Genomic DNA, 144,179 nt, shown 5'->3' with positions numbered 1-144,179 from the left:
GTGGCAAGGTCCAGATGGATCCCGGCAAGATCCAGGCAGTTCTTAATTGGCCCCAACCATGCTCCGCCAAGGAGGTCCCACGCTTTTTGAGATTTGCCAATTTTTACCGGAGATTTATTAGGAACTTTAGTGCTATTGCCGAACCCCTGACCGCTCTTACCAAGAAGACATCAAGCCCTTTTAAGTGGGCAGATCAGGCATTCAACCGACTCAAGCAGCTCTTCACGTCTGCACCCATTCTGACTCTCCCAGATCCTGAGTTGCCATTTGTTGTCGAGGTGGATGCTTCAGACGTTGGGGTAGGAGCTGTTCTGTCACAGAGGGCTAGAAATGACCACAAACTTCACCCTCGTGCTTACTTCTCACGACGACTCTCCCCAGCCGAGAAGAATTATGACATTGGTAACCGGGAACTGTTGGCAGTAAAGCTGGCACTTGAGGAGTGGAAACAGTGGCTGGAGGGGGCCAAGCACCCATTCCTTATCTGGACAGACCACAGAAACCTCACCTACATCCGTGAGGCCAAGAGGTTAACTTCACGTCAGGCTTGTTGGGCCCTCTTCTTTAATCGTTTTGATTTTACCCTCTTATATCGCCCAGGTTCTAAGAACTCAAAGCCTGATGCCGTCTCAAGACAATTCGATCCACCAGAAGTGGAGGGCGAACCCGAGCCTATCCTACCCAGCTCCAGAGTGGTTGCATCTATTCAGTGGGGAGTTGAGACCGCAATTAAGAGGGCCCAACAGCAACATCCTGACCCGCCTTTTTGTACCTGATACTGTGCATTCTGATGTGTTACAGTGGGGCCATGCTTCTCTTTCTTCGGGCCATCCTGGGAGCACAAGGACATTGAAACTCATCCAGAGAAGGTTTTGGTGGCCCAACATGCAACGAGACGTTCGGGCTTTTGTTGCTGCATGTGCTGTGTGTGCCCAGAACAAGGAACCCAGAAGCCACCCTCATGGCCTGTTGCACCCACTACCCATCCCTAGACACCCCTGGTCCCACATATCTTTGGACTTTGTAACTGGTCTACCCAAGTCTCAAAGTAACTCTGTAATTCTGGTGGTGGTAGACCGATTTTCTAAAGCCTGTCACCTAATACCATTACCCAAGATTCCCACAGCAGGCCAGACTGCGGAATTGTTGATGCAACATGTTTTCAGAATCCATGGCTTTCCCCAAGATATGGTGTCTGACCGGGATCACAATTCACCTCCCGATTCTGGAGGTGTCTTTCCGTAACCTCATTTGTTTGCACACAACACTTTACACCACTCTTCCTTAGGCATGTCCCCTTTTGAATGTCAGTTTGGTTTCACCCCCCTCTGTTCCCTGAACCAGATCCCGAGGTCCGTGTACCAGCTGCGGCTCAACTCGTCCAGAGGTGTCGAAGGGCGTGGAGGAGAGCACGAGCAGCCCTATTAAGAGACACTCGACAACAGCAGAGGCATGCTAACCAGCACCGTAGAATTGGACCATCCTTCAGGCCAGGACAGAGAGTGTGGCTATCCACTAGGGATTTACCTCTGCATGGTGAGTCTCGGAAATTAGCGCCTCGCTTTATTGGGCCCTTCAAGATCCTCAAGAGGATCAACCCACTTGCCTACCGACTCCTCCTACCCAAGTCCATGCGCATTCACCCTACCTTTCACATCTCCCGTTTAAAACCTGTAATCTATTCTCCTTTGTCCCCATCTAGGAAACCCCCTCCACTTCCTCGCATCATTGGGGGTCAGCCGGCCTATACCGTGAGTCGACTGTTGGACTCTCGCCAGGTCCGTGGGAAGAACCAGTATCTTGTGGACTGGGAGGGTTATGGCCCAGAGGAGCGGTCCTGGGTGCCAGCCCGAGATATCCTCGATCCAGATCTCATCAGGGAGTTCCGCCGTCATAGTCAACACCGCTAAGGGAACGTCAGGAGCCGTTCGTGGAGGAGGGGCTCCTGTAAGGCTCCAGCCTCTAGTTGCTGCCCATGTAATGACTCTCCCAACCATTAGTTGGCGCTGTCACTCATGAGGTGTAATGACTCTCCCATCCACTAGGTGGCCCAGCCATTGTAGAACTCTCTGGGTCATCACTAATTAGGAATTGATTTCTACCACTTGCTGGTCATTATCTTGTTGGTGTTTTGCCTATTTAAGTGTTCCTCTTCCTTAGACTTGTGTTCAATCTTGAGCTAACCTATCGTGTGTAATCCTTGCCCAAAAAAGTCAAGTTTGTTAAACTTCTGGTTTTGTTACTGTTCTTCTTTTGTTTTGTATTTTCACTGAGGAAGCACGGCTTCTCTTATGTTGTTCTTTGGGAACTTGGAGCCTACAGTAAAACCCTTTTGTTTGATTGACAAAGCCTGCTTGTTATCCTTCTGCTCTTGGGTCCAACGGATATCTATCACTCACCATTGCCCAGTGGTAAACAGGGAGCTCAGTTGACTAGAAGACCTGAGTTCGATTCCAGCTTCAGACACCCATTACAAAGGGCTGTACAGCTGTTATGTTGGTCATTGAATTTAATTGAGTGGGCGTGGCATGTTTGGTGATCGCGAGAGAGCGGATCAGGTTTCAAAGCGCGAATAGCAGAGTGAAAGCATAGATCCTGCAGTCTTCCCTGTAAGCGGCAAATAATGCAAATTAAGGTCTCTTTCTGTAGCGATTTCACTTTGTAAACTGCAAGGAGAATATTTATGATCTCGATTAGCATTGGATGATGCTTAATCAGGGTTCGACTTGGGACTCTTGGGGGGTCCCCAAAAATTTAATTAATTAGCAAACAAATGTATGATCAAAAAAGAGAGAGGTAATTGAAGCCCTCGCCCTGCTGCAAATATCTACTTACATCCCCAACCCACCCATATAGACACAGAGTAAAATGAAATTCTAAAAAACTATCTAATCACTTCTTATTGCTTTACTCCTTCCAATACTTCCCGAAAACAATATCACCTGATGATTTGAGTAGCTCTTTTTATAAAGTTCTATAGGATGATTGGAGTAATTTTGTAGGGCAGGCCTAGTGCCGCTGCATAGAAAATAATAAACAAAATACAAGCATATATAAATGCAATAGAACAAAAATACATGTGAAATAAAGCAGTGCTTTTGTTTTTTCAGGTAAATTAACTGTATTAAGTTACAGAAATTGAATAATCAAATGTAAAATAACACTTCATTCAATGTATACATTAAATAAGATTCATATAATTAATACAGTTCATCTTAAGCTACAAAAGTGTATTTTCTCTTTCTCTTTTTTCGTTTGATTAACTTTGGTGACACAAACAGCAGCAGGTATATTGGGTTGCTGTCCCTTTAAGACGAATGCATGTATCTAATACAATGATGACATGCATCCGTTTTCTTTCTCTGGCTGAGTTTACGGGGAAACTCGTTTAGACGGGCACTTTGACTTATTTTTTCGAACACATGTTTATTTTTTGTTTGTTTTTTTAACCCATAAGAAAGACAAGGGAATTCGGTGTTCGTTCACAAACTTCTGTCTGCGACTGCGTGGCTCTGTGCGCCGACAGACCAGTCTACACTTGGATGTTTAACATAAATATATAGCCTACAGATACAGCAAAGACAACGTCGGCAGTATTGATGGCAAAATAGGCTACAGCATATTTCGTTCTGTATTGACAGGAAGTTTTTTAAAGCAGAATTTGATGAGTATTTGATGCAGTTGCAGATAAGGGATGGGCGATACCACATTTTTTCCATACGATACCGATACTTTTTGTTACAATTTTAACTATACCGATACCGATACTGCTTATATATATATATATATATATATATATATATATATATATATATATATATATATATATATATATAAATTTGCAGTTACCATGGCTACAAGAACAATGATTTGTGGTGTTATTGTTAAAACCATGTGTAATTTTCGTAAGGGAACCTGAAAAAAATAAAAATAAATTGTGTTTGAGCCCATATGAAAAAGTAGCACAAATTACATATGATTTACAGTTTATTTTAATAAATATCAAACATTCAATTCAATTGTGCATTATAGCTGACACCTACATGAACAATTACAGTTATTTTTATTCAATTCAATTCAATTCAAGTTTATTTGTATAGCGCTTTTTACAAAACAAATCGTTACAAAGCAACTTTACAGAAAATTATGTTTCTACAATATTTAGTAGTAGCTAGTAGTTTGTGCACATTTGACAGGATTTTAGAAAAACTAAAAAATAATAATAATACAAGACGTAGTCAGCTAGACGATGAACTATCAATATTATTAATTAAGTTATTATATGATTAAGTCACACATTTAGGAATAATTGTTAGTTCTGTTTGTTGATTCAGGGTCAGCATCATCTGAGGTCCTCTGAGGGTCAGCATCATCTCTTCTCAGGTGTTCTGGATCCAGACTGGAGCTTGTGTAAATCCTAGTTACCACGGGATGTGAATCCCGTGGCAAAACATAGAAACAAAATACAGACATCATTAGCATAGCTGCTGATCCAACAAAGTAAAATTAGTTTAACCCAAGCTAATGAATAAAAATGCACCTTTGATCAGATGCAACTACACTCACAATTAAAAAGATACATTATTCGAATGCTTGGCGAAAGAGATGTGTTTTTAATCTAGATTTAAACAAAGAGAGTGTGTCTGAACCCCGAACATTATCAGGAAGGCTATTCCAGAGTTTGGGAGCCAAATGTGAGAAGGCTCTACCTCCTTTAGTGGACTTTGCTATCCTAGGAACTACCAAAAGTCCAGCGTTTTGTGACCTTAGGGTGCGTGATGGGTTGTAACGTGGTAGAAGGCTAGTTAGGTACGCTGGAGCTAAACCATTTAGGGCCTTATAGGTAAGTAATGATAATTTGTAACTGATGCGGAACTTAATAGGTAGCCAGTGCAGAGACTGTAAAATTGGGGTAATATGATCATATTTTCTTGACCTCGTAAGGACTCTCGCTGCTGCATTTTGGACGACCTGTAGCTTGTTTATTGACGAAGCAGGACAACCACCTAGAAGTGCATTACAATAGTCCAGTCTAGAGGTCATGAATGCATGAACTAGCTTTTCTGCATCAGAAACAGATAACATGTTTCGTAGCTTGGCAATGTTTCTAAGATGGAAGAATGCAATTTTTGTAACATTGGAAATATGATTTTCAAAAGACAAATTGCTGTCTAATATAACACCCAGATTTCTGACTGTAGAGGAAGTAACAGTACATCCGTCTAGTTGCAGATTGTAATCTACAAGATTCTGTGTAGTGTTTTTTGGTCCAATAATTAATATCTCCGTCTTATCCGAATTTAATTGGAGAAAATTCTTTGTCATCCAATCTTTTACATTTTTAACACACTCTGTTAGCTTAGATAATTGGGAAGTTTCATCTGGTCTCGTTGATATATATAGCTGAGTATCATCAGCATAACAGTGGAAGCTAATTCCGTATTTTCTAATAATATTACCAAGGGGCAACATGTATATTGAAAATAGAAGGGGACCTAGGACGGATCCTTGTGGCACTCCATATTTTACTGATGATAAATGAGATGACTCCCCATTTAAGTAAACAAAATGGTAGCGATCGGACAGGTAGGATCTAAACCATCTTAGAGCCTGCCCTTGAATACCTGTATAGTTTTGTAATCTATCTATGAGTATGTCATGATCTATGGTGTCGAACGCAGCACTAAGATCAAGTAAGACTAGAAATGAGATGCAGCCTTGGTCTGACGCAAGGAGCAGGTCATTTGTAATTTTAACAAGTGCAGTTTCTGTGCTATGGTGGGGCCTAAAACCTGACTGAAATTCTTCATACAGATCATTTTTATGCAGGAAGGTGCTCAATTGAGCAGACACAACTTTTTCTAAAATTTTAGACATAAATGGAAGATTTGAAATAGGCCTATAATTTGCCAGTACACTAGGATCTAGTTTTGGTTTCTTAATAAGAGGCTTGATAACCGCCAGCTTGAATGGTTTTGGGACGTGTCCTAAAGATAACGACGAGTTTATGATATTGAGAAGCGGTTCTTCGGCTACAGGTAACAGCTCTTTCAGTAATTTAGTGGGTACAGGATCTAATAAACATGTTGTTGGTTTAGATACAGTGATAAGTTTATTTAGCTCCTCCTGTCCTATGGTTGTAAAGCACTGCAGTTTATGTTTGGGTGCGATGGATGAAACTGAAGTGTTAGATGCTGTAGAATCTACATTCGCTATTGTATTTCTAATGTTATCTATTTTATCAGTGAAGAAATTCATAAAGTCATTACTATTTAACGTTGGTGGAATATTTGAATCAGGTGGCGTCTGGTAATTTGTTAACTTAGCCACTGTGCTAAATAAAAACCTTGGATTGTTTTGGTTATTTTCAATGAGTTTGTGTATATGCTCTGCCCTAGCAGTTTTTAGAGCCTGTCTATAGCTGGACATACTGTTTTTCCATGCAATTCTAAAAACTTCTAAGTTAGTTTTTCTCCATTTGCGTTCAAGACTACGAGTTACTTTCTTGAGAGAGTGAGTATTACTGTTAAACCATGGTACAGTACGTTTTTCTCTAACTTTTTTCAATTTGATTGGGGCAACAGCTTCTAATGTATTAGAGAAAATAGTGCCCATGTTGTCAGTAATTTTGTCTAATTCATGTGTATTTTTGGGTACAAATAGCAGTTGAGATAGATCAGGCAGGTTATTTGCGAATCTGTCTTTGGTGGCTGGAACAATAGTTCTGCCCAGACGGTATCGCTGCGACATATAGTTAATATCAGTTATACGCAGCATGCACGATACAAGGAAATGGTCTGTAATATCATCACTTTGAGGTACAATATCTATAGCAGTAAGATCGATGCCATGCGATATAATTAAATCTAGTGTATGATTAAAACGATGAGTGGGCCCGGTGACATTTTGCTTGACTCCAAAGGAGTTTATTAGGTCAGTAAACACAAGTCCTAATGTATCATTTGTATTATCAACGTGAATATTAAAATCTCCCATGATTAGCGCCTTATCAACTGTAACTAGAAGGTCTGAGAGGAAATCTGCAAATTCTTTTAGGAATTCTGTATACGGCCCTGGTGGTCTATACACAGTAGCCAGAGCAAGAGATACATTAGATTTCTTTTGCATGTCTGACAGAGTAACATTTAGCATTAGTATTTCAAAAGAGTTAAACCTGTATCCTGTTTTCTGGGTAACATTGAGAATATCACTATATATTGTTGCAACACCTCCGCCACGACCAGTCTGACGGGGCTCATGCTTATAACAGTAGTTTGGTGGAGTAGACTCATTTAGACCAAAATAATCATTTGGTTTTAGCCAGGTTTCAGTCAAGCAGAGTAAATCAAAACTATTATCTGTGATCATTTCATTTACAATAACTGCTTTTGGTGTGAGTGATCTAATATTTATGAGCCCAAACTTTAAAAATTGTTTTTGTTCATTTACTTTACATTTTTCTGGTTTAATTACGATAAGATTTTTTCTAGATCCTACATTATATTTATATTTATATTTTGACCTCACTATTCTGGGAACAGACACAGTCTTAATAGGTTTTACAGCACAAGTACTTTTATCATTTAAGCGGGTGGAACAAAACTCATCATAATGGTTATTTGAGAATTGACTTACTAGTCACATGGAGCGAAGTGTCCTGGAGATGTTGTCAGAGAGAAGCTCCGCTCCGACTCGACTGGGGTGTAATCCATCAGCGCGAAACAGCCTAGGACGCTCCCAGAAAAGATTCCAGTTATTAACAAATAGCAGTTTCTGTTCTTTACACCATGACAACAACCATTCATTTAAAGCAAAAAGTCTACTGAACCTTTCGTGTCCTCGTCGATACGTGGGCAGTGGTCCTGACACGACGATCGTCGCCGCGGGCGTCGTGCTGCGAACCGTCTCGATCAGGCTCCTGAAGTCCCTCTTCAGCGTCTCCGTCTGCCGCAGCGTGGTGTCGTTAACCCCGGCGTGAAGCACGACCGCTCTCGGGCTCTCGTCGTCCTTCAGGATCGCGGGTATCTGCGCAGAAACATCGAGAACACGAGCACCAGGCAAACAATGAGTGTGCACTTTACCTTCGGCTAACGTAGCACTTACGTGTCGGACGATGGAGTCTCCGATGATCACAGCGTCGCGTCCTGTCTCGCGGAGGGGAGCGAAGCGGTTCTGGATGGAGATCTCGAAGGCAGGAGGGGGAGATGTCGTCGCCCGGGACCCGGCTCGCATCCTCCGCTGTGGATGCACCCAGGGTCCGTGGTGTCCCGGCGTCGCAGTGAAGGACATCTGGGAAGATCGCGTCCTGGGTGCACCGGGCCTGCGCAGAGAAACACACGGAGTAGACGTGGTGGGACTGTTAACAGCACGCTGTATACTTACCCCGGACTTGTGAGCGTCAGCCCGGGATGATTCCAGCGCGGCTCTCCGCTCTCTCAGCTCGGCCTGCCTCCGTTCCAGGTCGCGAATCTGCTTCCCCACGGCCTCGAGCTCGAGCTGCACAGAGTGGAGACATTCATCCGCCATTAAAGCAAGTAACAGTGAGTACAGCAGTGGTAATGTGTGTGAATAGAGTATTAGCAATGTAAGCTCAGTTAGCAGCAACCACGCTTGCTGATGCTAACTGGCTAAAAGCTAATAGCGGACCCGGGAGATCAAAATAAATCTAGTGATAGCGAGTCGCTCTAATTGTTTTTGTTGTAGAATACAATAGAGGATATATTCACGCGTTATATAAACGGAAACGATGGTGTATAAAATAGATTTTTAAGTTAAAAATAGTCAATGAAAAGAATATAGTGACGGAGCTCAAACGCAGTTCAGCCGTCAACAACAAACAGGAAGTGACGTATGTGCGCTTCCTCTGGGGAGCAAGACCGGGTGACTGCGTACTGGGATCCAGCGTTTTGTGACCTTAGCGTGCAATGACTGTAAGTCATTCTCCTCAAATGCTACTGACGTTAGAAAAGTGTATACCAATATCGCATGTAACTTAAGAGATGGTCCCTAAATTTGAGACTCTCGAACATCCAACGTCAAGCCAACTTCATTTTTTCATAGTTTTCTTTTCTCTGCGCCGGATTGGTGATGTCCTTTACCCAGGCATAGATGTCCATCCATCAATTATGAAAACTCGAGCGCGGATGGGAGAATGGAGGATTTGGAGCCCTATGCAGACTGCGTATTCTGCGTATAGGGAGTGGCGGTACTGCTGTCATCTTTCGTGCAAGTCCTGACCGTGCATTTCGTGTTGTGATGGTGAATGGCTTATTGCACTGCGTGCAGCCGCATATCAATCGGTGTTAACGTCATACCACCGCGACCGCGAGACCATTTCTTTTTAGATCATACACACACCGTCCCGATTAGCCTGCACATACTGCTTAAAACATTTAGTTATAAAGAAATGATAAATATAATTAAGCATCGATACTTTGCAGAAAATATCGATACCACAATAGAAGCTTCTGAGTATCGATATATCGATACTGCAGCATCGATGTGCACATCCCTATTGCAGATACCATAGAGAGTGAAAGAAACACTAGGCGGGAGGCGCCAAAAAGCACGCTGTATTTGCATCCCTGATATTTGCAATTTCCCCCAACAGCCATGTCATCACATAAGCATAATTTACTTTTGAAAAAAGTCGGTGATCTTTCCTTTTCCTATTTTCCTCTCCATGTGCAGGATTCCAAATTAAGAAAAATAATATTAGCTTCCTAGATTGCTTACCAAGCTCTCATGTGCATTCACGCTCAAATCACATTCACTTTAATCAACTCACAGACTTTAATTAATTCCTGGTAATCTTTCGTAATCACTCACTGGACGAGTAACGTTAAGTTGTTAAGATAGCTTTGAATAACTAGTCTAGCTTCTCGTTCTGCTGTTAGCTGGCAGATCATTTGGCTTCATACACATAAGTTACAGCTAGCAAGAAACATTGACAAACGTACTCTTCTACATTACACTGGGTATCTCTAGTTAATGCAACTTTTGATATGGATACTTGAACTCCTAATATTTTACTATAAGCAATTATGGAGATATAAACACAATCGAAGCACTTACAGGATTTTCATTCAGGATTTCACTCTTTTTGATGTCTCTTTTTGCCGCGTTCGGCTAATAGCTGCACCGATTGCTGCCTCGCGCTAAGAAATCAATTAATTATCTTTATAAATACAAAACGTCACGAAAACCTATAATTTTCACAATCATTTTTAATGTTAAAATATATTTGTCGGGGACCCCCCAAAATAACGTAGTCATCTTAAAAAGCATATATCAACCTCTAGAACATCATTTTAAACGTCAATTCTTTTCAAACTTCTCACATTTAATGACTTTCCCCTCTACCTACACAAAACACTACCTCAATCCTAAGCTTCATGCTTCCACCAAGAGCTAAGTGATTTTAAGCACTCCAATACCGTCAGTACAGACTACTCTCGGATAAACCAGAGAGAGACTGGTACAGCGGCAGTGCCCTCAGCCCAGCGTCAGCACATTAAACAACAAACTAAAATAATAAAGGGTCAGCGCAAGCGTTGCTTCAGCCTAACAAGGGAAAAGCCACCAATATGAAAAGACAAATTTGATCCTCGCTATAATCACAAGCAACTTTAACAGAGATTACCAAACAACGTACATATACCACCCAAAAAGTTATCATAAACAACCTTCATACATGTACGTCGACAACCGGTCTCAACTGCCTTGATCAGTCAAACAAACAAATGCCAAACGGGAGTAAAACATACATCTACCTCTGCAGCATTTCAATATTGCATTACAAATGTAGGTTAGGTGAAAATCAAACTCACCTACCTCAGTTTCCTCTCATGTAAATGAGTGGCAAACAATTGCGATGAACAATCGACAAAGAGCAGTGACTAACCAACTTACACATTGATCTGTCCGCACACTCTCCTGCAAACAACTGAACTACTGAACATACCAACAATTATTGTTTCTAATTACCAAACGCATATCTCGGACGAGCACCAAATTTTTTATGGCCAACTCGTAACCGCAACAAAGATGGGACAGCCACACTTCTGAATTAATATAATTAATATTTATTACAAAATCTAGGGGTTTACACAATAAAAAATGCAGTCAACGATCAATCCCAAAGCGAGGCAACCCGAGGCCAGCCGGAGATGATGAAATCATCTCCGTGCCTCCCTCATTGCATGAAACCACGATATTTATCTCCACCTCCTAATGGGAGTCAGATGTCCTGTATCTCTGCAGCTGCCTACAACACAAGGAAAAACAAAACCAACAAATACCAAGAAAGCAACACACCCATACCCATAACACAGCTCAGACTTAGATTATAGTCTGGCAGTAGGCTAAAGCCTCGTCTGTGAAACCTAGGGATAATATAGCAGTCATGAATAGTTTAATTATATTTATTACCAATGTTCCCTTTAAGCTGAGCGCATGCATAGCCACGCACCTCCTATGTCACGAATGCGCAGAATAAATAATATGCCGTGCAAAGGACAGACGCAAAGATTAGTTGGGGAAAGGTTGAATTGTAGTAAATATAAAATACATGTTTGGTGCAAACCGCTACAGAGTTGGTATTGCTATAGAGTGAGAAGCAGTGAATGCAGTTTACAGGTTTCATTAAGAGAATGATGTGTGAATGAGTCACTGTAGAAATCGGATAATGGTTGCAGACGAAATAGCTCAACACAAGATCCAATGCAAACACAAAGAATTGTGAATTAAAACGTCATCATGGTTTAAAGAAGAGTGGCTTGATTAATTGGTAGATAGCGGATTATGAGCACAAAACGGTATCAAAACTCCGGGACATTTACAGTCGCACACAGGTGTAGTGTGCAAATCTACTGCATGGGGATTCACATTCAAGTTTTATTTTCAATATTTATTGAAAATATTTGGGGTTTTTTTACATTATATTATATAATTGACCTAAAAAAGGGGATTTATGAGGAATAACTGATTTTTTGTTTTTCATATTAGCTATATTATATTATTATAATGAATTAAACTATTATGTGTGAGGGAATTTTTCAAAGAGTTTTTTTAAATAACATTTCTTGTAAGTAACAGCACTGTAAAAACTGTATGCATCATTCAGTTACATCAAGGGTCAAATCAAATATAACAGCACATTAAAGTTAAAAGTTACACACATTTTTGTGTGTGTGCTGTACAGGTCAGGTATTCCTTGGTATTCTTTATATATGAAGATATTCTTTTGCTCAGGTGAGCGAAATGTCTGCCCAACAGAGAAAAAAAACATCAGAGGGAACATGGTTTGTTACTAGTAAGATTTTAAAAAAAAGATGCTATAGTGTCAAATAAATAAGTATTAGTAAATGGCATGGCAATGAACAGTTCGGAGGAACAAATAGTTGCTGGATTTACCAGTTTGTGAGATTTTGAGCATTATATATTTGAAAGATTTCCAGTAGTTGAGTTTTGAAACACATTGTTGCAACAACAGGATATGAAGATATCCTGGAGTAGCTACAGCAGTAATCCACAAGGCTTCTAGGGTTATATCCCATTATCTCATAAGCCAGACACTTAACCATTTGCATAAAGTCTGGCACATATTGTGCAAACTTTGTTCCCTTGCATCTAGAAGTAATAACCACTGAAATATTTCAGTGACTCACTCAATTATGCAGATGCACTCAAAGGATTTGCTGGTAAACATATTTCAAAAAATAAGAGAGATCATATTAAATGCATGTTATTTTTTATTTAGTACTGTCCTGAGTAGGATATTATACATAAAAGATATTAACATTTAGTCCATAAGACAAAAAAATTGCTGAAATTATTAAAATAACCCCACTCAAAAGTTTGGGAACCCTTGGTTCTTAATACTGTGTTCTGTTACCTGATGATCCTCGACTGTCTTTCTGTTTTGTGATGGTTGTGCATGAGTCCCTTGTTTGTTCTGAACAGTTAAACTGAGCAGCGTTCTTCAGAAAAATCTTTAAAGTCCTGCAGATTCTTCAGTTTTCCAGCATCTTTGCATATTTGAACCCTTTCCAGCAGTGACTGTATGATTTTGAGATACATCTTTTCACACTAAGGACAATTGAGGGATTAAACACAACTATTTAAAAAGATTCAAACATTCACTGATGCTCCAGAAGGAAACAAGATGCATTAAGAGCTGGGGGGTGAAAACTTTTGGAATTAAAAAAAGGTAAATTGTACTTAATTTGTGTACCGGGAAACATACAAGTATCTTCTGTTGCTTACGAAGGGCAGAACTAAATGGAAAAATATATATATTTCAACAAAATAAGAAAAATGTGGCCATCTTCATCGTGTTCAAAAGTTTTCACCCCCCAGTTCTTAACATGCATGTGTAAATAAGGTGCAGGTGTGGCAAGGTGATAGTGATGCAGAGGCTCATGGGAGATGTAGTTTGGGTGTGGTGAAACAGATGAGATGTGCTAGTGTCCAAGTGATATGGTGACCTCTTGTGGTTGATAGGTGGAATGGTCCTAAGTGGAGTGCCCTCTACTGAAGTTCGTGGACACTCTAGCTAAAGATCATGACAAATGGTGCGATACGGCCGGCTCCGTCTCGATATGGTGCTGAATCAGGTTTGTACAGCCTGGTAGGGGCGAGAAGACTTCAGCAAATTCTGCCTGTAATTTTGTTAGATCAGTGAGTTGGGATGGCGAGAGGTGATCTCCCCCTGAGCAGAGCCATATAGAGAGAGAGTTGCGACAACGGAAGTTCGAAATGTTTGGATGTCACGTGATTCGTGTAGACTTCAAATAGTTCCAGGAAGTGCGTTGGCGGCCATTCAAACTGATAGAGTAGAGTGACAGAACTGCGATTTCTGGTAATAAGGAGTCAATAAATGCATTTATTTTATATATTTATACAACACACTGACATATGTATGTAGCATGAGTATGTAGTTACAGCGATGTTGTTTTTAAAATATCAAATCGGGTAATATTTGAGGATTAGTGTTCAATTACCGTTATTTTAAAAACGTATTTCAGGCTAACATTAAGTTTTATAAACACGGGTTCTTGTTGCCTTTTTACGTTACATATTGTCAATTTTTTCACTGATCTAATGTTAACTCATGTCATATTGATGACTTTCAGGTAGTACAGAGACAGGCTGGTGACAGGTGATTTTCAGCTCGCACCGCACTATGGGTCAATTAACTGTTAACAGCAGTAATTAGCATGTTAAATAAATGTAAAATGAAGCTTACTGTTTATAATCCTTACAATTACATATAGTAATATAATTATGTATTATAAATAATATACCTTTTATATCTAGTATAATTCTTACAATACTTATTCATGTACACAATATATTCAGGTTTAAAACAACTTAAGCATACTCGTATATAAACATGTACACTGCCATTCAAAATTCAGGTTGGCATCACAGGAGTATATTACATTTTAAAATAGAAAACAGTTATTTTAAATTGTAATTATACAATTAACTATTTACAGCAATTCATGAATACATTTCTAATAAATTTAATAGCATGACAAGCATTTTGTATGTGTCCTTTCTTTACTGTGGTGCATGGGGATGCTCCACTCAGTCAGAGAAAGGTGTGCGAATGTATGGCTTCCCCGCTGACATAGAGAGGAGAAAATAATGGTTGGCTCAAGTCAGCAGGAGCAATCTAAATACAAATAAAAATTACAACAACAAAAAATTGTTAGATAATTATACTTAAATTTATTAGCACTTTTTTTTACATTGACAATGTTTTACTAGAAATAAGGAACAAGCAAAGCCTTGCAAAACCCAGGGAGCTGAGACTCATGGTGAGACATTGCAGGGAGTCATCAGTGTTACCTATAACTGTGCATTTAACCACCATGTGATATGTACTGTATGTGGGTAGACAAAAAAAAAGGTGTGTGTGGAAACTAAACTGAAGTCAGTATGCAGACAAATTGCGGCAAAGCAATTTGTCATGACCAAAAAATTCAAGAGTACGCTGAGGTCAGATGCTATTCCCACAATCTTTGTACATCGTCCTGTGGTCAAAAAGAGGAGGGCCCTGCTCTACGATGCACCCCTAGACCTGTGAACATACAAGAAATGGCTGCTGATTACAGCTATGTAATTTCAGGTGATTCATATATAATAAGTACAAACTCGTACTAGTTGAAGTAAAGTTATGTGATATTTTCAATATTTAAAATTAGCAAAACCATGTATTCTACCTCTATCAGTTTCAAAGGTTGAGGAACAAAGAACGAGGACACTCAGAGAAGGGAAAGTGAGAGTGAAGAAAAAGGACATGGCTAGAGAGGAGAGACAGGGACAGGTGACACTGTCCAGTCAGCCAGCAGCAGTCAGCATTCCAGTGAACCATCAGCCAGTTACCTGGGTCTATTAAAAAAATTTAAGAGACAAGAAAAAAAAAAAAAAAAAAAAAAAAAAAAAAAAAAAAAACAATGCAAAGGCAGCACTAAGAAAAATAATGAAAATTCAGCTATAAAAAAAAAAAGGTCCCCTCAGCTCTCCTGACCTGCATCCTCACTGATGATCCATCCCAGAACAGTTCAGTGGCACCACTAATCCTCCACCCACCAGCACCCACAGAATATTACAGTATGTTACTTTTATACACTAACAAGTTTAAGTATATAATACAGTATTATTATATAATATAGACATGTAATAGTAAATGAATCACAATGACTAAAAACACTCCACCCATGTTTTTGCAAACTCAATTCACTCTAAATGTATATCAATAGGGTGCATTTTATTATTAAGTAATTTAATACGTGTAATAAGGAACAAACTTTATAACCTCATTTTTACCACTTCCACTCACCGCTGTCACACGTTATATTGAACTAACGTAATAGGCTATGTTACCTTAGCTAACTTTCCCCACCCTGCAAAAAAACATGTTTATACTCCTTTTTTTCTAATTGCAAACACGATGGATGAAACTGAATTATGAGAACAGATTTTACAATTATTAGGGTGTTCGTTACTAACTTTATTCAGCTCCAATCCTAGTCTAATCTGTTAGTTATCTGATAACAAACCTTAAATCTACTCATTTAATGAGTGATAATCTACTAGAAGGTTTTAATTTGCAATTTATTGTTATTAAGATGTACTGATAATATTCAATCTTATTATTTAAACGTCTTACCTTTTAAAAGTGCGTCGCGAACGGTTTGTTCTGCTGCATCTCTACGGCGCGGCATCGGTTTGCTGCTACTTCCGGGAACTATTTAGAGGCTCCACGAGCCACCATTGCTGTAAAAAAAGCGTTCCATTGGAGTCAATGGAGTTGTCGCAACTCTCACTCTATATGGCTCTGCCCCTGAGGCCAGGGCGAGGGATTGTGGTTTGACATTCGCCTCTGGTCCGAGATCATCCTCCCCGCCAATCACAGATTCCAACATCACTGATTCCGCCTCATTCCATTTTTTTAAGAGGTTTAGGTGATAGATCTGACACGTCCCGTTCCTATTGGACCGTATTACTTCATAACCGAGATCTCCGACTTGTTGTGCGACCTCAAACGGTCCCTGCCACTTAGCCATTAACTTAGAGCTCGACGTTGGGAGTAATACAAGTACTTTCTCTCCCGGTGCAAATTTGCATAATCTAGTTCACCTGTTATAACTGGCTCTGGTGGTCCTGAGTTTGTAACAAATTCTCCATTGATAGCCACCCCAAAGTGTGGAGTTTTGTTTTGTTTTTTGCTCTGAGAGGGCCCCTCCTCCCAAGTTTCTCTCAGTACATCCTGTCTAATGGTCTTTTTGGGAAGGCCAGTGAGGATCCCATTACAATAGTCCACCCTGCTGGTGATAAAGGCATGAACTAGTTTCCATGTCTTGACTGGAAACAAAACATCTAATTCTTGCAATGTTTTTTTAAATGATAGTATGCTGATTTAGTTACTGCTTTGACATGACTACTGAAACTAAGGTCTGTCTCCAGAATCACACCAAGATTCCTGACTTGATTTTTAGTTGTTTGGCCCCTGGAGTCAAGGTATGCATTCACCTTTAGAACTTCATCTTTGTTTCCAAATGCAATGACTTCAGTTTTTTTCTCTTGTTTAACTGAAGAAAGTTCTGGCACATTCAACTATTAATTTCATCAATGCATTGGCAGAGGGAGTCAATGGGGCTGTAGACATTTGGTGATAAGGCTAGGTAAATCTGGGTATCATCAGCATAGTTGTGATAGGTAATTTGGTTCTTTCTCATTATTTGACTTAGTGGAATCATATGCAGACTAAACAAGAGCGGTGCAAGAATTGAGCCTTGTGGGACTCCACATGTCATGGACGTCCATTTAGATTTATGCTCTCCTAGACTCACATAATAGCCTCTCCCTTCTAAGTATGACCTGAACCATTTGAGTACCATCCCAGAAAGCCCAACCCAGTTTTCCAGTCTCTGTAGAAGTATTTTATGATTGACAGTGTCAAACGCAGCACTGAGATCTAGCAATACCAGCACCGATATTTTGCCAGAGTCACAATTTAATCAAATATAATTTAATATCTTAATGAGTGCTGTCTCTGTGCTGTGATGCGGTCGAGAAAGTCCCAGAAAGAAGTGAGGCATTCACCACTTCTAAAAGATCTGTTTCTAAGCAGTTAAGCACACTTTTGAGAAAAGATGTGGGAAGTGTGTCAAGACAGCAGATTGATGATTTTAGGTGCTGCACTATGTCTTTCAGAATTTTGCTATCAATTGTTTCAAAAATAGACATAGTATCTTTTTGATACTGTGGCCGAATCTGTCTGACCTCTGCATTACTTGAGGATGTGCTAATCGCCTTCCTGATATTGATGATCTTCTCAGAAAAGAAGGAAGCAAACACATTGCATTTGCTGTCTGATAGCATTTCACTGGGAATCTGACTTGGGGGTTTGTCAGTCTCTCAACAGTGGCAAAAAGAGTACAAGTTTTGTTTAAGTTACTGTTTATAAGGTTTGAGAAGAAATTCTGTCTAGCTGTGGCTAGTTTCACATTAAAAGCATGAAGGCTGTCTTTATAGATGCTATGTGAATTTCAAGTTTCGTCTTCCACCACATCCGCTCAGCTTTTCTGCATTGTCTTTTCATAGTCTGAACTGCTGTTGATCTTCTCCAAACTGATTTCTCTCTGTTTGTTTTTTTACTGACTATTATTGGAGCAATATCATCAATAACATTCTCAACTTCTGAGTTGAAGGAATCAAGGAGAACATCAACAGAGTCTGCAGAAGTGCTTGGTGTTAAAGATATAGCCTCAATAAATAGTACACTTGTGTTCTCGTTAATGCATCTTGACAGAGACAGATCTAGATTCAGTAGTAGAAGAGATCAATATATCAAAGAAAATACAGAAGTGATCAGATACTGTGCTACGTCCTTAGTAACAATGATGAAATGAAATGTTTGATGAAATGTTTAGACCCCTACTGGATTAGAGTGTGTCCACCTTTTGTATGTGGGTCCATGCACATGCTGAATCAGGTCAAAAGTGTTTAAAAACGTTATCGTTTCTTTTGTAGTTTTGTTTTCTGCATTGTCTATGTGAATATTACAACCCCCTGCAATTTCAAAAAAGTCAAACTCTGAGGAAATCATTGATAACATTTCTGTGACCTCTTCAACAAATGCTGGAGAGTGTTTTGGAGACCTGTAAATAATAATAAAAAAAATGCGTGGAGCACCTTTCAGCACAATCCCTAAATATTCCAAAGACAAGTACTGGCCAAATGACACTTGCTTGTATTGATAGACATCTTTAAATAGAGCAGCTACACCTCCACCTCTCTTAACAGTCCTGCAGACACTCATGTAAGTGAAGTTAGGAGGGGCTGCTTCATTTAATACTGTTGCACTGCAGCTGTCTTCTAGCCATGTTTCATTTAGAAACTTATCCAGATTGTTTGTGGTTATAAAGTCATTGATTAGAAATGATTTATTTTTTAGTGAACAACTGTTTAAAAGTGCTAACTTGATGGCAGTGCTGTGTGTCTTTACATCAATCTTAGTTTGATGCATAATAGGCTGCAGATTAGATGAGTTTGCCCTTCGGCTTGGGAAGTGATAAAACTGAAATAGAAAAAGCTGCAGGCACACTGGGTTCCTGCTTGTTCTGTAAACATTTGTGAATGTTGGTGCTATTATAGCGGAGACACGACACATATCACTGAGTGCTGCTATCAGCTGTTTTTGGATCACCTTTAGCAGAAAGAGGGTTTGGGCCCTGGTGTTGTGGCAGTGGTCGGAGAGCTCTCATAGGAACAGGGCCCACAGGCTTTGGTGGTTGGGGGCCCGCCATTTTTTTGTTGATATCTGAGGGCTAGCAGCGAATAAGTGAGAGAGTTTAGTCCCAGCATACACCAATTCCTCCATTTTTTGAGAGAAGCACAGAATTGGAGATGCTGGAGAGAGGGGTAATGTGTCTGGTGAGATGGGCTGTGTCTCTGGGGTTTCCGGTGGCTGTGATATGTTGTCCTGGCTTCCCTGGCTGTTTTCCAGAAAGTCGTCCTTGGGTGGTGAATCTTGTAGCTGTTTTGATATATCATAGTCTGTCTGTGAGGAGCTCTGTGGGCACGGCTCAGCCGGGATAGTGTCCATCAGCAGTGCTTGTTTTGGCTGTATGGTGTTATCAGTGTACTTGTGGTATATGTCAACCACATGATGACTCAGACCCGGTGTGTGTGTGCTGAATGTATTGACACACTCCTTAAGCACTCTAGCACCAAGTTTGTTTGGGTGGAGGCCATCCAGTTTAAACAGCTATCTAAGGCCCCAGAAAAAGATTTAAGTTGTCGATGAAATTCACTCCTTTTATACTGCAAGATCTTTGTAGCCATGTGTTCAGTCCAAGCATCCATGTAAACATATTTGTTACCCTTGCTGGGAGTGGTCCACTGATGAACGACTGAACTTTGAGTCTTGAAAGTGTTTCAAAGAGTTCACTGAAGTCCTTCTTAAGGAGTTCTGACTGCTCTTTCCGAATATCATTCTTTCCCACATGGATGATGATTCGATTTTGCAGTCTTGTGCTTCATCAGAATGTTCTTAAGTTCCTTGTTCACATCAGAGACTGTTGTTTGAGGAAGGCAGCATGTTGTTGTAGTCCTGGTGAGGAACTACAACAACATGCTACTAATGTTTCTGATAACAGAGTCACCTACTATCAGAGTCCTGGGCTCAGCTGCGCTCTGAGCTGAATGCGGCTGTCTGCTCATCCTTGAGCGCCAGTAAGTAGTGGTGTTAGCTGCTGGCTGATCCGATCCATGTTTAATCACATTTGGGGGTTCCTCACCCGCATTCATAAATGCTTGAAATCGGTTCTCAAGATCTACAGGGGGAGTTAGAATACCGGTATTTGCAAGCCTTGTCATAGTTGAATCTGGGGTAGAGGGAGCTATAGCAGCAATACATAAAACTCGTGACAATCTGATATCTTGTGTTCCTTTGGGTTTCGCTCCCTGTTTGTGCCATCGATTAGTGTGGCGATCAGTTTCGGCTTGTTCCTCTACACTTGGTATAAACTGTTGAGATTCAGAAGATTCATGGGACTCACTGGCTGTATGCTGAGGGGGTCCATGAGGACGGTCTGTGGAGTGTTCCGTCTGTTTTGGAAGTCCAGAAAGTAACTTTGTTTCAAGAATCACAATCCTTTGTAGAAGTTTGCAGCAGTTTATGCAACAAGTAGATCAAACAGGAGGCATTTTCTCTCTTCTGTTGGAATGTAGGCAGTTGTTATCCCGTCTCAGGAATGTAAGCTGTTAACAGTGGCAAAGTCTTCTTTTTGTAGTATTATTCCTGTCCCAATGTTTTAAGTTTTAGCGTTTGTGCCAAAAATCTGTTGTTTGAGCACTGTGCTGATCTGCTGAAGTAAAAATCTAAGAAAAATTTGAGAAAAGTACAGAAATAAGAAGCAAAGCGCAGAGCAGTCACGAACGTAGCAACGCAGAATGTCCGAACAGTAGCAAAGCCGGAAACTAGCTTTTCTGCATCAGAAACAGTTGACGTTTTTGTAACATGGGATATATGGTTTTCAAAAGACAAGTTGCTTTCTAATATAACTCCCAGATTTTTGATTGTAGAGGAAGAAACAGTACATCCGTCTAGTTGCAAACTGTAGTCTACTAAATTCTGTGTACTGTTTTTGGTCCAATAAGTAATATCTTTGTCTTATCCAAATTTAATAGGAGAAAATTATTGGTCATCCAATCTTTTAAATTTTTAATACACTCTGTTAGACAATCTGGTCTCGTTGAGATATATAATTGAGTATCATCAGCATAACAGTGGAAACTAATCCCGTATTTTCTAATAATATTACCAAGGGGCAACATGTATATTGGAAATAGCATAGGACCTAGGACAGATCCTTGTGCCACTCCATATTTTACTGGTGATAAATGAGATGACTCCCCATTTAAATAAACAAAATGGTAGCGATCGGATAGGTGGGATCTAAACCATCTTAGAGCCTGCCCTTGAATACCTGTATAGTTTTGTAATCGATCTATGAGTATGTCATGATCTGTGGTGTTATACACAGCACTAAATCAAGTAAAACAAGCAATGAGATGCAACCTTGATTTGATGCAAGAAGAAAGTCATTTGTAATTTTGACAAGTGCCTGAAACCTGAGTGAAATTTTTCATACAGATTATTCTTTTGCAGAAAGGAGCTCAACTGAGCAGACACAACATTTTCAAAAATTTTAGACATAAATGGAAGATTTGAAATGGGCCTATAAGTTGCCAATAAGAGTCTTAATAACCGCCAGCAATGGTTTTGGGACGTGACCTAAAGATAACGACAAGTTAATAATGTTGAGCAGCGTTTTTTCTGCTACAGGTAACAACTCTTTCAGTAATTTGGTGGGTACAGGATCTAATAAACATGTTGTTGGTTTAGATACAGTGATAAGTTTATTTAGCTCTTCCTGTCCTATAGTTGTAAAGCGCTGCAGTTTATCTTTGGGTGTGATGGATGAAACTGAAGTATTAAACGCTGTAGAATCTACATTTATTATTGTATTTGTGATTTTATCTGTTTTATCAGTGAAGAAATTAATGAATCATTACTATTAAACGTTGATGGAATATTAGAATCAGCTGGCGTCTGGTTACTCGTTAATCTAGCTACTGTGCTAAATAAAAACCTTGGATTGTTTTGATTACTTTCAATGAGTTTGTGGATATGCTTGGCTCAACTCAAGAACAACAAACTGCTATTGGAGTACTGCTGAAAATATACAAGAATATATTATGCAGATCACAGCTATTAAATGGACAGTTCACCCAAAAAAATAAATAAAAATAAATAAAAAAATAACATTCTACCATTATTTACTCCGAAATTTACACTGCAAAAAGAGGGGTTCATTCCTAAATCTGTAAGATATCCGACAGAAGACAACTAGTTCAATTGTCTAAGGTCTATAAAGTTGTGGATGAAAATTTATGTTTTTTTTAAATAAATAAATATAAATAAACTATAACACACGTATAACTCCACTACTTAAGAAACCCAACCTCAACCCATTTCTTTTAGAGAACTACAGACCAGTTTCCCTACTTCCTTTTATTGCAAAAACACTTGAACGAGCTGTGTTCAAACAAGTCTCTACATTTCTCACACACAACAATCTCCTTGACAGCAACCAATCTGGCTTCAGAAGTGGACATTTAACTGAGACGGCCTTGCTCTCAGTTGTTGAAGCTCTAAGACTGGCAAGAGCAGAATCCAAATCTTCAGTACTTCTTACTTGATCTGTCCGCTGCTTTTGACACGGTTAACCACCAGATCCTCCTATCAACGCTACTGGCGAAAGGCATCTCAGGAACAACACTTCAAGGTTTGAGTCTTACCTATCAGATAGGTCCTTCAAAGTATCTTGGAGTGGTGAGGTGTCCAAGTCTCAACATCTAACTACTGGGGTGCCTCAGGGCTCAGTTCTTGGACCACTTCTCTTCTCTGTCTACATGGCATCATTAGGTTCTGTCATTCAAAAACATGGCTTTTCATGTTTTTTTTTCAGACCACATTGCTAAAACTGTCCGATCTTGCAGATTTGCTTTATTCAACATCAAGAAGATCAAGCCCTTTCTTTTGGAACATGCTGCACAACTCCTTGTTCAAGCTCTTGTTCTGTCCAGGCTGGACTATTGCAATGCCCTCTTGGCAGGTCTTCCAGCCAATTCTATAAAACCTTTACAATTAATTCAGAACGTGGCAGCAAGATAAATTTTTAATGAGCCAAAAAGAATTCACGTAACACCTCTGTTTAGCAATTTGCACTGGCTTCCAATAGCTGCTCGCATACAATTCAAGGCATTAATGTTTGCCTACAAAACTACCACTGGCTCTGCACCCATTTACCTAAATTCGTTACTTCAGACTTATGTGCCCTCTAAAAGCTTGCGTTCTGCAAGTGAACGTCGCTTGATTGTGCCATCCCAAAGAAGCACAAAGTCACTTTTACGGACTTTTAAATTGAATGTTCCTTTCTGGTGGAATGACCTCCCCAACTCAATCCGAGCAGCTGAGTCCTTAGCCATCTTCAAGAATCGGCTTAAAATCACATCTCTTCCATCTTTATTTGACCTTCTAACTTTAACACTCACTATTCTAATTCTATTCTTTAAAAAATCTAACTACCTTTCTAATCTTTTTGTATTCTATTTTCTTTTCATTTATTATGCAATTGTATATGTATGTGTGTGTGTGTATGTGTAAAGACCTCTAACTAGCTTGCTCTATTATTTTTTTTATTCTTTTTTTTATTCTATCTGTTTTCTTTTTATTTATTATATTAGTTAAAAGTCCATCCTACGTGTACTCTGTTAACCTAACTGAGACTTGTTATAGCACTTATATATCATTGCTCTTTTTGTTGTTTTTGATTGCTTCCACTGTCTTCATCTGTAAGTCGCTTTGGATAAAAGCGTCTGCTAAATGAATAAATGTAAATGTAAATAAATAAATAAATAAACATTTATCAACTCAAAATGACAAACCTGTATGACTTTCTTATTCTGCAGATTACATATATAGAACCATATATATGTTTTATAATATACAGAATGCTTTTTCCCATGCAATTTCAGATAATATGGGCTTTTGAGCTTTAAAGGGATAGTTCACCCAAAAATCTAAATTTGCTGTTAATTTACTTACCCTCAGGTCATCCAACACGTAGGTAACATTTTTCTTTAGACTAGCAGTAAAGAGAGAGTCCAAAAAAACAACAAAAAAAAAACATACATGACCAAATGATTATCAGTGGCTTCTGTCTGATACACAGAGATCTTATGAAGCGAAATTAACAGTCTTTGCAAGAAAATAAACATTATTTATAACATTATTACCTGTAATCCACAGCCTGGGCAAACAGTTCTCAGCACATTCATGACTGTTTGGAGCACGAACATCCTCTGTCACATAATGACAAGTTACAATGGCTGATGTTTTCAAGGTGAAAGAGGATTTCATGGAATTTTATAAAAAGGCCTACTTGTTCGAACCAGAATACTCTAATAAAGATGACCAAGAATGCAGGTGAGCTGATGCTGTATGTATACAGAAGAGAGTAAAAAATCTGTAATCTTATTTCTTACACCATTCCTAATTTTTAATTTTTCTTAGTCATCTCTCTCAGTACATGTGCAGGGTCATGATGCGTATATATTTATTTACATCTCATGTCTTACAATCTGTTCAGTGACTAAATATTTACTACATATTAATATTTACTTGGCATATTTGACAGCTTTTTTTATTTTATTTTTTTTTTTTAGATATTTTGTCAAAAGAATAGTTTTTTATTGGTAATACATTGCCATAAAGATATGTTCATCCTGGTTTGACATGCCAATGAACACACACACACACACACACACACACACACACACACACACACACGTAATGTCTTTCAAACGTGCATAATTTAGTTCAGTGTTATGAAAGAAGCTTTTCAGAGTGATGTGAGTGTTTTCTGAGTCTTTTCACTGATGTCCAAAAAGCCATTTACAGAGCGCTGCTACTTGCTACTGATGCGAAAACATAAAGCAAGACAGTACTGTATATGTCAAAGATCTGAAAAATTATTCCATTAAGCCTCCTGCTTCAAAGTGCATGGTTGGGAGAGAAATACAAATGGCTTTCACCCACAAACATTTGCATGAATATTACATGATTTCCTGTTTATTTATGTGGAATTAACAAAAATGGTTTTGGTTGCTCGTGTGCGGCTTACATTATACTGCCTTCATTTTGCATACTTACGGATCTCCTATTAAAATTCATATGAATCCTATTCAGTTATCTTAGCTTAGCTTAAGCTCATTTACCTGATAGAACCCATCATAAAATGTATTAATCCAAGTCCTATTAATCCATTGCTTATGCCATGTGCTAAATTGTGGCTCACATGCATATAGAAAAGCCAGCAATATGCGGATACATTCTCAGGGATGAAGAGACACTGAATTTATGCAAAGCATGTTGTTGTTTAGGACACACCAGATTAGATGAGTGCACTTGCTTTGAAAGCTGGCAAGAGTCTTTTTTGCAGGGATGTAACCCTTTTATTAGCAGTTAACCAGACTGCTGGACAACTGCTGAAACTGTACTGCATAATTATGCTGCCTCATTTTGGCCAGTTTTTAAAGTTAGGCTCACATTTAATTTTGGTCGTTTAGCCAAATTTTATAGAGGAAATCCTGTTTTTCCAATGGGAATCCAAGAGATCATTTTTGCATGTAGAAGAAAAAGTTCCCCTTGCAGATTTCACTCATTTGATCACTGTTGTTTCGTCTTTTTCTTCCTTTTGGCGTCACTAGCGTCCTCTTTCTCTCGTGTTGATTTGTATTGTTCTCTTTGTTTGTTTGTTTTCTGAGTTGTAAATATTTGTATATATTGGTTGAATCTTTAATGATTTATATTCTTTTTGGTAGTTATTTGGATTTTCACATTGTACAATAAATCACATTTGTTGGCAACTGGTGTCTCTGCATTGTCTCTTGCTGCCTCCATCAGTTTTACAGGTTTACCACAAAATTTTTGAATGCTACTCCTTTTACCCCTAGACCATTTTTAGAGGGTCGTAAAATTTAACGGGGTCTCGTCCAAGATCAATGAATCCCAAAAGAGTATGCTAATTGTGGTAACTTTGGAAATGTGTTGGTGGCAAAGCAATGGACATTGCATTGTTTTTACTGCGAAAGTATAGGATTTTCTCATGCGGTGTAGTAGTGTAATGCTTATTGGTTGGTTATTTATTATGGAAGTGTTTAAGTTTTAAGAATTCGTTACCAGTCCATCTGTACAGCAAATTAATTCATGCAGGAAGCAGGATTTATTGCAGATTCCGAACCATGTCGTGAGTAAACAGTCTCTTAAAAATGAAATAAAACGAATACTGATATTGCATTTGAATGAGTTGCAGGTGTTGCCTATGTCAAACGTTGGGGGCAGTGAAACGGGTGGAGATGTTAATGTGGATGGCATGGCTCTGGCGCAATTCAGTTTTGGGGAGGACGACAAGCATAGTGGTGGGCTGATGCTGACGTGGAGGCAGAGGTCAAAACCAAGGGCGGCTTACCACCGTTTGAGCAGTTTTCACCCAGTTCTGTTGATTCACGGGAAGGATCGCGACTGAAGGTCCGCCTTGCCCGTTTGCATTATGAAGCGCAAGAGAAAGCCCAGGTACGCCAAGCAGAACTGAATTTGCAGTTGGAAGTATGCAAACTGGAAATTTAGGCTGAGACGCAGGTGAAGCTGTGGCAGCTTGAGCTAGGTGCATCAAACATTGCTACTGGCTCAGCTGTACAGCCAGTCCCAGCTCAAATCTCTTCCACTCCTCCGTGGGTTGGTTTAGCCCCAGATGCTTTTGATGTAGCTAAACACATTGCACTTGTTCCTCAATTTAGAGAAACAGAATTAGATAACTTACTTCTGTGCGTTTGAACGCATCGCAACTTCTCTTCATTGGCCTAAGGAGGTCTGGTCTTTGCTTTTACAATATAGACTGTTTGGTAAAGTGCAAGAAGTTTTGTTCTACGTTATCGTTAGAAGACAGTCTGAAATATGAGTCTGTGAAGTTCGCTATCCTGCAAGCATATGAGTTGGTTCCGCAAGATTATAGGCAACGTTTTAGGAAACACAAAAATTTGTGGAATTTTTTTTTGTCCTACACAAACATTTGTGGAATTTGCTAGGGAGAAGGGAGTGTTGTTTGATAAATGGTGCGCTGCCAGTAAAGTGAGTGATTTTGACTCCTTATGAGAGTTGATATTGCTAGAGGAGTTTAAGGGATGCTTATCTGAATGCGTAGTAGTATACCTTAGTGAACAGACTATTCTGTCACATGCAGCTGTACTTGCAGATAAGTTTATTTTAACCCACATGTAATGTATTTGCCTCTGCACGTCCTGAAAAGGTTAGATTGACAGTTCGCAATCTCAGACATCATGTTCAAGATTTATTCCACCTCACAATAAAGAGGAGCGTGAATGTTTTTATTCTCACAAAAAAAGGGCACGTGATCGCAGATTGCTTGCCATTGAAGCGCAAGCAGCAACCACAACCACAACCAAAGAGTGTGGAGTTTTGTGAAAGCTTTAAAATCTGCAGTCACTGTGCATACTGAGGAAAGAATTTATGAGAGTTATCGGCCCTTTGTGTCAAAAGGGTTAATATCATTGAGTGGAATAAGAGAGGACCAGGAAGAAGTAAGAATACTCAGGGACACTGGTGCCATGCAATCAATTCCCGCTTGATCATGTGCACTTACAAAGCAAGTTGTGTACTGGTTTCGTGAGAGTTGTTGTGTGTCATTCACTTCCTGTGAAGGGTGTTGATTTTATCCTTGGAAATGACCTGGCTGGTGGAAATGTAATGCCTGTTATTGAAGTTGTTGATGAACCAAATATGTTTTGTGAGTTAGAGGTACTGTCTGAAACTTACACTGATGTTTTCCCAGCCTGCGCTGTCATGCATGCTCAGTCGCGCAGAGTAGGTGATGTAGTTGATCTAATTCCTTCATGTTTCCACTGTTGTCAGGTGACACATCACTGTATATGAATCTTGAAAATAAAAATGGTTCAAAGACAGAAAATAAAGGTGTAATTGTGTCTGATGCAGATACTCAAATTACCAGTCTCAACTAAGAAAATTGCTACGCAGAAGGAGGTTTAAACTCTTGTGACTTCTTTAAAATTCTGCTCTTTCCCTTGATGGGACTAAGGATAATAAATTTGCTTATTTTATCGACAATGACTTATTGATGAGAAAGTGGTGTTCTTATGTTGACAAGAATTCAGACTGGAATGTTGTTTATCTAATTGTTGTCCCGTTTTTCCTATCGTCAACATGTCTTGTGCTTGGCTCATTATCCCCAGCTTGGTGGTCATGTAGGAGTAACAAAGACCTATAATAGGATTTTGAGCCATTTGTTTTTTTTTTTTTTGGTCAGGATTAAAAAAAGATGTCACTCATTATTGTCGTACTGTCGTACTAGCTGTCAGATTGTCAGGAAACAGAGAATTCCACCCACTCCTTTGTCTCCTATACCTGCGATTGGAGAACCGTTTCAACATGTGATGATAGACTGCGTTAGTCCATTACCTAAGGCTAAGTCTGGTAACCAATTATAATTAACCATGATGTGTGTGGCTACCAGATTCCCTGAGGTGATTCCACTACGAAAAATCACTGTGCCTGTCATCATAAAAGCATTGGTGAAATTATTTTCCGCGTTTGGACTTCCAAAAGTAGTGCAAACCGATCAAGGTACAAACTTTTATCAAAACTTTTTAAACAAGTACTCGAATCACTGGCGATTTCTCACAGAGTCTCAAGTGCATACGATTCGAAGAGCCAGGGTGCACTTGAGCGTTTTCACCAAACTCTTAGATCAATGCTTAAGAAATATTGCCAGGACACTGCTAAAGACTGGGATGAGGGGGTTCCCTTAGTTTTATTTGCTGTCAGAGAGACCAGTCAAGAATCTCTTGGTTTTAGCCTAGCCGAACTCGGACACCAAGTTAAAGGTCCATTCAAAATTCTTAAAGAACAGGCAGGGAATTTTAGAGCCTAAGTTGAGTTCATAACTAATGTATTGGATTTTGTATGCACATTTCGAGATCACACAGATGGTGTGGTGCTTCGACAGGCTTTTAAACAGGGTACAAGGTTATCAAATTCAGAGATTTCAGAAGATCTACACTCTTATCTTGATCATTTGACTATGGATCAGAGGATAGACATTGTAACATTACTTTCTGATTTCAAATGTCTGTTTGGTGATGTTCCTACACAAACAAATATTCTGAAACATGATATTAAGGCGAATGGAGCTCGTCCTATTAAGCAACATTCTTATCGGGTAAACTCCGTAAAAAGATCTGTTATGCATCAAGAGGAAGCGTATTTGCAGGAAAATGATTTAGCCAAGCCCAGTTGCAGTCTCTGCAGCTCTCCGTGCCTGCTTGTTCCCAAACCCGATGGCACCTTTAGATTCTGCACTGATTACTGTAAGGTACATGCTGTGACTGTATAAGACAGTTATCCATTACCTCAAATGGATGATAGTATAGACAACATTGGTTCTGCACATTTCGTTACAAAGCTTGATATGCTGAAAGGATATTGGCAAGTTCCACTTACCCAACAAGCTTCGGAGATTTCAGCCTTTGTAACCCCAGATAACTTCCTCCAGTATATGGCAATGGCTTTCAGGCTTAGAAATGCCCCAGCAACATTCCAGCGCCTGGTTGATATCGTTTTACATGATTTACACAACGCATATGTTGATGATCTGGTGTTGCATTATTTGAGTTGGACAGAACACATTGGTCTGTTGAGAACAGTGTTTGAACGACTGGTTAAAGCAAATTTAACGCTTAACCTAGCAAAATGTGAATTTGGCAAAGCAACGGTCACTTACCTTGGTAAGGAGGTTGGTCAAGGCCAAGTACAACCAGTAGAGGCCAAGGTCACGGCAATAACTGAATTTCCGGTTCCTACTACCCGTAGAGAGTCGCGGAGGTTCTTGGGTATGGCAGGCTATTATCGTAGCTTCTGTAAGAATTTCTTTACTGTCGTGAGTCCTCTTCCTCTTACTCAGCCCATCTAAATCTTATGAGTGGTCTGCTGAGAGTTAGCATGCTTTTGATTCAGTCAAAATTTTGATGTGTAATCCACCAGTTTTAATGGCACCTGACTGTACTCGAGTTTTTAAATTGGAGGTTGATGCAAGCGCCGTGGGTGCTGGTGCTGTCCTTATTCAGGAGGATGAGAATGGGATAGAACATCCTATTAGTTATTTTTCTCGTAAATTTAATAAACATCACCTGAATTACTCAACAATTGAAAAAGAAGCTCTTGCTTTATTGTTCGTGTTACAACACTTTGAAGTCTACCTTGGTTCCAGTAGTCTTCCGATTGTGGTTTATACAGTTCACAAGCCTCTTGTGTTTTTAACTCGAATGTCCAACCACAATCAGCGTTTAATGCGCTGGGCTCTTATTTTCCAGAGCTACAATGTATAAATCAGACATAAGAAGGGTTAAGAGAATGTCTTTGCCGATGCTCTCTCTCGCATAGTTGGAATGGTGTTTATTTTTACAAACGAGTTTGTTCTTAAGGGTGGGAGTGTTACGTCCATAAATATTCCTGTGAGTGCCTGCTCTCTTTCGCTCTCTTTCTCTCCTTAACTGTCAATCTCTTAGGCTTCCTCCCTTGTCTGCTGATTGACTCTGGAAGCTGTCCGTCTTCATTCCCATTAAATGTTACGACCCTCTTAAAATGGTCTAGGGTGTAAGGGAAACGGGTAAATTTAGCTCAAAGGGAATCATTTAAGATTTTAAAGGAAATTTGAACAGAATCGCTGTTTCACGGCTGATCACTGAGATGCCCTGCGATTCACTGAACGAGACGCTTAACATCAAATCTGTGCTGGATATTAATGTCCAAAGTATAGTGAAAACACTATCAATTAGCACAGTATCAAGATCGGCAGTTTAAGACATTAACTTGTAAGCACAAAACACAAGATACTTCTCCTTTCAATATGAATAAGGCTTTATTAGATAAATCTAAGACATATAAACTAATTTAACACATAAGCACACGCACTCACACATTCACACAAATTACAGGACAATAGAACGTTAGGGAAGAATGAGTTTAAGAGAATGAAAATGTGAAGTCCCAAGTTTACAGCAATATGTGAAATTGCATGAACAGCCATCAATCACTTAATTAACCCTCGCATTGAGTTCCTCAATGAGGTTAAAATTATATTAGATACAGCAGTACAAATTAGGTACTACTTGCTTCTCCTGTGTAAAGTTGTTGTTGAAAGGGGGTTTCCCGATGTCGCTGATTGGCTGGAAGTTTAGTAGTCGTTGAAGTGATGTTTTAGGAAGCCCATGGTTGGGCATTGGATGGTTGAAGTTGCAAGGGCACTCGAGGTCAGACTCGGAGACAGCGTTACAAAACTTAACTCAGAACACGAAACTCTCAAACGAAAAAGAAGTAAAGTTTGACGAGACTAGGTGATGTTTCTTCTCATCATGGCTAAGTAGCTGCAGGCGTGCAGGCCGAAGCACGCTGCAACCATGCTCAAAAGAACAGTGATGACTAAAAGCATGGCTAAAAGCTAAAACTAAGAAGCAAAGCTAAAAGCAGGCATGACTAATAGCAGAAGCAAAGCTAAAAACTAAAAGCAAACTTTTATGGGGTCATAAGTATTTAAACTGGCCTGTTGGCCACACCTCAAATGTTGTCTTGACCAATCAGATATTGTCTTGGCTCGGGGGTATCATAAATCATAATTTATCTTATCAAGCACGTGGTCTGAATTTTCCCACTCTTGCAGTGTCTAGTTTTGGACATGATTCAGTCTGGTTCTGGTAGATGGGGGAAAGTCAATCCAAGGATCTTGTGTAGTACTCTCATGGGTTTACACCTGATGCAACCGGCGTTGCATCTCAATTACTTGCCCCAAATTTGACAATCTCTTCTCTGAATTGAAATTGTTCTAATGGTGATAATGTTGAAAGCTGTTCTGTGAAAGAGTTGGTTGGTTAACTTGTTTCTGACTTGTAGCACTAGGACTGATTTATGACCTCCTGTTGCCTTCCTGAGGTAAACCTGTAAAACTGATGGAGGCAGCAAGAGACAATGCAGAGACACCAGTTGCCAAAAAAGTGTGACTTATTTTACAATGTGAAAATCCAAATAACTACCAAAAAGAATATAAATCATTAAGGAGACAACCAATATATACACACACACACAAATATTTACAACTCCGAAAACAAACAAGAGAAAGGAAGACGCTAGTGACGCCGAAAGAAAGAAACAAAACAAAAGCACTATGTTATTTTAAACCTCTAACCTAACTAAAGAAAAGCAAATATTCAGTGCCAAGCACCATATACTTCCCTATCCTTAACTAATAAAAACCAAACATACAGGGGGTGGCGTTCACCTCTTACCTAGGGTTTCTAAACAGATAGAGTTATCTAATTGTTGCACAATGGAAGTCGCACGACATCTTTCCTATCTACCTTCCTCTTGGGTAAAGAGTCAACGTCCTAGAGCCTAAGCTCAGCAAAGCTCAAAGAGTAACGCCATCTAAGTCACAAAGTGACAAAAACAAACAAAATGGCAAATCAATAGGTAAGGTTCAAAAGAAACATGTCAAAAACAAACTAACTGAAATTCGGCATAAACAAAGAAACAAATCAAATCAAGAAGCAAGTAACATAACAGCAAAAACCCAGGAAGCAAAAGAGGTCTCCAGTTCAAGTCCTTGCACTTCCTTTTATCTGCTGGTGGAAACTTTACTGGCACTGGATAGGTTGGTGTCACATTGATTAATGAAGACGGACAGCTTCCAGAGCCAATCAGCAGACAAGGGAGGCGGCCTAAGAGATTGACAGTTTAGGAGAGAAAGAAAGCGAGAGAGAGCAGGCACTCACAGGAATATTTATGGACGTAACAATCACACAAATTCTCCACACTGACCTACAGAAAGTGACTTTAGGAGCTGTGCTTCATGCAACCTATATATAAGAGTCACGTGAAAAGGAAACCTAATTGAACTACATGATTTTCTGTATCAGGATATTCTAAAAAATCATCTGGGCTGCGTTCAGCCCCGACAAAACGTTGCACAACATTTTTTTAACAGAAACGGTGATGCGTTGAACACTGTTCTGATGACGCAAGAGTTACAACTATGGCAGCTGAGAAGGCCATTCTTTGTGTTCTTTGTGAAGAATTTTCGGAGCCATCTATTTAGCCTCACATACTGACTTTATTTGTAGTTCATACGGTTTTAATACCCTGTATTTTCTTTTTCATTTTTGGGAAAAGCACTTAATTACTATTGTTTATTTCTATACCAAATGTCATACACTAAAATATAAACAACTGCATCATCATGTTGATATCCTATATTTTTACAATAAAACTTACGACAAACATGTCTTCTAATATTCTCAGTTGTTGCGTAGACCGAGCTGCAACAGACACATTTGTACATTATTTTCCTTGAAGCAATTGTGCGAGTTCACTTTAATACCGCGTGCTTTATATAGCTACATGTTGCTGCTGATTGGACTGCAGTTCTGACACACCCACCAAACAAGAGAAAACACATCTCAAACCCCGTTGCACGCCGTTTCCAGGAGGCATGACGTTCAACTTGGAAACCGTAGCAGAAGTTGCGCACAATTTTGAACTTGAACATGCTCCTGGTCATTGGCAGGTCTTAAAATTTTGAAAATAAAACCTTAATGAACAACAACACATGACATCACCCAGTGCCATTATTTATTTTAACAAAATCTCGAACAAAATTGAAAAGCCATGGGGGACAAACTAAGGAGACCCTTACTGTTAACATGAATTAGGAGGCTGTGTAACAGTCAGGCACTTCTAATCAAATACCATTGATTGACTGATAATCAGCAAGTGTGAGCAGCTTTATAAAAGCTGAAGTTTTGGCAGTTTGCTAGTCTGGAGCCTTCAGGTGTGTGTTAACACTATGCCAAAGAGGAAAGAAATCAACAATGATCTTAGAGAAGCAACAGTTGCTGACATCAATATTGGAAGAGTAATATGGCCATTTCCAAACAATTTGAATAAATTTCCAAACATTCCACAGTGAGGAAGATTACTCACAAGAGGAAGACATTCAAGACAGACACCAATCTTCCTAAGAGTGGATTTCCCATTAAATTCACCACATGATTAGACTGTTCTATGCTGTGAGAAACTGCAGATAATCCAAGAACCCAACCTTAAACTTAACCAATAGTGTTAACGAATGCAAAAGTGATATAAAAATGCATTCATTGATGTGACTGTGCTATTTTGTCTTATACACAGGTTTGAGCTGTTTTGTCAAACCATAGTTTCATGGTATCCTTTACTGAGCACTTATCCTCTAATATTCAGCTTTGTATCACATGAGCTACTGACCAAACCTCCTGTTTTAAAGAACCATACATACAAAGCTCTATATGTGACATGAAAGTATGTTTTCAAATCACAGCATGTTAAAACTCTTTTGAGGTCATAACACACTATTGTACAAAGAACTGTGTGACAATTAGTCTTCCTTAATCAAAACACTGGTACTGTAAATCATACTTTGTCAAAAATAATATTCGAAAAAATTATTTTTATTTAAGAAAAAAAAGTTTTACCCATATTTAAAGAAACTGTGATAAAAGGCATATTTGCTATATAGAAACGATGAGTGGAACAGAATTACATTTAAAAGTTTTTTTTTTGTTTTTTTTTACAAACATCCAATTTATGCCCCACTCACATCCAGTTTGAAATAATTTATCTAAAACTAAAATGTAAACAGGAAATCTAAAAGATATAAAATAATTTAAAATATAAACATAAACTCTAGTAATATATCAGTGGTAGGAAAATAACACATCCAAATAAAGACACAAACAATTTTGCCTTTGCTAAATTATATACAGTATAAAAAATTATTCAGGAGCAATTACTGAGATAAAATCTGCTAGTATCTGCACACAGAATGCAGGAGTCTCAAGATACTATTTAAAAGCTATTTTTAACTGTGTTTTAAAAATGCAGTGTTCATGCTGTGAGACTCTGAAAAAACAGTGAGACGACTAAAACATCCGTCTGCATCTGCCACCGCAGCCAGATTATATTTTGTGATAATGAGTGCTGGTATCTCTGTTATGATCGGCCAATCCTAAATGCAAGAAATCCAACATCAGTTAAGGAAATCAGTTGAATATATCTCTCAACGTTAGCAACCAAACAAAGTCACAATAACAGAAACAACCCCATCCATGCTCTCCTGAATGCAAATCAGGCATTTAAACACTTAGGTGGTGGGTATGTAGGTCACTTCCTCCTTGCAGGAAAAGGAACTCCACACAGAAGTGAGAAACAGCACACATTTTTATTATAGCACACACTCTCTCACACACAGAGCAGATAAAGCAGCTTCAGCCCATAAATCAGACTTATTAATTCTCAAATCATGGATCTAGTGGCTTATATAGAAGTAATAAAATAGTGAGAGAGGAGGAGAGGAGAGACAGATATTTTCTACTTCAGAGGAGGGAGGGGGCTACAAACACCGCTGGGAAACGGTCTGCTGCCACACTCCCTGAAATAACTTCTCTTTGCTCTGCTATGAGAGTGTGGGAGGAATATTCATACACTGCTAAGGCTGGAGATGTGCTTGAATAATTACAGTTTTCAATTACATTTGCATTGCCAAGATGGTTTCTGGTAATAACAACAACAACAACATGAAAACACATTATAATAATTAATGTGCATAAAACAATAATAATGACTTAAAATACAAGTTAGAGCAAATGTGAACAAAAGCTTGCATGGGAGAAAAATTTTTATTAAAGGGAAAGTTCACTCAAAAATTAAAATACAGCCTATAATTTACCCACCCTCAAGGAATCCTAGGTGTGTGTGTATGTGTATATATATATATATATATATATATATATATATTTTTTTTTTCTTCTTCTTTTTTCTTTCAGATTATTCCAATCACAGTTATATTAAAAAATGTCCTGACTCTTCCAAGCTTTACAATGCCAATAAAATGGAAAATATAAAAATAAAAATAAAATCTGAGTTACGCTCTAATTTTCCTTAAATCATTTCACTTGGAAAACATCTGTTGCTGCTTCTGTTTCATCATGACTTTAATACATTTATGATGCCATTGGATTTTTTTCATACATTTTTTCATACATTTTATTGCAAATTTATTGGTGAATCATGATATTTGCATGAAAATGTTTGTGCGCTGACTTGACACGGTTGAAAATCCACAGACTCTGTGGAGAAGAACCCTTTTTTAAGCTGTGGGTTGGATTTTTGCTCCATATCTTTCAGTGTCAGTGATATACATAATATGTGCAGCAATCTCTTTGCATTGTACATACATACAGTTAAATGGCAAAACTGTTCCATCAACACAAGTAGACCAAGGAGAAAAGCTGCTCTGGTTACTTGTTACGTCCCAGGAGATAAAAGAACGAGTTTTGCGTTTACACACTATGGGGGAAACTCCTGTTTACTCTGTCACTGAAGTCTGATTTGTTCACATTTGTGTTGCTGCACAAACAAATGGTGTTCTAGCCCAGAGGTTTTCAAACTGTGGGTCGCGACCCATTTGTGGGTCACAGAATGGAACAAGGTGGGTCACACAAAGTCACTTGGCTGCAGATAAATTTGCGTTTCAATGACACACACACGCACTCACACAGTTCAGTCTAAGGCTGCACGAATGGAGTGAGTTTGTCCGTCCCCCCAGCAACTCACTCCAACCCAACCCCTCGAGCATCCCTGGCGGCAGACTCCTACGCCCTGCTTGATTGCACCGCGGATTCACCCCAGCGGCGAGGGATCTTCAGCTGTGCGTCCCTCCTTCCTCCTGGGCTTCGGCAACAGTGAGAACCCACTTGTCACAAAGATATAGCCCAGCAACATTAATAACGAACTAATAACAATTACGAACTAATAACAGTCAAGGTCTCATAGCAATGTCATTAAAAGGTTGAATCGGTCCGCATTACTAAAAGAGAAAAAAACTTGCTCACTTCAATATGCTATATTCTGCATGAGATTGCATACACCAGAAAATTCAAATGTTACAAAACCGGTTTCAGACAGGCCATTTCCATTCATTTCTTGTCACACTGTGTAGTCTCTGTTTCCCTGGGTGTCCACTAGTGGGCTCACTTCCCCTTAGGCACTTCACCGTAGGCACTAGAATTCCTCCAACCGGGTCCTGTCTTCACAGTAATTGCACTCCTGTTAATTGCACCAGGTGCATACCCTCTATTGTCATTAGCCTCCCTATATATTTCAGTCTTTTCCTGTTGTTTGTATGGAGTCCTTACCCTTCGTGTTATCAGCCTTCTCGTCATCCGAGATTCCCCTTCATCTTCTTGTATCCCAAAATTGACCCTAACCTCTCGTCTTCCGAGTTCCCTTTCCTGTTACCTCCTTGTTTATTTGTTTGTTTATTTTTGGACTTTCTGTTTGGCTTTGACCACTGCTTGTTTGACCAAGATTTGGATTACCCTTATACTTAATAAATACCTGCGATTGGATCTACTATCTTCTGTGTCTCTCTGGATTCGTCACAGAAGGACTCCATCCAAAGAAAAGATCCAGCGGTATGTCTATTCATATTTCCTCCCCAGTCACCGAGCGGGTGACGAATGGTTTCGAGGGTACTCGCCTGGTCATGTTTCGTGGGACCAGGGGAGGTCGCTCAGGACTGAGTGGTCGAGAGGAGGCCCGGCACCACTCTCCAATATGGCCCCCCGTCGACCCTGAGTTTGGATGGGAAACGCCTTCACACCATGGTGGACGAAGAGGGGAAAGGAGGTACAAGTCTGCCGAGCCAGCGCCGCTGCACAAGATGGCCGCCAGTCCAGTGCCACTGCACAAGATGGCCACCAGCCCAGCCCCGCTGCGCAGAATGGCCGCCGACCCTGCACCATTGCACAGGATGGCCGCCAACCCAGCACCATGAGGCAAGATGGAAGCCAGCCCAACACCACAGCACAAGATGGTCATCAGCCCAGCACCACGAGGCAAGATGGACACCAGCAAAGTGCCACAGCACAAAGTGTTCATCAGCCCAGCGCCACAGTGCAAGATGGCCGCCAGCTCAGCGCCAACGCCCAAGATTGCCACTGAGACGTTTTTGTATTATTTCTCAATGCTGTCAAAGATCCTAGAGATTCCCAGGAGTGTTCATGTCATGTCTGCCGATCCAGAGATTGTTCACGTCTCGTCTGCTGAGCCACCACCACAGTACAAGATGGCCACCAACCCAGCGCCACTGCACAAGGTGGCCGCCAGCCCGGAGCCACTGCAGAGGATGGCAGCTACAGTGGGCTTTCCTGAGTTGAATCAGGTTCCCGTTGACTCTCCAGAGTTGAGTCACGTTCCAGTTGATTCTCCAGAATCAAGTCAGATTCCTGTTAACCTTCCAGAGTCGAGTCAGGTGCCCGTTGACTTTCCAGAGTTGAGTCAGGTTCCGGTTGACCCTCCTAAGTCGAGTCAGGTGCTCGTGGACCCTCCAGAGTCGAGTCAGGTGCTCATGGGCCCTCCAGAGTCAGGGTTAGTCACCGTTGACCTTCCAGAGTCAGGGTTAGTCACCGTCGAGCTTCCAGAGTCAGGGTTAGTTCCTGTTGACCTTCCAGAGATGAGTCAGATTCCAGTTGACTATCCAGAGTCGAGTCAGGCTCCTGTTGACCATCCAGAGTTGAGTCACATTCCAGTTGATTCTCCAGAATCAAGTCATATTCCTGTTGACCTTCCAGAGTCGAGTCAGGTGCCCGTTGACTTTCCAGAGTTGAGTCAGGTTCCAGTTGACCCTCCAAAGTCGAGTCAGGTGCTCGTGGACCCTCCAGAGTCGAGTCAGGTGCTCATGGACCCTCCAGAGTCAGGGTTAGTCACCGTTGACCTTCCAGAGTCAGGGCCAGTTCCTGTTGATCTTCCAAAGTCGAGTCAGTTGCCCGTTGATTTTCCAGAGTTGAGTCAGGTTCCTGTTGACCCTCCAAAGTCGAGTCAGGCACTCGTGGACCCTCCAGAGTTTAGTCAGGTGCTCGTGGACCCTGCAGAGTCAGGGTTAGTCACCGTTGACCTTCCAGAGTCAGGGTTAGTCACCGTTGACCTTCCAGAGTCAGGGCTAGTTACCGTGGACTTTCCAGAGTCAAGGCTAGTCACCGTTGACCTTTCAGAGTCAAGTCAAGTCACTGGTGATCTTCAAGGACAGAGTCAAGTCATTGGTGATCTTCAATGACAGAGTCAAGTCACCGGGGTTCTTCATGGGAGAAATATTTCTGTTTCCTCCTATGGACTTGGCACTTCGTCCCTCCCCCTGATCCTCCGCCGGTCCACCTCCCTCCTGGGTTTCTTGTCTGTGTCTTTCGTTATGTTTCCCTCTAAGGACCTGTCCCTCCGTCCCTCCCCCTGATCCTCCACCAGTCCACCACCCTCCGGGACTCATTGTTTTGTGTTGCACTTCTCTTGTCTCTGTTTCCCCATTCTACCTGGTCCTCTTGTCTCTGTTTTACCATTTTATCTGACCCTCCGTCCCTCCCCCTGATCCTCCACCGCTGCTCCTCCCTCCTGGTATCTTTGTGTCTTTGGATTTCCCTTGGGTTCGGGTGGAGCATCTGGCAGCTGCTCCGTGGAGGAGGGAGTAATGTCACGCTGTCTAGTTTCTGTTTTCCTGGGTGTCCACTAGTGTGCTCACTTCCCCTTAGGCACTTCACCGTAGGCACTAGAATTCCTCCAGCCTGGACCTGTCTTCACAGTAATTCTCTGCCCCAGAGCACTCTTAGGCCCAATCCCAATTCTACCCCTTAGCCATTCCCCTTTCCCCTACCCCACCGATTTGCGCATTCACGTGAAGGGGTAGGGGTGTCTCGATTCTCTTTTGGTTGGAGGGGATTGGGTAAGGGGTAAAGGGAAGGGCCAGATAGCCCTTCAAACGACGATTTTTCAGACCACACTTCAAATGAAGGGGTATGAATTATCTCGGCAACATGGCTGCTACAGCGAACAAAAAGTCACATAAATGTAAGCTTTTTTGGCATAAATATAGATTTTAACGAAAAGTAATAGTTTGTTTTATTTTACATTCAATTGTAACAACCTGGACATTTAAGTGATTTTTATTTTTTAAGAAGTCTGAGACTATGTGCATCTCCTGAAGTTAAGAACATACTGCAGTTAAATGGGATTCTTCAACTCAGATCTTCCCCAAGGGGTAAGAAAGCTGGGAGAAATTATATTTGTTCAATATGTACAACTGTGGGAAATCACCCTACTTCTTCTAGAAATGCTGTGGATATTAAAAGACAGGCAACTGGGCAAAGAATATATTTTTTTATCTAGCTGTTGTTATCAATCAACAAACTTAATTCATATTAAGATAAACCAACATAAGTCAATACCATTTATGCCTGGTTTTCTTCTTTCTAATTTGAGTCCTTTACATCACAAATGTGACGAGCTGCACAGTGTAGCACTGAATAATAATGCAGCAGTTGTCGCCGTTTCAGAGATCTGGTTAAAAATGATGGTATCCCAGATTAATTTGTAACTTTACCTGGGTATTGTCACAGTGTCTGGTCTGTGTATCCCTCGGTGTCCAATAGAGGTCTCACTTCCACATATCATCATCCCACTTCAGTACTGCATTTCACCCAAGCATTTATCTGGACTAATCACTTCATTGCACACAGCTGTTCCTACTCATATTGTTTGCACCTGTCTATACATACTCTGTTTGTTTCTTTCATTGTCATGGAGTCCTTGGTTAATGTCACCCTGCTCTTTCTTGTTCCCTGGTGTTTGTCGTGCTTTTCTGGATTTTGACCTTTGCCAAAGAAAAGTGTAAGGTTTTAATTAGTCCCATAATAAAATGATTAATTTACTTTGCATGTTAAATTTGATTTACATAACTTTTGTTCTGTTTTCTAACAGTTTGGTTCAGTTCACAATTGAACAAAGAGAGAAAACTTGCACTTTACCTTTTCGCAGGCATTTTGTTTTCATAATTAGATATCATGATGTATTGTTATAGGATAGTCTAGCAAATATATCGATCATTGCAAAATCACTGTATCATGATATTATCGCACCGTCAGCCATGTATCATGAGGTACCCTGCGATTCCCACCCCTAAGGGCTATAAATGGGGTCACATAACACAATCTAACCAATGACAGAGATGAGCTAAGGAACATGAACCAATCAGAAGGCAGGAAAAAAAAGACCATTTGAAAAAACATTAGGTGTGTTCGACTTTAAGTGGCGCTGCATAGACCGATCAGTGTATGATATCAAAGTACCACGAGATTGATTCCAGACCATATTCAAGAGCATATACTCTCTATTTGCTCTTATGGTACTTTGATGTCATGCACCAATAAGTCATGACACATGAGGGAACAGGGAATCGCATGACTTAAGCCCTGTTCACACTAGGGGGCTGGCGATGAGGTTGCTAGTGGGCGTTCTCAATACTGGTTGCCTTGACAGCGAATCAGGTTTCTTGCCGCTAAGTAAAAACATTTTGGAGGCAAAAGACTAAATATATTCTAAATATATTAAATCAATACATACAAACAGAAATGAACAAGAAACTGAGGCTGCTTTCTATGTTTCTATCTATGGCTCTGAGAGGAGAACGATCACATGAGCTAAATAGAATTGCAAAAAAGTACCGCTTTTATCCTGCAAGCGGCAAGAGACACAAGACGGTAATTTAATAACACCAGTGGTGCTCTCATTACTCGCGTGCTCTGTACTGTCCTTCACGCAGGGAACAAGGTGAAAGACTGAATACTTACACAGCCCTTGTGTGAATCTTTGAGGTTTCGTTCAATTGACCATTTTTATATTATAAACACAGTGGACTTAATAATGAACATTTGTGTTGAAGTACTATGAAAAAAGTGGATGGCAACTCAATCACCATGTTTACATGCACTAGTATATTTCTATAGGAATACGAATTTGGTCTTATTCTGATTATGTATGTTCTGATTATGTATGCTATGTAAGCTGATTGTGATTATCCTCATCTCTCTTTTCCAATTAATCGTTTGACAGCGAAGTTTGTTGACTACTGAACAAACAGAACTTCACAAATGCATATCAGATTCAAATAGATTCTGAGTGAATAACAACTTAAACTTTACAATAACTTTTTCACACAAAGCAACTAAAGCAGACACATAGTGTGAGTTATATGAAGTAATCTTCCACATGAGGATTCCACAAATAGAGAAACACTAAGTTTAGAAATGTTCCCAAGGACATCCCAATAGCCTCTGATTACTCATTCCCAGCCAGTCCTTCTGCATTCCTCCGATCGTTCCCTCTATTCGTACGCTCTTTTCATTGGCTGGGGTTTATTTCTTAATACTAATCAGAACTCTTGTGAAGGTAATCATCACCTGGGCTCTCCAAGGGCCGCTCTCCCACACAAGAGACAGAAATAAATTATTAAATGAAAACTAATATAATTTAATTCATTTGTGAGCAGCTGAATCCAATTTTGTCTGGGCCCTCTGGGAACTGCACAACAGTGACCCTGTGGTCTATGTATTCAATAGATTTAAGAGTATTTAAATACGACAGAAACAAATAAACACCACTGGAAACACACGAGGGAGCTGCGACCAGACAGAGAAAGCAATCAAATCATTATATCACAGAACGATAATACACAGATGAATGACACTATCCCGCTGTGAGAAAATGACATTAAGCAGTGACCTGACGCAGTCAGCTGCATCACTGTACAGATATTTGTGCTACAGTATGTTTCAGTCTGAGAAAAAGAGTGACTGGATACTCTTTCAACAACATAAGTTTTGAAGTATTTTTCCCCTACTTATTTGGGGAAGTTTAAATATTTAAAATATAGTTATTTTTCTAAAACACACCTATTGTTTTGCTTTAGATAAAAATATTCATTCAGTGGGGTCGCATGGATTAATGTCATGATAGCTGTTCGGGCTTTTAAGAGCATCAAGATTTGGCCACCCATTAACATGCATTATATGGGTTCACAGAGGTGGGTTATTATTATTATTTTAACCTTCACTTATGTTCATTTGAAGTATTTTTCGATGGACTATCACTTAATGCCCTTATAAAAATGAAATAAAAATAAACAAAACCATTAAGTCACTACTTAATTTTTGGGTGTTTTCAAAAAAAAAAAAAAAAAAAAACTGTTACAGTAAAAGCATGTTAATTGGTTACATTACTGTTAACTGTGGAAATTGTAGATGGTTTAATATCACGTTATATTAAATTTTACACATTGAATCCTGTCAGATGTATGGTTATTGCAGGTGAAAACTAAGAATTACTGTATTATTTATGGTTTCGTTTCTTTTTTTATTTTCTTGGCTGTAATGTATATTAGGGTGTTTTGTTTTATATTTTCCGTTATTCAGTTAATGGCCATTGCATTATTGTAGTGTTTTTTTGACAGCTGCTTATGGCGAACTGCACATTATGGTGGTAATCAAGTACTACTGTTTAATGTATACTGTATATATATGAAAAAGCATATTTTGGTACAGCAGAGAGAGAGAGAGAGACAAAGAAACTGACCAAAACAGACCCAGTGCGAATGACCAGCAAACTGTAGAGCAGTCTGATCAGTAAATGAATCCCAGGAAAGCCATGGCACGTAGTCTAACATGTGATAATTAAATACCAGGCAATGGTTACAAAACCAAGAGAAGCACATGATAGTCAGGGACAGGCGAGGATCAATACCAATGATCAGTCCAGGCAAGCAGGCAGAGCCAGAGAACAGAGACACAGTCCAGACAGTCTGGGCAGCAACCGAATAAACTGAATAAATAAAAAGAAACTTATAACTGAAAAATCAAAGCAAAAAGTGTGAGTGAAGCATAAGTAGCAAAACACACTGGCAAAGAAAAGAATGAAAATAAGAGGCTTAAATAAGATAACTGATAAAAAAATAACAAACAGCTGTGAGTGGGTGCATGACCATACTATCTGCAAAATGCAAAGTCCGGCCAGTAAACTTTAAACAGGACCATTCCATAAGTGAATGCAACCTTTCATGAAGACCCAGTCGAATCTTCCGTCCAGCGTGTCCACAGAACAGCAGGGGCAGCAGGGCTTGTGACAGACCATGCAAGGTTAAAATCCATAAACTCCAAATGCATTTTATCTCCCTGCATCACTGATAACAGACCATGCTGAGATTATGTATTCAGAGACTCATTTCACCAGCCCTGGTATTGACGGATCGGACCACGGCCGTCCCTTGGCAGCCAGAGATGTGGAGAGTCAAGCTGTAATTAAAACAGACGGTCACTGGAGGTTATTTAACAAACACTCGTCTCACAATTATAAACGAAAAAGAGGAGACCGAGATAAGGAGAGAAGGGCATCAAATCTTTCTCTTTAATTAAAGGAGTTTTTTGGGAAACATACAGGGGTAATTAGGCTTTTTCTGACAGCTCCACAGAACATTGCTTTTGTTACAGCAGACATGATAAGACACATAATCATAATTAATCTTCAGGGTTCTGATTTTCCACAGCACCAAACAGAACAGACAAAAACACAAGAACACAGATATCTGCGTAATCCAGGAGTTTTTTATGACCAGCTCCAGCTCAATAAATCATCAGGTGTTGGGAAATAAGCATACAAATACAGCAAAAAGTAACAGCACAGCTGCTGCAGATGTCAGACGCGATAGAGTTTACTTAAACAGTCCCGTATGAAGTCAAAGCAGGATTTCACTGTTCCATGTCTGCAGAAGCTGGGAATGTGAGTTCATCCTGGAAAAAGAGAGAAACAAACGCTTACAGTATTTCTTGCACATTACCCATTATTGAATAGTATCAATAATGTCTCCGTTTTCCACCATTCGGCTGCTCACCTGCTTTAGAGTAGGATGCGGTATTTGAGGGCTCGAGGGACTCTGTTAATCACCAGCCGGCCGTCATAGCTGAGGGAGGCGAAGAGCCAGGGGTCTGCAGCAGACCACTCCACAGCATAGACGCTGTCCTCATGCTCCTCATATGTGGCAATGATGCTGTCCTGCAGGGGCTCTTTCCCCCTTCACACAACATACATGAGCAGAGTAAGTGATGCTGGTAATATACAGATGTATTCGCACTGTGACACACAAACTAAATTAAACCAAGGCTCAGCTGAATTAACATGTACTGAATAGCATTAAATTCTATGAAACATACTTTTAAGTTAAACTGCCATAGAATTGTACTGAATGCATTTGAACAAAAAACATGTATTTTGTAGAAGCAAACTAAATCAAACTTGACTGATAATTACTAGATTTAACTGAACTAAACTAAACTAAACTGAACTGAAATGAATAGAATTGTACAGAACTAAACTAAAATACATTGTCTCTATTTGTGGAATATTTGTGGAACTAAATGAAACTTGACTTAAAAATACTGATCTAGACTGAACTACATTGAATTGAATAGATGAAGAGTTTGGTTCCAAAATGCGATAAACGACATTTAAACATTTTTTTTAGTTTCAGACAAAATCAGTATTGCTCCTGGTCGGTACTGGAAAGTGAATTTTAATCCAAAATACAATATTCGCAGATTTATTAGGTCATGTTTCTCCCTTTTTTTACAAACTGCGACAAAAGTCAGTCTCCCTTTTAGCAGAATGCAATATATCTGCTCAACAATCACAGTGCACCATTCCATGCACTGTAAACGTTAACAACCAATCACAGCGCACCATTCTATGCACAAAGCTACACTATATGGCGTTCATTAGATGAATCACATTCGATTATGATTCGATTATAGCTTGTCAGTGTTTGTGTTTATTAATGCCATTTATGTTTTTGTCAATACAGTACATGGCACTAGTCAACTAAATGAATGTACCATGGCAAAGATGAATGCACTTTTGGAAATTGAATGTAAGGAATGGAATGGTCTAATGTGATATTGTTGTTCATGTTCTTGTTCATAATGAAAATTTCTTTCATTGCTGTAATTCATTTATAGCATTAAAAAGATAACCCGTTCAATTCATTCAGAAACGATGACTGATTAATGTATTTTTAGTCCATCGCCTGTATGTAAGATTAGTATTGACCAAATTAGAGGCTGTGATATATGGATTATCTTATTTTGTTGTGTATTTTCATCAGTTTCAATATGATTCATATTGATTCAATGGATTTATTGCATTTTGGGGAAAATAATAATAATAATACTGAAAAATGTATACATCTTTGAAAATCAAAACCTGGATTAAAATTCTTAATGTTATTTAGCACCTTAAGATGCATTTTGAAAGGATTTATTGCGTTTTGGAATCAAACTCTTCATATATATATATATATATATATATATATATATATATATATATATATATATATGACCTGGCCTGGCCTAGCTGTAGTTAAGTGGACTAAAATTAATAGATTGTTACTAAATATAATTAAAAAGAACAAACATATTTCAAAGAATTTCACTGAATCACATTCAGTTAAATGTATATATATATATATATATATATATATATATATATATATATATATTGATTGATAATAATGAAATAAAACATCAATAACATTATAATATACAATATAACAACCTTAAAAATCATTAGAAAATTAATTTTAAATGTATTTTTAGAAAGTTAATTTCAAAACGTGAGATAGGCTAGTCGTATAGGCTGCAACCTTATGCTTAAAAAAAGTAATTTACACAAAGGCTCTTACTGCATGTTATGGTTATTAAACATTCATTATGAAACCATTAAAACCACACAATTTCCTTATATTGTATTAAGAGGCTTTCATTTCGATCTACAGGCTAATGAAAGTTTTTGAACAAAAAATAATGACCTTGGCCGTTGATCCACTGTACAAGCATACATATCGATGTGTACTCATGAGACTTTATTCGCGTCACAATTGTCTCTCACTCACACCATAAAAAATAAATAAATAATTATAATAAAACCTTGAACAAAATAAGTTGTGAGAAATCAAAAATAAAAGGATAAACATGCGACATGAAACACTAGAAATCGTAAAAAAAAAATGGGATATTAACTTGGAATATATAGATTACATTTAAGGATGTGTGCATTATGCAATAAAAAATAAAACGACTGAGAAGGTGGCTTATTGTTGCTTGTTATAGGCTAGGCCTTGTTCTAACAAAATTTTGGCACTATAGTCACATTAATGTCACAAATTATGAAAGGCTTGAAACTTAAATTTAATAATTTGCTTATTTCAGCAGGTCACACATATTTATTTATTATATGGTCTTTTTAAGATACTGGGCCCTATAATACACTCGGCGCAATGCGCAATGTCGTTTAATTAGCAAATGCATTTGCACTAATTTTTGCACTCATGTGTGTGCTGGTCTAAAAAAGAGGTGTGTTCAAGTACAATGCTGGCGCAATGCTATTTTAAGGAGCTGAAAATAGACTGCGGCACACAAACATGCCAAATATTAAAAAATTTTATATATATATATATATATATATATATATATATATATATATATATATATATATATATATACGTATATATATATATATATATATATATATATATATATATATATATATATATATATATATATATATATATATATATACACGTATATATATATATATATATATATATGTATGTATACGTATATATATATATATATATATATATATATATACATACATATATATACATATATATATATATATATATATACATACATATATATATATATACATACATATATATACATACATACATACATACATACATACATATATATATATATATATATATATATATATATATATATATATATGACTACATGTTATAATGGATAGTCATCGCATGTATTAGAATTAGTCTATCTATTTGCTTGCACACGAGCAGCTCTGTTTCATCTTGGAGACGCGTTCTATCTTTGCACTTTCAAAATTCCGCTGTTTAAAAAGCAAATCTGTCGTGGCACGACCACAACTGCCTCTTAAAAGGAATGGAAGATTGGACTCTGATTGATTTATTGCACGTTGCACCCAAAAAAACACCCATTACTCATTAAGAGAATAGGGACAACCCATTTAGACCATGGGCCCAGGTGCGCCAACCGTTTTTCCGTCGTTAAAATAGCAAAAGTGGATTTGGACACGCCCTGAGTGCACCTGCGCTGTGCGCTTTACACTGTGTTTAGATCGTTAAAATAGGGCCCATTTTATTCCCATATACAGAGTGTAATGGTGTACCCTTATTTTTCTGTAAACATGAATATTAAAAAAACATTGTGCTTCTGTAAAATAGAGAAAACAAACCGGATGCGCTTTCTGCCATCTCTGTCTGCGCGAACATGTCGAGTTTGGGATGAAATGCAAAGCTCTAAAAGCAGGTGCAGTTTAGCTTTCCCCTGTCAGAAACTGATGGTTTATATTTACAATAAGCTACATATAATACATACAAGACTGAATCCATGAAGGGATAATAATGACAGTAAGATGTTTATATTATCGCGCTTTGGTTCATACTTAATTACTAATAATTAATTATTATTACAGCAAAAATGGGATTTTGTTCCATTCCTAACTTTTTAATCTGAGGTTGAAAAATAAACAATGCTATTACCATCAGTGCTATAAGTCTAAGTCTAAATATTCTTCAAAAGCAGCATCAAAAAGCAGTATGCTCACTGGCAGTTCAGTTCCTGGAATTAATTGAAAATAACAAATTTATTTCCCGGAATTTATGTGCAACAAACTAAACTGAAAAATACTGACGTAGATATAATTGATCTTATCTGATCTAAACTACACTGAACTGAAATGAACAGACCTGAAAATAATTGAAAATGAACAACCAAAAATAACAAATATATTTTGTGGAATTTAACTTTATCAAACTGGACTGAAAAATACTGCGCTAGATTGAACTGAACTGAACTAAATTCTTCAGAATTAGACTTAAATTTTTTTTTGAAAAGAACACATATATTTCGTGGAATTTAAATGAATCAAACTTGACCTAAAAATACTGAGCTAGATTTAACAGAACTGACCTGAATGAAATTCTACTGAACTAGAAATTAATAGAAAGGTACTGAACTCATTTGAAAAGAACAAATGTATTTTGTGGAGTAACTGGACTAAAAAATACTGAGCTAAATTGAACTGAACTGGCCTGAACTAAATTATGTAAGTCACTTTGGAAAAAAAGCGTTTGCTAAATGCATTAATGTAATTCAATTTGGGGAAATCATGGCCTGGTGGTTCGAAATTTTGACTCCTAACCCTAGGGTTGTGGGTTCGAGTCTTGGGTCTTCATGGAATTTAAATCAAACCAGACTTTAAAAAAAAAAAAAAAAAAAAAAAAAAAAAAAAAAAAACTAACTAGATTACACTGAACTGAGCTGACCTAAAATATATTGAACTGGATTTAAATGAATAAAAATAAACTGAATTATTGCTGAACTGAAATGAAGTGAATTGTACTGAACTCAAATGAAAAGAACAAATGCATTTTGTTGCATTTATATAGAAAATCTGAGGACGCAATAAAGCTCAGGCAGAAGAAGGCATGTGCTGGTATTCGTAATGCAATATATCATGGTAATAAATATGCACTATATTGTTATCGTGGACACTTCTAAATACTGTGAATAATTATACATTACAAATTATTCAGAATTTGGAATGTATTTTAAGAATACTTTTCCCATGAACTGGTCAAAATGCACAACAGCACTGTATGCTGTTTAAAAGATGCATGTACCGCTCTGACATAAACAGGCATGCATGAGAAGCACATGGGGAATACGTGAGAGACGCGCTGAATGAAAGCACATTCACTCTCTGACAGCAGATGGCGCTAAACTGCAGAAAATTCTGTTCTTACCCTGGAAACCCCGTAAATAAAGCAGCTGCACTACTTTCTAAAACATATTTAAATTAATTTTAATAGCCATTCAGATTTGTGTATTCGCTATGATGTTCATCACAGTGCCACATACTTATATATTTAGACTTAATAGGCTATTTATTTTCAAACTTTTTTTTTTTTTTTTTCATTTTAATCTGGACTACAACATGCCATAGATATTGTTTGAAAGTGTTTTGATTCTTTATTGTTCATTCACACTTTACATTAGGGCTTCATTAGTTAACATTAGTTAATTCATTAGTAAACAAACTGCCAATGAAAAATTCTTCTGAACATTCATTCATCTTAGGTATTCCAATATATAACACGTTGTTAAAATAAAAAATTGCAACTGTATTATTTAATATGCTAACATGTACTAAGAGTTGTATTTCTTTCTAACAAAGTTTAATAATTTCTCATTGTGAATGTTAATGCATTACCTATGGTTAATAATGAGATCTTATTGTAAAGTGATAGCTAGTGGTCTTTATAGTTCTTTTGCACTTTAATCTGTGTAAAACATTTAACTTTATATATATTTTCTGTATTGCTTTATTGTATAGTTATTTTTGTTTCAAGAAAAAAGTTATTAAACCTTTTATACTGTATTATGACCAATTTCGTGATACGTCTACCGTGATAAAAGCATTGAGCAATTAATCACAACATGAACATTTGACACCGACATATCCCTAAGCAGAAGGTAAGAGAAGCAGAAAGAGATGTGTGTACTTGTCTTCCTGCTGGCTCTCCTCGTTGTCACTGAGGTCGTCGTCGTCCACCAGGTGTCCGAACGGCTCTGAGGAGATGGACACCATGTTGGACAGGATGACCCTGCTGTCGCTGCTGCCGGTGAGCAGCAGCTGGTCGTGAGAGTGATTGTACCTCACACTCCACACCCTGAAACACACAGCACAGTGTCACACACGCCTGCGTTCCTGTCCCCACTCATCCACCTCTTCCTCGGTCTGTATAAGCCTCGGGCACAGCCCTCATAGCCAGGGACTGTGGGAGGATAACTCAGCTGTCAGCAGTAAAATCTGGCTCAGTCAAGAATTCTTCCTAACTAATCTGTCTCCTATCTCAAAATATTCCCTAATGCCTCCCAGCCTGTGGCTCGGCCGAACCCCTGTCGCTGCAAACACAAGAAATGAGAAACATGTATAAGACATCGTTGTTGTGGCTTTTTCCTATCTAAATAGGATCAAAACGACTATGATTGATCCGGCGCCTCTATCTTTGAGAGATAGCATCCTGTGGCTGACAAGCTCTCATGCCTTGATTGGTGCGTGCGGGATGCGATATGCATGATTCTGAGGCAATTATATCCAGTGACTCACACCTACGAGCAGAATACTCTCTCAAATCACACACACACTCCTCTTTCTTCACTGAAATAGATCTGCAGTGAGCTAAATCAAGCTACACTAACACACCCCAGAGCACTGTAACACACAACTATAGCATCAGCAAGATGTAAGAGCACAGATGTACACACACTAATTAAAATACTGTCTTCTACATTTAAGATAACCATGTTGAAACCTGACATGCATAGATACAATTCCACAGGAAGGCTGGCTTTACCGCCTGGTTTCAAGGAAGATGTGAAAGATTGTGCTAACACAAGCCTTAAACCTCATGAAAGACCATTATCTTTGATGTGAATGAAATACAAGTACAAATGTGTCTGCAAAGGTAAGTCACATTAGACAGATTAACGGCTAATTAACAGAGATTTCACACATGGGCATTTCAGCTAATAAAAAGCTATTGCTGCGCATCATTTACCACTGATATAATGAACAGGACACAACATACAGGTAGTCTCATTATTTTAATGATTCGATTCTGTTTTGTGTGTAATACAGACAACTTTTAAATACACTATAGTTCAAAAATGTAAGATTGTTTAATGTTTTTGAATGAAGTCTCTTTTACTTTCCAAGTCTGCATTTATTTGATTAAAAACAGTAACACTGTGTCATTTTATTACCATTTAAAATAACTGTTTTCTATGTGAATATATTGTAAAATGTTATTTATTGCAGCATCATTACTCCAGTCTTCAGTGTCACATGATCCTTCAGAAATCATTTTAATGTGCTGATTTGCTGCTCAAGAAACATTTATTATTATTATTATTAATGTCGAAAACAGATGTGCCACTTCATATTTTTTGAGGAAATTGTGATAGCATTGAAATGTTTGGGGCAAGTAAGATTTGTTTTTTAAAAGATAAACATATATATTTAGTAACACAGGGTCCTTAGATGAATGTGTGTGTGTGTGTGTGTGTATATATGTATATATATATATATATATATATATATATATATATATATATATATATATATATATACACACACACACACACACACACACACACACACACATTCATCTAAGGACCCTGAAAAAAAAAATGCATTACAATTTCTACGAAAATATTATGTTTTCAACTTTGATATCAAGGACTATTGTTAATACTTGAGCACCAATAATAACTAAGCAGCAAATCAGCACATTAGAATAATTTCTAAAGGATCATGTGTTACTGAAGACTGGAGTAATGATGCTGAATATTCAGTTTTTCATCACAGAAATAAAATACATTTTAAAATATACTCACATAGAAAATAGTTATTTTATGTTTTTTACTATATTTTTTATAAACTAAAAAAAAAAAAAAAATATGCAGCCTTGGTGGGCTTTTTAGAAAAAATAATAATAATAATTATTCCAACTAAAAGTATTTGACCTGTAGTCTAAGTGCACATTTTCAGCCTAATTGTGCAGTGATGGTGTGTGTGTTGGAGTGTCTAACCAGTGAGAGTGCTCCTCCAGACACTTGACGGGTTCGTTGATGTGACGCACGTCCCAGAACTTGACTTTACAGTCGTCTCCGCAGCTGGCCAGGTAATACTGCTTGTTGGGGTTGAAGTCCAAGTCTCGCACCAGCTGCCCATGAGCGTTTTCAATGCAGTAGATCTGACTGTGAACAACAAAAACATCACATCACACTCTCAGACCTACACAAATGAGAACGCAAATGAACAACTGAGAGAAAGAGAGAGTGATGAAGAGAGAAGCAAAGACGATAACTAGAGGAACAGACAGAGCAGGAAAGGGAGAAATAAGGATAGAGTGTTTCTCATGAATCAAAAGCAGCCTGAGCGTCTGGGTCTGAAGGTCAACCTCCATCAAGCGTCACATAAAAGTGTGACAAGCCATAAAGCACAGGCTGCTGGCATCCTCTTGCAAGGTGATGACTTCCTGGGCTGCAGGCTGGATTTGCTTGTTGCTCTGTGTGTGTGTGTGTGTGTGTATGTTTGAGAAAGAGAGTTTTATAGGAACCCAGGCTCATCTGTATGGACTAAACAAAATCCAGATGTATTACTACACCATGACGTCTGGATTTTTCTACTCCCATTAGCCGGCTATCTTGCCAAACACTGACAATTAACATGCTAATTAAAAATCTCATTAAAACAGGAAGTGAAATATTTGACATGTGAGAGTGTTTGGAGCTTCAATTAAGTCTCCATTCAAGTCGAGTCTAAAGCAGCCACTGGAGAGCCATGTTAACAGTGAATGTCTTGTTTCATGTAGTGGGAACATAACATCAATAGCAGAAGACACTAACAAATATTTTGGCCATCGAATAATCAGACATTTATTTATTTAAATATTTTTTTTTTTTTAAATATCAGCGTTTTTTTGTAACAGACATATGCTATTTAATATCTTTCTCAGTGTTATCTGGGGCTGCAAATAACAGCTATTTTGGCAATCGATCAATATGACAATTATTTATATTTTAATCTATTTAAAAAATTTAATTCCCTATTCCTTATTTTAAAATAATTTTATTATGTTGTTATTCTATATCTTACGGAGTGTTTTCCTTCCGTTAATTGTAAATGAAAAGAAAAACAGAAATATTTAATTTTATATTTTATCTTATTATTTAAGATTTCAATTAAACATGTTTCATTTATTGATCTACAACAAACTTTTTGTCAAAAAGTTCTCTCATTTTCGGTCAATAGTGAAACGAGGGCTTAGTTCAATATAGCAAAATATAAAACTTTTAATTTTCTATATAGGACAGAAATAGTAGAGTAATATGCTATAAACTTTAAAGGGGTCATATGATGCGATTTCAATTTTTCCTTTCTCCTTGGAGTGTTACAAGCTCTTGGTGAATGAAGAAGATCTGTAAAGTTGCAAAGATTAAAGTCTCAAATCCAATGAGATATTCTTTATAAAAGTTAAGACTCTGCCACGCTCCTTAAACGTCTCGTTTAATTAAACACGCCCCACATGTCTATGTCACTATGTGGAAATATTTGCGTAATGCCACCCAAATGTTCACACAAAGAAAGAAGGCATGTTTTCAGTAACACAGTTAGTGTTGAAGCAGTCGTGTCAGGGAGATGTGTGTGTAACTAGGTGAAATCAAAAGCACTTTATTTGGCCTTCTGAAAGTAGATGCATTTAGGAATCTTTAAGATTACTTACAACAGAACAGCAACACATTTTACGGACGGCCGTTTCGTGAACCTATGAGAGGAGGTCATTCTGACTTTGCTACGACAATTTGCTGCTTCTGAACCAGTTACTATAAGTATGTTTTGTTATTAGTTTAAGTATTTGCTATTGAATGTTCAAATGCAGAGTTTTGCGTGTCGTGCATTTTGCATGCCAGAAAATACAGACTGTTGAATAAGTTCCCAGAGTTGAGGTGCACAGTTTTATTTCAGAAACAGAAATTCTTTAGCTCTACAAAGAGAAATCTTTCTCAAAATATTGTGACAGTGTTTATATATAAGGGTATGTACTCAAATGTCCTATTGGGTGGCATTTACAGAAAGATTACAGAATCATATTAATCAAAAGTATCAAAGTAAGCCATAAAAAAATTAAATGATTATTTAATTCAAGTAAAAACGAAGTTATGGTCCAACTATATTAAATGACCTTATATACTATGTACTTAATCGTTTGACAACATATACTTATGTACATACTTGTAGGTCCATTGTAATTACGTTAACACTTTAGGGAACACATATACACTAGCTGATATTACTCGTTATTAATTACCATGCCTATTACTAGCATACTGGTGGTTTATTAGTACTTAACTAATAGTGAATTGTACTCAGTAATCTGAAGTGTCAAGTGTCACCATAATTACATAACAACATGTAGTTGTGCGTTGAATCCATAGTCTTTTAGATATTTAATGTTAGTACATAATAGTTGTACTAACACTGAATATAAAGAGTCACCCAATATACAGTACAGACCAAAAGTTTGGGCACACCTCTAATTCAAAGAGTTTTCTTTATTTTCATGACTATGTCACATTGACAGAGTCACACTGAAGGCATCAAGGGCTATTTGACCAAGAAGGAGAGTGATGGGGTGCTGCACCAGATCACCTGCTCTCCACAGTCACCGGACCTGAACCCAATCGAGATGGTTTAGGGGTGAGCTGGACCGCAGACAGAAGGCAAAAGGGCCAACAAGTGCTAAGCATCTCTCGGAGAACTCCTTCAAGACTGTTGAAGACCATTTCAGGAGACTACCTCTTGAAGCTCATCAAGAGAAAGCCAAGAGTGTGCAAAGCAGTAATCAAAGCAAAAGGTGGCTACTTTGAAGAACCTACAATATGAAATATTTTCAGTTGTTTCACACTTTTGTGTTATGTATATAATTCCACATATAATTCCACATGTGTTAATTCATAGTTTTGATGCCTTCAGTGTGAATCTCCGATTTTCATAGTCATGAAAATAAAGAAAACTTTGAATGAGAAGGTGTGTCCACACTTTTGCTCTGTACTGTATATATTTAAACTACTGAGGTCAATGACCAGCTGATTGGTCACACATTCTTCAAAATGTCTCCTTTGTGTTCAGTAAATAATGACAGAATTTTAACTGTATCCTGGACTATCCCTTTAACACTAAATGTCCTTTAAACATCAGGTAAACAAAAAAAAAAAAATCTGTGTGTTTTACAGGTTGCTCTTGACAAATGGACCAGGCTCTATGCTGATATTGTTGTATGTCCTCTAGTTGGTCTTAACAGAGGAGACCTCTAGCAGACGGACGGGTTGTGAACTTTCTCCCTCTCCCAGTTCAGGATCAGAGGACGCGTCCCGAGCCACAGCCAGGGCCCGACCCAGCCAAGGAAATGGAGCAAGAAATGAGGTTAGCGGCACTGCTCCGGAGTCCTTCATGCTTGTAAATGTGAAATTGGGACCCGATAAGGCAAAGCCTGGATGAGCACATGCCACACAGAATCGGACAGAGATTAGTTTGTGTTGGTCCTTAAGCCTGCGGACACGAGTCCCCTGCCCAATGTCCCTCTCCTGGCCGCAGAAGTCATTATGAGCCGCTGTTCCGCACTGCAGCGAGGCAAGGCTGGCTGATAAATGGACGTGGCTGAGCGGATCGGGCTGCGGTTCCCCAGCGCTCTCGGAGCCGGACCGTTGTTTCCATGGCAACAGCCAGGCACATGACACTGAAGTGAGACAGGCTGCATGGAAGAGCTAGAGGCCTGATGTCTACAAGGAAGACGGTTTAAAAGCATGTGGATTTCAAACGGCTTTTGAACGCTCTGCAGGAAATGGCACTTTCTAAAGGCTACGGGTTATTAGACAGACAGCAGGAAAGTTAAAAGGTCAGGAGACAGTATGTGGATGTATGTAGTTTGAGACACTGAGAAGACGTCCCGTGTAAAAACACTGATGTGTGTGGGTCACATTGAAACAGGGGATATAGCTTTAGTTTAAATGATTTTAAACTAAATAAATACTAAAAATACTAAATACTTATTTACTTTTTTTTTTTGTAAAATACGTAATGATATTGGTTTTGCAGGATCTAGAGTAGGTTTGACATGAAATGGCTGAGGAGAAATACAAAATAACAATTCAACTGATCATTCATCCATAAAAATTAAATAAATTCATACAAATTAAACAATATATTATTTTTTACATGTAAATGTTAAACTGTGTTTATAGCAGTTAATTTGATTATTATTATTTATTTATTTTTATAATTAATCAATCATATTCATAACACAAACACACACACACATATATATGTGTGTGTGTGTGTTTTACAGAAGCACAGATAAACAAATACCTTTAAATCTGTTGTATTAGATGTTAAATCTTTTATCTGAAAATATGTATTTTAAAGATACAATTACTTATTGTAATTATTGCATGTTTATTCTTTTATTTTGTTATATACATTACATTATATTTTTTGTTACAGCAACACAATTATATTCCATGTTATACCCCTTATTTTAACTTCTAATTTTTAAATAATTTGTATTGCATGTTTCATTCTATTTACATTTTTTGTACTTTAAACATTATTTTTACAATTATAAAATAATATTATAAAAAAAAAAAAAAAAAAAAAATCATAAATGAACAGCTTTCAACCTAAAATGGGAGATAACACATTCTAACATGCAGTACATACAGTTTCTCATGACCCTCTAAAACCTTCATCTTGAAAAAAAAAAAAAGTTCATCACTGTCTAAGTGTTCCCATTGGGAATATTTGACATCCTTCTAGAGAGAGAGAGAGAGAGAGAGAGAGAGAGAGAGAGAGAGAGAGAGAAAGCATTTATGCTAAAACTTTTGATGAAACCATTTAACACCTTCCTCTCTGAGCTGTAAATGAATGTGCTGACGTCTCCTGAGATCAGTGCAATCAAACTGCAGGGCATATTCTCACGCAACAGTTATCATACGACCTCAATCTATCACAGACTGCTCTTTCTACCAGAGGATCCTCCGTCAGTGTTATACACAGGATCATATTAAAGTTATCTCACCTTTGTAGGTTTAATACATAGTTTGATATAAACTGCATTACAGATGGAAATATTACATATTTATCTTGATATGCCATTCATCATGTAATGCTAAAAATAAGTAACAGAAACAGTACTTTTTAGACTATACCAAGTGTACATGGTGTCAAATGTTTGTGGGAAAAGTTTCCTGTTTTAACATCATGCCATAATAATGCAGTAAGAATTCACCTCTCAAGCGCTTTACTGTACTTTGACACAAACTCTGTCCTGTGCATCTCAATCATCCTCATCTACTGGTCTTCATTTTTCTCTCTCATCTCATCTCATCAGTTCTGACTGTTTTCCAGGGATCAATAGCGCTGTGATTATTATTCCTCCAGCAGAGCTCAAGTGAACATTCATTTCTCTAGGCACGTAGCTTTTCTAGAAGCTTCCCTGCTCTCACTAAAACACACGCTGGATCACGAGAACGGCACAGATCACCGTATCAAACTAAGACTATTGTGATACATTTCTTTCAGGTGTGATGTTTGACACTGAAGAAACATCTTGAGTCTGAAGTTCAAAACATTTAGTAAACAGAGTACCAAAACCTTCCAAGGGAATACCATTATCATTATGCATTTTTGGACAAGTACCATGAGCATGACATGGATTTCTGATAACTTAGAGCACCAAACCTAATGAACTACCACAAATTACTACCTACACTACTGTTCAAAGTTTGGAAGAATTTAAGACTGTGCAAATAATCGGAAGGGATTTTCATGCGCATCTTGTCTGTAAAGCCGGTTCTATGATTAGTATCACAGAATGGAGCGCCATTTACTACAAAGAGCTGTAGAGCACAGACAATATCGCGTTCATAATTGCAGGCAACTCATCTAACGCGATATTGTTTAGCTTGTCAGTGAACATCTACAATCTATACAGTATGTGTAAAAATGTGGCCTGCGCTTTGTGAACTCAAACTCAAGTTTGTATAGTAAAAGTTTGAGATACTTACAAAACAGTAGCCATGCACACAGTACCCAAATGACGCTCCTCACGTCTTACCTCATGCTCCGCAGGTCCCAGCCTCGGATGGCCGTGTCATTGGCTGTGGCCAGCTGCGTGCTGTTGTGATGTGGGCTCCACTTGCCTGTTGTGAACTTCAGCTGCCCTTTGCCCTCCAGGGTGGCGCTGCTCGAGATCTGTGGGAGGAAAATCGATCCACATCTCCATCAATGGTTGCATATTCACCAGCAATTTCAGGCAAACCTACTCACAGTCTTTGACAGACACAGAATATATCAGCGCATATGAGCCAAAAGGAATAAATGCTCTCAATGACACAAGTCAATGTAGCTGAAGAGAAAAGCATTGTTTATACTGGGAGTTCAATGCAAAAGGTGCTCTAAGCATGGGAAGACTTTGTTGGCTTTCTGGCTTTCTGCTCGTGCAATTATACAGTGGCCTTGGTTCTGGAAGTATCATCCATTATTTCAATAGTCAAGTCTCTTTTAAAGCATTATAAGCCATGAACCAAACCAACCAGCTATGAGATGAATCACAACATTATAAACTTTGATTTGAAGCAAAATGTGTGTGTGGGGGGGGACTTAACTTTAAAGGTGCTATATGTAAGATTTTGTCTCTACTAAAGCATACAAATACCATAATATGTTTGCAGATATTTAAGAAACATGCTAAGTTAACATACTTGTTTATCAGAAAAACAATGCTAGTCAGTTATTCTCATTTGAAAATGTGTCTTCTGTGCCGGAATGTCAATCTTTGTTTTGGTTTGTGAAACCTGCCCACTGCCAGTTTACCCAATTGATTTCATTTCATTCATCGTCAAGTGCACTCGTTCCTGTTGGTGTTGTCAATCTGGCAACCTCCATGTGTCAAGTCTGGGTGAAAAAAACCCTCTCCAATATTTTGAATTTGGACTGCAATATCTAGTATAACCACTGGGTGTGGATCCTACATCCAGCACCTTTCATAAGGGTAAATCAATCCCATGAAGCATTACAAATGATGAATCACGATACAAAAAAAAAAAAGAAAGAAATATAAAACTCAAACTCAAATTTCAAATGTATTGCAAAAAATGCATATAGATCTATATATCTGAAACTGTAAAAATAATAATAATAATAATTATCTGAAAAATGATATTTCATGCTTGTTACGTGACACTTTCAAAGTGAAATGTCCAGTGAGTGATGTTAAAAACTAGATGAATGTGAATCTGGCAATGTTTTATAATGTTGGTCGTTGTACACTTTGGAAATATGAAGTGAGTGGAGCTACAGGTCAATACTCTATCGTAGCAAACTTGAGTTAAAAAAAAAACAAAACAAAAAAAACCATTTGTTGAAACAACCATGGTATTTCATCGTGCTTCTACAAGTACTCTTTTTCCATTACTCATGTTTCATGGGACTCATACCCGAGCGCTTCGCAATGCAACTGCAACGCTGTACCAGATGTGCTACTGAGCAAGTTTACTATCTTAAAAAAACCATACAAATGGAGCTGTTTATGTGATGCATACATCAAAATGCATTAGTTTAAAAAATCCTGTAATATGATAAAAGGGTTTGTAGCTTTTAACGAAGTATTGTGTATGGAACTGCATTAAACTATGCCTTTATTAATTGATAATTTGCATCTGTAATTAATTTGTGTGAAAACGAATAAAAGTTATTTGTGTTTTACTTCCTCTAGTGTTCATTTCAGCTGGAAACTGCAGTGAAGTGTACGTTATAGTTACGTTTTTGAAGATTTGCAATAATAAAGGTAGAAGCATGTTTAAGGTAATAAAAACCAGAACATCTGAAAAGTCACTAGAAAAAAAAACAAAAAAAAAACTGACACGTACTGCTAAATGAATCAAAAACTGGTCCTTTATCTAATAAATAATCACAGCAATGAGTGATAGCTTTGTTATTTGTACTCCATTGTGGTTGTGAAAGCCTGTGAGAAGCAGTTTTCACGTTCTCTGAACCTCTGCTGCAGATTTTTCTTTTTTCAGAGTTGTTACTGTGCTGTAGCTCATCGACCACAGAGAAAACAGATTCAATATTCCAGCATAAGCACCAGCCTGAGCTACTGAACAATAACACATTGATCTATCTTTTGATCACCGGCCCATCTAGACAACATTTTAATACATGATAAAAGCACATGTAAAACAATAGGGATCATCATTTTTTTGTATCATGCTACTTTCTATAATAATCTATTTTGGTTAAATGTTAAGACAGCATCACGTGTCCTTTGCTGAGGAGAAGAAATGCAGAATGCATTCCAAAAAGCTCACTAGAAAGTTCAGAGATGATTTTTTATTAAAAAAGATATTTGTATTGTTTATATAATGCCAAAGCATATATAACAACAACTCAATATCGAAACATTCATAAACCAAGATTCACTTGAGAAGCAAAATGACTTAAGAAAATGCATCAATTTATTTTATGCAAAAACAAGCAAATAAATCTACCAACAGTGCATGAAAAATAAGGTTGTTTACTCTTTGAATTGCGCTTATTTATTTATTTTGCAGTGATTAAACTCTAAAATAAGTCTCACTGCTGCCTATGTAGAGTGTTCCAAAACAGTCACTTATCATGTTAGGATGTTGGACATGTTGACAGAAGACAGAAAGCTTTTGGAGCTTAAGTGTGCAAATGTTAAGTGGAGTAAAGAGTTAGCCAGGATAACAGTATCAGTGTGTTTGTTTGGGTTTAGCAGGTGAACGTGTGTCAGTGTGCTTCTGCAATGAAAGGCTTAATAAGAAAACACTGAATGCTTCCTCCCTTTGAACCTTATCCACGGCTGTCACTCATTAGAATGTCTTTTTAGAAGTAGGGTGACCACCTATCCAGCATTTTGTGGGACTTTCCTGAAGTTGAGAGCTTTGTCCTGCGTCCTGCAAGACGTAAGCATTGTCCTGCCTTTCAATTTTCTCAAAATATGAATTTAATATCACATCAGTTTCCAACTATTCTCGAAACGATTTCTAAGATTCAGTCTCTCTGAACCCCTCCTATCTGTGAACCTACTCTGCTCTGATTGGTCAGATGGTCCAGTCTGTTGTGAATGGTTCTTTTTTTTAAAAAGACAGTAACTTAATTTATCATGCACTTTCGGCTTTACAACTTCGCATTTCGTTTACATTCACATACAGCTACATTACAGACCGCATGAAAGGCAGTATTCGAAATGGCATTATAGGGTCACTTTAAGAGTGTACTGTTGAATATTTTCTCAGCCAGTTTGTTTGAGAACACTTCTTCCTTTGGAGAAAACACCCCAGATACATGTAGAAGAGAGCTTGGTGGCTGCTTCTCGCCTCCTTCTCTGTTTGTGGGATTCAGCGATATCTGAATAGAAAGAACACTGGCAGACGCAGCGTGGTGATAAACACATCAACCTGAGCTGTTCTGAGCTCTGAACAGAGGGATGAGCGGATGGGGGAGGCTGACGAGTGTGTGTGTGTGTGTTTTGTGAGGATGGGGGCGGCATGAGGGAAGATTTGCATGAGGCAGATTAGCATTCTTCACGACACCGCTGGAATCTGAGCGCTTTCCGAACATCCTTTCTGTCTCTCTCTTTCTGCCTCCCCCTCATTTCCCTCTCTCTGGTGTTTTTAATGGGCGCTGCACTTAGCAGGCCTTGCCACTCCATAACCTTCTCTCGCTTTGCATGCAAAGCTGACAATAGCAGGACCTCATGGAGTGGCTCAGTGTGATGTCAACCACGGGCCTTTTCTCCAGCCACCATTGAGAGCATGCAATGATTCGTCAAATGTTGAGTCAAGGTTATGTTCGTAAAGGCTTGTGAGCACCGGTCCAGCAGGCATTAATTAGTAACGACTTCAGCTGATTATTAATGAACATTATGTGCAAAGCTGTTTCTTACTAATAGCACTGTCAGTGAACCAGAGAGGTTTCTCCTCATTATGAATATCAGACATTTAGAACCCTGTGATTTCTGCAATGTGGAAAAAAGAATCAGAAAAATGGAATTGAAAGTGTAACGTGGAATGTCACAGAATTTGTCATATGTTGGATGAATACATGCACTTTATCTGGATTTCATTTGAGAAAACTATCATCAGATAGTTATCTACATTTGTAAACAACTCATCAAAACTGTCATCTGTAAATAGCACATAAGCACCTTCACATTTCTGTCTACTGACATTTGATTTTTCTCTTTATTTTATTACTATATCATTTTTTTATCACTTATCGTCTTTTCTCTTAATTTTTAGTTATTTTATTACCTTAAACTACATGTATGTTTGTACTTTCTGTACTGAAAGCTCCTGACACCAGTAGTAGTTCCTTGTGTGTGCAAACACAATTGGCAATAAAGCTTTCTGATTCTGAGATACACACAGAAACTCAAACGTCTTTACTACAACCCACCAAATTATTGCACATTCTTTGCTTTGCGATTCAAGTTTGAGTGCATGAAGACATGTCACACCAAAGTTTTCATCAACAACACCAAATTAAATTGCTTCTTATGTTTCATCCTCATTTGTGAAGTGCAAAATTGGTGGAAGTGTGAGTGAGATTTAGAGAGCTATGGCAGATGGGAAGGTTTTCGGTAGGTTAATACATGAAACTGTGAAAATCACATTCACGTTTTACATTTAAGCATCTAGCAAGATCTTTTATCCAAAACCACTTACAGTAGAGGAACAAACAAAGCTACAGCATGACTGCACAAACATACACAAAGTGCATAAGCATGGTCGTACCCATGGACCTCAGTATTTTGTCTTAGATGTATAATAAAATTTGTGAAATAACCGAGATAACTGTACTTAGGTGAGTCCAAGATATTGTACAATGTCAGGTTAACTGATTTTCTCACATGTCAAAATAACTGAGATGGCAAATCAAATCAAAGATGACGGGCATTAACGTTATTTTTACCAAATGTGGAAGCCTAATGTCCAGCACAAAGCTTCAGTTTTAATAGTCTAAAAGTGAGACGTAAGTAAACATTTAATTTCTGCCGACTGTGTTATGACAGAAATGTTAAATGACCAACAGTGATATCCAGGGATGCAACCAACTCAACTGGAGCCATTTTCAACACATTTTCCACATAAGATATAGATAAGTTCACTTGCTTTGGTCCGGACCAAATACAATGTAGATTTTTTTTGGTTTGGTGTAGTTCGCTTTCACACTGCCCTTTTTGCAAGTGAACCAGAAATTGTAAAAAAAAAAAAACGCACGCGTGCTAAGGCAATCAATTAATTGGACAGAAATTTTCAAGCGTACAAGAGTTGGTTTGGAACCGGACGGAGACCACCTCTTCAGCTAGGTCTTGGTGTGGTTGTTTGGTCCACACCTGTGTGCGATTGCTGTATTCACAGCTGCCCAAAAGATCAGCACCAAGGGGGGAAACGAACTTGAGTTTGATTCAATCAAGACAGGTGTGAATACACCCTTAGAATGAATGTTTGCATATTGCATTTAATTAACCTTTTCCTCATAGCAATTCATGAAATTCATTTATCATTCTCAGACCTACACTAGATCATAATAAAACTTTTTGACTTTGATAAGGGTTTATAGGTTGTGGTTCGGACAGTCATTTACCCCATCAAAAGAAAACTTTTATTTGCACGTGGAACAAATTAATTACCTTTTTTTTCATATTTATTCCTTTAATTTTCTCTTTTTGACAAGAAATCACCACCCACCCAACAGACATCTTAAAATACAAAAATGTATTAGGGGAAACAGAATTTTTCCTCATGAGTCATTTAGATTTTTGTTTTTTTGAGTAATTTTTCATGTAAAGAAAAGCATAAACATTCTTCAAAATACCTTTTTTGTGCTCCTATAAAAAAAGAAGTTCAGAGAGGTTTGAAAGTATGTATGGGAACTCTTTCTTTTTTCCTTAACACCGATTCCATCTACATTCACTAGCAAGTCTAACAGCTATAGACATTGTATTGTCTCAGTGAAAACTAATGGGAACTGTAAATGAAAATGTTAGGAAACTGAACGTGGTGCCTTATATAGTTGATATGGTGTGCCAGTATAATGGCTTCAGCACTGAGAGAAGAGAAGAGAAACACAGCAATTATGAAAATAATGAACCTCACCGTGGCCTTGGTGGAGCTCTCCTGAAGGTCCCAGAGCAGCACGTGGTTTTCAGCCAGAGATATCAAACGCTTCCCATCACCCATGGGCTCCCATAATACACTGCAGGAGACATGAGAGAGGACATTAACAATAGATGACCAGAAATGCAGTCATGTGCATTTACACTATCCTGTGGAATTTATTATTTATATATAATAGAATGTTTGAATGGTACTCTTTGCATATGTACTGTACGAAGAATGCAGAAATGGCTATGAAGTGTACAACAATTAACCAAAATACAGTCTACACATCTATTATCATTTGCTATCCAGACATCAGAGGCAACAACAGAAAACATCTGTGTGAGAGAAAACGTATATTTTCTATATGAGAGGTCAACTGCAACATCCAAACACAGTTGAATAATCATTCAACCTTAACCCAATCAGGTAAATCTATCATAATATCATAAAAACAACTAAAGACATATATTTTAGTGAACAATTTAGATGAACAATTTATGGTGAATAATAAAAATATTTAAAATTAATCAAATTCTAATCCATTATTAAGCAATACCTCCAACAGACCTTTTTTTAACATTAAAATTAAAACAATTTAGTTTCAATCTTTACAAATATACATACAGATACTTAAATTCCAAAATAAAATAAATTCAGTGATCATAATCCAGTATATGAATGAATGCATGAATTAATTTTGAATTTTTCAAAAATTATATCTGGTGTCTGAATAATTTTTGGTTTGACTGTGAATTCATTCTTGTTAAAATTACAAAGTAATTTAGTCAAGAACAGTAAGTGATTTTCTTTCTTTCATTTTCTTGGATTACCATTAAGGACACCAACGGCAGCTAGTAATTATGCATGGCCGCTTTAAGAGACAATGCATCCATTATAATAATACACATCTGATTTATTTTTCTGCTGTTTACTTTCACTTAAGACGTAACCAAGATTTTTCTCGAATATACTTTCCAAGACGGGTATTTATTTTTTGTCAGTACAAGAGCAAAGGCAAATTCAATATAAAGGTGTGTGAGCATTAACTGGCCCCTGGACATCACAGAGATTATGGCATCATTACAGAAAAGTATTGACTGACCTATATAACACAGTTTGCTTTCGTTTCTTCTCAGGCTCCAATTGATCTACAGCGGTGGCTCTGATAAGCCATCACACAGCCATTAGCCTGTCTCACGCTGCCATCGCTACACGCTCAGCACGTCCCATGCACAAATTCTCACAAATTCTTCACTGGCCACAAAGTGCTCAATGGGCATTGATTAAGAGGTGTACGCTAGCTCTCAAAATGAAGCAATTTGTTTCGGCAAGCCACTAAAAAAAATAACAAAACACAAGTCTTTTTGGGAAATTTTTCATTGATATTTTCTCTATTCTCTTCAGGGAAGCATAAACTGGAATATTTTCAAAACAGACAAATATGCACTTTTTAAATAAGAACCGAAAAAGCTTCGGAAAGACGTGAAAATTCCCTATGATCTCACATGGTCAGAATCTTGTCTATTTGAACAACATGTACAGCAACTTATATTTAGAGGCAGGTTTGTGTGAATTCCATCTGCGGCTGACTAACCAAACTAACCATGCATACTGAGCTGTTGTGTTCAGCAAGAGCTACCTGTGAGGAAACATGAAGCCTCATTCATCTTAAAACAGACTGTATTAGAAGACTAAACACATTATTGAGACCCCATCACATACAACAAAACAAGCAGACCCCTGAATCCATACAGACCATATAAATACAATATGCTTGATTGTACATAAAATAAACCTAAATATGATCAACAATGCAGCAACTGCAAAGTTTTGCGCTTTTCAGTGCAAGGAAAATCAAGTCCTTACACAACCAATACTTTGTTTTGCTCCTTGTCCAGTGTCTTCTTTTTCTTGACTAGATCACTGCAACTCACTCTTTGCCGATTTACCAACACCTGCCTAGAACGCATGTAAAATGCTACTAGTTGACTTATACCCAATCTTTGGATGAAACTACATTAATGCCCTTCTCTGGCAATGCTGCCAAAAACCTGCCAGAACAATTTCACTCCGTCATCACACTACAAAAACCTAACCAGACCACTCTGATCAACGGTACCTTACCAGGGTGAGGGTGTATGATGTTGATCAGAGTGGTGTGGTTAGGTTATGTAATGTGATGACTGAGTGAAATTGTTGAGTGGAATAGCTTGTGCAATATCCCATTCAATTTCTCATAGCTCCTGTCATGGCCTTGAAGAAGTCATTGGCCAAACTCTTCTACTAGACCATTTTGCTTTCACTGGTTTCTTCTAAATGCTCCCTCCAGAGCCAATACATCTCTAAAAGGAGGAAGCTTTTGGTTGCCTCAAAGACCAGAACGATGTCTGATATCAAAGTCGTCTGTATCAACTTAAAAGAGTGATATATGTGAATGATCAATGCATACTCTTTCTCTGCATTACCAGTATCAAGATATGACAATTTATTTGTCAAGAAAAAGTACAATGTTTCATCCGGTGGATTTTCGACAGCTCCATGGCTCCAGTGCACTTTTCTGTTTTCTCTAGTCATGCAAAACTTAAAAAAACACCCTTTTAATGTATAGACAGCCAACTTTTTGACACCTTATCTTGCCAACGGTGAATTATCAATTTAAGTCCCTTTCCAAGGCTACTGAGACCTACCAGTCAAATGCAGATGCAAGGCAAGTTGCTTTGGATAAAAGCATCTGTGGTGGTTCCTGGCCCTGGCTGCTCAGGAGCTCATTCAAAAGTAATCATCTCAGAGGAAGCACACTACAGCCTCACCCTCCCCATCCTAGGCTACCTTTGAGTATCTGGGTTCCTTGTACATCATCACCTTTCTTGCCAGAGACTTCAAGTAAGTCATAGTTTCATAGTTAACTCTGGTGAAAGCTGCTTACCTGCGTGCCTCACCACATACACCAACAAAAGCTAAAATACCCGGATGCCATGCAGGCCTTGTAATTTCCAGGCAGCTGTGACTAGTCGACTGCTCTCAACCAACCTTTCAGCATGTGGCAGGCAGTCTTATCTGCTGTTGTGGCCTTAAAGAGTTAGTTAGCTGTTAACCTTTACATAATTTTGATTATTGGGTGAACTAACACTTTAAGGCTGCTGTTGAAACATTGAGAGCAGTGACATGGACTTTGTTGGTTCACATCCTTGCCCATCCAGTCAGCTTCAGTAGGATCCACCAGAATTCTAGTACTGATTTTTCAATGACTGTCAGGTAAGTAGTGAGGCCTAGAATGTTGGATGCTGCACCCCAATTTTATTTTGGAGGGAACAGACTTTACAGTATAAATGTATTGCCAAGGCAAAGGGAATCATTGAGATGGTGTAGCTTGACAATGTCTAGTTTAAAATTATTACTCATCAAATTAAAAGTTTAGTGTGAAGAAGCATATGTAAAGGGGTTTGCTTCCTTGTGCTTGAGCACTAAACAGAAGGACAGTGAGCTGTCCTTATCTGGTATGCAACTTACTTAAAACTTTGTAGGCTGACTTACTGAAGAATGTATACACTGACAATGTGAACTGAGAACAGAGAACTGAGATAATTTCATCCCTTTCCCAGTCAGTAAAACCCAGTGTTATGGCTTGCATTGGGGGGTGAATCTGCAATTCCCATCTGACTTTGTCTTGTCCCACACCTTGTTTGACCTCACAAGAAGGCACATCCCAGGTGCACACAAAGGAGGCAAACATCCAGTTTCTCATGTTTCTTTTGCTGTAACCCTTTGCGCTTTCACCTTCATATGCTTCTTCTCGGTCGTGTCTGCATCTCTTCCCTCCTTTAACCACTTTTACTTACTTGATGTTAACGATTCCTTCCTGCATCTCACTGATACTTTTGTGACCAATGGACCAATTTCAATTTTCCAAGAGTGGTAACAGCACAAGTCAAATAACCCAGCCAATGTGACCCAATATCTCCTAATGTCGCTTTCTTATGCAGTGCTCTTGTGGTCAAAAACACAATCAAAAAGATCAGCAACACTTCAGACACCCACAAATTGTTCACAATATTCTCCTCCTTTCTTTTGTCTTGCCACTATCCGTTCTGACTGGTGATGACTTGGTCAGATTTTACGAAGGTGGTGACCATCAGCAAAAACCTTAGTTCAAATTCACAACCAACCACCACCCACGCTGTTCTCCTCCTTCTGTCCTCTAACATAAGTCTCTGAATTTCTTCATTTTCAATGTCCTATAACTTACAGCATATGCCTTAACATCTACAAAGTTGTTTACCACTTTCACTTCAGTCCTACCTCAAAGACATATCCTACAAGGTCTCCAGTAGAGCAGGGGTGTCTGAGTTACATCAGCTCATCAGTAATCCTCTTCAATTTGCACAGTCTAGCTGGACAAAAATCATAAAGGCACATGGCTCCTCCTGTCACTGATTCACAGCTCTATCTGTCTTTCCAACCTTTTGATCCTAATGTCTTAGCTCACATCTCTGCTTCCCTTTCAGACCTTGCAGCCTGCATGAAGAAGTGTCAGTTTTTTGTTTAAGCTCAAAAAAGACAGAGCTCCTTCTAATCCCAGCAAACCTCTTAGTGAATCACAACAGCACTATACAACTGTGTTCCACAACTCTGAACGCAATTAGGACAGTAAGAAGAATTGACTACTGGATAACGCTGTTGGCCAACATGACTAAATCTCTCCAGATGATTCTGAATGGGGCAGTGCTTATATCCTTTAATCAGCCAACAAGGACCCACACACAGCCCTCTTTGTCTAATTTGTTACCTAAAGGAGAGCTGTACCAATGCTGACCTTCGGGACTGACACTGGAAATGCACTGCCTTATTCAATTACACTCTTACAGATGCATGTTCCTTCACACTATTTATGGTCAGTGAACATTCTGTGCCTGGTGGTTCCTTCACAATGGGGTACAAAGTCATTTTCAAGAACCTTCACCCTCTCTGTTCCACTGTGGTTGAAGGGGCTGCCAACCTCCACCCAAACTGCTGAAACCAAACAATATTCTCTGTTTATCTATTTTTGTATGTTTCATTTCTGCTTTAGCTAGTGTGCCAATAAAATGTACACTTGAAACTCTGAATACTACAAAGCAATCTCTACCCTAGGACTCAAACACACGGTACTATGGCAAGACAAGACACATGCACACAGTATTCACAAACAGAGGAAAACAAGTGGTAGAAACCACTAATAACTTGAATTTGAAAAAGACTGTCATTCAGTGAACATCTATTTCTTAGAACTGCTATTTTTCTCTCAACAAAAAAAAGCAATTACATTCTTACAGCCTTTTAATCCTCTTCAGGAGAAGACACACACGCTCCAAGCTGCCATGATGTTCATGGTCATGATGCCTAGGCTAAGAAATGTCCCATTATTCATCAGTCTCACTTTAGAACAGCTGCATGTGGGTTATTCATGGTTTATTGTAATTCAGGTATGCTGTTCCATCATCAGGCTATTGTTGATCAAACACTGCATTTTTATAAGTTGTCTATGTTATAGTCCAAACATTGCAGTTTAATCAATCTGGCGTCTGTTGTTGATGGTCCCAGTGCTGTATCCACTGTCCCCTGGCAGATGGATGAATGATGGGGGAAACGAGGTGTTACCAGGAAAATCTTCAATCAACCTATTTCTGATGACAGAGTCAAAGCTCATTTGTGTTTGTGCATATTCAAATATGCAACGTGTTGCACCAAGTTTGACGCCAGTGACCCCAAAATGTGACCAACTGAAACATGCAATGTGTGAATTTTGCACAAATTGCCCGTTTAAAATAAAAATCAGTTTTGGTGATATAGAACATAACATAACATTTCATAACAGCTCTATCTCCAAAGTAGAAAGGGTTTGGAAGATCATCACAAAGACATTTTTTTTTACTATTCTTTTAAGCTTTAATTTGGCCCTTTATCTTTCAGTACAGTGGGAAGGAGATCTGAATTTATTGAATTTTTTAGCTTAACTGAAGCAAAATTCCATTAGGTTGTGCCGCTCCCTCATCTGATGGATGTGAGCATGATGGCCTGCCATTTGGCAAAAGCTTCAAAACACAACCAGGATTTTCTATTCTGCATTGTGAATTATGGTGCATGAAATAAAGCATGTGAATGACACAAAAGAAATGTGCAGAGGTTGAAAATAAAACCAAAACAGATGGATGCATGAAATACTGAGCAAATAGTTATCTGTAACGTCTAGAAAAAAACAGAACAATAGATTGAAGGGAGGCAGAGCCAAAATGCTGCAAGAGACGGAGACAAAGCGAGACAGAGAGAGAGCACTGGAAATAAAAGCCATGACGAGAAGGATAGGAAGCTAGGAGCTAGGAAAGAGGGAGAGAGAACAGGGAAGCTGCAGGGTTAAATCGATAGTGTGTGGCGTACCATGCCACGCTGCCGTGGGCCGTGTTGTCAAGGTGACAGAGGAGCTCCAAGGTCTGCGGGTTGTTTGATGAATCATCGGGGGACTCGTGGCTGCCTGATTCCCATTCCGGGGGCATCCTCCACACCGCAGCACATGTGAGCACTCGACTCTCAGACGCTGGTCGACAGGAAACACACACACAGAATCTCACATGAGCATGCATGCACACAAAACAGACACAGCCTCTTAGGCTCATTTGTAATCCGAAGCACAAAAAACAAATAGAACAAAGATGCTGAGTCTTCAGATATGCAGATATTATTTGAAGGTTAATGTAAATGATGCTATATATTCACGGGAATGATTAGGGTTCGTTTCTAATGTATCTGCGGATATGAGCAGTACAGGGGTGTGCAGCTCTGTTCTCTCAGTAGTGAATACTGCCTCTAGGGGACAGATCACTCATGATGCTTTTATTATTTCATAGACTCAGCTTTGCAATTGAAAACAAATAAATGTATAAAAGAATAAATAAATAAATGACATGGACTAACAAATAACATAAACTAACAATGAAAAATCCTTCTAAAGTATTTGTTAATTTATTCACTTGTGAAGACTTTCATTTAACACACTAATGTTTAAGACAAATAAATAATTAAATAAATAAATACACACATAAATAAACATAAATCACTACTTTACCGATTTGGAAACGCTGAAATCTGTATCACTTTGAATTTGTTAACATTCGTTAATTACATGGCATTAGTTAACATGAACTAACAATGACAATTATTTCAGAAACATTTATTAATTTGAATTCATTGTTACACTTTAGAATAGGTAACACTTGTTAACTATTAACTACGACTTTTTTCTCAATAAATTCATAATTTACTTCTTATTAATAGTTAGTAAGGTAGTTGTTAGGTTAAGGTATTGGGTTAGATTAGGGATGTAGAATAAGGTTAAGTAGAATAAGGCATTAATATGTGCTTAATTAGCACTAATACATGGTTAATATTCTAGTAATATGTATGCTAATAAACAACGTATAGGTGTAACCCTAAAATAAAGTGTTACCGAATTCATATAAATTCAACATAAGTATATATTTTTTCAATCAAAATTGTTGTTCAGTGGTCCTGAGCTGACACGAACTAACACTGAACAATATTTATATTAGCTTACATTAACAAAGACAGATAAAGATGTAACAAATGTATTGCTCATTCTTAGTTAATAGCAGTTAATGCACTAACTAATATTAACTATTGGGACCTTCTTGTACTGTGTTACCAGGAAATCTGAATGCGAAAAAAAAATAATAATAAATAATTAAAGCCACAAGACACAGTGTAAGTATTTTTACTTCTTTACCAGTTTTAAGCACAATCTTTACATTTCTGTACTTTATCATGTTATTATTAACATAATGAGAACCTTTAAGCCGCAACATTTTCTAGAAAGCACACAAACATATTGTTATTTAAAAAATGAAGACAGAAATAGGCAGCAGGTTCTCTTCTGATGTGTGGGGAGGGGAGAATAAGTGTTCGCTTCGGAGTAACAGTCGCTTTGGGAGACACTCAGAAATGCACATCAGCACTTTCTGTATCATACTGTTAGTTATAAGTTACTCGATATAAACCTGTAGCCGATAATTACACATTTAAAACAACATATGGCTTGTGCAGTATCTAAAGTATTGAGCTTATAACTCGCACTGTAAAAAAAAGAAATTCACTGTAAAGAATAAATGTGTTTCTGATATTATGGGATGCCTGTATATTTTACAACTTTCATTAAGTGATAGACGTATATACCTTATTTCAACTACCAAAATCTGCTTTTTACTTTTAAATGTCCAGATAACCAGCATAATACAAAACAGAAAGCCACATGGGGAATGTGCATATTTAAGATGGCAATGCAATACATAATATTATATTTCTTAATATTAATTATATCACAACATCTGTAGTCAATATTAGGGGTGCACGACGAATATAACAGATCGTTTTGTGCCTTTATATATGTATCATCACGAGCCGCAGGGTTTAATTTGGTTTTGCTTGTGTACGTTTTGTTTTTGTTTGTTTGTTTTGTATGTTTTAGCCATGATTCCCATCCACTTACATTATAAGACTGGCAGACTGCAACAGTTTGAGCTAAACATTTCAGTTTGTTTACTGTTCTTCAAAATTCCTGTATCACAGGTTACAAAAGAAATATTAAGCAGCACGACTGTCTCTAACTCAAGTGACACTGAAGTCTGGAGTAATGATGCTGAAAATTCAACTTTGATCACCGCAAGTTATTTTCAATTATGGTCAAAACAGAAAACCATTCTTTTGAATTGTAATGATATTTCACAATATTATAGTTATTTCAGTATTTCCGACCTGAGGACTGTAGACATGATCATGAAGAGACTTCTTTCAGAAATAAAGATAAAAACTAGTAATGTGTCCAAACTTTTGACCAGTACTGTATAAGTAAAAATAAACAAGGTTTAAAATGTAATAATGTATGTGCTCGCGCCATTTACATTTTTTTTAAATGTTTGTGTGCTGCTGCACATCCCTGTATGTGTAATAAGCAAAGTGTATGCATGTTGTGCACCCGCCTATAGGTGCATATTACTAACACACTCTTTAAATAACAAAGAAAAAATATTGTGCCAGGCTTTAAACAAGGTTACAGTTGGTCAAAGGTGCAGTCTATTTCAGTTACCTCAAAATAGCAATGTACCTGGCATGCACCTGAACACAGCTTGTTTTCAGACCTGCAAGCCCATGGGCGCACAAATGGGCTTGAATGCATTTGCTATTCAAACAATGTGGCACAGGACGTGAAAATGACAACTGCGTCAGGCTGAAACTAGCAGAAAACACCTGTGTCGAGCCTAGCGCAGCATTGCACCGGGTGTATGATATGGCCCCAAGTCTACTGAAGTAAATCTACTCTCCTGTTTGGTTTGTTTGTCGGACAAAATGTCTGATTCGACGTCATGATTGGTCAGATCGTCTGTCAATTATGAGTCTGATACTGAATTTCAACAACAGCTTAATAAGCTTAGAAGTCGTGGCCTAATTGTTAGCGAGTCGGACTCCCAATCGAAAGGTTGTGAGTTCGTGTCCCGGGCCGGAAGGAATTGTGGGTGGGGGGAGTGCATGTACAGTTCTCTCTCCACCTTCAATACCATGACTTAAGTGCCCTTGAGCAAGGCATCGAACCCCCAACTGCTCCCCGGGCGCCGCAGCATAAATGGCTGCCCACTGCTCCGGGTGTGTGCTCACAGTGTGTGTGTGTGTTCACTGCTCTGTGTGTGTGCATTTCGGATGGGTTAAATCCAGAGCACAAATTCTGAGTATGGGTCACCATACTTGGCTGAATGTCACGTCACAAAAGTGTCTGTTTAAGACAAAAATCAGTTCAACTGTAAATCTGTTCACACATCACAGTTTGTTAATGTACTGCATAACATTGACTAATCCACTAATTCCGCTATTAATTGGTAGATTTCATACTGTGGTTCTTTTTCTGCTGCGAAAGTTGTTGAAATGGCTGTTTAAGTGTGCGTCAGAGTCAGAATAAAGCTGTTCTCAGATCAGATGGTGGAGTGCGGGTGATGATGGAGGCAGACTCAGTGCCGCCCGGCTACTCCATTAGCTTTAATGTCACGGTAATTACATTCCTCTTTTGAACTCCACTATGACATCTTGCACATTGGCCTCATCATAATGAAGATGGAAGGAGAAATGAAAAAAAAAAAGGCATATCTTAGTTTTCACTCAGAAAAGGAATGTTCCCCGCTATGCAAACCGTCAGTAACCAGCCACAGGCGTTAGTCTTATAAACACGGGATTTAATTCAAATCTTCACTTTCAATTGTTTCTTTGTGTTTTTGTATGTTTTTCATTGCCTCGAGGCGAGTGTAAGAATGTGTCATATACTGCTTTAATGTGACATGACGGTGCCAGTGAACACAGCACACAGAACAACACATAAAGTAGACAGTCTTCTGAGAAGTTTTACTCATGAGGTTAGATTTAGATCCTTTTATATGTGCACACACACGTGCACACACACACACACACACACACACACACGCATACAGAATTGTGTAACATTATAAATGTTTTAAATGTCACTTATGTGCTGTTTAATGCATATTGGCTGAATAAAAGCATTTTTTTTTAAACACACGCTAGTATATCAGTATAGTAGTTTTCCGTCAGTACTGAGAGGAAGAGAAAGAGAGACTCACTCTTGCTGTAGCAGGTGGTCAGCACTGCCTTGTCTGCCGGACTGCCGTTGATGTGCCAGATCTCACCAGCGTCGTGCAGGAGAACGCTCTTATTAATCATATTATTCTCATCATCAAAGTCAATGATGTGAATCTGCAGAAGAGAAAAAGCAGAGCGTCCAGACGGCAGTTCAAAGAGCTGGGACTAGACTCGCAGATATTTGTTTTAATATGACAGTAAATGAAATCTCAAACGCTTTTTAACTTCACACACTCCTGACACTCATTCCCCAGCTTTTATTTCAACTTTGAAGCGACTGCATCTTTTGAACTAATGTTAGATGCCTAAAAGTTATATGCAGAGCACGGCACATTTGAAGAGGCAGTAGAAAGAAGTTATTTTACTGAGAGACTTCGTGTGCACTGTTGGTAATTTTCCACTGTAAGTGTTGTCATTATGTGGATAATGGAGTTGTGTTCACGTCACAAAATCATATTCTGTGTCTCATTTTTCACTAAAAACATCTAAACAGCATTAAAACAAGATCAGTTCACTTGGTGAAGCAAAACTGAAAGACATTGGGTCTTTTAATCTTGATGAATAATTTAGATAAATAATCTTTTAGGACAAGACACCAAAACCATTGTTTAATTTTATTGCACTTTTTCTATTTGCATCTGTATATTACAATACATATCCTTAAAGGCTGTTTTCTCAAAATGAGTCCGAAGCCTACACTTCAGCAGCACTTTCATACATCAGACTTAGCAGTTTTATTTACCTTAATATTCTGAAGGCTTTTTTACAGAGTTTGTTCATCATTCACCTGACTTTTATGTTATTTTTAAAAAAAATCAGTGTTGTTGTTGTTTTTTCTGTCTGATTTATGGAGTGAAAAGAGAAATACAAAATCCCCTCTGTAAAAATGTAACTCTAATATGTAAAAAAAAAAACTTTTACAAAATTGTGAATTAGAAACTGGCTTTATCCAATGTTCAGATTTCTGTTCTGACTGCAAATCAGAGCATATTTATTTAGTTCACGCCTCATTTGCATGTCCAAACATACTATTTTAAAAAACTGTAATATAAAAGAACGTGATTAGTCAATGAGGAAAGTATGGTGAGATCTGTTATTAATGCCCAGAAATGCCCAGATTCTCCAGAATATCATGCCTGAAACTATGCACAAATACATATATATTATATATATTAATATTAATAAAATAAAACAAAGTAAATAAAACAAATATTATTGTTACCGAAGTATGTTTTACAAGAAAATACCATTTCAGTTTTTCTTCCTCAAAATATCATGTTTAATTCAATGCATTACTTGGCTTTTTTAATTCTGAGTAGTTTACTAGAAATAAAATAGTGTCTACATCTTTTCCCCCCAATGTTGTTATAACATTGTTATACTGAATTTGGGTTTTGCTGTGTATCTTCTGACATGGGTCAGTAAACCAGTAGAAGTCAAATATCAGTGGTGTAAGAATCATTCTCCACATGACGATTTAGCAAAGAACGTCACATAAAAAAGTTGTTTGCAAAACAAGAACCAAAAGGCATTGGTCTTTCTGGTCACCTGTGAAGGTGTATGACGTGTGAGAAAGAGTGAGAGTGAGCGAATGCATACTGTACGTGAGGAGCTGAAGAGGAAGCCATTAACCTTGGGTTGGACTGCACTGAAGGAGAATTATTAGGCAACGTTATAATTTTATGGAGGGAAGCAATACAAATAAATTCTGATGGCTGGACAGGATAATTGGTGGAGTCGGAAGGTTCTGTAATGAGTGCTGGGCTTGAAGAGACTCGCTCGTGATTTATCAGCCTGAATGATCACACGGGCCTCGTCTCTCGCCGTAGTGGTCATGTGAAGGAGCGGTCAGGGGCTCGCTTTCAGAGGAGCACAGCAAGCCTCAGTACGTGGCGCTCAGGAAATGACTTGCTGCAGGGAGGGTTTATGACACGGCGAAAAAAATTCTTACTGTGCAAAACGTTGTTCTGTATATGCTTAAAGTAAGAAAAACAAAGCTATTTGGAAGCTGCCAAGTAAAAAATAAAAACACAGTTGTGCTCATAACTTTACATACCCTTCACAGAATATGCAAAATACTTGTCATTGTTTCAGTGTTCAGATTCAGGTTTACTACTCAATCAACAGAAATTGCTTTTGTTTTTATTCTGAGGAAAACAAAAGAAGATTTAGAATTAAATGAGTGAATACAATTTTTTATTTATTTTTTCAGAATAAATCCCCCTTCGTCATGTCGAATATACAGGGCTGGATGATATGGCTAACAAAAACATATCACAATATATTTTCCATATCAGTCGATATCAATAATTATCACAATAAATTTCAAATTATGAAACAGGTTTGTGTTACCTGACTTTGACTCATATCTTCATCACAGTTTGCAGTGCAAGATGCAATATTAATAATATTACTTTTTCAGTCTCTTAGAAACGCACATTTGACAGTAGCTTGAGTTTGGATGCAGGCGTAAATTTATGTTCGTTCAAAAACATGTGACATCTGTAAAAATTGTAACAACCTCATCTTTATATGATGAAATATAATTATTCTGACTGTTTGAGTTTTATTAAAATTAACCATTGGTCTTCCATAGTAGCGTATGTTTAGATCATGATAACCACAGTTAAAACCACACATAGCACCTCAATACCATGGTAAAAATATAACTACATGGTTTCTAGGTATTTGTATGAAAATCAGTAGTCTAAAAACATTGAATACATTTTTTAATACATTTAATAAATAATAAATTAATAATAGAATAAAATTTGAAACCCATTTCTGACACAATACCGTGGTGAAGTTTGTGTTGTTACAGTAAATCTATAGTAAATGATCGTTCATAAATTTTCGATTCCGATACTTTGATACTGGTTTTCGAACGATACTTTTTTCGATACAAATTGAATGATTATTCTATTTTCTATTATTCTATTTATTTTATAATACTAATAATTCTTATATCTTAATTATTAATTTATTAACTCATTTATTTTGCTAAATGTTATTACTTATCTTAATTAGCATGAATTAATTATTACTCTTATTAATAATATATATATCACTCATTTAATATATATATATATATATATTTATTATTAATTTACATTTTTTTAAGGTTAAACATCTTAACATCGTTTTGATGAGCACAGCTTTTTTTTTTAAGAGGCTGTGTTTGGGAAACCTGTTTGCAAACAGTAATTTGTAGTCATTACAAATCACTATTAATGGCTTTACATGTTTGTGAAATCTTCCAACTACTAAATCAAAGTCTGATATAAACAACAATAAAATTGCTCAAACAGACTCAAATACAGAGTCACCTCCAAATGCATTAAAACTGCCCCCGTACCCAAGGGCAAATGTAACAATGCAACAATAAAAGCTTACTTGCTTTTTACCTGCTGTGACAAACAAGAAGATATTTTGTATTTTTTTTGTATAACTTTCACTTTAATAAGTTTCTATATGATAGGCCTAGCATCAGTTAATGCAAAAGCTGGTGTGTAGAAGTGTATTGTGTTATATGCGTGAGCATGAATTAATAAACATGACAATCACACACAGCCCTGCTATAAAAAATGTCCTGTCAATATATAACATCATTATAGCAAATATGAGAATTCCAGATAAATCCACAGGATGCACAATAAATCCCATGTGTCCGTCCACTCACCTGGTTATCAAATTTGAGTGACTGTGTGCCCACTAGAAACCTGATGGCATCTGTCTCAGCTGTCTGAGCTGTCAGAGCACGTGCCTGAAAACATGCAGAGAGGACGACAGCCCATGCATTAATGTTACACAGCCAAAATGCTAGACAATACAATACAATTATGACACCAAATGCCTGCGAGCTGCTACCTGGACTGCAATTCTGGGTCTCATAGGTGAGCTCATTAGTATGTTTGCTGCCCATAGCTCACACAAAAATGCGCTCTAGATAAGCAGCTTACTAGGTTCATGATAGCTAGGTAGGAAGCATTGCAATCTAGACAAGCAGCTCACTTGATATCCAAAAGTGCTGTTTCTAGGTAGCTTACTAGATGCCCAAAACTGCTGTCTAGCTAAACATATAATTTAAATGATCTAATGACATCTGGATAGACAGCAAACAATACTGTCTGTGTAGGCAGCTCACTAAACACAGCTAAAAATACATAAATATTGTGAGATCCACTGTTATTTTAGTATCAGCGAGATGCTGTTAAATATTTTTTTTTTTTTTTTTTTTAATTTAATGGTATTTCATTTAATTTGTTTTATTTAGTTAAATAATTCATTTAATTGTCATTTTAATTTAAGGTTTTAGTAGGGCTGCACAATTAATCAAATTTGTAATCGCAATTACAATTACAGATGACACAATTATGTAATCGTTTAAAGGCACAATTACACAAAAAAAAAAAGTTCACTTACATCATTCTGTGTGCATAAGATATGTTGTTGTTCTCTCTACAGATTATCTTAAACTGTTTTTTTTCCCAATTGTTTGAATTTCTTTGTTTTAATATAACATAATACCATGCATATATTTACTTTGGTTTGGTTTCTCAGAAAAAATAAATAAATAAAATAATAATAATAATTATATATATTTATGATATTTGAGGCTTAAAAAAAAAAGAAGTTTTTCAGGAAGAGTGTTTTCCGCTGGTTTATTTTGATATAACAATATGGCATGCAGTGGCTTCAAACAGTGGCATAAAGCTGTTAAAAAAATTATTAAATCTAAATTGTGCTAATCGTAATATATAATCGCAATTACAATTTCAAGGGAATAAGCGACAATTATGAGTTTTGTCATAATCGTGCAGCCCTAGGTTTTAGTAAGTTTAAGGGTTTTTCCCCCCTAGTCTATATTATTTTTAGTTTTAGTTAGTTTTGTTCATCAAGTTCAACTGTATGGAAATGATCTAAAATAAGAGCTAGCTGAAATACGTTTATTTTATTGGGTTATATTTTATTTCAGTTAAAGTTTATTTTATTTAGTTTAGTTTAGTTAACTGTAATAACTCTGGTTAACAATGGTACAAAAATATATACAAATCTGGTACTAAATAAACAAAACAAAACAAAACGTGATTTATGAATACATCTGGTGTATATCTTTTATTTGGTAAATGTCTTTTATTTTGGCATTTGTTTATAAACATGGCAAACGTAATATATTGCAGTGCTATGGTATTAGCATCTGATCCTACACTTATTAATGTGTATACTTACATTGTGACAGATGTATAAAACGGAAAAGGAAAACAGCTCTCCAGGTGTTATTTTTAATACAAAATCTAGTTTTTAATAAGGTAACTATCACAACAGTCAAACACAGTTCCCAGTTCACTGTGAAACAGCTCGTGTGTTGTGTGCATAAATGAAAAGGTAAACAATGCTACAGTAACGTTACCTGAAACTCCAGGCCGTAAATAACTGGTGCATCATCCTCCATCTTCCCTCAGCCAGACACTTATTTATTTATCATATAATTAAGAGTGAAACATTCTCCTGTTCAGCAAATACTACTAACAGCTACAGCAGTTCCGCGAGAGTGAAATAAGACTTACGCAAACTGCGCTTGGAAACTCCCTTAACACTCTTCACTACGACATCGTTCTTAGGGGTTGTTAGCGTAAGTGTTGTTCTAGAATACCAGGCTCCGACGTAGCCAAGATGTTTGACACCTTTCGCACACCGTAGGGTTATTCTTCCTACATCCGCGCGCATGCGTGTGTTTACATTGCTGTCATCCTAGCGTTCATTTCACAGAAGGTAAAGTCTTGTTGTTTTATTTATTTACTGTTTTATAATATTATATATATTTCTCTCTATGCTGACGTATGGTGAAGAATTAAAGGGTCTCCGAAATTTCAGCATTGCGTTTTAGTTACAGAGCTCTTCAGATATTCAGCATGTGATTATTTTTATTGTTAAACAGCATTTCAATCGTGTTTCTGTTTACATTGTTTCCTCCAGAATGTTCGGATTACAGGGACTCTTTTGATATTATGTCATTCGTATTATTTACATAAAACGAGAAAAGGTTTACAGGTTATTATTATTATTATTATTATTATTATTATTATTAAGCTTAAAGGCTACTTGTAAAATCATGATATTTCTCTATATTTAGTCTTTTTGATTTGTGTTATAGCATTTCGATAAATGATTGTTTCCTTAGATATTTTGTGAACTATAGAAATGCAAAAGGCTATAGAAAATGCAAAAAGTCTTGTCCTATATTAAAGGGGTCTAAAAAACACTCTGAATTTCAGATAATTGTTTTAAATATTAACATTTCCATTTAATTGCAGTTAATATGCAATTAAGTGTCCAAAAACATTACATTCAGTTCACACTTTTATATCTTTAATGTAGATTATTTTCACAATAAGTATGCTGAAGTCTCCTTCTAGGATGTTTATGTGACTATAGTTTATTTATTAGTCATTGATCCCTGTTTTGTCTGAACATCCAGACTGTACTCATGGACAGCAGTGAAGGTCAGAGGCCTGTTTCTCTGGACATAGATGGAGCGGATCAGACGCTGGAAGCCTCCGTCCCGTCCCAGACCGACCCGACAGAAGACTCTTTCCAAGAGGAGAGCATTGATCTGGACGCCGAAGCGTTTGTTTCGCCGCAGGATGACAGCTGTCACTCTGAGAGCCTGATGGACAAGCTGAATGACCAGATGATGGAGAGCGTGATGATTTCTGACTCCCCGAATAGCGAGGAAGAGGACGTGGTCCCCATCGACTCGCTTTTGGAGCAGAATGAAAACGAGGAGGCCAAAACACCTGACGGAGATGCAGAAGGAAGAAACGAAGACGTAAGCACAGCCAGCACTGCTGAACCTGACGAGGCATCTGAAGCTTTATTTAAAGAAGAGAGCGAGGAGGAGAAGATTGTGCAGGTGGATGACAAAAGGAAAAATGTTACACCAGACGACCCAAAACCAGAGGTTCCCAAAACTCAGGATACATCGCTTGAGCTGGATAAGGATACGCCCCCGAAAGACGAGGCCGTCCCGGTGTGTACCATCTTCAGTCAAGGTGTGCAACCCAAAGCACAAGCTCTGATTCCTGACGGCTTTCAGCCCACGCTGGTAAAATCTCCAAGTTTTACCATCGGCAACACAGAAACCCCCAACAGACTGGTTCCTCAGGTGTGCCAGCCGAGCCCCAGCCTCAGCAAGTTCTTCACGGACAGCAGCGCGGTCAACCCCGCATCAGACTTCTTCGATTCTTTCACAACGTCCACGTCTTTCATATCGATCAGCAACCCAAACACAGAGTCGCCCAAGACTGCCGCCCCTCCAGAGTCTCCTCTCTTAACTGCCGCCACCGCTGCGGAAACCGTGCCGACCAGCACGTACTTCACCCCCGTCGCCACCAAACCTGGAGGAAGTCCCGTAGAGCCCATGAACAAGCTCCAGGCTGTGTTCCCGAGCGGAGACGACCCCTTCGGAAGCGCTCTGATCACCAGTGACCTGGATAAGCGCTATGACGCATGGCTTCCCTCAGAAGACACCAGGAGAGTGCTGATATCGGTGGCCACACAGCAGATCAGTCCTGTCCAGATAGACCGAGAGCAGCTGGCCATGCCTGGACTCAAGTTTGACAACCTGCAGGTCAGTGCAACAGTACAGCTCCCATAATGAACAGTGTGTCATCATTAAAGGGTATCATTGCCATTGACTTGCATTGTGTTCTAATGTCAATAGTGTATAAATGAACAAAGTGTATTCTGCACCAAGAAATCCCTTTTTATTTGTCAGCACAAATATGCCACACTCTTAAAAAAAAAGTTATTTTTTGCTGTTGATGGTTCCAAGAAGAACCTTTAACATCCATGGAACCTTTCTTGTGAAAAAGGTTCTTTAGATGATTCTTCTCCACAAGAAGAACTCTTGACTGAAAGATTATAAGAGAGGGAACCCAAAGTGGTTAACCGTGCAGATGATGTGAAACATCTCACCCGGTGGCTTTTTGACCCCTGGGCTTTTGTGAAAACTACAGCTCTTCCTTGCACATTTTTTGTATCGCTGCTCACAGTTGGATCGAGCCCAGTGCATTCTGGGTGTTGAATTTGCAGCACTTTTTGTCTGTTTCCTCTAGGCATGTAGTTCTGATTAAAACAACTGCAAGTTTTATTAATTGCCAGTCTTGCTTTTAAGCTTATTTGAGTGAATTACCCATTTATCATGGAATACATGAAGATACTATTTATTAGGTCTGCATGATAAATCTCCATCACCACGATCATATTTCGCGCATGTTTTGCACAGCTTGTCAGTGAACAACGGATCTGTGTAGTAAATGCTTCTCATTGTGAAAGCGCGCAGGTGATGGAGATTTACTGCTGATAACAGAACTGGGTTTACTGACAAGATGCGCATTAAATATCGCACAATTTATCGTACAGCCCTGTTTATTATGCATATTACTGGGTTTTGAGTAAACAATAAAAACATACAGGTTTGGTGCAATATCAGCATATAATGACACAATTTTCTTCAGTAGCATAATTAAAGAATACACTAGAAGCTTTCTGTTTCAATAGTAAATATGACAGCGCAGCACATACTCTACCATTCGAAAATGTCTGGAAAGTTTCAATAAAAATGTATACTTTTATTCTGCAGGGATGCATTAAATTGTACAAAAGTGACAGTAAAGGCATTTACAATATTATTTGACATAAATGCTGTTCTGTCGAACACTGTATTCATTAAAGAATTCTGAACAATAAAATGTGAGAATGATTCAGAATGATTTCTGAAGATCATGTGACACTGAAGACTGCAGGAATGATGCTGAAAATACAGCTGTGTATCACAGAAATAAATTACATGGAAAACAGTTATTTTAAATTGTAATATTATATCACAGTATTACATTTTTTACTGTATTTTTATCAATCTATAAATAAAAAGAATCTTTCAGATCTTTAACTTGCAGTAAATATGTGTCTAGTAAATAATCTATTTTTAGATAACAAAGATATAGTGAATAAACCAGAGACAGTCGTCCCTTTTCTTTGCTCTTGGTGTTGTTACTCTATGAGTGAAGCAGAAACTAAAGCTCTCTGGTTTACAGGGCGATGCAGTGAAAGATCTCATGCAGCGGTTTTTGGGCGACCAGGCTGCTATGAAGAGACAGGTGCTCTCGGCCAACTCAGTGGAGCAAAACTTCCTCGGTCTCAAGCGGCTGATAGTGAGTAGCACATCACATTTATTCCTTCATTGATCTTCACATCTTCACAGTTTTTTTTTAGTGGCATTTATAGCGGAGCTCCACTTTTTAAACTTGTTCTCCATCTCCATTTCTTTTTGAGTTCATTGAATGTTCAGACTCTAATTAATTAATTAATTCAGTGCAAAACTCAGAGCAGCTGCCATGCAGTGTATTTGAGCCATTAATTGGTAAAATAGGAGTGTTTCTCTGAGACTGGTGCAGGACAGACAGTCAAAATATCATATACCTGTAGTCACTCACAACGTAGTTATGTGAATGTATTCCTGAATTTTAATCTCTTGGATTATTGTAGAAAATAAACTCTGTGACTAACAAAAGTTTAGGATAAATGAACACAAATTATGCAATTTCAAGCCTACGTTTATTTAACTTGCAGAAGTAAAAAGCTAAAAGCAGGCTATACAATAAATGAACCACACCATGATTATATGACTTTAATGTCACCACCATTAAGTGCCCAACAACTCCTTCAGGATTTATAAAAAAAAATATATATGTATTTTTTTCCTTGAACGTTTGAAAGAGTACAATTATAAACAAAAGCGATTAGTGTGTAAATGAGTTTACACGTTCAATGGAATAAAACAAGCATAAAACATTCAAATATACTGCGCTTTTGTTAAGCAGACTTTATTTCAGGCAAAAAGCCATTTAGGACTTTAGGATAGGGGTGCTCCGATCACGATCGGCCGATCGTTAATGCGCGTCTCGTCAGTAAAGCCGGTTCTCTAATCAGCGGTTAATTCCATCAGGTGCGTGATTTCACATAGAGCAGCTGTTACTACACAGAGCCGTTGTTAACTGAGAAGATGCGCCAAAAAACGCTGAAAATTAACGTGATTTGCGCATCTTCTCAGTTAACAACGGCTCTGTGTAGTAACAGCTGTTCTATGTGAAATCACGCACCTGATGGAATTAACCGCTGATTAGAAAAAAACGGCTTTACTGATGAGATGCGCATAACGATCGGCCGATCGTGATCGGAGCACCCCTACTTTAGGATGATGGAACTGGAAGTGCTTCCCAGGTTTCGGCCTACAAAATATTAATCCCTGCAGCACAGAAAATAGTCACATTCAAGCGTTTAAGTTCTTAATTGTTTTTGTTTAATCCAGTTATTTAAAGTTTACTTCACTGCTTCGAATCCAATCAGTTTCATTCTTATTGATTGAGGCGATCACATGAAGGTATTTCAGTTCGATTGAGCCACTGATATGATAATAAGTAATTATCGTGGGTGCATGCAAACGTCCCAATGTTATATCACTAACAAAGTCATCACACACACATACAGTATTTATCAGGAATATTCAGTATATCCATGTACATGTTATATCCCATCATTTTGCCCATCTCTATTTGAGATTGTGTGTGTGTGTGTGTGGGCATGTTTTTGTGACACATCAGGACACAACTCTGTATAATGACATGGGTATGACACAGGTATTACAAGGAGAGGGTGACTTATGAGGACATAACCCATGTCCCCATTTTTCACAACGCTTATAAATCATACAGAATGAGTTTTATTTTTGAGAAGGTAAAAATGCACAAAGTTTCCTGTGAGGGTTAGGGGTAGGGTTGGTGAAGGGCCATAGAAAATACAGTTTCTACATTATAAAAACCATTACGCCTATGGGATGTCCCCACTTTTCACAAAAACAAACGTGTGTGTGTGTGCGTGTGTGTGTGTGTGTGTGTGTGTGTGTGTGTGTGTGTGTGTGTGTGTGTGTGTGTGTGTGTGTTTGTGTGTGAAGTGTCAGCTATAGCTCTATGGGCCCAAAATTACTGCCTCATTGATTTACCTCTGAACACACAGACAGACCTGAAACACACAGCCTTGCCCGCTGTGCCCACGACCTTCACCGAATGACAAGGAGACTGTGTGTGTGTGTGTGTGTGTGTGTGTGGCTTTGCCTGTGGAAGCATGAGCTCTAATCCCCAGATCCTGGGCTTCACAGATTAGATCAAGAACCTCTGGAGCAGAGAAATACGTGTGAGACACACACAGAGGATCAGTCCTCTGAATATAGTGAGGCATTCATGGACAGTGTGTTAATTTACATTCTTACATTTGGCAGATGCTTTTAGCCAAAGCGACCCACATTTCATCCGAAGTATACATACATTAGTTCATGTATTTCCTGGAAATCAAACCCATGACCTTGGCGTTAACAGTGCCATAAATTACTGCTGGAGCAACAGGAGTCATATATGTTTGTGTGCCCCTAAACTTAACATTTAACTATGGATGTTCATACATATAGTGAATAAATAGGCCTAAACAAGAAATATATTTTAACTTGAATAATAAATGTAAAAAATGAACATAAAAAAAAAAAAAACGGACGGCAGAAAGCAGCATCCTGGTTTTTTTTAGCCTTTATTTTACAAAAGCACAAAGATTTGTTTTTATTGTGAATGTATGCAAATAAATGCAAACTGTTTACAATTCAGATTATTTTTTGATTTATAGGAGTAGTTGCTTCCACTGGGAAAAAAATAAATAAATAAATAAAAATCTAGTGATGGTACCGGCATCGCATGCACGCAACCAGTTAAGTTTTGCTACCTTGACAGTGCAGCCTGGTTATTATCATAAGAAAATACAGTCAGTCAAACATGAAACAAAAAAAAAAAAAAAAAAAAAAACACTGCTCAGTTAAAATATGTAGAAGAATCTTTGACGTTAAGTTAAATAGCTGTACCTGTGATGCTATGCAAAACATTTTGTTTTATGTGGAAATTGCATTGCAAATAAGGAAACATTTGATTTTATGTCAAATTAGAGACCCAACATTGGTTTCAGTTTCGGTTTATCCTAAATTAATTAGTTTTGGCTTGACGTTTATATTGCTATAGATTCTTATATTTTTAATATTTTTAATTATTGTTCTTTTCTAAACACTGTTAATTTAAAAGATTGTTGTGGGGTGAGGAGAACTAACATAGACTATAGCTATATTTACAGTTTATTATAATGTTTGTAAGACTATCGCTTAGCCATTTGGCTTAAAAGCACTTTTTTTATATATATGCCTAGCATAGGCCTATTTGAACCATGCAGCAAACCAGAAAATCGAGCCGAGGGATCTCATAAAAAGCCAACTGTCTCACAATCGTAACAGACAGGTATGTATTTGTATGCACTAGATTTGATATTTGTTCAAAGGTTACATGCAATTTGATGGACGATTTGTATTTGTGAAATATCATCTAGGCTCATTTATTTATATTTGTAAAACACAGTATTACTCAACTGCATTTTCACTCAAATTGACCTGTATATTTGAACATTGCTTTCTGTTTGTTTGTGAGTCGAGTATTCCTTTGCAAAGCAGATCAAATTTGTTTGCAAAATGCTGGATTTGTTTGTTTAATTATGGCACATAATTCACTCCATAGAGCAGTGCCACTGTGTGTTTGACATGCTGTGTTGAATGTGTACGAATTTATATGTATTCTTAGTTTCTAACTGTCAGGGTCATGCATGTGAGGTCATGTCATTATTAATTTATACAGATGTTTTACAGGAGTCAGTCAGCTCTGTTTGAACGAGTCTGTAAATTCATTTAAATTATTCATAAGTGTGCTTTAGCTGAAATAATCATGCAAAAAAAAAAATATATGACTAATAACTAGTAGCCAGACATATACTGTAAATATAGAAATAAATATAAAAACATAATTATCACTGAAATTCTATTTTAAGGTAAGACACTACAGGCAGTTTTGAGATTTTGGGCTATTTTAACTTGACTTCTTTCAGTCAAATGTAAAGAAAACATCCAAAACTCACATTTTAATTATTTATTTTATTACAGTTTATCGGTTTCAATTCCAGTGCATGTCTTTAAAGGTTGTGAGTGTTTTCTCCTGCACTGTGTCAGAAATCTGCTTTTCAGCAGCACTTACATACACCAAACTTTACAGTTTTATTCCTGTCTAAATTCTGAAGGAATTTACAGAGTAATAAAAAGAGTGATAAAATCCCAAATCCCCGCTGTAAAACCTTTAACTTTATATATCAACAAAATTAAACAAGAATTTTTAACCTTTATCCATTGCTCAGATTTTTGTTCTTGAACTGTATGCAAATGTGAGCATTTTTTATAAGACACTGCCTCATTTGCATATTTAAAATTAACATTTCAGAAAAGGTTCCTAATATTGTTTTGGGGGTGTCTTACAATAGGTTTGCATGCATGCAAGGTCAAAAAATGATTTTGTTTTCTCAAAATATGCATTTAACATCACCTCATTTTCCAGCGTTTCTCAAATGATTAGTTCAAAGCAGTTCTGAGATTCAGATTCTCTTTAAACCCCTCCTTTCTGTAAGCCTACTCTGCTCTGATTGGTCAGATGGCCCAGTCTGCTGTGATTGGTCCACCGCGTACAGCGCGTGTCTGAAACATTTACATTTATTCATTTAGCAGACGCTTTTATCCAAAGCGACTTACAGATGAAGACAGTGGAAGCAATCAAAAACAACAAAAAGAGCAATGATATATAAGTGCTATACCAAGTCTCAGTTAGGTTAACACAGTACACGTAGCATGGGATTTTAACTAATATAATAAATAAAAAGAAAACAGATAGAATAAAAAAATAAAAGAATAGAGCAAGCTAGTTAGAGGTCTTTACACACACACACACATATATATACAATTGCATAATAAATGAAAAGAAAATAGAATACAAAAAGATTAGAAAGGTAGTTAGATTTTTTAAAGAATAGAATTATAATAGTGAGTGTTAAAGTTAGAGGGTCAAATAAAGATGGAAGAGATGTGTTTTAAGCCGATTGAAGATGGCTAGGATTGAGTTGGGGAGTTCATTCCACCAGAAGGGAACATTTAATTTAAAAGTCCGTAAAAGTGACTTTGTGGTTCTTTGGGATGGCACAATCAAGCGACGTTCACTTGCAGAACGCAAGCTTCTAGAGGGCACATAAGTCTGAAGTAACGAATTTAGGTAAATGGGTGCAGAGCCAGTGGTAGTTTTGTAGGCAAACATCAATGCCTTGAATTTTATGCGAGCAGCTATTGGAAGCCAGTGCAAATTGATAAACAGAGGTGTGATGTGTATTATTTTTGGCTCATTAAAAATTAATCTTGCTGCCGCGTTCTGAATTAATTGTAAAGGTTTGATAGAATTGGCTGGAAGACCTGCCAAGAGAGCATTGCAATAGTCTAGCCTGGACCGAACAAGAGATTGAACAAGGAGTTGTGCAGCATGTTCCGAAAGATAGGGCTTGATCTTCTTGATGTTGAATAAAGCAAATCTGCAGGATCTGACAGTTTTAGCAATGTGGTCTGAGAAAGTCAGCTGATCATCAATCATTACTCCAAGGCTTCTTGCTGTTTTTGAAGGAGTTATGGTTGATGTGCCTAACTTGATGGTGAAATTGTGATGAAACGATGGGTTTGCTGGAATCACAAGCAGTTCTTTCTTGGCAAGGTTGAGTTGAAGGTGATGTTCCATCATCCAGGAAGAAATGTCAGTTAGACAAGCTGAGATGCGAATAGCTACCGTCGGATCATCAGGATGGAATGAGAGGTAGAGTTGAGTGTCATCAGCAAAGCAGTGGTATGAAAAGCCATGTTTTTGAATGACAGAACCTAATGTTGCCATGTAGACAGAGAAGAGAAGTGGTCCAAGAACTGAGCCCTGAGGCACCCCAGTAGTTAGATGTTGAGACTTGGACACCTCACCACTCCAAGATACTTTGAAGGACCTATCTGATAGGTAAGACTTAAACCATTGAAGTGTTGTTCCTGAGATGCCTTTCGCCAGTAGCGTTGATAGGAGGATCTGGTGGTTAACCGTGTCAAAAGCAGCGGACAGATCAAGCAGGATAAGTACTGAAGATTTGGATTCTGCCTCTTGCCAGTCTTAGAGCTTCAACAACTGAGAGCAAGGCCGTCTCAGTTGAATGTCAAATTCTGAAGCCAGATTGGTTGCTGTCAAGGAGATTGTTGTGTGTGAGAAATGTAGAGACTTGTTTGAACACAGCTCGTTCAAGTGTTTTTTTGCAATGAAAGGAAGAAGGGAAACTGCTCTGTAGTTCTCTAAAAGAGATGGGTTGAGGTTGGGTTTCTTAAGTAGTGGAGTTATACGTGTCTGTCTAAATGATGAGGGAAAAACACCAGTGTGGAGGGAAGTGTTGATGATGTGAGTGAGTGCAGGTACAACTGCAGGAGAAATGTATTGAAGGAGATGAGATGGAATTGGATCAAGCGGGCAAGTTTTATGGTGATTAGAAAGGATGAGTTTTGACACTTCTGCCTCAGAGAGTGAAGAGAAGGATGTAAATGAGTGTAAGTTTGCTGGTGATATGAGCTTGACTGATTGTGGTGTGGAAAATTGTACACTAATGTGTTTAATTTTATTAATGAAAAACTTTTATATTTAATTGCAAAGTCGTCAGCTATTAGAGATGAAGCAGGAGGAGGAGGACAAAGAAGTGAGGAAAATGTTTTTAAAAGCATGCAAGAGTTAGATGAATTGTTAATTTTGTTATGGTAGTATGTCCTTTTAGCAGAGGAGACATTAGCAGAGAAAGAAGATAGGAGTGACTGATACACAATAAGATCAGTAGTATTTTTGGACTTGCGCCACACCCTTTCAGAAGCTCTAAGCTTAGAACAGTGTTCGCATAGAACATCAGATAACCAAGGGGCAGAAGGGGTGTTACGGGCTGGCCTGGAAGATAAGGGGCAAACAGTGTCTAAACAAGATGTAAGAGTGGAGCAGAAAGTATCAGTAGCACTGTTAGCATCCAAAGATGCAAACAGTTTAGGGGAAAGAAAGTGAAGATGAAACCATTGCAGATAGCCGGGAGGGTGAAAGTGTGCGTAGGTTACGTCGAAAGATGACATGTGGAGGGGTAAGTGATGTGTCAGGGATCATGTTGAGGTTAAGAGTGAGGAGGAAGTGATCCGACGTGTGCAGTGGAGTAACCAGAATATGATCAGTAGAGCAGTTTCGTGTATAAAGAAGGTCCATTTGGTTCCTGATTTGTGAGTAGCAGTAGTTGACACTCGGTTGAGACCAAAAGAGGCAAGCAGAGAGTGGAAATCAGCAAACAGAGGTTTATCTAGATGGATGTTGAAATCCCCAAGTATAACTAGGGCAGTACCATCCTCAGAAAAGGTTGAGAGCAACACATCTAATTCATCCAAAAAGTTACCCAGTGGTCCTGTTTGTTGATAGACAACTACAAAATGTATTTTAAAAGGGTAGGTAACAGTAACTGAATGAGATTCAAACAGCTGTTGATACCCAAAGATGGTAAAGGATTAAATTTCCAATCATCAGAGATGAGCAGACCAGTACCTCCACCTCTTCCAGTCAAACGGGGGGAGTGGGAAAATGAGAAATTATTGGAGAGTGCTGCAGGTGTAGAAGTGTCCTCTGGTTTGATCCAGGTCTCTGTTAGGGCCATGAGATGAAGCTTTGAGTGGTACGAGTGGTAATGATTGTAGGGATCTGTAAACACATAGTAAGAATTGGTTATAAACAAATAACAACTGAAACAGAAATTAAACAAGGAGAAAGAAAAAAGATTAATCAAAGCAATACTTATCCCTGCCAGTGTGCCTGCCCGGTGGAGTCGCACGGTAGAGTCGATGGTCTTTACACTCTTTGTTCTTCACACGAGGAGGGCTTAACTGGAGGGCTGCCGCGACCGCTGCCGGGGGGGGGGTTGGCATTCCTCCACAGCAGATATATTTTAACAAAAATAACTTAAAAAGTAAATTACATTTTAACATTTTTAGCATTATTGCACCATATATTGGATTCTTGTTTCTGTGCCCCTGAGAGAATGATTTAGAATGTTCGTTGGCGTCACAGAACTGCTAGATTGGATTCAAACAGCTTTCGCGCGTTGGCTGTCACTGAGCCAGAGACGGACGCGCTTAGAGCTTGTCATATATCACAATTTATATGCAATGTTTTCAACCACATAATATTTATTTTGGTTTCATACATTTAAATTTACATAATCACTAGTAAAACAATACATTGGTAGTTTGTAAAATACACACATATGTCTATGGAAGCATCAAAAACTATCTAATCAAATGTAATTTGCAGACGTGTTTTATTCATATATCAGACACACATAGCAGAACAATAAGGTTTACTCTATTCTTCGCCCAGTTCAACAGCCACTTACTTTCATGTATTTCGGGAGAAACTGGGGAATTCAAGTGCTGTACGTTAAATCCGGCTGACAGGACTGAACTGCAGCGCTCATCTCGTTATAGATCAAGATAATTTATAAAGAAGAATCGGAATATCAGATAGTTGACATGGTAAGCAAGTTTGCATATATATTTTAATAAAAAATGAAAAACGAAATAAAACTAATAGCGATACATCTGTTAGTCATTGTGGCTGCTGTGTGTCACGTGACAATCATGACGCGTCGCCATGGAAACAAGGGGTCATTTAAAATATTTGAACTTACGCGTGAAAGAAAATATAAATATTTTTAAAATCAACCCCAAGTAAACAACAATATCCAAGTTAATTAAATATTTTTTATTGAGACTATAAAAAATAATTCTGTATCTATTTTTAGGTGGCTACGCCACTGATCCAAAGCACTGAATTACAGCCTGCGTAGCTCCACTTTATCAATGATGTTGGCTCCAGTTGTTTCTTCAACTACATATTCAGTCAGGTTTACCTGTCGCCTCCGTTTTGCTGAAACAGGTGTATTTTTAGTGTTTGCTGTAACTGTGTCACAAAGAATGCAGAATTCATCTTCATTTAAAATTTAAAAAAATTAAAATAGGCCTAAATAAAACCAGGCTATTTAAACCCATATTACGACTATCTTTAGTCGAACTATTTTAATTGCCTTTTTTAAAATCCCTTTCAAGTTTAAAGATGTCGTTTATGGCTATAGTAAAATGTCATCAAATTGAATTGAATAATCCTTGCACATTATTCATATTATGAAATAATTTGTAAAAAATTTAGCATTATAAAGCATTTTTAGATTAAGCAAAAAGGGAATGGACCATTTAGTTTAGATCAAGCCTTGTCCCGCTCTGTGGCTGCCCGATCTTGATCTGCGTAGCACTTCTAGCGCTAAATTTTCTGCCAGGGTAACCGCTTCCTATCCACTACATAGTGCACTATATGGGGTGTCTATTTGAACTATTTCATTCCCTACATTTGTCCACTACTATTATTTTCTAAAATTAGGTACATGTAATATAAAAGTAGGCTACATATGGCAGTGTTTTTGCAAACAGCTCCAAGTCTCACTCGCAGTGTAGGCTATATGTTACTGTCCAATTCCGTTAACTTATGTATTTGTTCACTCCTTCCTGATATAGTGAAACTGCCATACACTATGGATTAGTGAATGAGTGAATGAGTGAGCGATTTCAGACACAGCATGAGTCTCTACGGCTGAAATCGCGCTCCGAATCAGGGTGGTGTGCTGACTAGAGGTGAGGGGGCACAGTAACCTAGGTGGCCGGGCCAGGCCCCCTGGGGCCCCCTCGTGGCGCCGACCCTGCGCGGTATACTAATCTTTTTTGAACCCGACAAAACGGAAATTGAATTCAGCTGAACGTACTTTACTGTTTATCACAACAAAGGTCTAAGCAAGCGCACAACACTGACAACGTATGCGATAGAGTACGAGACCAAACGCAGCACGTCTCAACACAGTAAACAAACAAGTGTTTCGAAACAATACGCCCGTTGCACTGTTGTCTTTTTTGAATGCTCGATAGAAAATAAAAAAAACTCTATTATTTATCACACAAGTCAAATCACCTTTATTTGTATAGAGTTTTGTATAACACTGATTGTGTCAAAGCAGCTTTCAGCAGTCATTTTTCTAGCCGATAGACCTTTTTTGCTCTGATTGCATGTTTCCGGTGTGCAGACAGTTTCGGCTACCTGAGATCTGTTAGTTAAAATTGTTACCCTTTTTACCCAAAGTGCTAAAACTTTGTAATACAAATGGATGGAAATTCGATATGCAGTTCATATAAATTAATCTTAAACTTTGGCCTATTTTTGTGTGCATGTGTTTGTGTGTGCCTGGTATTCCCTACATTATGGGGACAAAATGGTTCACGGTGAAGGCTGATGTCATCACTCACCTCAGAATTTCTTGCTTGATTTTAATAATCATTTCTGACGGTTTTAATTGAGAAGTCAAGCTGTGAAATCGTATAAATGTTCATAGAATCTTAGAAACCCAGTGTATGTGTGCATAAGTGACACATAACCTTTAACAAATTTTGCACTTTGCATTGGAAATGCCTCAAAAAGTGTGTGTGTGTATGTATATATATATATATATATTATTTACATAGGACACGTAAGGTATAATTGTTAAAATAGTCTAGGACTGGAGCAGAAGTACATGCTGATCCAGATCTGTCATCCCCAGAGAGAAGAGATGTGTGTGTCTGTACAGGAAGGAGAGTCTCAAACACAAACATGCTTGCTGTTGAGAGAAAATCACTCATTCTGCAGAAGACTGAGGTCTCAACCACCCTTGTGTCCCCTTGTCTGCTCATTTTATCTTCTTTTATTCTCTTTTTCTTCTGATCTGGCTCTTGTCTTCTCCGTATGGGGTTCTAGTGATTATTTTTGGTCTTATTTCTCGCGGCACCATCCTGACTTCCTCTCCAGCTGTTCACAATAATGTTACTCCAGCTTATTTTATGCTCTCACAAAGGACTGAATCTCTCGCTTCATCTCTCAGTTCAGTGCAGATGGTGAGACCATTTATGGATTTGCAAAAAATAGCATTACATTTATATTGAGACAGTCATATTGAGATTGAAGGTCGCAGGTCTAAATGTGACGGGATTCTAGAGTGAAGTTACATCCAGTTTTACTGTTGATCCATTTAAGTGGACACAATCATTCATAATTGGTTCAAAAAATAAATAAAAATCCAGAGAACGTTATTGACTTAAATGTACCACATTGTGTTTAGCAATATAAATTAAGTGAATTTGATTTTAACATGAATTAATGGAGTATACTATGTATGTTTTTATATTGCAAAGCTAAATAGTAATTTGCTGTTACTGGCTGTTTGATTCATCAGCTTTTCGACTCCATCTATTCGGCTTCACAGATCCATCATTCAGCCTGAATCTCTGCAGACACTGGGTGATGATGCTTGTCTGTTGTCATCTATTTTCTCTTTGCTTTCAGTTCATGTGCAATGTTTGGTTGCTGATTTATCACCACTGACTGTATGAACATTTATTTTCATATTAGTAGATTTGTCTGAAATGATAACAGAACTTAGATGATAATGATGTGACAACAGTAGCATGTAGAAAGCGCTATAGGTTAGCCTGGGTTAAACGTTCAGTAATTAACCTCTGCTCATCAGGGTCTATCCCAGTCTTTGGTCTCGCTGGTTGTTTGACCTCATTGCTGCACTCTTCTTTACAATCCCCCACTGGGTTTAAGATGTGTCTGTATTTGCTCAGACTCCGATCAGCCTTATTTCCTGACAGACACTTCTGTTCACTCAGAAAGCTAACAAGGAATCAGAAACTTGTTGTTGTTGTTAGTTGTTTCTCCAGAAGTGAAGAGGCTGTGTGGGTCAATATCAAGAAACATTGCTTTTGTGTGCTGTGACCTACTGCCACTATAATGAGCAGATTTTACTGAACGTAGTCTCATAGATGCAATTTGTCACCGCTACACTGCATAAAATGATTACATATTTATTTAAATGAAAATATAATGATTTCCCAATAAATGTAGGCTTTTATCTATAATTTAAGTAGAGATTAAAAAGCATTCTTTCTTTAAATTGTGAATGGTTTACAGCTCTGGGAGTAAACATTTACTCTCACGGAGTAAACATTTCCAAACATGATTTCCTAAAATATATAAAATCATTTTACATAGTCTTCCTGCACATTCTCATAACAAATTTATCCAAACATACATTAAAAATGAAGACGACAGGTGTTACCTAAAATATAATGAATTAATTATACTGCACGTATTTATCAAAATTATCTTCTCTAGTTATTTTTCTAGCTGACTATTTAGTTTATGCACAAATAATGTGTTTTCTGTGACATGCATATTAGCGGTGTAAAGGTACACTGTTGTCACAGGACTATACCTCAGTTTTGGGGTCATAGTTCGATATGGGTTCAGTACAACAGGAACGTTCTGGTTTGAAACGTTGATTGCTTGATTACATGAGACATGATACATTTCAGTAAGTTGTTCTGTTTCTTTCAACATCTTTCTGATGTTCATTCATGTTTGTTTTTTATTTGTTTTGCCACAACTAGTTATAAAGAGGAAGAGATGATTGGTTCATGTGCCGCCTGAACATTAAAGAGCATCAAAACCACCTTTATACTTTGTGTTTTGTGAGAATATTGACAAAATTTAGAAGCTGATACTTTGTTACTTAAAGTAACAAAGCACAAAGCTTATTGCGATTATTGGGTGGTATGTGTGCTTTAAATAATGAGTGTAATCGAGACTAATGTTTTCAAGCATTTATACTTTTTCTCTGAACAATAATAATAATGCCAGATCAAATGTAATGTTTTACTGCATAATTGCATATGCAAATATATGTTGTGTTAGGTTAGTTACCTCTGTTGGCAGTGTGGTCGCCTACACAGAGCTTGATGATTGCTACATCGCTAGTCCTGTCCAAAAAGACCACGAACTGTACAGATGATATCTGTAGTAATAGTTAATTCACAAGCATGAATACTAAAAACAAAATACATATTTGTGTGATAAAATGAAAATTGGAGTCATTATTCAGTTGAATATATTGACATCCATCATACTGTTTATTGGCACGGTCATAATAAAAGTAAAAATGTTTGATTCATTAAAAAATTGCGAGCCTTTTAAGAAGGAGATTTTCATTGAATTGTTTGATCCAGTTCATAAAACTGGGCTGAATGATTTGTTCTGCTTCGTTTCTCAACTCACTGACTCGTCACAGCAGTTAAAAACTGACTGGTAGAAGAATAGAAGTGAATAACAACTTAAAGTTTGGTATCTTCAGCTATCCCTTTAAAAGAGCAGAATCTCTGATCTGTGGTGTGTGCTTTTGGAGTCCCCAAGTGTGCAGTACATCAGAAGGGACCCTCGTTTCCCCTGTCATTGACTTCTTTTATGTTTTAACTCAGTGGCGGCTGCTGCTTTTGCCCCTTTTCTCTGCCAGTGGTTTTCGGCTTCATTTGCCGCTCTAATGAAGATTTAGAGGCTCTGGGGTCTCTGACAGAAAGAGAGAGAGAGAGAAAGAGAGAGAGCAGAAAAGAAGGATAGAATAAGTAAAAATACTGATGAAAATGTATTAGAGACACTGAACTCAGGAAGAGAAATGAACACATATGAAAATACAGTGCATCCCATTTAAGGGACATGTCCACATTAAGAGCCAAAATACAAAATTACAGTCTTCTGCTCAAATTCGAAGTTATATTGGTGTAAGAATTGTAGTGTAGCCAACAAAGAGCACAAGGTCAAATTGTGAATTTGAATGAATTTCAAATGTGAATATGGTTTGTTTATCTTAAGTATTATCACCTGATTGTATATTTTATACCTTATTCAGTGTAGACGTCATATTGAGTTTAACATGGATGAAATCTTATGAAACTAATAGCACCGCAATTCTGCCATTTATTTTTAAAACATATTTTAACATATTTTATCTTCAGTTTTTTTTTTTTTATACTGTAGTAAAGCAAATGTACATGGTATGATAACCCCAAATTTTCATACCATGTTGTTTCAGCTTAAAAAGACTTATTATTATTTTTACAATGGCACGCACTGGATAAATAACCTACAACACATGCAATTTTCAAAACTCACAACACTTAAAATTGTTTTATGGTTACATTTCAAACTGTTTACGGTTTTATTTTTATGGTTTACTGTAGTTTTTTTACTGTAGTATATGTTTCATCAGCTGAACAACTGGCATGAACACACTGTACGAATGTTCGTATGTCATAAAACACCAGAGAACATACACCTCACAGCACTCCAAAAGTCCACAAGAGTTTACATGATTATTTTTTTACCAGTTGACCCCCAACCCCCCCCCCCCCCCGGTACAATACAAATCGCTAGATTGAGGTGTTTGCATGAAGGAGTTTCAGTCCCATTGAGCCGTCAGTCCAATTATAAACAGATTCTTTGGGTACATGTAAACACACTGCATTCCAAAAAAACAGATCAATGTCACGTGTGTGACACTCAGGTGAGAACAAACCTAATTCTATTTGCCTTTTTTTGCAACTTGTGTTTTGAAAGTTTTTAAGTGTAAGTTTTGGCGTAATAAATGGCAGCATTATGTAAAGCGAACGCTCGGGAGCCGGGTCTCTCTCACACCTCCTGCTGTGTTTAATGTCTTCATCTCTTCTCACAGAGCACTAAGAACTGGAGGGCAGCCGTGGACCTGACGGGCAGACTGCTGACGGCTCACGGTCAGGGCTACGGCAAGAGCGGCCAGCCCACCAACCACACCACTGACTCCCTGCAGGTGAGCAGAAGCACCCGGAGACTGGGGAACGGTTTAGCTTGTGTCAGGAGTTACTGAAGACATGTGCAGTGAAACATCAGCTATGTGGATAGTTCGTTTATAGCAAGTAAATTTGCTAACATATCAAATATTTAATATGTTTACGTGTTAAACCAACAAGTTGATGTTTAATGGTATTCTTAACCTACTGTATGTAGTACTTAACTGAGTGTTTGTTCAGGAATGTATGGAGTTAATACTTGTTAGTTTTTATAATGCCTGATTTCACCAGTAGATTTTAATTTTATTTTGTTTAAGTACATTGTAAAAAATTGCCTGAGGCCTCATTATGCATGCAGTGTTTTAGCTGTCGGTCTGACACCCACTCAGTCCACAGTAACCCGCCGAGACCCCAGCGGCTCTGGAGACGGATGAATCAAAGCACACGCTCGCTTTGATGTGCCTCCACACGTACTGCTGCACAGAAGAGTTACGCTGGAATACACCCAGACCAGACAGCTTCACAACACTAGTTACAGAAAGAAGTAAATGTTGATCTGTTTTGTTAAAGCAGAGCGCTCTCTTCTCTCAACAGCTCTGGTTTGTGCGTCTTGCTCTTCTGGTGAAGCTCAGCCTTTTCCAGAACGCAGAGCTGGAGTTTGAGCCCTTCGGGAATCTGGATCATCCAAATCTCTACTATGAATATTATCCCACGGTTTACCCTGGAAGACGAGGTAGAAGTTCTGGAGCTATTTAATTACATTTCATGGGCAAGATGGTGTTAAGATGTTGGGAAATAGGGTCAGGAATCTTTTTTACCAAAGAAATTAGTAGTTTTATTCAGAAAGGATGCGTCAAATCGATCAAAGGTGACAGTAAAGACATTCATAATGTTGATTTCTATTTCAAATAAATGCTGTTCTTTTGAAGTTTCTATTCATCAAAGAATCCAGTAAATTAAAATGTATCAGTTTCCACAAAAGCATTGTGCAGCACAACTGTGTTCAACACTGATAATAATCAGAAATGTTTCTTGAGCAGAATATTTTCATGATTTCTGAAGATCATGTGACGCTGAAGACTGGAGTAATGATGCTGGAAATCCAGCTTTGATCACAGCAATAAATTACATTTTAACATAGATTCACATAGAATACAGTAATTTATTATTGTTGAATTTATTAGTAACTAATGACAATCTGTAATCACTGATGATGTAATTAATACTGTGCCTAATGTACTGTTCAACAAATGCAACAAACCTGGTGAATTCAATGTGTTGCAGTTATCAAATGCAATCATCACATCAGCACACCAACATAATTGTATGTATTTATATATATATATATATATATATATATATATATAAACCCCTCGTCTCACCAGCACGGAGTCCGTTTCTTTAATGTGTTTCTTGACTGAAAAACAGAAGCAAGAATAGAACAATTTTGCACTTTCTGCATAAAAGAAAGAGCGTGCATTAGTGTTATATATATATATATAGTGTTATAAGATATATATGTTTCTGTATTGCATGTTCTAGGCTCGATGGTGCCGTTCTCCATGCGTGTTCTTCACGCCGAGCTCCCTCAGTACCTGCAGAAGCCTCAGGAAACTCTGGACCGTCTCTACAGAATAAAGAGCGTCTGTCAGAAGGTGAGCCTGTGCTTTACACCTCAGTGCCTGCACCTGCTCGCAAATTTAATTAGCCTCGCTGTAATTAGTGCTGTAAAACTTCTGTTCCTGTCCTCTCACAGATCCTGAGTAACCTGCAGGAGGGTTTGGCTGAGGACGGGAGTATGATGAACCTCACGCAGGACAACAGACTCGGTACAGACCACTCAAATCTGTCCTCTGTGGCTAGTGCAGGTCAAATACATAGCGCTGTTGAGTCAAACAGAAACAAACAAAAAATAAAATTCTGTCAACATTCACTCACCCGCATGACATCTCCCTTCCAATTAGTTATTTATGAGATTTCATGTAAGTTATGATGCCCATGTTATATTACAGCAGACTTTTAAGAGATATTCCCATATGGACTCTATGGGCCCTATTTTAACGATCTAAACGCAAAGTGTAAAGGTCACTTTAAAGGTATATTTATGTAGCCTACACAATAATATTCTTTTACACTGTAATTCTTTTGTTTTTAATATTTAGCATGTTAGTGTGATGCACATCCCTGTGTGTAATAAGCAAAGTCAACGCACACTGTGGACCCACCCAGAGGCGCATTTACTAACAATGCGCTCTTTATATAACAAAAAAATATTGCGCCAAACTTTAGACCAGGTTTGAGTTGGTCTGTGGCGAAGTCTATTTTCAGCTCCTTAAAATAGCAGTGCACTTGAACACACTTATTTTTTAGACCAGCACGCCCATGGGCGCACAAATGGGTGAAAATGCATTTGCTAATTAAAGGACGTGACGCTGGATGGGAAAATGCAAACATACTTGTGCTGCGCCTTGCGTCGCATTGCACCGGGTGTATGATAGGGCCTTATATCTCTTAAAGGTCTGTGGTGAGAAAAGAGTATAAAGTCTTCTCTAAAGAGTTCATCTTGCACTGAAAATATTTGTTTAAATATTACAATGCTCTTAAAAGTGATTCCCTAACTTCCTATTAGGAAGATAATTAATCCAGAATTCCTTTTTTTTGGCCTATAATCATGACCCTCGTGAATCATGCAAATCAATGGGTGTTTAGGGTGATACTGGTTACTGCATAATGATTGAAATAAGCAGTGAACTAAATAAACTGTGAAATGTTTTCTAAATACATCATCAAAGCACTAAATACAAGTAGAATCAGCGCTGAAACGTGTTCCTCGCCCGGGAAATTCTTATGAATGGTGGTGAGAATTTGAGATTGCTTAGTACTGTCATAAAATTCACAACGGTTGTGATGTAATTATAAGGCTATAGTCTGACGTGCTCCAACTGTACTGTGAATTCAGTTTCGATTCACTTTGCTTTAATATGCATTTAGGAATGCAACATGAATGATTTATAAATCTATTGTTGTTTACAAAGAGAAGTTTCAGTGTCACACGATCCTTCAGAAATCATTCTAATATGCTGATTTGCTGCTTAAGAAACATTTACTCTTCACTATTAAATTAAAGTTTATGCATTTAGCAGACGCTGTTATCCAAAGTAACTTACATCATTATTATCGATGTTAAAAATGTTTTTGCTGCTTAGCATGTGGAAACCATTTACCATCACCTTTAAGCTTTGTCTGGCTTGAGAAGGAGCAGCATAAGATCCCGTGTTGTGCAATCCATCAGAGTAGATCGCTGAAGCGTCTGTAAGCCTTGCATGCTTGATTGACTTCCTCACATGTTGTTTTGGGGAAGACAGAGATAAATACATGCTTCAGCATAGCTGTGGTTTCAGCAGCCCCCCCGCCGTCCCGCCACCTGTGCGTCTGATGTGCTTTCAGCAGGACGGACTCCCTCCTTCATGGGCACCGTCTGTAGCAGAGCTGCCAGGTGCTGACATACCTGCAGTCTGATGCCAGACTGCTGTTTTTTGTATGGCTGTTCATTGCTCCTGTCCCTGGCAAAATGAGGAAGAGAGGTTAATCAGAGCAGGATGAGTTCAGATAGAACACAAACATCCTATAATGCACGAAGGTGCAAATTTTGTCTAAGCCATGGATGCTTCGGGTTCAAGACAATATCATATTTGGTCCTCCATTTAGTGTGCTGATAAAAATGCAAAAACACACACACACAAAAAAGTTTTTTTTTTTTTATTATTTATTTATTTTTATTAATACCTCAAATATCACAATTGTAATTAATTTTTATGGACATGACAAATATATTTGAATACATTTTTAACCCTATAATGCCTACTGTATATTATTCGATAAAGAGGTATCTGCTATAATATCATAAGGATCTCTTTGATTTACAGTACTATTAGAATTTCATCTTTCTTTTTGTCTATGTAAATATCAGCATCTACACAAAAATTGCTTATTTTTTCTCCGTTTTCGTCTCTGAATAAAACAGAGATTTTTTTCATTTAAAGAATGAGCTCTAAATTATCAGTATATCATACTCTATTAACCGTAAAAGCCTGATGTATCAAATATGAAACTTTTAAAGATCAGCGAAAAAAACAACTTTTTATGTAAATCACATGCAAATACTGACAAGCCTTCAGGCAGTATATAATGCGGTAAGAGCGCCAATTGCCTCGAAATCAGAACATGGAATAACTTTACTGCATCCGATGGCTACCTTCTGTTGAATTTGTGCTGGCCCCATCACCCTGCTGGACCCACATGAGCACTGCATCGCCTGCCTGGGCCTGGTCCACAGTGAGGCTGCGTTCTCTGATTCTGACTGCATGCACTGCGCTGACTTGCCAACATGCCATTTGAGGATTCAATATGAGGACGAGGTCCACTGCTGTCAGCGAGGTGTTGGTGGGCCCTTGCCTCCTCGATGTCCTTTCGCCAACCCCAAGACCCTCTGAGGTCCTCCAGACCTCCATGAGGAGCTCACCATCAACCTCAACTGGGATGCTCCAGAGGAACCTGCCAGGAGTAAGCTGCCTCGAGGAGGAGGGTTCCGTTCTTCCCGGATGTCCACGAGCAGTTGGTGAAGTAGTGGTCTGCACCCCAGTCAGCACACTTCCACTCTTCCACAAATTTAGGCACAGACCACCCTGTTGATGACGACTATGAAGCAGGATGATGACTCACCCCCAGGATGATGACTTTGAAGCAGATCCTGGCACAAATCTATCATGGGTACTGGTTTGTATTCGTAGATCTGAAAGATGCATAATTTCATATTCAGATAGCATCGCGCTACAGATGCTTTCTGAGGTTTCTTTTCGAGGCCATGGCATACCAGTACTCAGTGCTCCCTTTCGGGCTGGCATTCTCGAAGTGCATAAATGCTGTGCTTTCCCCTCTCAGAGTAAGCAGGAGGTTGGAGGTGGATCTGTCCGCGACACACTGCCCACTGTTCTTTTCTCTGTCTCGCTCCCCACTGATGGGAGTCTGTCATCGCGTTGGGCCAAGAGCCAGACTTTATGCATTCCCTCCGATGAAGATTTTGCCTCTGGTATTATGCAAAATCAGGGAAGAGAGAGTGTTGGTGATCCTTATTGACCTGAACTGGCTGAATCAACCTTGGTTTCTGGACTTCAGGTAAATGCTGGTGGCTCCTCCTTGGTGAATCCCTCTCAGGAGGAACCTGCTGTCTTAAGTGAACGGCACAATATGGCACCCCAACCCAGAAATTTGGAGTCTTCATGTGTTTGCTCCAGGGGTTTTAAATGGGCCAAGAGCCCTGCCTCCCCATGTGCTCGACACACTCACTGAGTCCCGTGCACCTCTAGTAGGTGTTTGTACAATCTTAAATAGAGAGTGTTTGTGAAATCGATCGAGAGACATGTGCTTTCTCAGGAGGGTGAGGAAACGAAATCCCCCACTGCCACCATCGCTACCGCCATGGGACCTACCTCTGGTTCTGAAAGCTTTCTCTTTACCCCCGTTCGAGCCTAATTCCCAATTATCTTTCTACCCATTTTAAATCACAGGTCATCTCTTTGCCTGTTTTGTCTTCCGAGTCGTCAACCTTGTGTGATGCTGAGTTTCAGAGTGACATTTGTCCTGTTAGGGATTTAAGGATTTATATTGAATGCTTAGCTATCTTTTAACAGTGGGACCAGCTCTTCATGTGTTACAGTGGCTGTACTAAGGGGCAAGTTAGCATCTCGATGGATAGTGGATGCTATGAAGTCAGCTTATGCAAACCAGGGACAGGAATGCCCTTTCAACTCCAGCTCATATGACAAAGGCTATTGCCTCTGAAAGCGGTAAAGACATTGCGAAGGTCCCTGTGATTACTTCTCGAACAGTAGTGCAGTTGTGTAGTTTATGGCATTATCTGGCATTATCATACAAGTCAAGTCACCTTTATTTGTATAGCGCTATAAATAGGGCTGGGATAAACGATTATTTTTTTAAACGATTATTCTAGCGATTATTTTTTGGATGCATCGATTAATCTAACGATTAATTTTTTTACAGACTGATTCGATTTTGATTATCTCCCCATTAATTGACTACTAACAATTTATACATGTTGATTTACATATCTGAATGAAAAAAACATGAATTCCTTAACATTGCAATATATGTTTATTGATCTTAAACTTACAAAATAAATGACTGACTAAGAATGCATAACTTTGCACTTGTATAGAGATAACATTCAATAAAACCTTGAAACCTTGAAAACAGTCCTTATGCATTCAAGACAATGCTAGGGAAAGAAACATATGCTATAGGGGCAGTTAAAGTGATTTCAAGTACTAACTCTTTTAAAAAGGGGACTAAGGACTAATGTAAACTTGAGGGCTTTAAGCTAATACAGAGAGTCCTTTAAAAAAAAATAATAATAATAAATTAACAGTGGGAGCCAGCAGCCTGTCATGGAGAAGAAAAAAATATCTGAATGCTCCACGTGAAACTTTGGCGTTCTGCCCTTTTTCTATAAAAAATTAGCATATTGTGATAAAAGTTCATTATTTTCCATAATGTAATGATAAAATTTAAACTTTCATATATTTTAGATTCATTGCACACCAGCTGAAATATTTCAGGTCTATTATTGTTTTAATACTGATGATTTTGGCATACAGCTCATGAAAACCCAAAATTCGTATCTCAAAAAATTTGCATATTTCATCCGACCAATAAAAGAAAAGTGTTTTTAATACAAAAAAAGTCAACCTTCAAATAATTATGTTCAGTTATGCACTCAATACTTGGTCGGGAATCCTTTTGCAGAAATGTCTGCTTCAATGCGGCGTGGCATGGAGGCAATCAGCCTGTGGCACTGCTGAGGTGTTATGGAGGCCCAGGATGCTTCGATAGCGGCCTTAAGCTCATCCAGAGTGTTGGGTCTTGCGTCTTTCAACTTTCTCTTCACAATATCCCACAGATTCTCATGGTCAGTAAACCATTTACCAGTGATTTTGGCACTGTGAGCAGGTGCCAGGTTGTGCTGAAAAACGAAATCTTCATCTCCATAAAGCTTTTCAGCAGATGGAAGCATGAAGTGCTCCAAAATCTCCTGATAGCTAGCTGCATTGACCCTGCCCTTGATAAAACACAGTGGACCAACACCAGCAGCTGACATGGCACCCCAGACCATCACTGACTGTGGGTACTTGGCACTGGACTTCAGGCATTTTGGCATTTCCTTCTCCCCAGTCTTCCTCCAGACTCTGACACCTTGATTTCCGAATGACATGCTTTCATCCGAAAAAAGTACTTTGGACACTGAGCAACAGTCCAGTGCTGCTTCTCTGAAGCCCATTTCCTCTCTCGTACATCACTCTTTTCTACATCACTCACCGATCAAATTAAGGCTTTGACAGCCGCCAAAAAAAAAAAAGATCAATGCAGAAAAACCCCTGGATTGGTTATATAACGTTGGACAGAATGTTGATCTGGCCATCGCGTATATTCAGCGCACATAAGGTAAACAAGTATTCAAACATTTTTTAGAGAAATAAAAACAGGTCGACGAAACGATGCGCATATTTTGCGTCTACATATTTTTTGCGTCGACGTCATCGATGACCTCAGCGCATTGTCCCAGCCCTAGCTATAAACAATACAGATTTCGTCAAAGCAAGCTTTACAGTTACAAACAAAAACACTGTTTGTCAATAATGCAAGAAGACAATAACAAAGAGCAATTTTTCCAGATAAAGTCAATTCATTGATGATTCAGCTCTCTTCAAATAGTGTCTGTGCAGTCAGTCAAGCAACCCAAAGGTGACATCAGCAAGGAACCAAAACTCCATCAGTGACAGAATGGAGAAAAAACTTTGGGAGAAACCAGGCTCAGACAAAACCAGCATGGCGTGGTATAATTCCAGGTGGCATCACAAGTCAGATTGTGCAGAGGACTGTCCAAGGTTTCCGTGGTCTTGTGCCGATGGTCGTCGAGGTGAAGAAGTCTTTGCAGGGGATCTGTCTCTGGAGTGCATCTAGATGGCATGGTCTCTGCTAACATTCAGGGCTGTAGAAGTCGTCTCTAGGTGTTGATCCACCACATGCTCTCGATACCGATCAGATCCGTATGGCTACGGTGATCTCAGAATAACAATGAAAAAGACTAATAGTAGTGTAGATGTAATTTTCCTTACGATGTGGCGAGAACATCGGGTGTTATGGGAAGTGTTCCCTGTTCTGGTTTACCTAATTAATGAAGCCTAACAATCCTTTAACGGAACTAAATTATAGAAAGTTTATAAAAATCCAATATGAGCTCGCTCAAGTACTGAAAAGCAAAACCGTTCAGGGCTTTATAAGTAATAAGAAAGATTTAAAATGTATTCTTTGTTCAACGGGGTGCCAGTGCAGTGTTGACAGGACCGGGCTAATATGGTCATACTTCCTGGTTCTAGTAAGAACTCTTGCTGCTGCATTTTGGACTAGCTGTTTGTTTACTAAGCGTGCAGAACAACCACCCAATAAAGAATTACAATAATCCAACCTTGAGGTCATAAACGCATGGATTAACATTTCTGCATTTGAGATTGAGAGCATAGGCCATAAGATATATTTTTGAGATGGAAAAATGTGGTTTTACAAATGCTAGTAACATGGTTTTCAAAGGGACTATCAAATAGCTCACCTAGGTTCCTTACTTATGACGAGGAATTAACAGAGCAGCCATCAAGTGTTAGACAATGTTTTAGGTTATTACATGCAGAGGATTTTGGTCCAATAATTAAAACCCCTGTTTTTTTTGTTGTTGTTGTTTTTTTAAAGCAGTAGGAAATTACTAGTCATCCAGTAAGGTTTCAGGATTTTGTTTTAGGCGATGAGTTCCCACAGCGAATGTTTCTCAATGTCTCATTCCCACTCTCAGGAAACTGAGGTTAGAACAGTAACTGGAAACGTTTTGTAATGTCACATTATGATGTCACAGTGTGACGAAAGCCTGCCTCTGCATACAGTATTGTTCAAAATAATAGCAGTACAATGTGACTAACCAGAATAATCAAGGTTTTTAGTATATTTTTTATTGCTACGTGGCAAACAAGTTACCAGTAGGTTCAGTAGATTGTCAGAAAACAAACAAGACCCAGCATTCATGATATGCACGCTCTTAAGGCTGTGCAATTGGGCAATTAGTTGAAAGGGGTGTGTTCAAAAAAATAGCAGTGTCTACCTTTGACTGTACAAACTCAAAACTATTTTGTACAAACATTTTTTTTTTTTCTGGGATTTAGCAATCCTGTGAATCACTAAACTAATATTTAGTTGTATGACCACAGTTTTTTAAAACTGCTTGACATCTGTGTGGCATGGAGTCAACCAACTTGTGGCACCTCTCAGCTGTTATTCCACTCCATGATTCTTTGATACAGATGATACAGATGATACAGATCTTCAACAGATCGCTGGAGCTGTGCGAAGTCCCTTCATGCCTCAAACGTTCCACCATCATCCCCATCCGTAAGAAACCCAAAATTACAGGACTAAATGACTACAGGCCTGTGGCTCTAACGTCTGTAGTCATGAAGTCATTTGAAAAACTGGTGCTGGGCCACCTGAAGGACATCACTGGGCCCTTGCTGGATCCTCTTCAGTTTGCCTACAGAGCAAACAGGTCTGTGGACGATGCAGTAAACATTGGACTGCATTATGTTCTGCAACACCTAGACAGACCGGGGACTTATGTGAGGATCCTGTTTGTGGACTTCAGCTCGGCCTTCAACACGATCATCCCAAACCTCCTCCTGCCCAAACTAAATCAGCTCTCCGTGCCCACCTCAGTCTGTCAGTGGATCAACAGCTTCCTGACAGACAGGCAGCAGCTAGTGAGGCTGGGTAAATACACATCGAGCACCCGTACAATCAGCACCGGAGCTCCCCAGGGCTGCGTTCTCTCCCCACTGCTCTTCTCCCTGTACACCAACGATTGCACATCTAAGGACCCCTCTGTCAAGCTCCTGAAGTTTGTAGATGACACCACACTCATCGGCCTCATTCAGGACGGTGACGAGTCTGCTTACAGACAGGAGGTAAAAGAGCTGGCTGTCTGGTGCAGTCTCAACAACCTGGAGCTTAACACCCTCAAAACAGTGGAGATGATCGTGGACTTCAGGAGAGACCCCCCTGCACTCCCCCCACTCACCATCATGAACAGCACTGTGACTGCAGTGGAGTCATTCAGGTTCCTGGGCACCTCTATCTCTCAGGACCTGAAGTGGGACATTCACATTGACTCCATTGTGAAAAAGGCCCAGCAGAGGTTGTACTTTCTCTGCCAGCTGAGGAAGTTTAACCTGCCACAGGAGCTGCTGAAACAGTTCTACTCCACCATCATTGAATCCATCCTCTGCACTTCAGTAACTGTCTGGTTCAGCTCAGCTTCTAAATCTGACCTCAGAAGACTACAGAGGGTAGTCTGGACTGCTGAGCGAATCATCGGTTCAACCCTCCCATCTATTCAAGAACTGTACTTATCCAGAGTGAGAAAAAGGGCTGTCAAAATCACTCTGGACCCCTTACATCCAGCACACTCCCTCTTTGAACTGTTGCCATCTGGTCGACGCTACAGAGCACTGAGCACTAGAACGACCAGACACAGGACCAGTTTCTTCCCTCAGGCAATCCATCTTATGAACAGCTTATAATAACGGCGGACACACTACACTTTATATTTATATACACACACACTTTATTTATCTAACACACATACTTAGTATACACTTAAATTTTGCACACAATATATATGTACATACATAACTGCATTTTGTAATATACCTGCCTACAATTGTCATTTGTATATTGTTATTCACTCTCTACTTATTTGTATTTTTTATTCTTTTATTATGTGTTTTATGTTCTGTCGCTGTCATTCTGTTGTACTGCGGAGCTTCTGTCACGAAAACAAATTCCTCGTATGTGTACATACCTGGCAATAAAGCTCATTCTGATTCTGATTCTGATTCTGATTCTGATTTAACAACATTCCACAATTCATTCACATTTCTTGGTTTTGCTTCAGAAACAGCATTTTTGATATCACCCCACAAGTTCTCAATTGGATTAAGGTCTGGAGATTGGGCTGGCCACTCCATAACATTAATTTTGTTGGTTTGGAACCAAGACTTTGCCCGTTTACTAGTGTGTTTTGGGTCATTGTCTTGTTGAAACAACCATTTCAAGGGCATGTCCTCTTCAGCATAGGGCAACATGACCTCTTCAAGTATTTTAACATATGCAAACTGATCCATGATCCCTGGTATGCGATAAATAGGCCCAACACCATAGTAGGAGAAACATGCCCATATCATGATGCTTGCACCTCCATGCTTCACTGTCTTCACTGTGTACTGTGGCTTGAATTCAGAGTTTGGGGGTCGTCTCACAAACTGCCTGTGGCCCTTGGACCCAAAAATAACAATTTTACTCTCATCAGTCCACAAAATGTTCCTCCATTTCTCTTTAGGCCAGTTGATGTGTTCTTTGGCAAATTAAAACCTCTTCTGCACATGCCTTTTTTTTAACAGAGGGACTTTGCGGGGGATTCTTGAAAATAGATTAGCTTCACACAGACGTCTTCTAACTGTCACAGTACTTACAGGTAACTCCAGACTGTCTTTGATCATCCTGAAGGTGATCATTGGCTGAGCCTTTGCCATTCTGGTTATTCTTCTATCCATTTTGATGGTTGTCTTCCGTTTTCTTCCACGTCTCTCTGGTTTTGCTCTCCATTTTAAGGCATTGGAGATCATTTTAGCTGAACAGCCTATCATTTTTTGCACCTCTTTATAGGTTTTCCCCTCTCTAATCAACTTTTTAATCAAAGTACGCTGTTCTTCTGAACAATGTCTTGAACGACCCATTTTCCTCAGCTTTCAAATGCATGTTCAACAAGTGTTGGCTTCATCCTTAAATAGGGGCCACCTGATTCACACCTGTTTCTTCACAAAATTGATGACCTCAGTGATTGAATGCCACACTGCTATTTTTTTGAACACACCCCTTTCAACTAATTGCCCAATTGCACAGCCTTAAGAGCGTGCATATCATGAATGCTGGGTCTCATTTGTTTTCTGAGAATCTACTGAACCTACTGGTAACTTGTTTGCCACGTAGCAATAAAAAAATATACGAAAAACCTTGATTATTCTGGTTAGTCACATTGTACTGCTATTATTTTGAACAATACTGTATAACACCCTCTTTAGCAGTGTAAAAACCTTCCTTCTGATCCTTACATTAGGAAAGAGTGAATGAAGTTTCAGATTGTGTCAGTAAGAACCTGGTCGTTTCATTTGTTCGCTTCATTTTACCACGGGTTTGTTTTTAAACAAGACACAGTTCAACTAAGGATTTTCAGAGAGTGTGAAACATAAAGATAGCTGTGCCAGCTATATTTGGATCTGACAGAAATGTCTCACCACACAACTGTGAGAAACAGGTTTTATTTTGTATTATATATATATATATTTTTTATTATTTATCATCTGTCACTATTGATTTGTCTGTTTCAGATAGTTTGATATACACTGAGTATTTATGAACCTAGATCAAAGACATGCAGAATTTGGCATTGTTTACATGAAACAGCGTAATATCCTTAATACATATAACACATAATATAATACATAATATAATGGACTACGTTCAATGTAACTACCTCACAAATACATAAAATACAGATTACTAATTACCAGGCTGCAGTGTTTGCCATTTTTAGGTGCAGGTTCATTGTTTTCTACTTAAGGATCAGACTCTGACTCAGACATGCATGAGTTAATTTCACCGGCTGCCATTTCTCAACATCGGAAGTTTTCAAAACAATATTACATGTGCAATGACGGGGGGCATTGACATTCATGTTAATATGGGGCTCACAAACAGGACAAGAAATAGCTTGTTACTTCTAGATTGTTTTTTGATACAAAAATCTTGTTAACATTATAAATGGACCTCAGAGAACAGTATCAAATTGAAAAAAGGCAGTTCATGACCCCTTTAATCAGTGTGTTCTTCAGGAATAGTCTCACAGTTATCATTGTTTGTGCCGCAGGCGAGTGGAGGAAGTCACGTACAGCATCAGGACTGAGACATACACTGAAGTCTGTTCATGCTCACACACACACACACACACATGAGATCAGATCGGCTCGCTGATGGGGGTCTACAGTGAGCCAGAGGGGGAAATAAATGCGATTGTCACTGTATCTTTTCCTCCTGCACTATAATTCCCGCCAGCAAACCAAAAATTGATGGTCCAGAGCCGGGAAAAGGAGGGAAAGACAGCAATTTCCAATTCTATTCCATTTGCTCAGTCTGTATCTCTCTGTCTCTCTCTCTCTCTCTCTCTCTATGCTCTGTGTTTCAGCCTCCATCCAGCTGTGGAGGTCACGTCTGAGCAGAGTGATGTACTCCATGGCCAACTGTCTGCTAATGATGAAGGTACGTGAGTGGAAGAGATAGCAAACATAGACTCACTCGCACAATCATATGTGACCTGAATCATATCTGTGCACATGCACGTACTCCAGAGTTACAGATTACAGGCTTTCCTTCAAGCAGGTGCCTACTGATAAAATAGCTTCTCTGATTATTGTTCTACTGTTAAAACAGTATATATGCAGACATACTAGACCTCTATATTATACCCTTAGATTTAGACTGTAAGTAGCTAAAAGAAATTGCCTTTTTTTTTGGGGGGGGGGGGTTATTATGTTGAACAAGTGCCATCTGCTGACCAAAGACTGTAGTGACACACACACACACACACATTGGTTAGCAGACACAAAACAATGGAACTCACAAACATGAATCTTTGTTGTAGTGCATCTTTTTATATACGTTTTTATATGTAACACAAATAGAGAATTTTTAAAGAATCCACTCACAGTCTTTTCAGTGTCCACATCTGTCAAGCTTAAAGATAGTATCTTAACATTATTTCATACACCAACTATATTCAATTCTTCTGAAGTCGTTTGGTGCTTTGACACTGCAGCTGTCAAATCTCATACATCCCACAATACTCAAGCTGACATGATGAATCTGGTGGGTCGCTTACATAAAACATAAATCATGTGACTTCAGGAAGCCTGGACCATGTTTCCTCCTCCTTTACTGTGGAGGCTCCTAACAGTCATTTCTCTGCTTCTGTCATGGTGTTTTTGTTCTTTTGGAGCTTGACAGTCATGGTCATGGAAAAGAGCTGCACTAACACTCCTAAGAATATTTTTTAAAAATAGTTTCAGAAGCTAATTTTATTGCAATTATTTTCTCTTTCACATGAAGGACTTTGTGCTGGCAGTGGAAACATATCGCTCCATCATCGAGTATGAACCGGAGCAAAGAGTGCAGCTGCTGAGTGGAATCGGACGTATTTTCCTACAGGTGAGAGCAGAGACACCTGGGGCCTGTCTTCATATGTCACTCATTACATCCCAGATGAAACGTCACATCCAAGATGATGTCATCGCGCTATTCAGGATCCGGCTAATTGGGTTCTTCGAACGCACCTGTGGTTGTTGATTAGTATCGCTGGATTGAGTTATCTGAGATAAATGCGTGTTCATATGTTGGTTTAAAAGGGGTTATGTATCAATACTCAAAACCACGATCAGCAGTGCAGCGATTGGCTGGCAGCGAGACAGCAACGTAATGACATCATATCATTTAAAAAAGACACCTGACGAAAAATTTTAAAATTTCTGGACTTTTATAAAGAAACAGCCAAGATAACAAAACTACATTCACTACATCAATTACATTTTTACATTTTACTTTAGAATTGTGGCATCTGCTCTATGTACAATAATGTACAAATACTTGCGGTCAGTCATTTTAATAAATGTATAATTATTTTTAACAAGGGCACATCAAAGATCTGCAAAAAAAAAAAAAAAAAAAAAATGAAATGGAAATAGCCTTTTTGGCTGCATTTACACTTCAGGTCTTGATGCCCAAATCTGATTTTCTGACTATATTTTTTTGACCACCCCCTTACATCATCTTTTAAAAGTGTCCCGAATCAGATTTTTGTATTTACACTATACACTGCTGAAACTACCAAACGTAGACGTTCTGTCCCAGAAAAGCAAGTAAAACAACACGAAATACAATAGATGCAGATTAAAATTATACAGTGTTTTGCTTTGTATTAGTTTTTTACGCTTTTTATCGTATGTTGGCACTGTAGCCATGAGCGCTTAAAACTGTGCCTCCCCATATCTCGTGAAATGTCTTCAAACACGGATTTATTTCTGTAATAACACTGCATTTTTGCCTGCACTGTCTCTTCGTCCAAGACCTAAAAGACTTGAAACCTCTGCATTGCACCACTGTGTGTATCCTTTGTCCTCCATCGCACCTATAATAAGTCATGGGATCTCAGTTGGTGGTGACCACTTTTTTAATGATGTACGGCTCGCATTTACTGGGGAAGATTCGATTTGTCTGCTTACATGGCACACGCAAATGCACCTATCCGATTCATATCCGATTTATTACCACATATGAATGAGGCCTGAATCCGATCTGAGAACATCGGAATCCTGTTTTTTTCCTGCTTACACGTTCACCGGTCATATCCGATCTGTGGACTTGGGTCACTTGAGCCATGCAGTGTAAATGGGGCCTTTGATTGAAAATATGCAGTGTTTACCTGAAAAGCAAGTGATTATTGCACCGCTGGATGAGTGAACACCGTCTTTGCTCTGCAGTAATACTTGCTCTTCATGTTTTGTCATCTCCACACAGACTATAATTAACGTTCTGTCTGTTCATATGATTAGATTGGAGACATCCGAACTGCTGAGAAGTATTTTCAGGATGTAGAAAAAGACTGTCAATCAAAGGGAAAATCACCTGAAGAAGACACCTCGGTCCTGATGAACAGGTGAACGCTGACTCCTGAATGAAATCTCTTCATGTTCACACAGCTGGGAATATTAATTGGGTTTTTTCTTCATATTTTAAATATTCTATTATTCTATGTAAAAAGTAATTTATTCCTGTGATGAAAGAAAAGCTGACATTTCAGCATCGTTACTCCGGTCTTCAGTGTCACATGATCTTTCAGAAATCATTATAAAATAGTTGTTTTATATTTATTTTTTATATTTATTTTTAATTACATATAATATAGAACAATGGTTCTTATTAATGTTAAAAACATAAATGATATTTTGTTCAGGATTCTTTGATGAAAGTTAGTTCAATGAACAGCATTTCTCTGAATATAAATATTTAAAATGATAAGTTTTAATTGTTTTAATTAATAAATTAGCATTAAATGTGTTTGTTTATTTATTTTACATACCCCAAAGTTTTGTGCGGTATTGTATCAATTGTTTAAAATTAAAAATATGAAGTAGCACAACTGTTTTCAATATTGATAATAATCACTGTTTCTATTTTAAAAATAAATAACTAAAATTGCTTCCTGAATTTGTGATCAAATAAATGCAGCCTTCGTGAGCATAAGAGACTTGTTTTAATAGCATTAATAAGCTGTATTTATTTCAAACTGTTGATCTGAAGTGTATGTGCTTCTGTGATTGTGATGTCGTCCACAGGGCTTTTGTTTATCTGAGTCAGAATAACTATGCAGACGCACACACGTGTTTCTCCAGCGTCCTGGAGCTTGATCCCATGAACCCAGTGGTAAGTTGAACACAATATGTGATGCACATGCACCCCCAGAGAAACGGCAGCAGATGAAAACTGGATACTGCCAGCTCTAACAAGGCCAACTTTGTTCTTTAGGCAAATAACAATGCAGCCGTGTGTCTGCTGTATTTGGGGAGGCTGAAGGAGTCCCTGGGCCAGCTGGAGAGCCTGGTGCACAAGGACCCAGCGCTCTACCTGCACGAGAGCGTGCTGTTCAACCTCACCACCATGTATGAGCTGGAGTCCTCACGCAGCACGCAGAAGAAACAGGCTCTGCTGGAGGCCACCGCCTGTAGAGAGGGAGACAGCTTCAACGTCCAGTGTCTCAAGCTAGTATGAGACGCCCCCGTCCAACACACAGGACATTACCGAAGGATTACGAGTCAAGCGGCAGGCCACGGTGGAAAATACTGTTCAGCATTCGAAGCTTTTACAAGTTCATGCATGTCACTCTTAACATGTACAGACTGGACCAAAGTAAACTTGATAACTCAATGATGTTTGTTCCGCACATAAAAAAAAGGGTTTAAAGTTACCTGTGTTTCATGAATCGAGAAATGCTTTTAAATGCATTAAATGATTGTAATTCTAACTGTACTGTGTGTTTCTGAACATGGAAAAAAGGAAGTCTTGTTAATAAATGTGTGAGAATCGGTTCTGGCGTTGAGATGTGCTTGCAGCTTATAGTGAGTAGAACCATGTGGTTTTTGTACTGTTTTGCCAATGATTTTATTTCAAAATGGCATTTTCCCGCCAGTTTTTTTTTTTTTTTTTTTTACCTACTTTTTTTTTTTTTTTTTTTTTTTTTACTCCTAGCGTGTTGGTCTGATTCGAATGAAACTTGGCACAGTATACCAAGACAATCATGAGCAAAAGCTGACGAAAGACATTTTGACAAAAGAAGTTTTGTGATGAGATAATCCAATAAAACAGACTGGCGTTGCCCAATTAAGTGATGTGACATTCAGCCGAGTATGGTGACCCTTACTCAGAATCCAGGCTCTGCATTTAACCCATCCAAAGTGCACACACTATTATAGTTTATATATAGGCAGCCATTTATGCTGCGGCACCCGGGGAGCAGTTTGATCAAGTTAAATTTTATTGAATTAATTTCTTATTCAGTAAAACAGTTCTAACCAAGCCATTAAAAACCAATCTTACAAAACAACAAAAATGGCCACCAGTAATAAATAACATGCATTTTATTTTGAATAACTTTGATTATTATTATTTTTTTTTTCTGTATTGCCGATCAAATAAGTGCAGACTTCATGAGTAGAAGATACTTAAAAAAAAAAAAAAAATATATATATATATATATATATATATATATATATATATATATATATATATATATATATATATATATACTAGTTCCATCTCATTGTCAATGAAAGATGTGCCTGCTTTTTATGTGCCCTACTGTGAAGTTTAATCACTTGTGTGGAACTATGTATTGTATGCCGTTGAATGAGACTTTTATTGTGAAAAACAAGCGGTTTTGCCCTTCTGCAGCGCTTCCTGTCTGTCCCGCCGTGTCTCGCTTCACGGTATTGAGGGTTTTTTTTTTATTATCAGGTTTGTCAGACATTCGTCTTTAAATTATGTTATCTGTACAGTTCCGTTTCATAATTATACATAAAGTGGTGTATGAATACGGGGCTGGTTCGTTTTCGTTGTAAACTTTATACTTAGAGCTGATTGGCGTAATTTATCTAGAATTATAGTACCGTTTGATAATGAATTGCTAACTAGCCTCAAGCTACACTGTTGTGAATTAGTCGCTGCTTATTCTAGTTCCACACGTTCTTTGGCCGAAAGGGAAATATATCGGTTTTGGCTCGCTTTGAAGATGAAAAGGAAACGGTATTTCCTCAACAGTCAGATATGAGGAAACTCCTCCGCTTTGTGCGGTTAAATCAGACACCACGGGTTCGAGTTTCACTAAAGTCTGTGCTGGGAGTGTAATCTAAATACCATCCGAAACAGGAACCATATTCAAGAAGTATTACAGTAATTTTACCAATAGATACCATTATTGGACCCTGCTACCAGCACAGCACTTTTACGTTGACTAAATCTCTCTCTCTCTCTCTCTCTCTCTCTCTCTCTCTCTCTCTCTCTGTCTCTCTCTCTGTCTCTCTGTCTCTGTCTCTGTCTCTCTCTCTGTCTCTGTCTCTGTCTCTATATATATATAAGCTTAAAGGTAATCGTTCTGAATGTAAATCGTTGATAAACGTCCCATCACTGTGTGATTGTTAGTGTTGTTTTGTGATCTCTGTCCAGTCAGATCCAGATCTGCTGCTGTTTCTATGATCCCTGGGTCACTTCACCGCATCAATGGCTGATCATGTGGAAAATGCTGTCAATAATGTGGTGAGTAAAGTGATCTTGTGGTATATATTGTGTATTATAAACTGTGATGTAGTCACAAATAACATTTTATAAGGTTATATTGATTCTTGTGAATAGTTATCATCTTGTTGGCTGTTATGTAGTGTTATTTGTAGTGCTATCTAGTGTAGAGCTGGGCGATAACTGTCTGGATCAGATTCAGAAAATTAAGTACTTGTAATTAGATTATATTTTAAAATACCCTTATCAGGCTACATTAATTTTTTTTATGGATAACTTGATTACATATTATTTACACAATAGCAATAAATGATTCATAATTTATTTATTCTGCCTATTCCTAATTCTTTTATTTTCCTTTATAAAATAGCCGTAGATTCAGAAAGTCTTCCAGTTTTGTGGAAGACATGGTATTTGACCGCTATATTATCAAAAATCATTTCAGTTTGAAGAAGAGTTTCAACACTGCACCAACTACTGATGAACACCTTCATTTTTATTTGCATTATTACGCTGTAGGTTAATGTGCACACATTAAAATGCACAAATTCACCTAATTTATTATAATGTTTAAATATATTATAATTATATTTAAAGTACCCTTGATAATAAAAAATAAATATCTATCACATTTGCATGTTCATGGTCTGGAGCAGAAAAATAAAATATATCTTTTTTAGTAGGTATTTTGTATTTTTTTATTATTGATTTTAAAATTACTTTAATAAAAATAAAAAAATGATTTTATTATTTGCTTTTCATCAAACTCATAAACGCCCTTCAGTTCCTTTAGAAACCCCAGTTTGGGAAGCTTTGATGTAATGTTTAATGCACTTAGAATATATTTTCTTAATCTTTGTATTTTATATCAATATGGTAGAAGATTTCCCTGTTTAAATCAGCATGATAAACAAGTTAGGTCAAAAGTAATCATGAAGTATTCTGATTATATTAACTAACATGTGAAATGTAATGGATTACGCTACTAAGTTAAGTTTTTGTCCTGTATTTTGTAATCATTAATAGATTACAGCTTGTAAGTGATCTAACCAGCTCTGGCTGTGCTATTAGCACTTAAACACTTAATACACTCTTTATTCTCAAGCATCTGATTACACTTTAACATTTTTTACATTGCAATTTGGACTAAATCATGCCTTAGATTTTGATTCAAAGTATTCTGAATCTTTATTATCGTTCTTTATAGCTGTGACATTGAGTTTGAAGCATGTCTTTACTTATTATACATTTATGTTGTGTATTGTTTTATTGTATTTAAAAAAAAAAACACTTCTTCCACTCTCCTACTTCAAGTTCCAGCTATTATTGTAATATGTGATGCATAGCGTGCCTATTTAAAGACATTTATAATGTTAGAAAAGATTTCTATTTCCAATAAATGCTGTTCTTGTGAACTTTGTTCATCAACAAATCCTGAATAATAAAATGTATTACGTTTTCACACAGAAAAACATTTCTTTTAGATTGTCATATTTTTGCACTTGTTTTACACTACTTTTGATCAAATGGACACAGCCTTGATGAGCAAAAGAGGTTATTATTTTTCTACTTTACGAAAGCTCCAAACTTGTAATCTAATCACACATGGACTCTTGTGTGTTTCTCTCTGCAGTCCAGTGACGGGACGGAGGCCCACCGTCACACTGAGACGAGCCCCGGCCGAACCGAGGTGGAGCTGAACGGACAGCCGCCCACCGCTCGGCCCCCGCAGGTGCTCACAGACACCGAGGAGGACGAGGATGAGGAGCTGACGCTCAAATACGGAGCCAAGCACGTGATCATGCTGTTCATTCCCGTCACGCTGTGTATGGTGGTGGTGGTGGCCACCATCAAATCAGTCAGTTTCTACACGCAGAAGGACGGCCAGCAGCTGTGAGTATCTGATGGAAAAATACAGTTTCATTACAGTTGGGTTCATTGCATTACAGTTTTCATGTCTAAAATCAGCTAACGCTAAATAGGTGGATGCTGCACACTGGTGGTGGATGAGGAGATACCACCTGTCTATGTAAAGCGCTTTGAGTGCCTAGAAAAGCGCTATATAAATGTAAGGAATTATTATTATTATTATCAGCATCACATCCTGACATCAATCACCGATGTGGTTGTTCAGGATAAAGGCTAAATTCTTCCGTGGAGTCCGTAATGCAAGAAATATCACAATTCAGCTCTCAATCACTCTGAATATCAAAGCATCACTATTACATTATAGTTATATCACATCAATATAGTCAGTGTTATTGTTGTTGATGTAACACCTGGACGCATCAGACACACAATCATTTATTATATTTAATAAATAATCCTTGACACTCCCCGCCCAAACCAATAAGCCAAACCCAAAATTACAACAGACGTCTACAGTGACCAGATATACTTAAAGACTTGTAGACTGAGTCTCCTTTCATTAATTCATAGACAAACCTTTATTAGACCTTTCTATCATGTTTATCCCCAGGTGACTGTGTGTGTTATTACTGTTCTTGTTTATTGTCTTTTATATTATACTGTTTAATACTTGATTATGATAGAACCACTAGTTAATATAACCGCACCTCTAGCCTTTGGTTTCGACAGATTGGTATTTTCATCATCTAATTGAGTGTATGTTATGTGTTGATACCTATGCAACATATTTGTGTTTTAAGAATCTTTAATAGTTTTTGCATCAACCCAATCCAGTAACTTATGCAAAATACCATGTTTGAAGACAAAGAGTCGTAAACGCTTGTCACTATTTGCTCACTGACCCCCTGGAGCTGTGGCCTCCATAGAGGTTAAAAGGTCCCACGTCAGTGACCCGCCTCGCTCTTCTCTCTTCTTCGGCGCTCTTACCCTCTTACCTCTCAGGCATCCAGTCCAGTCACTGTATGTGGGACCTAAAACCTCGTCCCCATTATAAGTCACCATTTAGGCATCATGCCCTCCTGTTCATCATCCGCGTGACCTGCCACACAGAAGGTCTATAACAAGCACAAGGTCTCCACCAAAGGTGTTTGTAGGACCCCACTGATTCCTAACTGCAAACCCAGAACCGGCCCGATGACAACAGACCCAGGTTTCAGACCAAAAACTGGGAGAGGCCATGGAAGAAAACATTCTCACCCTGCAAACAGCACAGTATGTCCAACAGCAGTCCACCACAACATCCTCCTCCACCCCCTTCACACAGGTGTCAGACGGAGGCTGGACACAGTCCCTTCTGAGTGACAGGAGCTGCTGATGCTAGCAGAAGAGCTCCTTGAACTGAACTCAGCTGAGAAGTACTGGGAAGGACACAGTTCTGACTCTTAACCCAACATAGCATCACTAGGTCAGTCTGATCTCCATAAGCACCTGACCTCTCATTAGTGAGAGTCCAACCCAGCTGTTCCAAACCACAGGTACCACGAATAGCCTACTGACTAATAACACCTACCAACAACCATCGACCCCAGACCAACTCACTTCAGGATGACAGGTGACACTTCCTCAACACTTGCTGCACAAGCTTCCTCCACCACGTCACCACAGCTGCTCCTGGTCTGCTTATTTTCTGCCATTCGCCGTTGTCTACAGGTCAGACAACACTGCTTGAAATGGCTGGATGTAACGCCAGGACAAATCAGACACAATCATTTGTTATATTTAACAAATAATCCTTAACTCCTCAGCCAACATGCCAGCCATGAGAGTCTGTTGACCCTACCACCAAAATGAAAAATACCCCGAAAAGGACATATCACCCCTGGTTATCACAGTGACCACAAACTTCATGACGGTCTTCCTTCTACTTAATTCCCTCTGAAACACATACTGCCCCATAGGAAAAGACTTCTCATTAAATCACAGCAGAACATTTCTGTGAATGGACATGCACATCCCCAGAGCGATGTATTGTGCTGTACAAATTAAATCTGTTTTATGCATGTTAGGTCCCATGTTTGATATCAAAATAACCCTTGTTTAGTCCACCATCTATCCTCATAACATGCATTTTATTTTTGTTATATTAATCATAGAGTTAAGGGACATAAAACTGCCTGCCACTCTGATCATGCAAATGAGCCAGCTTTCAAACAAAGGATTGTAAACTTTCCCTCCAAAGTTTGTTACCCTGGAGGTGTTTGACCTTGCCAGAAGTTAAAAGGCCACTCCAGCTGTGTCCTCTCTCTCTCTCTCTCTTTCTCATGATTTTTGGCTGTTTTTTCACTTCGTCTTCTGGTTGCTGCTCATATGGGGCTCACTAAGTCCCAGAACCAGTACAGCCATGCTAGGCAGGTCTCAACTACAGTCATGTCTTCACTTTCCTCCTGGGAGAAAACTCACCCGACTGCCACTGAGTCAGAATAACATCTTTGGAGTTTTTTCAAACCCCTGAAGAACGTAATCACTGTTCCAACACCATCGAGCCTTCGACCATCAAGGCTTTCATCGCATACTGCATCCGGACACTCATTCAACAGCCAAGGCAATGCAAGTATCAGACATCTAACTAAACGAAACAGAGGTTTAGAATAATCTGTAGACTATGTTGTGAAACGACGCTGATGGCTTCACTCCGGTGGTTTACTGACACTGCTTGTGGATAATGTCCCTTTAATGATTCCTGTTCTTGTTACATGCTCTAATGCACGAGTGCTGGAAGAAAGTTATTTTCTGTGGCCACAAAGATAAAATTTAATTATAATTTATAAGTTGATATGAAAATACACTGAATATTGACTGGACTAACTGATTAGTTGATGGTAATAATAATTCTGCTACAGTTACTACTGGCAGCTGATATTAAAAATTGTAATTAATTATAAGTAATTTTAATTATTTATATACATTTCCTTTTTGAGCTAATTCGCTACATTAACGTAAATGCCCCCCCCCCCCAAAAAAACAGCATTGTTACCTGAAATAAACTTTACCTGAAATAAACTTTACCTTTAAGTACTACAATACTTAAAACCAAATAAACTAAAATTAATATAAAAACACAGGAAGTAGATTGCAAACAATTTTGATTATTTAAAAATTTATAAAATAAAATGTAATTCAAAATATTAATAAACACTATAATAGTAAATGGTACTCCAATAACTGTCCATTACTGATATAAATATTAATGTGTATTCTGAATGGTACTACCATTTCAATAAATATAGTTGGGGTGTGAAATTTGCTTGCAAAACCACTAAAAAAAAAAACTATTATAAAATAATTTTATATAATCTATCTGCCAAAGCAACAGTTCTCACTTTTGTGTAGTATAAGTTGAAGGACTAAAATAATTAAAATAAAAACTTTAAGAACATAAAAAAAGAGAGAAAGAAAATCACTAAAACTTTAAATAAAATTAAAGTCGAATTAATTATCTAATTTAAAATATGAACTAAAGCTATAATGGTCTTTTCTGATACTAAAATAACACTGTTTCCTATATAATAGAATTAAATCTGACCATATATTCATAATTTTAGATGTATCATAAGAGTTTCCAGATTGTAAACGTTTGAGCTCATGTTAAGGTATTTTTCTGTTAATGTTGAAAGAGAGCAAGAGTTGCTCCTCGATTTGTTTTCTGTTGAAATCTAATGCTGTGTGTCTCTGCGCAGGATCTACACCCCGTTCCGTGAGGACACAGAGACGGTGGGACAGCGGGCACTGAACTCCATGCTCAACGCCTTCATCATGATCGGAGTGATTCTGGTCATGACCATGGTGCTGGTGGTGCTCTACAAGTACAGATGCTACAAGGTCTGTTCACTCTTCTGTCTGCAGGACGCTCACACACTCTTCTGGCATCAGGTCGCAGGTTCATCTTTTTTTTTTTTTTTCAGGTGATTCAAGCCTGGCTGTTCTTCTCCAACCTCCTCCTCCTCTTCTTTTTCTCCTTAATTTATTTGGGGTGAGTTCTGTGTTCGTTTTTTTGTTGTTGGTTTTTCATCCTAGTTTTGCTGTTTTTGGGCTGTAAATAATATGGGGAAAGTGATTGATATATATGCATTACTAATATAGACCTTGAGATACTATTACAGTTTTAACAAATATTTTACATTTTTATGTTATTTTGCATTTTTGTCATTTTATTTGTTGTTGTTGTTGTTTTTTTCAAAAATGTATAGTTTTTACTAATTTTTTATTCAGTTTAATTTTTTTTAGTACTATAAATGTAAATGAGAAATGTTGCTAGCTGAAATAAAACATGTAAAACTATTTTATTTTATTTCAGTAATTGTTTAAATAACACTTTTCAAAATCATTTTCGCTTTAGTTAACTATAATAACACTGGTCCTGTGTTGATGTGTAGAAACAGGTAAAGACAGCATTTGATTAGAGTGTAAAGAGTATAAAATGCCATATAAACACTTGTGTTTCTTCACACCAGGGAAGTGTTCAAGACGTATAACGTGGCCATGGACTACCTGACGTTAGCGCTGATCATCTGGAACTTCGGTGTGGTGGGAATGATCTGTATCCACTGGAAGGGTCCTCTGCGGCTCCAGCAGGCCTATCTGATCATGATCAGCGCTCTCATGGCCCTGGTCTTCATCAAGTACCTGCCCGAGTGGACCGCCTGGCTCATCCTCGCTGCTATATCCGTCTACGGTCAGTCACTGGAGACAGCATTCTGTTACTATATTTATAGCCATATAAGTACAATAGGGCTACAAATGGTCTCAAGGCTAAACCGCTAATAATTAATGCTGCTTGTGTAGATCTGTTGGCGGTGTTGTGCCCGAAAGGACCTCTGCGTATCCTGGTGGAAACGGCTCAAGAGAGGAATGAAACCATCTTCCCTGCTCTCATCTACAGCTGTAAGAAAAGCCTGGCAGCACTGCTGTCTTTCTCAGCCTGTGAAACTATGAATACAGGGTTTTAGTTGAATATCTGCTTCTGTTACTGTCACATTTACATTTGTGCATCCGTTTGATTCGCCAGCAACGATGGTGTGGCTGTTTAACATGGCAGACAGCGCAGAGACCAGGAATAATTCCAGCCATCCAGTTCCTGAGCAGGAGAACCAGGGTGAGTGAGTGGAAGAGCTGTGTGTAATAATGTGCATCTCCACAGACGCCTAACTGAAGAAATAGCCATTTCTGATCTACGTCTGAAAAAAGCTTCACTGGTTAGATAAAACTTTGACTAGTTTTTGAGTCAGCTCTTCTGCTAACCAAGACGGCATTTATTTGATTGAAAATACATTATAGAAGAATAAAATGGTGAAATATTACTTCAGTTTTAAATAGCTGTTTTCTATGTGAATCTATGTTACAAAACTGAATCATTGCTCCAGTCTTCAGTGTCACATGATCCTCCAGAAATCATTCTAATATGCTGATTACATTTCTGAATACTCTCAACAAATTATCAATTATTTGCCTTTTTTTTTTTAATTATCGGCATCAACCGATATGTTTTTCTGTTTGGTTGATGTGTCTGACCAGTGAGATGTGTTGGAAACAAATCTTTTATTCTGACAGTTGCATTTATTTGAATAATAATGAATTAATAGACAGAACTGTTAAAGATAATAAACAGTATATAATAAAGTATGCATCTACCACAAGCAAATGCACATTTATATCATTTAATTTCACAAGACCTGCAAACTTTATAAAAATCCAGCTGTGAGGTCTTCTCAAGTGTGCATTTGTAGTTTTGAGATTTATTTTTTGAAAAATATTACAAGATATCAGAAAGTTGCTGTCTAAAGTATAAATCTTTATATTTATATATACTATAGACTTATATTTTAAATACTTTATACTTATATATTTGTGTGTGTGTATATATATATTTATTATTATTATTATTATTATTATTATTATATATATATATATATATATATATATATATATATTTTTTTTTTTTTTTTTTTTTAAATTCTAATTTAATAATTCTAAAGTAATTTCAGCAATTGTTATGAATATATTTTTGCTATATTCATTGATATTGGGCATAAAAAACCAACAATACCGGTTAAAAACTACAGTTGATAATGTTGGTCACTAGTAGTTATTCCTACTTCCTGCTATAAAAGCAGATCAGGTGAGCAGCAGTGACTGCCTCTCATTGGTGTTTGCCTCTTTGTGTAGCTGGTTATTTGTTAAGCTCATCTTTTCTCAGACAGCTGTGAGTGGCTGTCGGTGTGGACACTTCTCATGGCGTCTCTCTGTCTCGTGTAGTGGCCGTGGCACCCACAGCTCAGCCAGAGGATGATGGTGGCTTCACACCAGCGTGGGTCGATCAGCAGCAGCACCAGCTCGGCCCCATGCAGTCCACTGAGGACAGCAGACGACAGATCCAGGAGTTGCCCTCCGCTCGCCCGCCACCTGAGGAAGACGACGAAGAGCGTGAGTATCCGCAGTAACCCATCCGGTTCTGTCCTCCATTCCTATGAGGAGGGACACACAGCACCCCTCAGCAAGAGTCCTCCATGTCTCTGAAGTCCATGTCACATGATCAGACCACATGTGGTCGGTGCAAAATACATGGGGTCCAAATAGTTTCTCTCAAACCAAATGTGGAAGTAGTGCCACGGAATAGGCTGCATTGGTCAACTGGTTGTTCCTTTCGTAAAATTGTACACTTTTTTTTTTTTTTTTAAAGATAAAAAGAACCATAAAATGCCAGAGAATTAATACAAATATTTGACCAGATGAGGTGTGTGATATGAAATAATAATGATAATGGCTGTTAAGTGTGGTTGCTGTTAAATGCAAAGAAAACCCTCACTTCCTGTTGCAGCCTCAGTAAGCGGGATTTGGTGCACATGCTGATGTTTCTTGTGTGTTTTTCAGGGGGTGTGAAGCTGGGTTTGGGAGATTTCATCTTTTACAGTATGCTGGTGGGTAAAGCATCGGCTACAGCCAGCGGTGACTGGAACACGACGCTAGCTTGCTTTGTGGCCATTCTCATCGTAAGTATCCCAAAGAAAACCAGGAACAATTCAATGATCACTCTCCAGACAGGCCAAAACCAGTGTTGTTTCATGCACTGGTCACTTTTTGATTTTAGACTTCTTGTAGTCTAATGGAAAGAAAACATCAAAAATATATATTTTTTTGGTTTAAACTTTTTGCATTTGTAGATTTCAGTTATGTATTTAATAAGAAAATGTGTCTGTGTGCATATTTAATCTTAATTAAGTCTTAGTGTAGTGATTCATCAGCTGGGGAATGTATGATCATGTGGATTAGTTAACATTTTTATCATATTCACATATAATGTCTTACTTAGTCCCCATGAACGCATTTAATGTGAAACAGGATGTTTGTTGAGTGACAGGACTTGATCTTGATCTAATTTGTCAGAATTGATTGGACTGTGTAAACTGGCGACGTCATTTAGAAAAGAAAAGTGAAGTTATTCCAGAGGTGGAGCTTCCTATTATATTTTGATTATTAAGATTATAAACAAACTTTTTGCAGTAACATGCACAAATAACTGTCAAAGCAAGTGTCATCTCCAAACAACTAATGTCAGAGTATTGCTTATGTAACAAGGTGCATGTGTTGTTAGCATTCACAAAAGTCTGATTTCCATTTTTCCTCAGGGTTTGTGTCTAACTCTGCTCCTCCTGGCGATCTTCAAAAAGGCCCTTCCAGCTCTCCCCATCTCCATAACCTTTGGCCTGGTCTTTTACTTTGCCACCGATAACCTCGTGCGGCCGTTCATGGATCAGCTGGCTGTTCATCAGTTCTACATTTAGCACGGAGGAGAGGTCACTTTACAGCTGATTCCCAGAATCCTCTTGCAGGGAAAGTGAGCCCTGTAGACTAGCACACATTTCCTCTTCCTCTGGAAACATGACTGGACTGGCTGTTTTTGGCATTGAATGACTCTCTATTAATTACAGTGCCTCTCCAGTGACTCATTTGATCCTGATATTTGCTTTGGTAACTTCTTCGGCCGATATGCTGAACATTTGTTTGTTTAGAGAAAACACCGACCATCATACATATAAGAATGGATGAATGTGATGATGACTTTATCACTTTGATAAACTCTGGTGTATGGAATGGGACCAGATCTTGGATTCACTTTCTAGGCATTACATGAATTCCAGCTCCAATACAGTGAGCGTTAACTCTCTGAATGATATGTTTGCACGCACAGAGGTAGGTACCGATCACTTTTATTGGTCTTCTGAGGGTGCCTGTGATACTTTGAGTTTTAATTTTTAACACCGCGTCCAACCATTTGACCATATTTGAGACAATGTTCTGGTTTACTCCAGCATTAAATCAAGTGCTGATCCAAGCTACTGTTCTGCTCTCCTGAAAAGTGAGAGCGTGTCATTTTGGAATGTATAAACGTCCTCTTTCATTTCCTACGTGTTTGGACAAGGTGTCAGGAGACTGTATGGGAATTGTTTGTTTTTGTAAATTTTGTTGTTGTTTTGCTTCTTTTTTTATTTACCAGCACAATGGTTGATGAATGGCTTTTACTTTCATATTACTGACACCTTTTGTCATTTCAAGAAAAAAAAATGTTTTGTAACTAAATTGAAAGATTCACAAATAAAAAGGGGTTGCTCATTTGAGCAAATTTCAGTCTCCACCGTATTTTCGGTTTCCTCTTCAGCTTTAAGTACACCTAATATTCACAATCAGCTCATTGATCTGATGATAATTAGGGATTAATATCATGTAAAGAAGGGTTCAAACAAAACCAGCCCAACTGGTACTCAAAAGTAGCCTAATCTCATTCCGGGGGAAATTGCAGATCAAAATTGAAACCTCCTTCCAGTGGGTTCCACCTCTATCAAAATCGTTTTTTGGGGGGAGGGCAGGGGGTTTCGCTTCAACTCTCAGGTGTAAAAAAAAAAAAAAAAAAAAAAAAACCTCAGCAACAGTATAAAAGTAGCCCAGTTCCTCTGGAAAACTGCATTCTTGGCAACATTGTTTAAGGTCCAATCACCCATTTCACATAGAGTAAGTCAAAAACGTATGCTTGCAGTATAATGTTGCCATGTTGCTAAAGGCAAGGTTTACCATTTAAGATTACTATTGCTCGGTCAGTTTTTTTTTTTTTTTTTTTCTTCTGAAAGTCTAGAATTTGGCAGTCAAGTCATTCCTTAGTATCTTGCCAGGAGGGCAATAAAAATGAACAAAAGATGTATAAGATTTGCAAGGATTGAAGGACCAAGGACAGGGCTCTTAAACTCCTTGGTCGTTGAGGGCCAGTGTTTTGTGATTTAGGACCAATTTTGGTTAAGTCTGACACTTTCCTGTAGTTATGCCTACATTGTGTGTGCATACTTTATCACAGATTAAGTGGATTAGATTCAATATTTGTCAATTAAGACATTTTCATTCAGTACTTAATATACTGCTTAATCTAAAGCCAGTGTAAGAGAATAAAGTTCTCTGATCATCTTGTGCACAGCTTGTCCAGTCACGTGTATGCACTCTAAAGTGGCCAAGACCGCAATTGTGGGTATTTGGACAAGGCAGGCAAGAGATTAGATTTTTCCAAGCGTCTTTGATAAGAGATTGAGCTAAACTCTGCAGGACAATAGCTGTCCAGGGGTGTGTTTCCCAAAAGCATCATAAGCTAACTATCGTGGTCAATTCCATTGAACTATGTTGGTAACGACGGAACTTGCAACCATAATTGTTTTTGGGAAACACACCCCAGAACCAGAGTAGAGCATAGTTTTAGCAACGGTTTGATTTGCATTAAGATGTATTAGCTTTCCTTGAATGCAGAGTAAACTGTTGCAAGCAAATGAAATAAGATGGGGTGGATTCTTTTGAGTTGGGCAAATTATTTTAAAGTAATTTTGCCAGAATACCTTATACGAAGTTGGATTCAATTTGTTTTGGCTTTTAAGAATCCTCTATGTCAGTGTGAATAAGCAGGGCTAAATGTGGTTACTTGTTTTTTCCTTTTGTTGTTAGCCTGTCCCCAAAAGCCCCCCCTCCACCCCCACCACCACCAAGTCAATTCAATTCCCGGTGCAGTCTTAAGTTGGCTTACTTGAGGCCATGCAAGACTGTAAGACATTAATCTCTGGAGGTGAGCCTTGAGCATCTAGACAATCAAGACTACAGGAGATGTGGCTAAGGATAGCTCCTCTAAGGGGATTACTAGAGGTGTGAGGGAGTGTCCTATGGCATACTGTACAAGACAAGCCAGCGCTCAAGGATTAGGCCATTCGTGATTAGTTGGGACACAGAGTCACACCGCGGGCACCAAGGCCACAGCCACTCTCTTATCTGCCAACTCCTCCTCTGCAACCCAGACCTACACCTTCCACTAGAAACCATGTCGAAGGAAAAACTGGAAGGCCTGGTGAAGCGCATGGAGGTGACCCTCGTGGAGATGGAGCAGCTGAAGCAGCACTGTGGCCGGCAGAGCGAGGAGCTGAGCCAGCTGGTGGTGGAGCTCCGCAGAGAGAACCAGGAGCTCGCTGAGAAGTACAACCAGCTGGCCCAGGACATGAAGGAGGCTAAGGAGATCATCGAGCAGTTGCAGGACACCAAGTACGCTTTTGACTCAAAGGAAAGACAAGCCCAGAAGCTCAGCCGACAACTCTGAGAGACCACAAACGGACTGGTGACAATGTTTAATAGGTGAATGTGGCGTGTTAATGGGAATTTGAGCAATTACAGACTTGATACAAAAGAGTGAAGGGAACTACATTGAAAAACATTTTTGCACAGTGTGTTTCTGCCTGTGTGTTTTATGTTGAGGAATATACAAGTATAAAATATTCCAATGCTGAGTGTTGATTTAAATTATCTTTAGTTCATCCCTTAAATTTTTATTTTCAGTGTAATGAAAGAATGGCAAACTGCAGGTATTTTCTAACAGAAGATCCTATATTGTGGTTTAAGAAGAGACTAAGAGATGTAAATGTGTCATTGCTGGATCTAAACCCATAGGGGTTAAGTTATAGATTGCGCCAACATAGATACCGATGCCCTGAATAGTTGCAAAGATTAAATCCAAATATATCCCATTCCAGGTAATCGGTTTAGAAAGATGACTAGTTCAAGATTTGCAATCTGCATGGAATTTGAAAATGTTGGTTATGGTTTTCTCATCTTATACTCTCAACATTAAACTAACTAATCACTTATTTATAAAAAAACCCCGAAAGTCTTCTATAAAGAAATTTAGCTCTTTAACACAATGTCCACTATTGATGCTGTGGTTTCACATACAAAAATGCCTTCTAATTTGAATGATAAATTAATAAAATATCATTATTAAAATATATTATTAAAATCAGTGACTTTAACATTGCATCTTTTATTGGTTATCTAGTTGTTTTGTACTTACGGAAATAATCATAATTAAGAAGACCCATACCTTAATATGTCGTATATACAAATGATTTTGAAACCACCAATCTGCCTGGATCATCCTCACACTGGCAAAGAAGTAATCACACTAGTGCACTGTGGGAAAATGCTTGCATACCAACCTGGAAGTATATAACTTTGTGGAGTAACAGCCACAAAGTCCAGAAGTCTAACTGCTATGTTGCTATGATGTATTATTATGCTATATTTTGATTTCTACAGAACACTAGAGTGCTTCTATGCAAATTCAGAGTTTGTACAGTATTATTAAAAAGTTATTTCCAAACAAACAAACATTTATTTACATTTATTTTAATTATAAATAATTTAATTGTAAATTATTATTTATTTATGTTTAATGTTTGATTTCAATTTCAACAAAACTAATAAATGCCCTTTAATATAAAGCATTACACTGAAAAGAGAAAAACAAAAGATGCATATAAATTGACACAACTGTGGTTTCCCGGTAGCTATAAAGTTACTACACCACTACATTTGTCTCTTGATCATGTATAAAATTATAATAACGTGGACTGAAAATATGTAAAAGAATACATATTCCATCCTCATGAGCCCTGGACTAAGCCTATACATAGGTTCATATACATATTAAACCATAAGAGGACTAGAAGATGAATCATGAATGTGACTTACTTTTTACTTAGTTAACATTAATATGTTTGTGTGTGTATATATATACACACAAACATGAAAATGATTGCACACTTGAAGTGTAATACTTTACTTTGTAGCAGCATTACCAACTTTGAGCAAGTTATACAGATTGATCTACTGTACAATAAAAAAATAAAGATTTCAGTGTTTATTCAGACCAACAGCATGATTGTGAGTGTGTTATTGCTTTTATACAACTGTTTAAAACACCATTAGTTAATATTGAGTTACTCTGTATATTTTTGCTCTGCATACCAAAATAATTTTTTTATAAAGGTTTCCGTAAGCTGCTGTTGGCCAGAGCGCGCTTCACTGAGACTACGGCCCTCATATGGGTCGAGTCGATAATTGTCCCCAAAGGTGATATGTTGGCTGGGAGACAATGAGCTCTTGGAAAAATTCTGTGCACCATTAGCTCTGCCTCCCACTCAATCAACAATCCAGTCGTCAAAATAATTCAGTATGCAAACTCCATTCTGTCTTCTTAAAAGTGCAGGGAGCCAAGGACAGCCCGAATGGAAGGTCCATATACTGATATGCTACTCCCTTGAAGGTGAATCTCAAGAAGCGCCTGTGATGGGGGGGGGGGGGGGGCTATCTGGATATGAAAGTAAGTATCTTTCAGATCCAGGGAAAAGGACCAGTCCCCTGGGCATATTTGCAAGAGGATCTGTTTCAATGTGATCATTCTGAACAGGCGCTTTATCAGGGTCTGGTTCAGGCAACTTAAATCGAGGATGGGTCTAAGACCACCATCCTTTCTGCGGATGAGGAAGTACCAGCTGTAGAAGCCCGATTCGCTCTGTGCTGGGGGGACCACTTCTAAAGCCCTTCTCGCCTGCATAGATTTTACCTCCAAGCATAGGACCTGCACATCCTGGCTTGTCACAGAGGATGGGACCACACCATTGAGAAATGTGGCCCTCTGAGCGAATCGTAGTACATACCCTCATTTTACCATGTTCAGCACCCATTTTAACACTTTGGGGATGGCCTGCCAGGCCTCGGTCCATATGGTGAGGGTTTTTAGCAGATTGTTTAGGGCGACTTGAGGCAGGTGTAGAAGAGTGCTTGGGCAGTAAACTTTTGTGCAGCAGTGAAGCACTCAGCAAAACCATCTACATAAGGGCCAAAGAGACCAGCAGGGGAGACAGGTGAGTCAAGGAAGATGGTTTTATCCACTGGCACGCGGAAATGTTATGGATTTTGTGTCAATAAACTAAACTGTTTTCGTACAGTGCCACTACAAATTTTAGGCATCAAGTCTGTATCTCTGCAATATTTGACATATAAAAGTGTATTTGTTCAAGCATATGCCGCTTGCAACAAGTACAAAAACAAATAAACATTCATAAGAATATGTAAAGTGAAACAATTCATGCCAGGGGAAAAAGTACAACAATTTAAAGTAACGAAAAGCTTCATAGGTCTTTCTTGCTTTTTTGTCCATAATTGTCTAATGTAGTAACATATTATTTAATCTCTTTATAAAATGTTTAAAGTTAGATTTAGGAATAAACAAGAGGAGTGGCTGGCTGCACACTGATCCACTCAAGACTGGAAGTCTACAAAAATTATTTTATTTTTCAAATTGCATCGTGCAAAAAAGTGCAAAGTGCATGTGGGTTAAAAACAGAATGGACACCAGCAAACGTTTCAGCGCATTGCTATCTTATCTCCAGTGCTCATTTAGCAAACAGCATTCACCCTTTTTAAGCAAGTCGGCAATTAAGGACAATCAGCTGAATGCAGTTATCTCAATCTCAATTGTCTCAAGTAGAATTACAAACAAGTATACACATTTCAAATAAAGTTAGCTTTAGACAATTTTTCACATGAATGTGATATTTTCCAAGCCAAATTAAGAGTTGCACATCGTACAGCTAAAGCATGTCGTCTCTGTTATAAACAAAGTTTGGTTATTGATTAGCAGTGTTAGTTAAACTCACACTAACGTAGATCTGATCATTTTGGTTTTCAGCAGTAAATGCTGAGAGATGTGAATGAAACTTTCAGGTATTGCATTGATTTACAGAAGCCTGTAATGATAGTTTAGCCTCAGGACTGTTTTATGTTTAGTTTGATCAGCATTATTAATGATTGTGTAAATCATGCAGGAGGACTCGAGAGTGACAAAGACCTCAATGCTTCCAGAGTCTCAGATAAACATGTCACTCAGGTAAGCTCAGAGAAACACTGTCATCTCATCAATCCACATCTGCTGGAATTCATTCACACTGCACAGCGAATCTGCTGCTTTATTACTGTGTTGTGTTTCTCTCCCAAGCTTTCAAACAATACAGGGCTCTTCATGTACAGAGCAAACTGTCATTCGATTCTGAGGTAAGAGATGAAAAAGGTGTGAGTCTCCTTATAGCTTCAGTCTGCAGGATGTGTATTCACAATTTATATAGATCCTGAAGATATGCTTTATGCTAAAGTTTTGTATTTAAGCAATGTAGAAGATGCAGCATTCAGGTCATTGAAGACATTTACCAGAATGAGAATTTTAAATCAAAGTTTATGTGGTTTTTGAATGATTATTATTATATTAGCATTATTAATAATGATGATGATGTCATTATTGGTATTATGTCAAGTCAGTCCAAAGGCACTTTCTGCTAAGAGATTCTTGTACATACTGGTCCCAATCAAGCTGTGCTTATGTCGTGAATCATGCTCTATATGAAAGTTAATCAATGCATAAGTGTTTGAAATGAGCTATTTGACCAGATGCAATGCTATGTAAAAATAAATTTTGCTTCTCTGGATGAATTACATTTGATTTTCAGTTTTATTTTTATATTTCAGGATGTCTAGACGAGGAGTCTTTCCGAGATCCTCTGTCTCGTTTACCATGTCTCGTTGGACATTGCACTGGAGGTGGTCTCCACAGCCTGTGTCCGCAGGTGTCTGTACGGACGGCTCTGTAACGTATGGGTTGGAGATTAAGTTATCTAAAATATGCAGAATAAGGCATTAATATGTGCTTTATAAATACCAATAAACAGCCCATATGCTGGTAATATGCATTATAGTAAGCTACTAGTTAATAGTGAGAATTGTTCCTTAAACTAAAGTATTACTATTGTAATAGATCTAACAGGAAATTCTTGTAATTCTGCAGTAAAATATTGTGTTTCTTACATATACATAAAAAAGATGATGTTGTTTTCTGGGTACACCACTCGGTGGCACTGTTCCCTTGAACAGAGCAAACACACTGGAATAAATGGGGTTTTAAACTGTGCTTAAAACTGTGCAAAGCACTTCAGAAATTAAACCAAATGGCAGCTCTGGGGTTCATGTGTATAATGACTTGTATGTGTATAATGTTTCAATTTTTCTCTATTTTTGGGTTACTTCATGGTGTCTTCCCACCCAGAAACAGATGATCCCTTTGCATTGTTCATGAGATTTCATTGAAACTAAAAACATTGTCTTCAAATTCGTTGAATTTAGTGTAACTAATGTAATATTAGGGTTGTTTCCCAGAACTCCCAGAAGATATTGTTCTGTTACTTTGTGACTACAGGAGGTGGACATGAGCAGGTGCAGAAGCTAGTCTCTCTGCCCATGTGGATGTGTGTGCTGCCGGTGAGTATCTCCCATATGAGCTCTGCATCCTGCCATACGTCACAGCAGCCACATTTTCATGAATTACAAATCTTACAGATTACAAAATGTGTGTATTATAATAAAAAAAAATAAAATAAAAAAAGATGATCTTACCTGGAAGGCAATTTGAGCAGCAACTTAAAATTAAATTAATACTTTGTAAAATGTATTTAAAGCATTCTTATACTGTAGCGCATTCATACATTGACAATTGGCCATTACTTTAACCCTCTGGAGTCGTTTCACGTGTATACACGACGTTATGAGGCATTTTCTCCTGATAACCCCGAAAAGTACTTAAATTATTCTTTCAATTTTTATCTTACAGATTAGAGCAATACATCAATTGACTCTGTAAAGGGTCTACTTTTATTTGTATACAGACATAATAACAAAAAAACTTTGTGCATTTATAAAATAAAGATAACATACAAGGTGCGCTGTCTGCAGCCTTTGTCTGCGCTGATCTTCATTTAGAAACGTGTCAGAAGAGACATGAGAGATATATCTATAGAAAGCTGTTTGAAACGGACTCCAGACTTTGTGGTCATTCAGATGAGACTGCAGCAGGAGCTAAAGAAGATCACAAAACTGCATAAAGCCTGGAACCTCATTAAAAAGAACTATGAGAGGATGGAGCCGCAGGATATGGAGCAGTAAGGATCAGCCTCACGCCCCACAAACCTGAAACACCTCAAATCAGAGTCCTGTGAGTCTCATGAGCTGTGTTTTCATTTCTCACTTCTCTCATCAAGAAGTTCCTGGTGGTTCTCATGTCCGTCCCTGCCGCAGGTAAACCAGTTCATTCACACCAGCATTTGTGTGGGATATTATTTTTGGAGTAATATATCATTGATTGTATTTATACCTTACTCTGTACACATTTGGTTTGGTTTGAGGTTTTTATAACACTATAACAGATACTTCCATAAAATTAAATATCAGTCATCACTCTATATCCCCAGCAAAATTTTAATGATCAAAACATATAATGTAATGCAATTCAGTGATGATTGTACAATTAAACTTAAAGAGCTTTTAGTTGTTATGTACTTGTCTACATTTGCGCTGCAAGTTGATTTCTGTTACCCATAAGGCCTCAGTCTTCCTGTCACCCCTCAGGCAGTGATTTATTTTTGCTTTGAGAATCTCTGTTTTCACCATCCTGTGACGTGACCCAGCTTCAGAGCAGCTGCTGCTCGCCCGCGGGCACCTCTCGCCCCTCATGCCCTCCTCCCGTCATCCACCTGTTTGTGCCGGAGATGATGTGACATGCAAGAGGACAGCGCATTCTGTTTATGAGACCATCATAATATTACTCCAATGATATAATACCATCATTCACTCACTCCACTGCTTTTCCTTCTTCCACCCCAGTGTCATGTGTGAAATGAGGGGTCATCACTGCTTCAATGTGTGTTTTGTGGTTCATGTTACTCTATGCGCCGTCTCCATGGAGAAGGTTCACTACTGTGAGAGATTCATTGAGTTCATGACTGACCTGGAGCTGAGCTGTCATTCCAGCATCTCTTCTGCTACTTTTTTATTATTATTATGATAAAGTGAGCATGAAATGAAAGTTCAACCTGTCTGTTCACTAAATGCATGTTATATTATCTTACAGTGAACAATTAATCTGTGTGTTTCATTCATGTTTAAATTTTTTGTGACCTAGTTCTTCAGTGTCATATGATCTTCAGAAATCATTCTAATATGCTGATTTGCTGCTCAAGAAACATTTATTATTATTATTATTATTATTATTATTATTATTATTATTATTACTCTGTTGAAAACAGTTGAGCATAACGTTTTTAAGTTTCTTTGAAGAATAGAAGTTTCAGAAGAACAGCATTTATCTGAAAAAAATATATATTCAACTGACTCCAAGCTTTTGAATGGTATAGTGTATAATGTTACAAAATCTTTTTACTCAACTGTTTTAAATATTGATAATAATAAAAATAATCAGAAATGTTTCTTGCTCAGCAAATCTGAATATTATAATAATTTCTGAAGAATCATGTGACACTGAAAACTGGAATAATGATGCTGAAAATTCAGCTGCGCATCACAAAAATACATTACATTTTAAAATATATTTAAACAGAAAGCAGTTATTTCAAATTGTAAAAACGATATTATTTCTTTTGCTGGATATTGGATCAAATAAATTCAGGTTTGCTGAGCAGAAGATATATATATATATTTTTTTTAAATATTAAAATCTTACTGTTCAAAAACTTTTGACTAGTAGTGTAAATATAATAATGTCTGCCATAACTCAATCTTTCAGTGAATTTTCTGTCTGGTGACCTACGCAAGACTTCTTTGATCATTTAATCCTTTTAAACCCCACCCCTTGTGTTCATCTGCATCCACTTTTGAGTGACATGCCCACAATTTAGCATCCAATCAACAGCTGATGCGTACATTTTTCCTTTTCTGATAATCCCTTATACACAAATGTGCATCACAATGGAGAAGGAAAATTCTGTCACTACGTGCCTTGCATCGCAACTTTAATGTATTTTCAACCTTGCCCGTCTTTGCCAGGCTCTCCTCCTGACCCGCCGCTGGTTCAACACAGTGTTGGATGATGCTCATCTGGTGGTCAACTGCCAGCTGTCTGCACCTCACAGACAGAGGAGAGAGGGTCACCTCTTCCGCCAGCTACAGCACTGAGCACACGACTGCAGGCAAACATGATTTTTCTCTTTTTGTGTTATAAGTCACTTTGAATAAAAGCTTTTGCTTAATTGACTAATTAAAATGTAAGAACAGACATCTAAGGCGGTGCAACACAGTAGTTTTACCACGGTTTAGCAGTGTGCTTATCAATAACTGTGAATGTCAATTAGTGGTCGACTGATACTGTTTTTTTGACAGCCGATGTCTTGGAAAGCAGGGGGCTGATAGTTGATATAAAGCCGATAGATTTTTTTAATGTTTTATTAATATTTAAGAAATTTGTATTTCAGCAGCCCGGGTTGCCGGTTGGCAGAAAACACAGCATATTTAATTTCATTCAACGTCAAGTGTGCTCGTTCCTGTTTGTTTCATCAATCTGGTAACCTGTGTGCAGTCAAGTCTGAGGAGGGGAGGCCAGGTGAAAAAAAAAGAGAAAGTATTATTATGTTTACCTTTCTATAACTAATAATATAAAAGCAATCTTTTCAATACTTCTTGTATACATTAATTCCTTTGTTTAACCATTATATCTGATTACTAGACAGATTTATATCAGTATTAGACAGAACATTTAATTAGACCGCAAACAAGACGGAGAATGTGAGCACTTTGCAGGCAGTGCCGTCAAAATAAAACCGTCAAAATCAACTGATGCCGATATTTAAAATAGCGGCCTTGTCGTTATATCGGTCGACAATTAATGTTAATTGATAATGCATGGCTACTAGAGCTGCATGATTAATTGATATAAAAAACTAATTGCATTATGGCTTTAGTGTGATTAGCAAATCACAAAGGTTCTGGTTTAATTAAGTACAATGTATATAAATGTGCAGCACTGTGTTCATTTACTCGTGAGCAGCTCATGATCCACTGGTGATTTCAGTGTCTCCGAATGTCTCTGAGTGTCTCGATTCACAGTAAATGCTGTTCCACATGAGCTCTATCTGCATCTGCTCTCAGGTTGAGTCATGATGTTGGGAGCTAAACATGCACCAATCATCTTCCCAGACTTGTAATGAGAAGCGCTCGTCAACACCAGAAAAGATTTAAAGGGGTCATATGATATGATTTAAAATTTTCCTTTTATCTTTGGAGTGTTACAAGCTCTTTGTGAATGAAGAAGATCTCTAAAGTTGTAAATAGTACAGTCTCAAATCCAATGAAATATTCTTTATCAAAGTAAGTTATTCGTGTAATGCCGCCCAAATGTGCACGCAAAGAAAGAAGGCATAGTTTCAGTAGCACAGTTTGTGTTGAAACAGCCATGTCAAGGAGACAAAATCTAGACGAAAGTAAAAGCACTTTATTTGGCCTTCCGAAAGTAGAGGCATTTAGGAATCTTTAAAGGGGGGGTGAAATGCTATTTCATGCATACTGAGTTTTTTTACACTGTTAAAGAGTTGGATTCCCATGCTAAACATGGACAAAGTTTCAAAAATTAAGTTGTACGTTTGAAGGAGTATTTCTGTTCCAAAAATACTCCTTCCGGTTTGTCACAAGTTTCGGAAAGTTTTTTCCGAGTATGGCTCTGTGTGACGTTAGATGGAGCGGATTTCCTTATATGGGTCCTAAGGGCACGTCTGCGGAAGAGCACGCGCTCCCGTATAGCAGAGCACTGAGAGCACAACAGACATTCACTAATCAGAGCGAGAGCGTCGCGAAATGTCACAAAAGGAGTGTGTTTTTGGTTGCCAGGGCAAGACAACCCTGCACAGATTACCAAAAGAGAAACAGCATTAAGGGACCAGTGGATGGAGTTTATTTTTACAGAGCATCAACGGAGTTGTGCAAGTGTTTGTGTTTGTTCCCCTGCATTTCGAAGATGCTTTGACGCCGTTTGACGCCGGGTTTGCACATCGTTTATTTCTTAAGGATAATGCAGTCCCAACGAAAAAGGGTCACGATCGTGTGTTGGAACCACAGGCGGTGAGTAAAACTGCTTCAAATATCTCTGTGTTATTAACTTAGCTATCGGCGTGTAAGCACATAAAGTAAACAACATGCGATGTTGTCATCAAACTGCACTTTCCACATGTAAAGTTACAGCCTCCTCTCTTCCCTTGGTCTGGGGAACCTTCTGATGTTCCCGCTGTAGATTACTGGTTTCAGGAGAGCGAGAGAGTCTGGGACAAGGCCCATCACCACCTCCAACAGGCAGTGAGCATGCAGAAGATGGCAGTCGACCTTCGTAGGACACGTACTCCATCCTACAAACCCGGACAGAAGGTTTGGCTATCCACCCAAGACATCAGACTGTGCCTGCCCTGCCAGAAACTCAGTCCCAGATTCGTCGGCCTCTTCACTATCCTGGTTCAGATCAATCCAGTCACATACAAGCTCCAGCTGCCTCCACAATATAGAATTCACCCCACTTTCCATGTGTCCCCACTAAAACCCTTTCACCCTCCTGTTTCCACCGACCAGACAGAGGAACCCCCTCTCCCATTACTCCTGAAGGAAGGAACCATCTATAAGGTCATGGAAATCCTGGAATCCCAGTGGCGTGGTGGTAAACTCGAATACCTAGTTGACTGGAAAGGATATGGCCTGGAGGAACGATCCTGGGTCCCGAGAAATGATATTCTTGATCACACACTCCTGGAGTAATTCCACACGGCTCATCCGGATTGTCCAGCCCCCAGGGCAGAGGGAGAATGCCACGCTGTTGTGTGTTCCGCCCTCGGGAGCGGGCCCTGGAGGAGGGGGGACTGTCACAAGTTGGTCAGGCTCACCAATCAGCCAATCCCAACGAACTCTAATCACCAACACCTGTGCACCATTACCCCATCAGCTTACCTCCACATAAAAGCACACACCTCAGTCACACTCATCGTCCGATCTTGTAGCTGAATAGCGAAACCTCTCCTGTTGTAAGGCTACCTGTACAGACTCAATACAAACCTCATCTTCTAGTTCCCTGTGTCTCTCCCGAGTGTCTCCAGCATTCCCACTCCTGTGTGAACCCTGAGGTGTGTGCAATGTGTCTGTCCCCCTGTTCACCCCACCAATGGCTCTGGATATCCCCATCCCGTTTGTCCTGCCATAACCAGCTGCAATAGTTCACCACATCCACTTCATCTCTCCTGTACTCCACTCTATCACCTTAAATAAACTAACTCACTCTTACCATCTGCCCCAGTGTCCGTGTGTTACAGCTAGGCATTAAACCTAAAAAATCTTGTTTATTTTAAAATCACTTTTACACACAAATAATAACTATCAAAAGGTAAATATTTATCAAAAAAGTAACATGCATGTAAGAAGAAATGCAGAAAAGTATGGCATTAACAGCTACATAGTTTATAAATAAAGCATTGAACATTTGTTGAATATAAATTTTAAGATCAAATTTGACTTTTTTGGTAAATGTTATATACTGTATAAAAATATACAAAAACACTATTATACAATAATTGGACAATTAGTTAAGTTCTTTACAAATGATTCTGGCTTGACATACACAAATAAACCACAACGTTAACACTGATATTATAACATTTAACAGACGCGCGTGTGTGTGTGTAAAAATGTGAGCATGTGTATGAATTACAGAGTTTAAACTCCATTTCTACTAAACAACACGGAACGTGCATTTGACGTTTAGTTTTTACAAATTAAACATTTAAAGTCCATGAATACAGATGGATCATGCATCACTGTCAATTGTCGTGATCTCTTTAGAATAATTGATGTAGACATGGAGAAGCCCCATTAGCACAGCATGTGACATCTTTTACATCATCCAGGGCAGCGTCCTCCTTTAAAACACCTTCTGCATCAGTTTAGAGCTAAGGACATTCTCCTCTTTGACCAGCATTCAACCCAGTCACCGCCTGTTCTTCATCAGTGGACTAAAAAGAGAAACACATTTGAAAAAGAAAACATTTAATTAAACTATCTTTCAGATAGAGGTGTATTCTCATCAGTAAGGATAGGTAAATAGTCTGTTTTATAATTTCAACACTTTGTGTGGTTGTTTAATGTCTCTGTCTCTGTAAGGGCATGTGATATTGTTTAAATATATTGCTTTCAGAAAGATACTTCTTTACTGATACATTAAAACAGACATGACATTCACATACCTCACAAATGTTCATGTTCGTGGAGGGCTGCTCTTCAAAGGGTTAGTTCACCAAAAAATGAAAATGGTCATAATTAGCTCTCCCCCATGTTGTTCCAGACCCATACAAACTCTGCAAATTTTTGGAACACAAATACATATATTTAATATTCTTTAAATTTTTGTCCTCCATTGCTAGTCTGGGAAACCAATATTTTCTTTTGAACATACATGTTTGCTATAATATAATTTAAGAACAGTATCAGAATCAGAATGAGCTTTATTGCCAGGTATGTTCACACATACGAGGAAATTGTTTCCGTGACAGAAGCTCCGCAGTGCAACATAAGAGTGACAGAACAAAAAACACAATAAGGAATAAAAAAAAAAAAAATACAAATAGGTGGGTAAGGAATGACAATGTACAAATTGACAATGTATGGAAGGTATATTACAATGAGCATTTATGTATGTACATGTATATTATGTGCAAAAAAATTTAAGTGTACACTAAGTAATAATAATAATAAGTAATAATAAAAGAATAAAAAATACAAATATGTAGACAGTGAATGACAATATATATACCTGCCTACAATTGTCATTTGTATATTGTCATTCACTGTCTACATATTTGTATTTTTTATTCTTTTATTATGTGTTTTATGTTCTGTCGCTGTCATTCTGTTGTACTGCGGAGCTTCTGTCACGAAAACAAATTCCTCGTATGTGTAAATATACCTGGCAATAAAGCTCATTCTGATTCTGATTCTGATTCAGTATGTGTGTTAGATAAATAAGTGTAGTGTATATAAATATAAATAGTGTGGTGTGTTCCACAGTTATTATCAGCTATTCATTAGATGGATTGCCTGAGGGTAGAAACTGTTCCTGTGTCTGGTCGTTCTAGTTCTCAGTGCTCTGTAGCGTCGACCAGATGGCAACAGTTCAAAGAGGGAGTGTGCTGGATGTGAGGGGTTCAGAGTGATTTTGACAGCCCTTTTTCTCACTCTGGATAAGTACAGTTCTTGAATAGATGGGAGGGTTGTACCAATGATTCGCTCAGCAGTCCGGACTACCCTCTGTAGTCATCTGAGGTCAGATTTAGAAGCTGAGCTGAACCAGACAGTTACTGAAGTGCAGAGGATGGATTCAATGATGGTGGAGTAGAACTGTTTCAGCAGCTCCTGTGGCAGGTTAAACTTCCTCAGCTGGCGGAGGAAGTAC

At 38.2% G+C, this 144,179-nt stretch overlaps 3 protein-coding genes and 1 long non-coding RNA gene across 6 annotated transcripts; 3 read left to right on the top strand and 1 right to left on the bottom strand.

Moving 5' to 3' along the window:
- Positions 1-44,523: 44,523 nt before the first annotated feature.
- eipr1 (EARP complex and GARP complex interacting protein 1) lies at positions 44,524-81,318 on the bottom strand. Its single transcript, XM_026229245.1, has 10 exons — positions 81,152-81,318; positions 79,421-79,504; positions 75,723-75,855; positions 71,467-71,623; positions 65,047-65,146; positions 58,977-59,113; positions 52,891-53,058; positions 50,799-50,966; positions 45,030-45,209; positions 44,524-44,928 (listed from the first exon to the last, which is right to left on the bottom strand). Exons 1-9 carry the CDS (start codon positions 81,191-81,193, stop codon positions 45,035-45,037), a joined length of 1,164 nt encoding a protein of 387 aa, XP_026085030.1. The 5' UTR covers positions 81,194-81,318; the 3' UTR covers positions 44,524-44,928; positions 45,030-45,034.
- Positions 81,319-81,430: 112 nt separating this feature from the next.
- LOC113060379 (trafficking protein particle complex subunit 12-like) lies at positions 81,431-116,888 on the top strand. The gene is made up of 12 exons (XM_026229244.1): positions 81,431-81,513; positions 82,220-83,371; positions 84,840-84,956; positions 99,430-99,543; positions 100,118-100,256; positions 101,066-101,178; positions 101,280-101,352; positions 112,938-113,011; positions 113,858-113,956; positions 115,357-115,460; positions 116,140-116,227; positions 116,330-116,888. Exons 2-12 carry the CDS (start codon positions 82,229-82,231, stop codon positions 116,570-116,572), a joined length of 2,307 nt encoding a protein of 768 aa, XP_026085029.1. The 5' UTR covers positions 81,431-81,513; positions 82,220-82,228; the 3' UTR covers positions 116,573-116,888.
- An 827-nt stretch (positions 116,889-117,715) lies between these two features.
- Positions 117,716-129,147, top strand: LOC113060378 (presenilin-1). 3 transcript variants are annotated; one of them, XM_026229239.1, is made up of 11 exons: positions 117,716-117,814; positions 118,523-118,612; positions 120,225-120,484; positions 124,198-124,339; positions 124,423-124,490; positions 124,972-125,192; positions 125,303-125,401; positions 125,526-125,612; positions 126,773-126,940; positions 127,388-127,506; positions 128,143-129,147. In XM_026229239.1, exons 2-11 carry the CDS (start codon positions 118,577-118,579, stop codon positions 128,296-128,298), a joined length of 1,356 nt encoding a protein of 451 aa, XP_026085024.1. In that variant the 5' UTR covers positions 117,716-117,814; positions 118,523-118,576; the 3' UTR covers positions 128,299-129,147. The 3 variants fall into 3 exon arrangements, with proteins under 3 accessions (XP_026085024.1, XP_026085025.1, XP_026085026.1); XM_026229240.1 differs by having other exon boundaries at positions 117,754-117,814; positions 118,518-118,612; XM_026229241.1 differs by having other exon boundaries at positions 117,768-117,814; positions 118,527-118,612.
- Positions 129,148-134,702: 5,555 nt separating this feature from the next.
- On the top strand, positions 134,703-135,578 carry LOC113060358 (uncharacterized). The gene is made up of 3 exons (XR_003278236.1): positions 134,703-134,759; positions 134,868-134,923; positions 135,392-135,578. It is a non-coding gene; the product is annotated as an uncharacterized LOC113060358 (long non-coding RNA).
- Positions 135,579-144,179: the final 8,601 nt, after the last annotated feature.

The sequence above is a fragment of the Carassius auratus genome, chromosome 42, assembly GCF_003368295.1.
Source record: "Carassius auratus strain Wakin chromosome 42, ASM336829v1, whole genome shotgun sequence".
NCBI classification, from domain to species: domain Eukaryota; kingdom Metazoa; phylum Chordata; class Actinopteri; order Cypriniformes; family Cyprinidae; genus Carassius; species Carassius auratus.
The sequence above is the reverse complement of the archived record's forward strand: the minus strand, read 5'-3'. Positions and strand labels throughout refer to the sequence as shown.

Excerpts from the sequence above, each read along its gene's own strand:
- eipr1 (XM_026229245.1), bottom strand. The coding sequence starts at position 81,193 with ATGGAGGATGATGCACCAGTTATTTACGGCCTGGAGTTTCAG. Across the intron at positions 79,505-81,151 it reads TTTACGGCCTGGAGTTTCAG|GCACGTGCTCTGACAGCTCA; the intron begins GTAACGTTACTG and ends GCATGTTTTCAG. Across the intron at positions 53,059-58,976 it reads TGGGACCTGCGGAGCATGAG|TCAGATCTACTGCATTGAAA; the intron begins GTAAGACGTGAG and ends TGTTGTTCACAG.
- LOC113060379 (XM_026229244.1), top strand. The coding sequence starts at position 82,229 with ATGGACAGCAGTGAAGGTCAGAGGCCTGTTTCTCTGGACATAGATGGA. Across the intron at positions 83,372-84,839 it reads TCAAGTTTGACAACCTGCAG|GGCGATGCAGTGAAAGATCT; the intron begins GTCAGTGCAACA and ends TCTGGTTTACAG. Across the intron at positions 101,179-101,279 it reads TAAAGAGCGTCTGTCAGAAG|ATCCTGAGTAACCTGCAGGA; the intron begins GTGAGCCTGTGC and ends GTCCTCTCACAG.
- LOC113060378 (XM_026229239.1), top strand. The coding sequence starts at position 118,577 with ATGGCTGATCATGTGGAAAATGCTGTCAATAATGTG. Across the intron at positions 124,491-124,971 it reads TTCTCCTTAATTTATTTGGG|GGAAGTGTTCAAGACGTATA; the intron begins GTGAGTTCTGTG and ends TCTTCACACCAG. Across the intron at positions 125,193-125,302 it reads CGCTGCTATATCCGTCTACG|ATCTGTTGGCGGTGTTGTGC; the intron begins GTCAGTCACTGG and ends CTGCTTGTGTAG.